Genomic DNA, 108,882 nt, shown 5'->3' with positions numbered 1-108,882 from the left:
AAAAAAAATTGCTCCTGCTCTACTTCATTCAGGAAACTTTACTATCACTTATGGGAAATATTTCGGTCCCTTTTTCTTCTCCTTCTCCCCTCAACAACAACAACAACTCCTGCCAAAATATCTTCTTCCTCTTTTGCCTGGCACAACCTCCCAGTCTCTTCGCAGGAACAGGGAAATGGGCGACTGCGCTGTTCGGGCTCTGGGCCAGGGGTCTCCAACCTTGGTCGCTTGAAGCCTGGCGGACTTCAACTCCCAGAACTGAAGGTTGGAAACCCCTGCTCTGGTCCACACCAGCTTATCCAACCGCTGCTGTTCGGTTCCCTTCCTTCTTCGCCCTTCCCACGCTGGGCCCGGCAGTTGCTGAGCGCCGGGAGGGCGGAGCAAGAGCGCCGCGCAAGCTTTGTCTCTCTCTGTGTGCAAAACCCAATCGGTCAGGCAGCGCTGCTTCTCGCGGAGCGGATCACCCGCCAGAGACCCTTCAGCAATGTTTGGCATGATCAGAAATTCTCTTTTTGGTACCGCGGAGGTTTGGCCCTGCCGGCTTCTGAGCAAGGGGGAGAAGGTAGGAAAGAGGGGCGGGTCTGCCTAGGACCACAACGAAGCGCCTTGGTCGCCTCCTCCTAGAGGGAGGGGCAGTAAAAAGGGGGCACCTGGGGGATTCACTCACCCACCTCGTCATGTGTGGGTGTGTAAGGCAAACCGAGTCAATGTTGCCTTAACCAAAAGCGATTAAGCAAGCTGTAGCTTAAAAGACCTCATAAACCCAGCACAATAACCGAGCAACTGCTAGAATGGGTAATATTTGCGATTGCTGCCCATAAAGGAGAAGTTGCTCTACTCTTTTAAATTCAGTCAAACTCAAGTCGGATGCGATCCAGACGTTTTGAAAAGGGCAATCTTCTCATTCCAGGATAACATGCTAATCTCGGTCGCCAAAGGACCAAATCGAATTTAATAAGACTGGGAAATGGGCCCCTTGTCAATCAACAGGAATGCTTATCAGGTACTTAGGAGCGGAAGACTTGGCAGCAGAAGGAAACAGCAGCCAAGAACTTAATAGCGGGTCATCAACCGCCCAATCGACTAAAAGGCCACACACAGCCAGGCACCATATAAATGCTACATATAGAATAGCTCAAAGCACACATTCTGGTGAGAGAGAAGTTCTCTGAGGATGGGCTACAGCATGGAAGATTAACCCTCTGGTCCCAGTGACCAACCCAGATTGAATCTTTAATGATTTTGGGGGGATGCTAATCTCATTTGAGAGAAACTATTCCGTAAAGAAAGGCCAACAAGTATGTTGGTTCCAATCTGCCATTTGTCATACCGCAAAGCATTGAACATGCATCCTCGGTCCATCAATCTTGAACTATTAGATTCTGTTTGGAAGAGGTACATCTAAAGATCATCAGATTGCAATTTGACTAGGTTATAACCAGCAACCTCAATTGCGTTTGGAACAAACCAGCAACCAGTGCATACTGCTGCACTACTATAACAGCCTTGAATTCTCTATTAGTATGTGAGTATGTTCTGTACACAGTAATTGAATTTTAGGACAGTCTTCAAGGGCAGATCCCTGTTAAGTGAGTTAAGGTGGTCCAAATAGAATGTCACAAGTGATCATTGGCTCAGCTCTAGCTTCAAGAAAGATCATTACAAGTACACCATTCAAAACTGAGAAAAGCTTTCTTGGCTATGGCTTCTACCTGATCTTTTACCAGGAGCTGAATGAAAACTCCAGATAGGTTCTTTCAGAATTCCTGTAAACCTCAAGTTGGTACAATCCTGGAATTCATTGTCTCCTGAATCAACAATTCTTTTGTCTTCCCTAATGTGAGCCTCAATCTGATTCCTGTCTGATCTTATATATATATAGGAAGAAGAAAAGAAAAACAATAGGACAGGAACGGTAGGCACGTTTGTGCGCTTATGCACGCCCCTTATGGTCCTCTTAGGAATGGGGTGAGGTCAATAGTAGAAAGTTTTTGGATAAAACTTTTAGGATTATGGGAAGAGACCACAGAGTCAGGTAAAGTATTCCAAGCACTGATGATTCTGTTACAGAAGTCATATTTTCTGCAATCTAGATTAAAGCGGTTGACATTAAGTTTAGATCTATTAGTTGCTCTAGTATTATTGCAATTAAAGCTGAAGTAGTCTTTAACAGGAAGGACATTACAATAGATGATTCTGTGAGTTAAGCTTAGGTCTTGTCGAATCTTGATGAATACAAATCACTGGGACCTGATGGATTATATCCCAGAGTTCTAAAAGAGCTGACAGATGTTGTCTCAGAACCACTGTACCACATCTTTCAAAAATCCTGGAGAACCAGGAAACTAACAGAGGCCTGGAAAAGAGCTGATGTCGTTCCCATCTTTAAAAAAGGGGGGGAAAACAGACCCAGGAAATTACAGACCAATCAGCCTAACATCAATACCCATGAAGATATGAAAAAGATAGTTAAAAAAAAACAGATCTGCCAACATCTAGAAACGATTAAAGTAATAAATAGCAGTCAGCATGAGTTTGTTAAAAACAGATCATGCCAAACCAATCTTATTTCATTCTTTAACATAGTGACTAAATTAGTACACTAGCGAAATACTTGGACATAATATACTTAGACATCAAACAAGGCATTTGACAAAGTAGGCCACAACCTACTTCTTGGTAAACTAGAAAAAAGTGGGATAGATAGCATCACCACCAGATGGATTTGTAACTGACTGACAAACCGTACTCAGCTAGTAGTCCTTAATGGGTCTACATCTACATGGAAGGAAGCAAGCAGTGGGATACCACAAGGTTCCATCTTAGGCCCAGTAATCTTCAATATCTTCATAAATGAGTTAGATGAGGGAATAGAAGGGGAATTTACCAAATTTGCAGACGATACTAAGCTGGCAGGAATAGCTAACACCCCAGAAGGTAGGCTTAAGATCCAGATGGATCTTGACAGACCTGAACATTGGGCCCTATCTAAGAAAATGTAATTCAATGTATAGAAAAGTAAAATCTTACACTTAGGCAAGAAAAACCAAAAGTACACATATAGACTGGGTAAAACCAGGCTTAATAGCATTAACTGTAAGACGGAACTTAGAGTCTTAGTGGACAACCAGTTAAATATGAGTCAGCAGTGTGCAGCGGCAGCTAAAAAAGCCAATGCAATTCTAAGTGAGGTATTAATAGCACTCTATAAAGCTGTATTAAGACCACACCTAGAATACTGCATCCAGTTTGGTCACTACACTATAAAACAGATGTTAAGACTCTAGAAAAAGTGCAAAGAAGAGTAACCCGGATGATTAGGGGACTGGAGACTAAAACATATGAAGAACGGTTATAGGAACCAGGCATGGCTAGTCTAGTGAAGAGAAGGACCAGGGGAGACATTATAGCAGTGTTCCAATATTTGAGGGGCTGCCACAGAGACGAAGGGGTCATTTTCCAAGGCACCTGAAGGCCAGGCAAGGAATAATGGATGGAAATCAGTGGTGAAACCTAAAATTTTTCACTACTGGTTCTGTGGGCGTGGCTGGTGTGGCTTGGTGGTCATGTGACCGGGTGGACATGGCCAACTTGACATCACTCATGTCACTCACTGTTAGAGCCAGGAGCTGCACATTCTGCCATTCTGAAGCCCCCAATCCTTTGAGTTGGGGTGGGGATGGAGCAGCCAGCCCAGCTTGAGCTTGAGGTGGCTGGTTGGAGCAGTGCTGCAGCCGAGGCCCCTGCACCAACATTCACTGGCGAGCACAACTTTAGTTGTGCCATTCAAGCTGCCACTGCAGGGCCAGCCATCTGGTGCAAAACCTTGAGGTTTTTGTCCTCCACAGCTTAAGGAAGAATGAAAAAAGCAAGTGACAGCAGCGCAACACATGCACATATGCATGTGCAGCAGTTCCGGAACGTCCATAGCCAGCCTGCTCTCTAGGAGCACCACCATAGCGCCGCTGTTTGCTTTCATCATCTGCAGCAGGCAATGGTGTGTGTTTAAGAAGGGGAGCATCTTGCATGTGCTGCAGCGCCGGTGTTCACTTTCTTCCTTCTCCTGCCACGAAATGAAAGTGAACAGTGGGGTTGCTTTGGGAGGCCAGGCAGATGTGTGCACACTGCAGCCAGGAGGGAGAGCAGTGGCAGCAGCCCCTTCCAAGCACAGTGCATGGAGATGAAGGTGGGCAAGGCGGCCACGGTGCACCTTTTGCTTCGGAGGCACTGTGATCACTCAGCCAGGGTGGCCTCGGTGGGGACTGCATTGGCTTCTCCGCCCGTACCATGTGCCGCTCCACCTGGCCCTGCAACTATAAGTGGTCTTTAGCAAAGTGAAGGGCTACCCACACTGGTCTGGCCAGGTAAGCCAGATACGCGCCACTGCCCAGGCCGAAGGGAAAGCACTGCAGGCTCCGCAGTGGTGCAGCCGGCCTGGCCCTCTCCTCATGCAGGGGGCTGCCACCCTGCCAGCCTCCGGAGGCTTCAACGCTTCTTGCTCCGGTTCTTCGCTGGCAGGAAGTGATGGTGCGGCTGAGCCTCCTTCTCCCAGAGCACCAGACTCTCTGGGCCAAGTTCCTGGAGTAGCGCCAGCAGTCAAAGAGAGCAGGGCAGGTAGGTGGCCAGGTGGGAAGCCAGTGGACTGCTTCAGAGCCCCAAGCCCTGCAGAGCTGGCATGGAGGCATGCAGGCCTGGCTGGAAGGCAGTTTTTTCTTCAGCATCCCCCTCCCCTCTTTGGATCGCCCTGCAAGGGGGGGGCTCTGCCTTTGCAGAAACGGGGCGGGCACATGTGCAGCAGCCCAGCAATGTCCGCTTGCCCTCCCAGAGCACTGCAACTGCCCCTCTCAGCCCCAGCTCAGCATCTGCATTTTCACCAAGGGCCTTCCACCCATCCACTAGCCATGCCGGGCTGGACGCTGACTTCAAAGGCAAGCAGGCATGGGCAATCACTGGTAGGGGAGCATAGAAGGCAAGCAAGCATGGCAGGACTGTGGGGAAGGAAGTAGGCTACTAGTTCCCTTCCCCCAGCCCTGCCATGCTTGCCTGCCTTCTAAGTGGCCTTCCGCTTGCCTGTCTTCACAAGCTGGCCACGGGGATGCTGGGAAGGCCGCGTGGAAGGCAGACAAACATGGCAGGATTGTGGGTTGTGGACTGGTTCGGGGCCTGGCCAGTCAGCAGTTGCTACCGGTTGGCAAACCAGCCTCAATCTCCGCTACCAGTTTGCCCAAACCGGTCCGAACTGGTAGCATTTCACTCCTGATGGAAACTGATCAAGGAGATGTTCAACCAAAAATAAAGAGATTTTTTTTGACAGCGAGAACAATCAATTAATGGAACAGCTTGCCTTCAGAAGTTGTGGGAGCTTCATCACTGGAGATGATTGGAAGAAGAAATTGGATTGCCATTTGTCAGAAATGGTGTAGGGTCTCCTGTTTGGGCAGGGGGTTGGACTAGATGACCTACAAGGTCACTTCCAACTCTGTTAATCTAATCCTAATGATTCTCTTCATCCTGACTTTTATGGCTCCAGAGACAATTTCTACCGCATATTCCATTTGGCCCAGGTGCAAAATGGAAGATGCAAAATTATCTTCAGAGAAACCTTGCAATTTTTGGAAGTATTTTACTATGACATAGCAAGCCACATATCTTAAATCCTTTATAGCTCCCAGCTGTAGGCTTATGGCTGTAACTATTCTATCTAATAATGTGAACATTTTCTTTCTTGTATGAAAATTGCACACTGAGGAATAACACATACACAGCCCAATCCTTGTACTGTGATATAGAAAACCAACAGCATAGATGCTAGTCAAATCTTACATTTTATTTCTATGAGAGGCATAGAAGGCAAATTACTAGCTATTTCACAGCTGGTAGTGTTTTTTCCTGCTACTCAGCATGAATGTGTATGTTCCAAATCTATCATGTAGTTGCCACATTTGTAGCCCACCTTTCTCTAAGGAATTTAGGAAAGTTTATTTAGTGCCCAGACCTATAAAATAGATGAGAATGAAATAGGAGTTCTATTGAAAATCTACTCTAATTGCATGGAGTTGTGTGCCAACTTGTAGGAACAAAAGGGATACAGGGATAACCCCGGTCATGATTCTGGGTTTAAAATACCTCTTTCCAGCCCTACTTCTCCCAATGTTGTGCCAAGCCCTCCCAATGACCATGCTTCAGGAGGCAAGCTACATCAGGGCTGAGCAGTCTTTTCACAGCCAATTTAAAGGTGCATGTTTTTTATTTAAGGATTCATGGGTCAAACCTTTCACCCCTACTTAACGCTTAATACCATTTTTTTTTCAGCCATGACACAGTTAAAAGAATGTCCCAAAATTCAGCTGCTGCTGAAAAACATTATTGCTAAAGGTTTGCAGCCAAGCTTATAAACTCCAAGGACTGTGTTCAAGTTGCAGGTCCCTCATTGTGTTTCTTTTAAAATGTATAATTGTATCGAACATTTTAAACGTAATACAACTAATATAAAGTAAAATAGAGCAACAACAAAAAAGGAGGGGTGACCAAAAGAAAAATCTAGAATTATTTTATGTAAACTAATAATGATAAAATATTACAGGAACAAAGAAAACTGACTTCTACTGAATTAGTCTATTGATTTGTGTAACTCATTATTATCCACTGGCTTCATACAAGGCACTAAGTTGTGGTCTCTTTTAGTGACTATGTTGATCAAATTAGAATGACCAGATTTATACGTCATGTAAGCCTTAATCCATGGTTTAGAAGCCCCCAAGCCTGATACATATGTTATAAGCCATAAATAAATTGCATTAAGGTTTATCATTTTGTGTAAAGTCATTTGTGATAAGTAGAGGTGCATCATAGTTTCAGACAGGAATTTTTTTTATAGTGTGAGTCTGAACATGCTAGACTCTAGAACTGCGCTGTACCATGGGCCCTGCTGAGTCTGCTTCGGCTATGCCCCTGGAAAAGGTGCGAGCAATGACACAGCTGGCAATCACCTCTGGGCTTCTCCTCTTCTTTCCAAGGCAAAGGTTTTTCAAACAGAGAAGAAGAGTTGGAGTGGGGGTGGGGCTAATGGAGGCACAATTTCCCTTCCACGTCAAGCATTAGCATTTGAGGTTTTGGTATTGCCTGCCTGGTTGAATTGAATTGGGAGAAGGGAAGCTACGACTTGCACAGAATGAGTGTGAGGTGCCCAGAAACCTGCAGAGTTATTCTGGCAAAGTTTGTGCTCTACCGTATCAGCAACCTTTGCCGAGCTATGTGGAAGAGACCATGGGAATGGTCTCAAGCATTTTATTTCACAGACAATATCAGAGTGAATAAAAAGGGTAATTGAAGTAATAAAACGTTTTATAAAGGAGATCTGTACATACATATGCAAATAAGGAAACTCAATCAAACATGTAGCAAATGAGGCGATTCTTTTTCTGCATGCCAGTCTGCCAGCCACAGCCTTATCTCAGCTACTCAATTCCACATCTGTCCCATTTCTTTGATTCCCCCGCCCCCCAGTTATGTATATTGGGGCAAGTAAGCAAGCCTGTACCTCATTGGCTTGTAATATAGACTGCTGCAGATTTTCTTTTTAAACAGAAGATATATTTTGCAAACTTCTGAGTATCCCTGCATATACATGGTTTCCAACACTTACTTCCCAAATTCAATCTTAGAATGATTGAGGCCAGTTCTCTACTTCTTGTTGGATATTCTGTTGTGAAGAAGTTTTTTCTTCATAAATAAATAAATAAATAAATAAATAAATAAATAAATAAATAAATAAATAAATAAATAAATAAATAAATAAAATAAAGTTTTTCTGCTTGCTTAATATTAGCATTTATTTATTGCACGTACTTATATCACTCTTTAATTTTCTTACATTTAGGTTGTATAAATATTTATACTGCAATTATTATAGCACTTTATATCATCCATTGGACAGTTGGTAGCAACAGTCTTGGACAGGAGATGGGAATCAGGCTAGAACAGAGTTCTCGGCTTGTTAGTGTCTCTCTGACTATTCAATAATTGTAGAGCATCATATATAGAATGGTGTTATGGTTAGAATTGGGTTAAAGGTTAAATGGGATTTATTTTTCAAAACTAGTCTTTGGATAGAAAAACTATGTATAGATAATCCATTATCTCTCTTAAAAGAGTTTTCTAGTTCTTGAGTAAGTAGCCGACCTATATACCAGTGTTACTTCTTGCAGTGAGCTGCCCTTTTTTGTATGAATATTTATAGCAATGCATCAATTAGTCTTTCTTTTTTTTAATCTCTTGGGATGCTAGGATGATGTAGCCTATGAGGAAAGGACATATGAAGGTGGGATGTTTGCCATTGTTGAACTCTCTGAAAAGCCCTTTGACGAGGCTTTACATGAAGCAGTGCTGAAGCTTCTTAAATATGTTGGAGGAAGCAATAATCAAGGTGAGATTCCCTTTTCAGGACTCTCTTTATAATTCAGTTCCTTAGCTGTATATTTGCAACACTGAAAAACCTATTTATAGGTGAACATAATTTTGTTTCTCAATAAAGAACCAATTATTCATTTGTTCTCAGGAGCTGGCATGGGGATGATGGCCCCAGTTTGTAGCACAGTCTTTCCTGCAGAGGATGGATCATTGCAGCACAAGGTGAAAGTTCTGCTACGGATCCCAAGCCAGTTCCAGGACAACCCCCCTTCACCAAGTGATGTGAGCATCCAGATTGAGAAAAGGGAAGAAATGGTTGTTTATTCTACGTAAGTTTCTTTAAACAAGTTTGAATGAAGGACTCCAAGATTTGTCCATGGGTGCCATTCACTTTCCTTAAATTGGTACTTCCCAGCTGTATTCAACCTGAAATCTTATCACCCTCTCTAACAAAGTTATTGACCTTGGCTACAGAGACTTTGAGGACTGAACAACTGGGGAACACACGATTTTCTAGGAATACTTTGGATATTATTATCTTTGTTAATTTTTAATATTCAGCAGATTATAATCATAGTTAACTTTGGATCAGTGAGTGCTTATTTCAACATGCAGTAGTACAAAGCATTTTTCTATTAACACAACCCAAAAATATAGTTTTAATTTCACAACAGCTTCCATATATTTCAAAGACAATATCTGTACATCAAGGCATGATTCTTATGGATGCACGGATCAAATGGGAATTATAACTACCCTATTGAATCATTAGCTTTTAAGCAGTGGTGAAATGTAAAATTTGTTGCTACCGATTGTGTGGGCGTGGCTTGGTGGGTGTGGCTTGATGGGAGAGTCATGTGACTGGGTGGGCATGGCCAACTTTTTTTTTTACTTTTTCAAAGCATTTTTTTACTACCGGTTCAGGTGAATAGGTAGTAAAAAAATGCTTTAAAAAAGTAAAAAAAAAGTTTCCAACGATCACAGCTGTGCCATGCGATCGTCAGAAAGTTTTTTTTAACTTTTTTAAAGCATTTTTTACTACCTAATCACTGGAACCGGTAGTAAATAATGCTTTAAAAAAGTATTTTAAAAAAAGGTTTCAACGATCGCATGGCACAGCTGAATTGATAATCAGCTGTCCCATGCAATCGTCAGAACCTTTTTTTAACCTTTTTAAAGCATTTTTTACTACCAGTTCGCCCAAACCAATAATTTTTATTACTACTGGTTTGCCCGAACTGGAGCGAACCAGTAGCATTTCACCCCTGCTTTTCAGTTAATTTAAGCAAGAGGTTCCATTTTAAAATTTAATTTTGCTAATATAATTCTGTAAGGTATTATTTATTGTTAGTCGCGAATTCATGTCCGACCCATTGTGACCCCATGGACAATGTTCCTCCAGGTCTTTCTGTCCTCTACCATCCCCTATAGTCCATTTAAGTTCACACTGACTGCTTCAGTGATTCTATCCAGCCACCTCATTCTCTGTTGTCCCATTCTTCTTTTGCTCTCAATCTTTCCCAGCATTAGGCTCTTCTCCAGTGAGTCCTTTCTTCACATTAGGTGGCCAAAGTATTTGAGTTTCATCTTCAGGATCTGGCCTTCTAAAGAGCAGGTAAGGTATTATGTACGCTGACAATTCAACAAAATTAAGATCCAGTATTAGGTTTATCAAATTGGATCTTGAACTTGGGCTATTTCAGATTCTGTGGAGCAAAGAAGTGAAATGAAATAACTGTGAAACAACCCAAACAAAGGTCTAGAGAATGGATAAGCTACTAAAGTACTAAAATTTACTAAAGTACACAAATTAATCTGCTTGCTCTGTTTTTTTACTATTTACATATAACTTTCAATCATTCACTCTTTTTTCCTGTCAAATACAAATAATGTCATTCCTGATGCATTCATTTTCAAATTCATCTCCCTGGAATTCATTCACACATGATTTGAGCTATGGGCTTTTTTTTAAGTATTGTTCTTTTTTCCCCCTCATAGGATGTTTGGAGGCTATGCAAAAGAAGTAGACTATGTGAATTATGCAGCCAAGCTAACCTCTGCTTTAGGAAATGAGGCATCCTTCCACAAAGACTTCTATTTTTGCAATGGTTACGATCCCCCCATGAAACCCTATGGGCGGCGCAATGAAGTTTGGCTGTTGAAAAAAGTGACCAATTAAAAAAGCTGGAAGGAACTCTAGGAAAATATCCACCAATGCCATGGAAAGTAATGGAAGTGAAAATGAGAAAACTAAGATGGCTTGCTTTTGAAATTCATTCAGCATTTCTTTTTATTTTTAATGAACATATATTCATAAAATTCTTTTGAATTTGCCATTTATTTCATAAGGCATCAATTATATTTCTTGAGATGATTTTTCTCTTCTGCAGAATAGGAAGAATAAAGTGCCTTCTACAAAGAACAATATTTTTAAATTGCACTAAGTGAGCAATAAGAAATAGTTTTTTATTGCACCAGAACAAATGAACAGATAAATTATTGAATTGTGGGAAGACCAAATATTAATTCAAATAAATCCAGGTTATCTCTTTTCTGTCAGTTCTTATTAACCCAGACCTTTACGCGGGTGTTTGTATGTAGGTCTTTGGTTATTGGGATTTTCTCCCACGTAAAATTGGAAGTGTCTTGGCGACGTTTCGACGAAATCCCATTCGTCATCTTCAGGCTAGGTGTTTACAGCTTCGTGCTTCTAGGAGAAATGTGTGATCGCAGCTGTTTCTTCCTTTTAACTGCTAGTGGGGGTTTGAACTGATTGGTTGGGAGCTTGGCTGTGTTCTGATTGCATCATTAGCCATTTCAAACCCCTCCAATCCATACATGCAGCAGACTGACACCCACCATGAAGATGTAGCACTACCTCGAACGCGAAGCCAAACAACAGCAATGTAGCTCACCAACTCAAATCCCCCTGCATCTCAGACCAACCTGAGCACAACCAAGCCCCCACCCAAACAGAACACACCTCCATCCAATCAGAACACAGCCAAGCTCCCAACCAATCAGCTCAAACCCCCACTAGCAGTTAAAAGGAAGGAACAGCTGCGATCACACATTTCTCCTAGAAGCACGAAGCTGTAAACACCTAGCCTGAAGATGACTAATGGGATTTCGTCGAAACGTCGCCAAGACACTTCTAATTTTACGCAGGAGAAAACCTGAATAACCAAAGACCTACATATATATATATGTGTGTGTGTGTGTGTGTGTGTGTGTGTGTGTGTGTTTTCTGAGGTTTTCGCGGGTGTTTGTATGTAGGTCTTTGGTTATTCGGGTTTTTTCCCGCGTAAAATTGGAAGTGTCTTGGCGACGTTTTGACGAAGTCTCATTCGTCATCTTCAGGCTTCAGCTTCGTGCTTCTGGGAGCAATGTGTGACTGCAGCTGTTTCTTCCTTTTTAACTGCTAGTATATCTAGTATATCTAGTATATATATATACTGGATAAGTGGTGGAGCTTTTGACAACTGTCCAGAAGTCCCACATTAAATTATACCTGTAGGTAGCACAGCCAGTACCTGCATGGCATAATATGCAGACTAAGTGGTCTCAACAAGGCAAATATTCCTGTTTCCCAGCCAACAAATTTACTTATTTGGTGATTTATAGCCTACTTTTTGATCCTCCTCTCTCTCTCTCAAAAAAAAGAGAAAAACTGAATACCAATGCCATCACAATAAAAAGCAATTTTATCAAAATAAAGCTGCATCCCATTGAAAAGGGTCTGCCCCAAAAGAAAATTCTTGACAACTGATCTAAAAAGGCAAATCATCTAAAGTACTGCTAAGTTGGCAGGGTAAAAAAATGCCAAGTCAAAAAATGTTTCTTGGTGAGGCCCTCTGGTGTCTCCCAGATGATAAAGAGCAGGAGAGAAAGCTGAAAAAGGCGGTTCCTGTATTGCTGCTATTTTCATTATTGGGAAATGACAGCGTGTAAATAGGCTATTTTTGAACAAGTGTGAATACTAAACTACCTAACAGCATTCCAGAAATCCAAACAGGTTTTCAATCTCACCTGAATATGTCCAAAAACCTGATGTTTTCTGGATGCGTAGCAAATACTCTGTCATTCTGATTCTTCCATGGGTCTGATCATTGCTTGCCATGCTACGGTAATGTAATTGAGCAGGTTACTGATGTCTCAAAAGCCATTGCTGTAACTCTGTGTACTTTGTCTTCATCACTTTGTGGAGCATATCTAAGTCAGCCTTCCTCAGGCGACCTTCTCTAGGTATGTTGGTACTACAGCTTCTCAGCACAACAGGAGAATGATGCCAGCTTTGGAAGGTTGATCATGGGAATAAAGTTATTACTGTTAATGTTGTATATAAGAAACTTCATCTTCTGCTACTTTTTCATACATATCCCCTTCCTATTTTTGCCACATCATGTACAATCATTTCTGGTTTCTAATGCCTATAATTACGTTGCAAGTTTGATACATGTTTGTGCAATTTTTTTTAATGGAATCTCAATTTTAACAAAAATAAATTTAAAATATACTCTGAAGGTTTGGGGTGGTTATGTGTGTACTTAATATGATAGAAGATATTCATTTTTATCTCTCTCTTAATGAATGTTGGATAGAGAATCTCAATATAAATCCCTCTTTCCTCAATTCCTATCATATCTTAAAGAATATGAAGAAATGCCATGCCTCCCCTGGCAAGAGTTTTCATCAGATAATGAAGTTTTTTGAGGCTATCCAGACTCAGATTCTCTGAGACAGTAGCCAACTTCAAGTACTTCAGGTGTGGAGCCAATAGTCCAAATCTACCAAAAGCTGGTCTTCCAGATTTGATTCAGAGGTTGAGACGGGTGAATTGCTCCTGGTTCTGACTGGATCTCATGATCCGGTAGCGATCGTGGCCGGTGGTTCAGCAGTCCGGTAGTGATCACCGAACCACCAGCAACACCTTCTGCCCGGGTGCCATTACTTCCTGGTTTTAACCAAGAACTAATGCGCAGAAGCTCTTCCGAGCTGGTAAGGAAGGTAAGTAGATTACACTCCTGGGTTGGTACCACAGCAATACTAATGCTCAAGGAACACAGGTGAAGGCTGGTTCAGGGCCAACAGAAAAGGTCTGTTTGGTAGATCAGTTTCTATCCCTGGCCATTGGACTGTTCCTGGAATACCCTTGAAATATGAATGTATCTCTTTGCTTTATTCTTTAGTGGGATTCTGAGGACCAACAACCTCTTGGTTATTTTTGGCCATGCTTTTTGGAATTGGAATCAAGAATGCCATTGCAGCAGAACAACAGAATATTACACAGGTGCATGAATTTCTAGCCATGAAATACCCAGTGTCTTTTGCTAAGGCTTGTCAGCATCTGCATAATCATGCAATTACTTACCTAAATATGGATTTCAGAACTGCTATTACGTATCCCTTTTTTTAAAAAAAAGTTTTTTACATTTCTAAGGGTGTAATTGCCTCTATCATAAGTATAAATTAATTGAAAAGATTAATAATTTAGCTGTCAAAAATTATTAAACAAAATATGAGATTATACAATCACTTGTTCTATTTAATAGTATGCTTGTGGCTGACAGGCTTTCTGTTGCATATTGCAGTGCTTATAATAGAAATAGGAGCATCATCCTAGATAGCAGATACATGGGTTTAGGGAAGCACAAAACATTTCACTCCAGCTCCAGGCTGGAAAAGCTAGATCAAGCAAAAATAAATGGAATTTTTAGTTGAGAAAAAGGATGACTCTTGGGTACAAAGATGGGAAGGCTTGTAATGTTCTGCTTGTAAACATCAAAGCTGCATTACAATTATAAACAGAAAGCGGAATCAAATGGATCTATCCAAGCAGTTCTGATTTATGGCACTGGATACTTGATTTTTGCACACTGATTTGTATTGCACAGACTTGCTGAATTCTGGTGTACTTTCCATGTCTTGGGTGAGTGATACAGCGTAAGAGTGAAATGCCGGATGCTTGTATATTACTATATTTTTCAAAGACAGCATTAAAAGATTTAAGTACCTTAGCAGAAGAAATGGGTGAGTGCACCGAAAAATAGAGTGGTCTCAACATCTGCTTGAGTTTTTTCTTATGGTTGTTAATTTGCCTTAAATTTTCTGATATAAATAATATGACTAACTTGTCTTTCTGAAGTCATGCTCATATTATTTAAATGCAAATTTCACTTATAACCTAAATTACAGAATGCAAATTGGCAGCAGTTCTCCAGTTGAAAGAATTTTTGGCACATGGTTTGGGGCTTAATTTGTCCTCCTTTTTTATTTTTTAAAAAAAATAAAGTTTACCATTTAATTATACTTTAAAAATAATAATGAGGTTTTGTAGCATTGTTTCATCAAGTTAATTAGCATTTATGATGGATTTTCCTTGCAAAATAATATATTTCTGGTGTATCTGCTTTAAATGGATCTTTCCATTTTTTGAATGAATTCTGTAGCCCAGAGAAGGAAAAATTCTTGGTATTAATACGAAAAATGTGAATTTAATGTTATTTCAAAATTATTATTTTACAACTTGAAGTAACATTAAAATATATGTATTAAGATGAGAGGAGACATAACTATTGGGGCGTATTTATGTGATTAAGATAAATATTTGCCACAGTAAGCAGTTACAATTCTGTACATAATTATATAATGAAACACACACACTTATAGTACAACTATCATATTTTTTGAACCAACTCTATTTTGTATAAATGAGTCCCAAATTTCATTACATTTATCCACACAAAGTCTATGTCTATAGGCAATCTGCTCATAAATAGCAAATGAAATCAAATCTTCAAGCCATTGAGTAAATGAGGCCATAAGTCTATCTTTCCAATGTTGCAGTATCAATCTTTTAGCTATAGTAAGTGCATGGAGAATCCATTTCCATTCCCCAGTTGTTCCATGTACTAGGTATGTAATTCAAGAGATTGTTATCCTCTGAAAATGTTAGCTTTTGTCATAGTCAGATTTAAAGGTTTCCCCTGACTAGTTGTGTCCCACTCAAGGGGTTGGTACTTCTGTAGTCATGTGGCCAGCATGACTGTTCACCGAAGCGCACGGAATGCTGTTACCTTCCCACTGCATCCCACTTCTACTTGCATTTGTATATTTTGGTACTGCTAGATTGGCAAGCCTTGAACCTAGGCTGTCAGCTTTGCAGCTGACAAGCTCAGCATTTTTAACCGTTGAGCCATTGCACCCCCTTTATGTACATTTATATATTCCTATGCTTTCTTGTAAAATATAGTAAGTATAGGACATTGTAAAAACATGTTTTAAGAAAGTATTATCCTTCTTACGTCTCTAACAAAATGTTGTATTAATCCTTTTCTATACAAGCATAATGGAGTCCAATAAATTCTATTTTTGTTGTAAAAAAATTAATTTGAGATCTGTTGACATTCTTGCAATAGAAGTTAAGACACACTCCCATTGCCTAGGCAATATATATAATTTTTGAACATCAAATAGGTACATTGATAATAAATATCTCTAAAAAATAATGGTAATGGGGTTTTTTAGCCTTAAAAGATTTAGCTAGATGTTCTAGTATCTCAGGTGTCTCAGAAGCTGAAAATGCTGCTGGTCCAAGCAATGTTTAGGGGATTGGAGACTAAAACGTAAAGAATAGATGCTGGAACTGAGTATGTCTAGTTTAATGAAAAGAAGGACTAGGGGTGACATGATAGCAGGGGTTTGGAATGGAAGACCTCCAAGGTGCCTTCCAGTTCTGTTACTCTGTAATGCTGCCAAGAAATATTGTTGCTGTAAATGTTGCCACTGAGTATAGTCTCTCAGCATAGCAGATGTTAAAAATTCATCCTCAGTATCAATCAATTGGTCCAATGTCAATAATCCTGTCTTCATCCAATTTTTCCATATTACAGTTTTTCCCAATTTTTAATGTTGGATTTCCCCATAAAACCAGTTCAGCATGAGAAAACGGATCAAATCTGTTTTTATTAAACATTCCATTCCATAGCTGGCTTATATAATTGTTTCAAGAGATAGCTTTTTTTTTAAGTAAATAGTTAAATCTTAATACTATCTGTCCAACCAAAGGCGTTATAGATGTACATTCAAAAGTTGCCCAAATCAGAAAACTAGCATGTTATTTTCCAGTATTTAATACGTACAACAGATAAGTATGTACCTATAGCAAACTCCACACTCCCTACAACTGATGATATCATCTAGTTGGGTGATGAAACATCTGTGACATCTGCAAATAACCAAGCTCAGAGAGCACCAAGAACTCTGCAGTTCAGCCCTAAGCTGCAAATAATTTCTTCTGTTGGTAGAAAGATGATGGCAAAAATGACAACAACAACAACAAAAAAGCCCAACCTCACAAAAGTTTACAAAGAGATGAATATGTCTTGGGCTTATAAAATTCTGTGAATGCAATAGAAAATTGCACAATAAAAGTCATATTTGGAACCATCCAGGAAGCAGTAATAATATTTTATACAGTATGAGAAACATTTAAAATCCCTCAGCAATCTGTAGTGTAATCTCTGCTGTTTTAGTTATTCATAAATGACTGCAGTTCAAGGAGGAACAATGAGACAGCCAATTGGTGGACCAATTATTAAGAATATTCAAATAAGGATTGAATACTCCAAAATATCTTGGTGAATAGGTGACATAAGCTCTCGCTCTCTTTGTCTCTGTCTCTGTGTGTGTATGTGTGTGTGTGTGTGAATAATGTTGTGAACAGTTGAAATCACCCAGCTGGAAAACAATCCAGCTGGAAAATAACAGTTGCAATCATCCAGCTGAGAAAAAAAATGCACAAAAGAACTGTTAAAATGACTAGAAAGGAGGTGGAACATTTATATGAGTAGGACAAACTAAGCAAAGACTTTCTGTTACAGAGCAGAAATTTACAAATTATATGCGTAGAAGATTTTAAAAAATGTACTTCTTTTCTCAACATTTTAGACATCAGAGTCATTATCCAAGTACATTTATTTTAGATAGATGGAGCAATAGAATCATCTGCTTTGGGGGATGATCAATTGAAATGGCTAAAAGTAATATAACAGTATCCTGCTAGAAAACAAGTAACAGTTGTCATTATTATTATTATTTTATTATTTTTCATATTTATATATGAATATGCTCATATACTCTGTGGAATTTTATCAGAAAAAGAATATTGAACTAAATTAGCCTTTCCAAGCTTGTGAGCTATGCATGTAGTCCTCGACAGTCATTTAGTGACTCTTCAAAGTTACAATGGTATTGAAAAAAATGATTTATGACCGTTTTTCACACTTATTACCATTGTAGCATCCCCATGGTCACAGGATCAACATTCAGATGCTTGGCAACTGGTTCATATTTATGACACCTTTGCAACCTTCTGACAAGTAAAGTCAATAGGGAAGCCAGGTTTATTTAACAACCCTATTACTAACTTAACAATTGCAATGACTCACTTAACAACATGGCAAGAAAAGTCGTAAAACAGGGCAAAACTCATTTAACAAATATTTCACTTAGCAACATAAATTTTGGGCTCAAATGTGATCGTAAATTGAGGACTATGTGCAATTGTGTTGATATGTCAATTCCTAGAATTGTCTTTATAGAATGGCAATCCCAAGACAACAGGAAAACACCAGTTTAGAAGGCTGAACCAAAAGATCCCTTGGGCTAGTCCAGCAGGATGCTTCCTCCTTGACTAACTTCCCTTCCAGGAAATATGAGATGATTTAGCCTAAATCTGCAAAGTCCTAATTATCAATTAATTAGCCAATGCTTGTGATTGAAAGATGGTGATCTGCTAGAGTTTACTTCTAAAACAAGTTCTTGGATTGGGCTGGAGAATTGATTCATTTGTAGAATTTTTGTAGACTCTTATCATCAATCAACTGGTGACCTTTCATAATATTGGATAAAGGAATTAAACACAACCAGAGAAGGGCTTCTTGCATCTGTCAATCAAATCAAAAGGTAGTTACCTTCAGATTTTTCACAGCTGTGTTGTTTGAAGATGATTCTCATCTGAATAGCTAGCCCAAAAATATACTCTTTTCATGTCACTTCACGGTCAAGGACAACCAAATAAATACATCCTAAGCTAGATCCTGTTGCTTGCTTAGCAACCTGGCTGTAGATGAAATCACAGCAATTTATCTTTTGCAATAGGATTATTAGTACAACTGCTTATCTTTCAAAATAACTATTTCAAATACATCTGTCTAAAGCACACCAGTGTTAACAAGAGTATAAGTAACAAGAGATGTATAGCGCCTAATGTATTGCATTGGGAACACTGGAATAACAATATCCTTATTAGAAATAGATGAAACATGGCATATTTAGACACTCCATGTTTCCCTAATAGGAATGCTAGAAAAGGGGTGCCTGCTAACCATTTTTGTTAAGCCAGTCATAAATATTCTACTTTTTTCAGAATAAAATCTATTACAGGATGCAATCTGGGTCAATCACTGGGACCAGAGATTTCGTCTTCCGAGCTTTTGGACTCATGCTGGAGCCCATTCACAGAGAAGTTCCCTGAGGATGGGCTCCAACATGAGTCTGAAAGTCTGAAAGCTCAGAAGACAAAACTCTGGTTTCACTGACTGACCCAGAATGGATCCCGCAACATTATCCTGGGACATGTATATTTGCCTTCATTTGCGAAAATCTATTACATTTGTCTTGCTGAATTCTTGTTTTTAATGCCTTTGTAGCCACTTCTATTTGGAGAAAGGAGCTTATGTTAAATATCCACTTAATCTATAACTATTATTCCATTTTGTGTATACCAGCATTCAAATATTATAATGTAGTCTATTAAACTGAAATATAGCACAATATTGCATTTTACGCTGTAATACAGAGTAGTGCAGTGCAGTATAGTGTAATTAAATGTATTACACTGGGGAAATGTAATATATTTGCTTCCATTTTAGTTCATTAGAACCATAATCCAGTTAAGAAATAAAAAAAAAACAAGAAAAGTTTTTTAAAAAGTATAATTATTTGAAATTGATATTTCATTCTTACGTGATAATGCAGATACTCAAAAAGCATCAGCATTTCTTTTTAATATTCTACTTAATGATTCAGAATGCTCCTCTCCATATTACCAATCTGAACATCTGCTTTCTTCTTAGCTTGAATAGTGCAGTCCTCAGGAATAACCTCATTTAAAACAAAATATCCTGTTTTGCAAAGCTTACAAGATTCGGGTACCAAAAACACTTTGGCTGGAGGAGGACAAATTCCAGGAAACTGAACTAAAATCCAATGTGAATGCAGAAAAACGTGGCATATTCAAATCTGTGACTTCTTTGTCTGCAAGGTGGGCCCTGCTCGTTCTACAGCTTTAAGTGAAGTTTAAATCCTCTTAGCAGCAATCTTGGGAGATGCTTTCTAACCATTCTATAGTAGACATTTGAAATCTCTCCTCCAGAATGTAATGTTATATAATAAAGGTATAAATAAATGTTCTGTAAAGCCTACAAAACTAGGTCAGTGCAGTTTCACAGAGAAAGAAAAGAAAATGTATCAAGCTTAGCTGTGAAAGGAATCTTGCGTAAGGCCATGAGGTATGCATACAATGTGTACTCTCATTCTCTTTCTTTTGTACTGGTAGATATGGAAAAACTCAGGTGTTGGAGGAGGGGCTTCTATAGGAGCAAGGTAAAACAATCGGAGAAACCCAAAGGTGCTTTTTTTCCAAGAGGCAACTGGATTTCTTGGTTTTTCTTTGAAGATGTTTCACTCCTCATCCAAGAAACTTCTTCAGCTCTGACTGGATGGTGGGGAATGGAAGGATTTATGCATCTTGCTGACACCTGGTCATTTGCATTCTTTTAGCAAGTCGTTAAGGTCACCTGGGGGTTTATCTGTGTCATCAGGGTCACCTGAGTGGTGCAAATTGGTGTGGAGCCTTCTTGAAACTGTTGAAAGGACTGTGTTGTAGATTGAAGATAGATCAGGGGTCTCCAACCATGGCAACTTTAAGACTTGTGGACTTCAACTCCTAGAATTCTGTGGATTCTGGGAGTTGAAGTCCACAAGTCTTAAAGTTGCCAAGGTTGGAGAACCCTGAGATAGATGATGTCAGTTCATCCCCCTCTGTTGAGAGAGGGCTGTTCAATTTTGACATTATTTATTTATTTATTTATTATTCAAATTTTTATACCGCCCTTCTCCGAAGACTCAGGCGGTGTACAGCAAATAAAACGACAATAATCCCAAAAACATTTTAAAATACAGTAAACTAGTTTAAAAATCTAATTTAACCGCTGTATAATTAAAAATATTAGATAAGAAAATTTACAAAAGATAAAAACCCTGGTTAAAAGCCCACTAAAAAACCCCAGTATAAAATCGATCAGGCCAGCCCCGCTTGGTGAAAAAAGAAAGTCTTGAGCTCGCTTTTAAAGGTCCGAAGATCAGGGAGAAGATGGAGTCCCACCGGCAGCTCATTCCACAAGGCCGGGGCCCCCACAGAGAACGCTCTTCCCCTGGGGGCCACCAGCCGACATTGGTTGGCCAACGGTACCCTAAGGAGGCCCTCCCTGTGAGAGCGCACTGGATGCACCGGACGATGGGAGGTAACTGACAGCAGCAGGCGGTCCCGTAAATATCCCGGTCCCATGCCATGGAGTGCTTAAAAGGTGATAACCAACACCTTGAAGTGCACCTGGAAGACCACCGGCAACCAGTGCAGCCTGCACAGGAGAGGTGTTACCTCCTCGTAGCTCCCTCAATCCCCTGCGCGGCCGCATTCTGTACCAGTTGGAGCCTCCAGGTGCTCTTCAAGGGGAGCCCCATGTAGAGAGCATTGCAGTAATCCAGACGGGAAGTGACGAGGGCATGAGTGACTGTGCATAACGAGTCCCGGTCCAGGAAAGGGCGCAATTGGTGAATCAGGCGGACCTGATAAAAAGGTCCCCCGGCGATGGCTGTCAAATGGTCTTCTAAAGACAGCCATGCATCCAGGAGAATGCCTAAATTGCGCACCGATTCCCTGGGGACTAACGATTCACCCCCCACAGTCAGCAATGGGGTAAACTGACTTTGCTGGGATGCCAGCATCCACAGCCACTCCATCTTGGATGGGTTGAGTCGGAGTCTGTTCGTCCCCATCCAGACCCGAACGGCCTCAAGACATCGAGTCATCACATCGACGGCTTCGTTGGGGTGGTTTGGGGTGGAAATGTACAACTGAGTATCGTCAGCGTACAGCTGACAACTCACCCCGAAACCACGAATGATCTCCCCCAGCGGCTTCATATAGATGTTGAACAGGAGGGGCGAGAGAATCGACTCCTGTGGCACCCCACAAGTGAGTTACCTAGCAGTCGATCTCTGCCCCCCTGTCAACACCGTATGCAAACAGTTGGAGAGGTAGGAGGAGAACCGCCGTAGAACGGTGCCTCCCACCCCCAAACCCTCCAACCGCCGCAGCAAGATACCATGGTCGATGGGGTCAAATGCCGCTGACAAATCTAACAGGACAAGAACAGAGGAACAACCTCTGTCCCATGCCCTCCAGAGATCATCGACCAAAGCCATCTCTGTGCTGTACCCAGGCCTGAAGCCGGACTGGCACGGGTCTAGATAAACAGTTTCCTCCAGGTACCGGGGAAGTTGCCAAGCCACCACAGTCTCAACAACCTTCGCCAAAAAGCGGAGGTTGGAGACAGGACGATAATTAGCCAAAATAGCTGGGTCCAGGGAAGGCTTCTTAAGGAGGGGCCTCACCACCGCCTCTTTCAAGGCTGCTGGGAAGACTCCCTCTGTCAGAGAAGTACTGGTAATTCCCTGGATCAGCCAGGAGGGACACGGGTCCAATAAACATGTGGTGGCATTCAACCTCCCCAGTATCCTGTCCATGTCATCGGGAGTCACAGAGTCAAACTCAGCCCAAACAATGTTCTCAAGACGTGCCTGCGTCATGCTCTCTACATGGGGCTCCCCTTGAGGGGCATCCGGAGGCTTCAGTTAGTCCAGAATGCGGCTGCGCGGGTGATAGAGAGAGCCCCTCGTGGCTCCCGTGTGACACCTCTCCTGCGCAGACTGCACTGGCTACCTGTGGCCTTCCGGGTGCGCTTCAAGGTGTTGGTGACAATCTTTAAAGCGCTCCATGGCATAGGGCCAGGTTATTTACGGGACCGCCTACTGCTACCAAATACCTCTCACCGACCCGTGCGCTCTCACAGAGAGGGACTCCTCAGGGTGCCGTCAGCTAGGCAGTGCCGTCTGGCGACACCCAGGGGAAGGGCCTTCTCTGTGGGGGCTCCCACCCTCTGGAACGAACTCCCTCCAGGACTACGTCAACTTCCGGATCTCCGAACCTTTCGTCGCGAGCTTAAAACATACTTATTCATCTGCGCGGGACTGGATTAGGTTTTTAAAGTTTGGTTTTAAGGGGTTTTTTATTATTTATACTGTTTTAATGATTTGGGCTTTAGAATAAGTTTTTTAATTGTCGTTTTAATCTGTATTTATATGTGTTTTAACTGCCTGTAAACCGCCCTGAGTCCTTAGGGAGATAGGGCGGTATATAAATATGATAAATAAATAAATAAATAAATAAATCCCGCCTGGATCCACCCAATCGGTGTCCAGCCCATCCTGGATCTGAGCGATTTTATTGTGCAGATACCTTCCAAATTCCTCAGCACGTCCCTGCATACACAAAATGGAATAATAGTTATAGATTAAGTGGATATTAAACATAAGCTCCTTTCTCCAAATAGAAGTGGCTACAAAGGCATTAAAAACAAGAATTCAGCAAGACAAATGTAATAGATTTTCACAAATGAAGGCAAATATACATGTCCCAGGATAATGTTGCGGGATCCATTCTGGGTCAGTCAGTGAAACCAGAGTTTTGTCTTCTGAGCTTTCAGACTCATGTTGGAGCCCATCCTCAGGGAACTTCTCTGTGAATGGGCTCCAGCATGAGTCCAAAAGCTCGGAAGACGAAATCTCTGGTCCCAGTGACTGACCCAGATTGCATCCTGTAATAGATTTTATTCTGAAAAAAGTAGAATATTTATGACTGGCCTAACAAAAATGGTTAGCAGGCACCCCTTTTCTAGCATTCCTATTAGTGATGCTCAGTGTCTATCTACGCCATGAAAACCACACGTTGTGGTCTTGAAATGTTTCTGTAATGTCCAAGGGATAAATAGAAAATGATATCTAGGGTATCAGTTCCTTCAACACAAAAATTATCCACTTCCTCCTGGAAGATGCATATTATCACAGAAGTGCTATCTGTGGAAGCCAGAGGCAGGTTTCAGCAGGTTTTGATCGGTTCTGGAGAACCAGTAGCAGAAGTTTTGAGTAGTTCGGAGAACCGGTAGTAAAAATTCCGACTGGCCCCGCCCCCATCTATTCTCTGCTTCACAAAACCCAGCTGATCGGGAGGAAATGGGGATTTTGCGGTAACCTTCCCCTGGAGTGAAGTGGGAATGGAGATTTTACAGCAGGGTCTCCAAAGCTGGTTGAGGAATTCTGGGAGTTGAAGTCCACAAGTCTTAAAATTGCCAAGGTTGGAGCCCCCTGTTTTACAGTATCTCCTGTATATTGTATACATGTATAACTTGTATACTGTATACCCTTAATGGGTGTGACTTCCCCTGCCACAGCCACCAAGTCACGCCCACCAAGCCATGCCCACCAAGCCATGCCCACAAAACCGGTAGTAAAAAATTTGAAACCCACCACTGGTGGAAGCCCTTCCTTATATGATATAGTTGTCTTGTTCCCTAACAGAACCCAATAATCATCCAGTGGGCTTTCAGATCATTATAGAAACACGTCATCTTGATGCTCCACCAATTTACCAGTGCTCCCTCTATGACAATACAGCAATTTCTTCTACACCTTCATTCCTGCACCACTCCTGCAAGGGGTGTATGCAGGCAGCAGAAACCCTTCCCCTGTGAGCAGCCTGCAGCTGAAGATAAGTGGCTCTGACAATTTTATTCTTGCAAGGAAGGGTGAGAATACCAGCAAGAGAAGCAGGAGAAGGACCCAATTTCTTATTTCCCCTATTTCTTTTACAATAGATAACCAAGAAAAGCATGGAAAGAGAACTTGAGTTTTCTGCTGGATCAAGGAGTAACTCGTTCCTGTTTAACATGGCTATGAGGAAGAGCCTTACAGTAAATGGCTACTCTGAAAGCTTGAGAAGGGAACAAGGAGAAATAAATGATTTCTGTTAGTGATGCTTTAAGAAACAGAAGTGAAGATGGATAGATGTGATTCTGCCATTGTGACCTGCAATGTTTGAGGCATCTTTGCCTGAAAACATTATGCTATATTATCTGTGACAAATGTAAATGTATAGCATTGATAGAAGAAAAAAGAATGAAAAAGCAAATGGCTACATTTCAGCATGTAAGAGAAGATGATTTATTAGAGCAAATAAAAGCAGCACTATTCCCATATGGAGAATCCTAAAAAGGGTCTTTATAACAACTTCAGCTCTTTCTTTTCTGGTTAAAATTGGTTCTTTTTCTAGAGAAATGGGAGACGTGAAAACAAATGCAGTTCTGCAACTCACATTACTCACTTCTGAACTAAAATCTTTATTCATACATACACACCCATACAGGTCTCCCCACCCAATTCAAAGACAAAGTGAGAAGAACTCAAATCGTGCATGGTATCTTATTCTGTGTGATATATGTGAAGGATTACAATTCTTATCCACCTTTACAAGTTCTGACAAGAATTGGCCAGTCCCAGCTTGGTTCTTAAGTGCTATCACCTGATTCACTTCATATGGAACCATCCCTGGCTTTGTGAACTGCTTCATGTTTTGAGATTTGTCTCAGGTTTTGAGAACCATCCTCCTTGAGTCCTTTTAGAAGTCTCTTCATTCTGTCATTATTCCATTTGCTTTATAAGTAGAAATTAAGTGGAACAAAACCTTGTGCCTGAATTGCCTGTTTCACATACATGACATGTACTACATCTTACATCAGTGGTGAAATCCAATTTTTTTTACTTACCGGTTCTGTGGGCGTGGCTTGGTAGGTGTGGCAGGGGAAGGATACTGCAAAATCCCCATTCACTCCCCACTCCTGGGGGAAGGATATTGCAAAATCTCCATTCCCACCCCACTCTGGGGCCAGACAGAGGTGGTATTTGCCGGTTCTCCGAACTACTCAAAATTTCCACTACCGGTTCTTCAGAACCTATCAGAACCTGCTAGTTTTCACCCCTGTCTTACATCCATGCGTTTTTATATCTTCACACCAACTGATGACACAAAGTTAATCAGATATCCTGGAACTATATAGCCATATAAACCATTCTATAATACAGATGGTAGCTGTTCAAGGGAAGGGGTCAGAGGAGGTAAGACTCCATCAGAAAGAAACTCAGAGAAACATATTCTATGGATGAAAGAAACAACGGTAGATGTAGTTTTTGAATTAAACCCAGTGGGGACTGAAGATTGAAACACAGAAATAAGAACTTTGATCAGGACTTGCATACTTCAAGAATAAATGAGAGAATGAGAGCATAACTTACCTGGGGCCTATTAAATCACTTAGTGAAAAAAAAAATCAGAAAAAAACATTGTCTTATAAAATTCATGGCCACTGTCTATAAAGTGATGTTTAGAGTATGGAAAATAAAAGGAATTTTTATCACAGGAAAGCAATTTAGTTTATCTGTCACTCCCAGGCTTCTCCTTTCCTCCTTTCTTGAAAATAGGAATGCTTGCCCTCCTCTTCTTAGCTGATTCTTCACCCTTCTCCAGGATTTCTCCGACTGAGAAACAGAGTGAGCTTCAGAAAAAAATCATTATCATATTTCCTCTATACACACAGTCTTGTCTTACATTAAGATCTGAATTTATTCTGGATCAGTCAGAATTTGCTGATTATATTTCTACAACTTGAGGTGGCATCTTGCTACGTCAAACAATTTTTGCACATCTGCTGAGAAGAGTATATATGTTCTTCCTAGAGAAAACTGAGCCAAAAACAGTGGGAGGCACCGTTTATCGGTGGTTCTCCTCCTATCTCTCTGACCGGTCACAGACGGTGTTGACAGGGGGGCAGAGATCAACTCCGAGGCGCCTCACTTGTGGGGTGCCGCAGGGGTCGATTCTCTCGCCCCTCCTGTTCAACATCTATATGAAGCCATTGGGTGAGATCATTAGTGGTTTTGGGGTGAGGTACCAACTGTATGCTGACGATACGCAGCTGTACTTTTCCACCCCAGGCCACCCCAACGAAGCTATCGATGTACTGTCCCGGTGTCTGGAAGCCGTACGGGTCTGGATGGGGAGAAACAGGCTCAAGCTCAATCCCTCCAAGAGGGAGTGGCTGTGGATGCCGGCACCCGGTACAGTCAGCTGCAATTGTGGCTGACTGTTGGGGGCGAGTCACTGGCCCCGATGGAAAGGGTGCGCAACTTGGGCGTTCTCCTGGATGGACGGTTGTCTTTCGAAGACCATCTGACAACCATATCCAGGAGAGCTTTTTATGAGGTTTCTCTGATTCGCCAGTTGTGCCCCTTCCTTGACCGGGATGCCTTATGCGCGGTCACTCATGCTCTTGTTACCTCTCGCTTGGATTACTGCAATGCTGTCTACATGGGGCTTCCCTTGAAGAGCACCCGGAGGCTCCAGTTGGTTCAGAATGCAGCTGCGCGGGTGATAGAGGGAACCTCTCGTGGCTCCCATGTGACACCACTCCTGCACAGGCTGCACTGGCTACCTGTGGTCTTCCGGGTGCACTTCAAGGTGTTGATTACTACCTTTAAAGTGCTCCATGGCTTAGGGCCGGGTTACTTACAGGACCGCCGACTGCCTCTCACCGACCCGTGCGCTCTCACAGAGAGGGACTCCTCAGGGTGCCATCTGCCAAACAATGTCGGCTGGCGGCCCCCAGAAGTAGAGCCTTCTCTGTGGGGGCTCCCACCCTTTGGAACGAGCTTCCCCCAGGACTTCGTCAACTTCTGGACCTTCGAACCTTCCGCCGTGAGCTGAAGACATATTTGTTTATCCACGCAGGTCTGGCATAGGGTTTTAGATATCGTTTGGTTTTAATTATAGTGGGTTTTATTCTTTTAGTGATATTTTAACTTAGGCCAAATTAAATCAGTTTTTTAAGTCGTATTTTATTCTATATTTATTCTGTTTGCTATTTTTACCTGGCTGTAAACCGCCCTGAGTCCTTCGGGAGAAGGGCGATATAAAAATTTGATTAATAAATAAATAATAAATAAATAAAATAAGAGTTGTTTTGGCTTTGCTCCCTCTCCCCATTTTGGTATCTTTAATAAGCAGCTTGTATGAAAGAAACTACTTAAGATAGCGAGGTGACAAAAATAAAATTCAGAATGCTCTTGATTGATTAGAGAAGCAATTTGAAAGTAACAGAATCTATGTAATATGGACAAATGCAGTTCTTCGCATAGGGAAAAGTCAAATACTTTTGTAAGTAGGGGATACTTGGCTTAGAAATAGCCAAGTATCCCCTACACATCCCCTACACATGAAAAATACTGGATTTAAACACATAAACTGAGTCAACAGAATGGCATGACTGCTAAAACACAGATATGATTTGAAGCTGAATTGGCAGAATGAAAGCTTACACATTCCACTGAGAGGTAGCTTGGCACAGGGCTAAACTGTTGGACTAGAAATGAAGAAACCCAGCTTTGAAACATTTATCCCAAAATCATTGGATGACTTTGACCAAGTTAACTTTCTCTCAGGTTAATGTCACAAAGATGTTGTTGTGGGGATGAATGAAAAGAGTAAATACAAGAGTGCTGTACATGGGAGTGCATTCTCCCATAAACTATGAAATGATATCTTTGCCATTGGCACTAAAGTGATCTCCTACTTTCAACACCTTCCTGTATCGCCGCTTCAGCTCTGAGAATCAGCTCACATTTAAGAAAGTTGCAGTGTTTTATAGATGTCATATGCCACCAGAAAGATTAGCTAAGATGTTTAAAGATAAATCAGCCAAATATTGGAAATGTCACCAATTGCCGGGATCTTATTATTATATGTGGTGGTCGTGAAAAGAAGCAAAGTATTATTGGTTTAAAATACAGACATGGTTAGAGGGAATGCTGCAGCAACACATAGAGTTAAGACTAGAGATATTTCTATTGGGAATATTACCAGAGAAATATAGTAAAGAAGATACATATTTGATTATTCATATAATAACAGTGGCCAGAATTGTATTTCCACAGAATTGGAAAGCAGATAAAATCCCGTTGGAAGGAGAAATTATAAAGATTTCTTAGAATGTGATTATTTCTGAGAATAATTTAGAATGTGCAGAAATGAACAGACTAACACTGAGAATAAAAGATAAAGAGGAGTCAATGTATTTCAAGACATGGGGGAAATTTTATGATTGGTTAGAAAAGAAATATGAATAAAGGTATGGAGATAAAATAGATAGGGAAAAGATGAAAAAGAGAAAAATAATTAGAAGAATAGAAACCCAGACGATGCCTAGGTAAAGGGAAAAGGCGGAAGTGGGGAGGAAGGGAAAAAGTGAGATTATTATAAAAGTGTACACAAATGATGAAACTGATGTAAATACTAAACAAATAAGAAACTGAAATGAAGATGGTTGCAAATAGATAATCGGGGCTGCTAGAATACCATTCTAGACTGAATTGAAAAGGGAAACAACAAGAGAGAGGAAAGGAGAGGGTGAGAAAGAAGAGAGGAAAAAGGAGAGGAAGAAAAGGTAGGGGAAAGAGGAGTAGGAGAGAGGATTAGAAAGAAGGGAGGAATGGGGGAAGGGAAAGGGGAGTAGGAAGAGATGGAGGAAGGAAGAAGAGAGGAAAGGAGTAGGAGAGAGGATTAGAAAGAAGGGAGGAATGGGGGAAGGGAAAGGGAAGTAGGAAAGAGAAGGAGAGGAAGAATGAAGAAAGTAGGAAGAGATGGAGGAAGGAAGAGAAGGGAAGGAGAAGAAGAAAGGTTGTGGTAAAATAAAGGAGGGTAAATGGTAAAAGAGCAGCCCCAAACAACTAAAAATGAAAGTTAAAAGATAAGGTGAATGGAAAATGATGGATTGTACATTCAAATATGCTTATGAGAAATAAAAATAAAAAATTTTCTGGGGAAAAAGGAAGTTGCATTGTCTCGGGAGACATGTGATCACCATTTGTGACCCTACCAGCCGGCTTCCAAGAAGCAAACTCAATGGAGGAAGCTGGCTGGGAAGGCTGCAAGCCATGATCACATGATGTCTTGCTTAATCACCACAGTGATTCGCTTAACCACCATGGGAAAAATGGTTGAAAAATCAGGTGTGTTCATGTGATGACTCGCTTAAGAAACCACACTGCTTAACAATGAATTATCTGGTCCCGGTTGTGGTTTTACATACAGGACTACCAGTATTAAGCAATTTTTCAATATGAGTAAAATTTGGAAGAAGGTGGTTGAAACATTGCTACTGTTCTTTTACTTGTCAGTTTCTATCTCTTTGATCTATGCATGTGGCGCTCAGCTTTACTGTACCTTAAATTCATGTAGCATTTTTAAAATGAGAATTTATTAGTATCTTCCAAATATTTTCCTCTTTTTTCCTGTGATATTATTCTGGGTTTTCAGCACCTAGTTGTGCAATTCTGATTCCAGATTTACCTGTTTGTTTCTAAAAACCAAGCAACAATGTGCGTGTCCTTAATTCTATCCTTTCATTTATGATAGGCCCAAATATAGTTTTCTGGTTCCTAGAAATATTTTTCTCCCCACCACTACCATAGCCAGCTTTTGTTTTACTCCTTTATTCTCTTTAAGAACCTATATTTTGGAGGTAGTAGAGCAACTGAGGGTGCTTTGTTACTTTATTTGCTTTGCATCAATAACACTTCTCAATTTTGTACACTTCCTAATTCAAAAAAGAGCCATGGAAAGTACCTGTTGGTAATATATTTCCTGATCTTTAACTGGACCAGAGCAATAAGCAAAAATTTCATACCACAAGTAAGGGCATTATGCAATTAAATACAGAACATTCTTACATTTAGAGAAAAGATATTTTTACTAGGAAAGAACTGAATGCAGCAAGAGTCAGGCAAGATCTAAAGCAAAACATGTGCAAAAAATAAATTGAAACAAATCCCAGAGGCCCCCTTCCCGCCCCCGCCCCCAGTAGCCAGATAACCAGAGTTCAATCACATGTTTTGAGAAAGTCTCTGGTTCAGGTGCATCTCTCCCCCTTTGTGAATTCCAATGCCAGGATGATTGGTCTTGGAAATGTTAAATAGCTCAACCTGTCCTCTCTGAGTCCAAACCTCCTCATCGTTTTACAGAAATTCTGTTTCCACCTCATGCACACTTCCCCTCCCAGATTCCCAGTGTTCTCCCCGCCCCCCCCCCCCCGTTTCCATGGCAGCTGGCAGCAAGCTTGCAAGAAAGCGAAGATGCAGGCTGACACCTACACTACCGCTGAAATTAATACTTTCCGTAAAACAGAAATTCTCATGATCAAAATTTTAATTTAAAAACTTAACATATATATTATTTTTGCTTGGGTCTTATCTTGTTTCTTCTCTTTTCTGAGGCCATTGTAGGGGATGAAATTACCACAGAGTCAAGTTCCAGAGTTCTGCCACCTGAAGGTATTGCCCTAGTTCCCATTTTCAGAAGCAGTCCATTTTACTGTTTGCATCATCAAAGCCCTGTTAGTATTTTCTTTTTGCATTTTTGGTTATCATAGTACTATCATGAGCATAGCACAGGATATTGAAATTTCTACCTCCAGTTTTATGAACCATGCTCATCTTCTTCCAGTCCACTTTTCCTTAATACCAGTATATAGCAACCTAGAAATAAGGAGAAATTTCCTGACAGTTAGAACAATCAGTGGAACAACTTGCCTTCAGAAGTTGTGAATGCTCCAACGCTGGAAGTTTTTAAAAAGGTATTGGATATTGGATATATTCAGTATATAAATTGAATTCTAACATCACCAAGTCTTAGTCTACTAATTATTTGTAGTCATATGAGTAAACAGTGTTCTGATATTTGAATCCTTATAGCATTTCACAACTTGAACTTAAATTACAAACATTTTCACAATATTTCCAAAACAACTTCATTATTTCTTGAAAACTTTTGCGTAAACAACACAATATGTGGAAGACCTAATGATACCGCAGAATATATACCAAAAGCAGAATGACTTTTCTACATTTCTAGAACACTTAATTGATCCAAGTAAATATACTAACTAGTACCAAAAAATATCAAGACATTTGCCATAGAAGCTCAGGACTTGAAAATAAGAAAACAAAACTGAAAATGTAAATTTTCTGATTGTTATTTGAGTTGTTCAAATAATAAATGCACTTACAGTATTTATGTACTCATGATTAAGTGCCTATACTTCAATGTAAAACTTAACAACCACATATTTTCCTTTGAACTATCGAACATGTAAATTTTATTTTTTTAACAATTCTTGTTATAAATTTGCAATCAGCACATATTATTTTTCAATGGTTCTACATGTAAAGTAATAATATAGAAATTGAGCTCATATTTATTTATTTTTCAACCAAAAAACTTTAATAATTGTTCTGTACTCACATGGCATTTCAAATATAAGTATTTGCTATAAAGCTTTTCAAGCAAACTAGCATGTATCCAGATGGCAAAAACTGATATCATCCAGTCCTTTATACTTTGCACTGCCAGAATTCAACACTATAAGCATGCTGTTTTGCATTTCCTGGGTAGGAGAGTAAAATGTAATCCCCAAGGCCACCAACCTTTCAAAAGGGTCAAACATTTTCACCCCCTACCACTATGTCACTGAATGCAACTCTTGTGGGCAAAGAAGAGCATGTGTTTTTAAGTCAGAACTCTTACATAATACACGTTAGTGCATTTACACCACAACTTTTATAGCTTGGGGGGGGGAAGGCGGGAGAGGGAAACTGGCCCGTGCAAGCAGTGGGTCAGTGTGTGTGGGTGTGCGTGTGTGGGTGTGTGTGCACATACCCTGCTGCTTCCATGGGCCACTTCTAAACCAGTCACGGCCCGGTAGTGAGCCACGGCCCAAGGGTTGGGGATCCTTGCTGTAAAATACTGGGCTACATAACTGATACCAGTTACTTGCAAATTGGAAAGAGAAAGTTACAGTACTATGGATCATGTATGAATCATCGTCTTTTAATATAAAGGATGTTTGTGGCAACTGGAATGAAAGAGAAATATACAAGTGGGGAGGGAAAGAATGAGAGTGACTTACAGAATTCAGTCAGAACAATCGTTAAAGCAATTCCAAAGAGGGATGTGATGCAAGTGCACCATCAAGTGGCCACTTGCTAACCTGCAAAGGAAATAATGGCATACACAAACCTTTTGCTACAATCTACTGTATTTGCACCCTGCAGGAATCTGTATTTATCCAGATATCACCTGTTCAATTATCAGGAGGTGGCAGGTCTAATAGGAGCCACCTGTTTTCAAATAGAAACACTTATTGAGGTACTAAAAACATGCAGGAGGACAATGATATCTCTTTCTGAGCCAGGTGTCATCCACTAAGAAATCAAATGAGCATTATCACTGCAGCATGTTGTGTCTTTTGGGGACAGATGAAAATTGTTAGATTAATATTTGACATGGATTTGAATTTAACAAATTCAGAACCAAACCAAAATGCAAACTTGCTGTGGCATTAAGAATGAAATGCAATTTAAAGCTCACTGTACAAGGGCTACTTGATACATTGCTTTTTTGAAATGGCAATTATTTTTTAATTTATGAGTGTAATGAATGTAGTTCTTCTGGGTCACTTCCCCACTGATCTTTACATCACTCTAGTCCAGGGGTGTCCAAACTTGGTCCCTTTAAGACTTGTGGACTTCAACTCCCAGAGTTCCTCAGCCAGCTTTGCTGGCTGAGGGACTCTGGGAGTTGAAGTCCACAAGTCTTAAAGGGACCAAGTTTGGACACCCCTGCTCTAGTCCTCACAGATCTCTGAACATCCTTTAGTTTTTAGAGCCAGGTCACTTTATTTTGGCAGTGACTTTGGTTTATCTGAAACCACAACTAACATTGTTTTTTGTATCCTGGCTGCTTTGCATAGAGTAAGGGTCTCCAACCTTGGCAACTTTAAGACTTGTGGACTTCAACTCTGGGAGTTGAAGTCCACAAGTCTTAAAGTTGCCAAGGTTGGAGACCCCTGGCATAGAATGTTGTGGGGGGAAAATGCCTGTTTGCAAAAATTGCCATTTATTTCATTTTTATAAGTCACAGGCTTTAAAAGGCAACACTGGGATGCAGCATTCTTTTGTTCCAACAGAAAACTTTGAAGGATTTCTATTTTCTTTTTCTTTTCTTTTTTATACTTTACTTTTCTTTATACAGCTTCCCATCAAACATTTTTTTTCTTTTTTCCTACCTTCCTTCCTGACAAATGCAACAATTGCATGTACTAAATCCCCAGACAAATGCAACAGTTGCATGTACTGATAAACATGGCACCCATAGAATGAGGACTAACCATTTATAGTATACTTTTGAATGGAGTAGAGCAGTGATGGTGAACCTTTTTGCTGTCGCGTGCCAAAAGCGGAGGGAGTGCAGGAGAGTCACACGCATATGTGCCCACACTCATAATTCAATGTGCCCTGCCCCCTGCGCATGTGTGTGCATTCCTCCCACATTCCCCACGCTTTTGGCACGTGATGGCACGGTGGACCCGTTAGGCCTATTTTTCGTCCTCTCCAGGCTCCAGAGGCTTTCTTGGAATCTCGGGAAGGCAAAAATGGCCTTCCCTACCCCTTCCCCCAGAGGCCGGAAACATCCTGTTTCCCAATTTCCAGTGGGCCTGAAAGGCCCAAAAATCAGCTGGCTGGCATGCACATGTGCACTGGAGCTGAACTAGGGCAACACTCCGTGCCCACCGATATGGCTCCGCATGCCACCTGTGGCACGCATGCCATAGGTTCGCCATCACGGGAGTAGACGGTGAAAAAAATATTGTTACTCCTCAGCTGAAACTAACCTCATGAAAATACAGTGACTGGGTTGTTGCCCCTCTAATAGGCAATTAACTAGCTTGTGTCCTCTGAATCCTTGTATTTTGGGGTCAAAAGAAAATGATGTAGATCAGGGATGTCAAACTCACGTCGTCACAGCAGCATCACGTGATGTATTGTGGCTTTCCCCCCCTTCGCTAAACTGGGTGTGGCCAGCGTGTGACGCACCCGACCCATGGGCCACAAGTTTGACAGCCCTGATGTAGATGCTAACACTGAATAGAATAGATTTTTTTTTTATTGGCCAAGTGTGATTGGACACACAAGGAATTTGTCTTGGTGCATATGCTCTCAGTGTACATAAAAGAAAAGATACATTCATCAAGGTACAACATTTACAACACAATTGATGGTCAATATATCAATATAAATCATAAGGATTGCCAGCAACAAGTTATAGTCATACAGTCATAAGTGGAAAGAGATTGGTGATGGGAACTATGAAACGATTAATAGTAGTGCAGATTCAGTAAATAGTCTGACAGTGTTGAGGGAATTATTTGTTTAGCAGAGTGATGGCCTTCGGGAAAAAACTGTTCTTGTGTCTAGTTGTTCTGGTGTGCAGTGCTCTATAGCGTCATTTTGAGGGTAGGAGTTGAAACAGTTTATGTCCAGGATGCGAGGGATCTGCAAATATTTTCACGGCCCTCTTCTTGATTCGTGCAGTATACAGGTCCTCAACAGAAGGCAGGTTGGTAGCAATTATTTTTTCCAGGATCTCAAATGGAAATCTTACACCTTCCTTCTGTCTGTGAACAGACAGCTGAAACTGCTGGAGGATGGCAGCAGAATAATGTAGTAAGGCCCTGAAAATCTGGGGGCTTGAATGTTTGTTCAGAGTCACCCAGACACTAACCAAGACCAGTAGTTGACAACAGGACCATGAGCAGCAGCAGCAGCAAAAAGGTTCAGACTCAATTTTGGGATGATATAATCTTACTGAGAAATGGGGCTGATGTTGGTCACACAGTGTCTTTTTTACTATTATTTTAAATTATATCAAAGATGCTCATTTTGTGTATGTTCATTCTACAACAAGCTTGTGCTTGTTCTCTAGCAATGATTTCCCAACAAAGTACCAGCCCTCAAGGCTATGAAGTCCAGGCCATAGAATTACTTTTGACTTCTCAGGCCTACCAGAAAGGTGGAGACAATAAATGCCCTGCCTCACTTGTAATACTCCATTGTTATTTCACCTAACAATTTTAAAAAAAAGTTTGATAATGTGTAGCTTTCCATTTTTTATTTAATGCATGGATTTCCAGTGAAGCCTTTGTAATAATATAGAGCATTCTGTTTAATTATCCTGGGGTATATTTTGCCAATGAGAAAGAGATGCAGCATAACACACGGATTGTAAAAGAAATCAGAAGGACTCTGCCAGTATCTTTTCTAACACATTTTATTAAAAAGTCAAAACTTTATTTATTTATTTATTTATTTATTTATTTATTTATTTATTTTGTCATAACAATATATGTAGGTATCATACAAAAAGATTATATAATATCTAAACAGATATATGGGTAAATATAAGGAGGTATAAGCATATATGTATATAGGAAGAAGAAAAGAAAAACAATAGGACAGGAACGGTAGGCACGTTTTGTGTGCTTATGCACGTCCCTTATGGTCCCCTTAGGAATAGGGTGAGGTCAATAGTAGACAGTTTTTGGTTGAAGATTTTAGGATTATGGGAAGAGACCACAGAGTCAGGTAAAGTATTCCAAGCACTGATGATTCTGTTACAGAAGTCATATTTTCTGCAATCTAGATTAAAGCGGTTGACATTAAGTTTAAATCTATTGGTTGCTCTAGTATTATTGCAATTGAAGCTGAAGTAGTCTTTAACAGGAAGGACATTACAATAGATGATTCTGTGAGTTAAACTTAGGTCTTGTCGAAGGCGATGGAGTTCCAAGTTTTCTAAGCCTAGGATTTCAAGTCTGGTGGGATAAGGTATTTTGTTGTTTTCAGAGGAATGGAGAACTCTTCTTGTAAAATATTTCTGGACACGTTCAATTGTACTGATGTCAGAGATGGGGTGAGGGTTCCAAACAGGTGAGCTGTATTCTAGAATTGGTCTAGCAAATGTTTTATATGCTCTGGTTAGTAGTGTGGTGTTTTTGGAAAAGAAGCTACGCAAGATTAGGTTTACAACTCTTAGAGCTTTTTTTGCTATGTAGTTGCAGTGGGCTTTGGCACTTAGATCATTTGACATGAAAACTCCAAGGTCTTTAACGGGAATGGGGTCATCTGTAAGGTAATGTCCATCTAGTATGTACTTAGTGTTTGAGTTCTCTTTTCCTATATGTAAGACTGAGCATTTGCTGGCTGAGATTTGGAGTTGCCAAGTTTTAGACCAAGCGGTTAGATGATCAAGGTCTTTTTGAATGGTAGATGTATTGTCTGTGGTGTTAAATAGTTTGACATCGTCAGCAAAGAGAACACAATTACTTGAGATATGGTCACAAAGATCATTAATGCATAGTATGAAGAGTGTTGGTCCAAGGACGCTGCCTTGAGGGACGCCACTCTTGACAGGAACAGGATTTGATAAAGCATTGCCAATTTTGACCACTTGTTGTCTGTTAGACAGAAAAGCAGATATCCATTTGTGAAGGGGTCCTGAGATGCCATAGGATTTTAGTTTTAGGAGAAGTTTATCGTGTACTACTGAGTCAAAAGCTTTGCAGAAGTCTATGTAGATTGCATCTATTGTTTTGCCTTGATCGAGATTTGTAGTCCATATGTTTTTACAGTGAAGAAGTTGTAAGTTGCATGATAATTTTTTCCTGAAACCAAATTGTTTATTGGAGAGTAGGTTGTTAGTTTCTAAGTGTGAGGTAATGGATTGGTTGATGATTGATTCCATGACTTTGCAGGTGACGTAGCACAAAGAGATAGGTCTGTAATTTCCGACTATGCTGGGGTCTCCTTTTTTGAAGATGGGGATGACTGTGGCTTGTGACCAAAGTTTGGGAAGGGAACTGGTAGTGAAGGCTTTATCAAAGATTATGCTTAGGGGTTCTGCTATATTAATGGAAAGTTTTTTTAAGAAGTATGCACATAGTCCATTGGGTCCAATAGATAGCGATGGTTTTAAGTTATGAAGAGCTTTTCCAATGTTATCTTCTGTGAAATCTATATGGGTTAAGTCATCATAATCATTGCTGGTACGTTTGTGGAATGTCGGATGTGTGTTATCGGAGTTAACAAAAACTGAGCCAAAGAAAATGTTGAAGAGGTTTGTTTTAATTGTTTCGTCATTGCATTCTTTGTTGTTAGAATCTTTTAGTGGTGGGATGGATCTTGAGTCTTTAAGTTTATTGTTAACAAAATTATAAAAGGCACGATTGGAATTTGTGCGCAGAAGGTCCTCTTCTTGTTTGGTGTGGTAATTTGTGCATTCAGTTTTTATTTTGGTGGATATATTTCTGTAGCGGATTTTGAAATTTGCAACATAGCTTTTTTTGTTTCTTCTCCAGAGGGATTTTTTTTTTGATTGAAGCTTTTTTATTGATATGGGTAGTTTGCTTTTCCTGATCATGGTAGTCATTTGTGGTACATATAGTTTAATGACTCTATTGATCTCAAGTAGGAAGACTCTATAGTGGTCTTCAGCGGTTATGCAGGTTGCAAATAGATTTTGCCAGTCCAGAAATGAAAGATCATTGTTTATAAGGTCGTAATTGGCTTTTTTGAAGTTGTAGTTGGGAATACTATTGTTATGACGATTTAAGTATGGACGTATATTGAGACGAAAATCAATCATGCTGTGGTCACTGTTGGAAAAAGGTTCTTTAATTTGTAGTCCGTAAATTGAATTTGCAGAAGATGAGATCAAGGCAGTTGTTGAGTCTTGTATTATTGGTTACAAGTTGTTTGAGATCTAGGTTTGTAACAGCATTGTATAGTGTAGTATGGATTGGGTCAGTTGAACATTCATTAGTTATCCAGTTAATCAGAGGTAGATTTAGGTCACCCAGGAAGATGAGAGGATATGGGCAAGAGGTAGCCCATGTTAGCATTGAGGTTAGAATATTTGCATGGTTAATGTCATAGTCAGGGGCTCTGTAGCATAGTAAGAATCGAAGAGTAGTGTTAAGGGATAGGTCGCATACAATAGTTTCAGGAAGAGAAAGTTTATGTGCTACTTGGATATTTTTTAGATTCAGTGACTTTTTGTAAAAGATAGCCACTCCACCACCTCTTCGGTTTTCACGATCTGATCGATAGACTTGATATTCTTTGTTTGAGATAATGGAGTCAGGAAGGGATGAATTCAGCCATGTTTCACAAACAAAAATGATATCAAATGTGCCACTGTTTAACAAGAGGATAAATTCAGGTAATTTGTTAACAATGCTTCTTGCATTTATCAATTTGCATTTGAGATCTGTAGTGATTGGTGTTGAAGAGGTAAGGGGCGTGCATACCTAGTTTTGGATGTTAGTAGGTTGGGGGTTGTGTACAACAGATGGTTGAATAGATGGTTGGATGGTAGTTTGGCTGGTTGGATGGATGGTTGTTTGGATGGCTGGTTGGGTGGCTGTTTGGATGGCTGGTTGGATGGATGTTTGGATGGCTGGTTGGATGGAAGTTTGGATGGCTGGTTGGATGGCTGGTTGGATGGCTGGTAAGATGGTTGGTTGAATGGATGGTAGGGTGATGGGTACTTGATTGAATGTTGGGATGGCTGGTTGATTGTTATGGATGATGGGGGGTTTGGAGGTGATTTTTTGGTTGTAGGCTTTATTTTTTATGCAATCAGCATGGTAGTTGATGTATAGGTTGGATTCACCATTGTCTTGTCTTCTTTTAAGTTCTGTGCGAAGTTCACGAGAACGTATCCGTTGTAGATAGATCAGGATGTGATCTAAGTTTACTATAGGCAGGGTTGGTTTTAGCAATTGAGTTTATGGTATAAATGAATTTACGTTTGCTGTCCTCATTTATACATGTGACTACAAAATCTTGGTGCGTTGACCCATCGCTGTTTTTATATTCTGGTCCATCTCTGGAGACAGCAATTATTTCATTTGGGAAGATGGTTGATGAACTTGTGTTTTGGCAGTTTAGTTCCTGTTGACTATGCTGCACACATGAAAGAAACATATGAACACATAGAACTGTTGTTGAAGCACCTCCAGTAACACCAAGTGCAACTGGAATATCTGTGGAGATCTAAAGGTAGCAGTTCTACTGCTTGGAATGCAGTTGGATATATCAGGTACTGTTGTTACGATTGCAAATGGAACAGACATTCAAGAGAGTTGCATTACATTAAAAAGAAATGGTCATTTCAAAAGAATTTGGTTCCAGGACAGAAAAATATAGAACATGAACCACTTGTTGATTCAATAAAGATAGTTTACTGAGACGCATGAAAAATTTTGTGTGAGCAATGAAAAAGGAAGATGAAGATTTTTGATACCTGAGGCAGATATTTCCAACAGTAACAGATTAAAGAAGGCATTTTTGTTGATCCACAGATCAGATGCAGCAGGGTTGCCAAAGTCCAGATCGACGGACCGGATGCGTCATGCGCTAGCCATGCCCACACCCGATATATCAAGTGACAACACTGTGACAATGCAAGTATGACACCCCTGAGATACAGCATCAATGACAAGTGGTTCAAAGATCTGTTAGTGGATTCAGACAAAATTGCCTGGAAAGCATTTAAAGATGTGATTGAGAATTTTCTTGGCAATTACAGAGCACCAAATTACATTCAGCTGGTTTACAAACTTCTTATAGCATACATCAACATGTCACTGAAGATTTGTTTTCTGTATTCACACTTGGACTTCTTTTCTGAAAATCTAGGTGCAGTCAGTCCCAAACATGGTGAAAAGCTTTATGAGGACATTGCCACAATGGAAAAACAGTATTAGGTCAACTGGAATCCATCAATGCACACTGCAGTGAGATGCATCAGACAGAGTACAAATGACAATCAGCAACAAAACACTTTTAGCCCTTTTGAACTCACAGCATGTCAGAAACATTATATGATTAAATACATTATAGTCATTAAAAGTTAATTTCATATTCCTCAAGATTCCCACATGACATAGTCATTCTAAAGTTATATTTGTGTTCAGTTTGAAGTATCATAATCAAAAGTTTTTCAAGAAGCAAAACTTTTTTTAAAAAAACCTTGTCCAGTAGTCACACAAAACTATTCATACAAAAAGTGGTGAATATGAGTTGGAGTTTCAGACAGTTTCTTCTGAAAGTTTTATAATGCCAAGGTGAGAACTATGATTGAATCTTATCACAGACAGAACCTGGCACAAGCCTATTATCAGAATTGTTTGAAGATTCCAGTCTAGATTATTTGATTTGCCCATTAATATTATCTGGCCAAACACCAAACACTATCAAATATTTTGGCTTGGCAGGGGGAAAAAGTGTGCTCTTTTTCTGTTCATTTACTTTAAAATAAAAGTGATAAAAATATTTGTTGCATAATGCAACACTGCCTGCAATCACCATGGTAAACCAAAACCAAAACCAGCATACGTTTGCTTTGATTACCATATAGCAATATGTTGATTTTAAACATAGGGGAAAAGAAAGAACACCTGTGGAAGATCCCCATCCCTACCCCCACCAAAATTGCAAAAATACAGAGAATGAATGAAAAGAGGACATAGAGGACAATGTAGGAGGAATCCTGGAGACTGAGAGCAAATGAGAAAAACCAAATGCAAGTTAAGAAGGAAGAGAAAATGAATGTGAATATTTATTTATTTCACCAGTTTTATTAGCTATGTCAATTCTCAAAGCAATTCACAGGAGCATTTATAACATGGTTTGCCAATAGATTATAATTGCAGGCATCTGGCGTAGCTGGTTAAATGTGTTTACTCAGAAATAAGCCTTCTGATGTTTAAAGGGGTATCACTTTGGGTACACACATTTACAAGTTTATTTTTACTGAATCAAAAGCAATCTCAGTGCAGATTAAGCCAGTTTATAGGATGTTTATTTGTACATGGTGGTGACTTGATAAAATAAACCTCTGGACTTAATGCCTGAGAGTGATCTGCCTTTTATTCCTGCAGCCTTTAAAGGAAATGCACCTTTTAAACTAGGACCCGGCAACTTTTCCATAGCCAGAAGCTGCATATCTCATAGGAGGTATGGCTGATAAACCAGCAAGATTACTGGAGTGGGCAGATTGACTTTCTAGTTGTTTCTTTAATAGAACTAAGAATATATTTTCAGAAAATTGCACCATTGTTAGAGTTACAACAGGAAACTGTCACGATGTATGCGCCATCCCTTGATGTCTTCAGATTAGGGTTGGCATCCAATATGTTTAGATCAGTGGTGGGTTGCTACTGGTTCTCCCCGGTTTGGGAGAGGCGGTAGCGGAAATGTTGATGTGAGAGCGAATCGGTTTGCTCTGACCATCTGCTGGGCCCTCTTGCCTGCCCCTGCGCTATACCTACCTTTATTCCTTCGTTTTTAGCCCAGCTGAAAGGTGCGGCAGAGTGGATTGCCATGCCTCAGCTGTTCAGCAATTCAATGCGCTTGCGCGAAGTGCAAGTTTGGTGTGCGTGAACTGAACCAGTGGTAACACTGGTTAGAACTCACCACTGGTTTAGATGGATTCAAGACAGTCACCTCACAGTCACGGTTTAGTTTTGACACCTGCATGATGCAGCAGCTTTGGCCTCAGTGGTGTAGGGATCTTCTATGAGGACACTGATTCTATGGCACTCAAGAAACAAGTATCCTTCCTCTTTCTCTTTCCCTCTTTTTCTTTTTACAAATACTAAACTAGTGGATTAGTGGAATGCTATGGCCATGGATGTAATATTTTAAATTCAGCAACGCTTTCAGCAAGATCACCCAGATATTTTTCTTGGCAAGCTGTAAAATTCAGGTCAGGCAAAGTTGCTCCATGGAAGATAATCTTTAATAATGTATTCTAAAATATGCTAATGGCCTTGTAATGAACTCTCTGTACATCATAAGTGCACAGAGCACATCTGTTTGGGAGACTATACCACATGAAAAGGAATTAACAAAAGGAGGAGGTACAAACACATATAATATATATACTATATATATGCTGTACATATACTGTGTGTGTGTGTATATATATATATATATATATATATATATATATATATATATATATATATCGTAAATTGGAAGTGTCTTGGCGACGTTTCGAAGTCTCATTCGTCATCTTCAGGCTTCAGCCGTGCTTCTGGGAGCAAAAGAAGCACGAAGCTGAAGCCTGAAGATGATGAATGAGACTTCACGAAACGCCGCCAAGACACTTCCAATTACACGGGAGAAAACCCAACAACTAAAGACCTATATATATATATATATATATATATATATATATATATATATATATATATATATATATATATATATATATATATATATATATATATATATATATATATATATATATATATATATATTACATGTGTGTACCTATATTCAAAATAATACAAGAACTATATAAATAAATATTACATAAGCAAGACAAAAGCCTATAAGCAACCCTCCTGGACTGCTTTCCCACAAAATACAGAATACCATATACTTGTGTTTTCCCAATGATTTCAGTGGGGAAATGTAAACACCTGTCTGACTCTCCTATAAAAATCAAGCAACGTAAGAGATGTTGGTGTCACTGACTTGAGCCAAGAATTTTTTCCTTCTGTTTCTCTCTAAAATAAATCACTTTTAAGGTTCTTATTATTTGCTGTTCTTCTTAGAGTATCTGGTACACATTTTAATAGATATTGGCAAAGGTTATATATAATAAGGCTTATTCTCAAGAATCACATACTGCAGGGTCAATTGCTTCCCTTGCAACCATTTCAGAAGTTCTTGCCACCTAGGCTTACCTACTTCACTTTGCAAGCTTCCCCAGTCTAGTACTTCCCAGATGTGTCATCTCCCTTCACCCCACGCAGTATACACTAAGAATGGTGGTGGAAATGAATAGTTTCTATTATTATACACTGTGGGAAACTATAAATCAGACTTAAACTGAAAGCTATCCCCCTCTTATGACTGCCTCACCAGACCCTCTTTGTATAAATAGAAGGTCATGAAATTGTATTTTAAACATCATGATGATCATCCTAATTTCAGTGCTTTAGAGAGCAAAATAAATAAGTAAATATAGTTACTTCAGAGACTAGTAATGGTCAGCAAGCTCTCTGCTTCTATGTTCAACAGCCCCCGTGACTGGGATAAATCTCTCTGCTGAGGGAAAATCAGCTCAGACAAATAGTTAAGAGAAAAAAATCTTGATAGATCTTAGAGACATCATCATTTTCATAAGGTAACCAGCCCATATGTGATCATTATAATGTCTCCTGCTTGAGCAGAGGGTTGGACGAGAACAGGGGTCTCCAACCTTGTCAACTTTATGACTTGTGGACTTCAACTCCCAGAATTCCTCAGCCAGCATGTTAGTACAACTCATGTGCTGGCTGAGGAATTCTGGGAGTTGAAATCCACAAGTCGTAAAGTTGACAAGGTTGGAGACCCCTGGACTAGAAGACCTCCAAGGTCCCTTCCAGCTCTATTCTGATTGATGGGAAGAACGGTCCTTCCATGGCAGCTTTGCTGCCTTCCCATCCATCATGGTGAGAAGTCTAAAACAGCTCCCCATTCATAGAGAACAATTTGGAACTCATGCAAAGAGGGAGACAAAATTACACAGGGAACCAATAAACACAGAGGAAGAATCCCACTTCAAGCCTCCCATCCCCACACATGGATCAAAGGTGAAGGCCCAGTTAATAAAGATTTGATGGAAGGTAGTTATAATTGTGGGGGGGGGAGCAGAAGAGGTTCATTACTGAATTCAGAGGTATAAAGTGCTACGTGTGCTGAGCCAGAAGATATACAGAAGAAAATGAAAACAATCTTCCTTCATCCACGGCAACGTGACCAGTGTCCCTGATTTTGCAAAACTGAGGCACTGCTATATCAACACCTCAGTCAACTCAACATTGCTTCTCCTTCTTCATTGTGAGGCTATTTCTTGATACCTTTCCCTCCAGAATACTCTTGGTATGGACTGGGCCGTGTTTTAGGGCGAGGAATGGAGAACTCCTGTTGAGGCTCAAGGTTCTGAAAAAGGAAGATAATTGTAACTTTGAGATTATAAAGTAACATCTATCCCCAAAAGAAGATTCTTATTAGTTTACTCTTATGCTCCTAGAGGAGAGGAATCTGAGTAAAGAGTGGATCTTTTCCTTCAAAGACAGAGTGGCAGTATTTACTACCTCATTAAGTATCAAGAAGGAAAGCCAGTGCTTAGATATTTAACCATGAATTGGTCAAATGTAGAATGCTTTGTACTAGATGTCCAGCTTATACAGCATATCTCTAAGCTAAAGAGAAACTAAATTCATAGCAGGTCGAAGAACACCCTTAATGACTTGCACAGTCAACCCCACTCCAATAGGGAATAGGAAAGGTCTCAGTGGCTTTTTTCTAAGTTGGTTTTGGTTGCCTTCAGTAGCCTCCGTAGCACCAACACAATGCTTGCTCTGCAATCGCTAGTTAGTTGATACTTTGGAGACCACAACAAAAATGCTGAGCTTGGTAAATTATTACAGAAAGCTCTTCAAAGTAAGTATAAGTAGAATTGGCATATCTAGGCATCTAAACATCTGGATGACAAAAAAATACAGTAACACTAAGCTATATCTGGTAGTTACCTACATTTTTGTAGCTTAGATCTACCTGATAACACTAGATATAAAGAAAGATAACTAGGAAATGTATCATTTCTCTCTGAAATCACACTTTACCTCTGAACGTATTCTGAGGACAATATCTGCTGTTATAAGCCTAATCAAATCACTTGAACTAGGTCCAAGAATCAATTTTTATGAAGCATTTTACAAGCACTTTAAAGCTTTTTACAAACACTTTACTTTTTTTCTGGTCAGGAAACTGTTCATCTACACAAAAATATTACCATAACTAGCTATCACATCAAAAGCAACTTATTAACTAACTAAGTAATAAGGCTATATGAATATCACCCCTTTTCCCAGATTCTAATTTTCTAAATATGTTAAACTTCCCTCTTACAGCACTTGATTATTACCCTAATGAAAGAAAAGTTGTTTCATTTACCTTCAGTTGAAAATGAGTTGAATAAGGGATATATGAATCAGTATTTTCTTCTTGAACGATGAAAGAGATTCAAAGAGAGCAAAAGGAAATGAGACTTGGAATTAGCATACAGTAAATAAATAGATTTAGTTTGATTCAAAATAACAATGTCTAGCATGAATACTTATAATTTATTGGGACTATAGTTTCAGAATTCCCAGGAGGCTTCAAAATGACAGGCACAACTGAGCAATCAAAGCCCCACCCCTTTTTGACATCTATTGCACACGTTGCAGTGATATAAAAAGAGCCACATCAGTCGTTCTGAAGCCAATAACCATTGCTGTGGATGATCAATTCCCAGTACATTTCAAATGTGCCATCTTACCACCTCTGGGTGTTTTTCAACCTCTGTCACTAGTTTGAAATTTTTTATCTTATATTATTTTTGGAATCTCTTCTATTTCTATTTTTGGAATCTATTCTTAAAAGCAGTTATAATGAATGTATGACCATTTGGCAAAATGAATCATATGCCATCCCCTAGATCCTGGGATTCCCCTTCCCTGCCCCACAATGCCATAGCATCAACCATACCAATTCCCAGGGCTTGCCAACTAAGGTGGAAAATGTCCATTTCACCCTCTTTCTTGTTGCAAATCAAATGGGGTGAGATGACGAAGAAGTTGGGAGGCATATCTCAGGTTGGAATAGTAATAGTAATAGCACTTAGGCTTATATACTGCTTCATAGAGCTTTACAGCCCTCTCTAAAAGGTTTACAGAGTCAGCAATCTGGCTCCTCATTTTACTGACCTCGGAAGGATGGAAGGCTGAGTCAACCTTGAGCCGGTCAGGATTGAACCCCTGGCCGTGAGCTGAATTAGCCTGCAATACTGCATTCTAATCACTGCGCCACCACAGCTAACTAAAGGAATGTTGATTGTCAACTATGAAGATTTTATAGCAAAAAAAAGTAAATAGTGATAGATGGATGGAAGTGTTCTAGGAGTAGACAAGCCCATGGGACGTTTGGAGGCAGGACTTGCATATGCAATAAATCTAAAATCTTCCTCATTTACTCAACTTTTGTTGTGCGTATGCAATTCATAAGATATTCCTGTATGTATTGAAATAAGGGGAATGAATAATTCTTGCAAAGGGTTCTTGCAAAAAGTCCTTGTTATTGATGCTTCTGAACAATTTTAGATATCCTAACTCCTCTTTAAAGAAATGAAATATTTAGACACTCACAGTGTGTATCTGTCACAAATTTATCTTTTTATGCCAACAAAAGGTTCAACTAAATCCTTTTAAGCAGTTCAACAAATAATGTTTTAATTAAATTAATTCTGGTTACAGATTACTTTATCAGAGAATTTTTTTTAATAAAGTTGCATATTTCAATTAGTGAATTGTTCCATTAAAACCTTGGCTGATTAATCAGCAGATAGGTTTTAACTGATGAAACCTCACATAAAATTTTAATGTGCTTTTCACTGTATAGTAAAATAGCAAAAATGATATTGTCTTATGTTATAGAATGGTAATTTTCTAATACACGAAAAGTTATTAAGCAATTTGTTTGATGAATCAAGGTACATAAGGTTCTTAATTTATCATTGTTTTCTTCATCTTCTACTTTGTCATCATCAGCCTCACAAATAAATCCACTGTAGAATAAAGGCCTTGTTGTGTATATCTAAAGATTATTAATATATCCAGTAGTTGAACTAATGCTTAACGATAAATCAATTTACTGTATATGTTATTCATCAATAATGTTAGCTTTTGGAATAGTATTATGAATCTTTTGCTTGACCCATTTTCTTTCAGCTGGCATTTTCTTTTCATTGGAATATAGTAGCTGTTGTCTTACCTTGTGTGTTGTCTTCCTGAGCATAACCTTGATTTTCTATTCCATAAGATTTTTTCATGCCCTTTGGCTGGCAAGTATTATTCTCCAGAGGGTAGTCTCCAGGCTTCCGTGGAGAAGTGAGGACACAGAGTTCAGGTATTGCATACAGAATCAGGAAAACCCAGCCATTTACTATCAGAGCAACACCAAGGAGAGGATCATTCCATTCTGATCGCTCACCTAAAGCACTGATACCATGCATCAGGATAGCAATCCATGCCACCCAAATGCCTATGGAGACTAAGGCTGTGAGAAGTAAGTGGACACCATGCCTCTTCCACCTCTTGTATGTGCCACACAACACAAACATGGAAACTATGAAGAGGAGAAACATCAGGAAAAATACATAGATGAGAATTAAAATAAAGTCTCTTCGTCTTTCCTCATCCATCGCATGGCGTAGATCCTTCAAGGCTGTGATATTGACTGCTACATATTGTACGGCTATAATCACTTGTACAACAGTAAAACCAAGGACCATAATCAGCAACATTAGGGCTGAAAATGGACGTCTTCCTCTCACCAACTTGATGAGGTCCAAAGCATGAGCCAGGAGGCAGGAAAAGCAGAGGGCAAAGAGGACCCCAAAAAGGAAGAAACGTGTGGGACCAGTTTGCTCATTGAGCCTGATGATAAAAGCAAACGTGAGCCCAAAAATTCCTATAGTGCCTAAGAGGAAGAGGAACTGGATTGGGATCAGGCTACGTTTTGCATTGTCTTGGGTTTTACAGATAAAGAAAAAAAGCACCAGAATGAGGATGATTGTGACAAACACACCAGCTGCTGCCAGAGCTTCCAGAATAATCCCCCAATAAACATTGGTGTCACAGAGAAAATAGTAGTCCCCAGATATGTTGCCACAGCCTGAAGGGGCTTTAGTAGTAGCCATGGCACTTCAGGTGTCTTATCTTAAAAGAAAACCTGTAGGAAATAAGGCAAATTTAGGGTTATAAATATATGTTAAAAAACAGAATAAGTTAATAATCAGACATTTTACTGTAAAATGAATCAAGTAATTTATATAGATAAAATTCTTATTTACTTCACATGAAAATACAAAATGACCTTATCCCAAGTTAGACCACTGATTTGCTTAGCCCAACATCACCTGTTCTGATTGGGAACAGTGCTGGGGCGTAAAATCTGGATCCAATAATGGGATGGAGATAGGTCAGTTAAACTGAGATTAAAGAATCATTCCATAGGAAAGGCCCTTACTGTAATAAAAAGGTACATATTTTTATGAACTCCATATTTTTCTACATAAGATAAGAAATAGCAGGAAAAACACTACAAGGGTCTCTATAATTTAATAACAACCCCATCCATCAAATGCCAGGGCTTTGCTGTAAATAATAATCTCTATTTTTTCTGAAGGAGCAGCAGCAGCAGCCCCTATAAACAAAGAAGGCATTAGTAGGGAAGAGACATCCAGGGCAGATAAATAACAAAAATGGCAGGCGTGTCTAAGTAATCAAAGCCCCACCCTTTTTTACATGCATGAGATGCATGCAAAACATGTATAAAAAGGAACAGGGTTTTGAACACCTGGTTACACCTGCCACATTAGTCTAATTGACCCCATAAATACAGATGTTCCTGTGGGGGATGGCAAAAATATCAAAATGGCAGATATAACCGTGGGTGACCTTTGGACAAAATGGGTAGGGCTTCAATCACATGGTCGTGGCTGACATCTTGATTTTTTTTAACCCCACCTGAGCAATCTACTGAAAAATGGAATTGTGATATCCACCGATTTCCGTAGCACAAGTCTAACAGATCTAGGTAAGCTATTACTGAATATAACTCAATCCCCTCATACACAAATCCTCTCCAAAATCACAGCCCAACTTTTTTAAATTAATGTACTGTCAATCCACAAATTATGGTTCTTTTTTATCTCCGTTTTATTAAAAAGGAGCGTGGTTTGATCCCTGCCATACATCGATAGAAAGCAAACTGGTTACAGTAATAGAAGGAAATCAGTGTCTATACCAGGGCTCTCCAACCTTGGCAACTTTAAGCCTGGTGGACTTCAATTCCCAGAATCCCTCAGCCAGCAAAGCTGGCTGGGGTATTCTGAAAGTTGAAGTCCACCAGGCTTAAGGTTGCCAAGGTTGGAGACCCCTGGTCTATACTTTAAATTTGCTACCTCCCGCACTCTCAAGATCTGAGCTATAAAATTCTGATGGCACTACATGGCAACAAAGAATATTTATTTACTTATTTATTAAGTGTATGTCACTTCTTTCAATGACTGAAAATGATCTACAGTGATACATTTTAAAAACCCAATAAAAATGTAAAATGCTTGAAATGTTAAATCTTGGACAGAGTTAGGGTGAGTCCTTCTGCAGTCTTTCATAAAATCCATTCTTTATAACTCCTATGTAAGAGGAAGGTCTTCTCCTGCTTTCTAAAAGATGAAAGAAAGGGAGGAGACAGCCCAATCTCCAAGGGGAAGCTGTTGGCAAAGGGTAGGCTGCCATTAAGCATGCCATTTTCTGGGTTCTCACCCCTAAACTTTCTAGGGGCCGAGAACTGCTGCATGTTTTCCTTGCCAGATTGTCTAACGTTCAACTTGGAGAAGATGGTCCTAAAGATATCAAGCACCCAAATCATATGGAGTTTTGCTTGAAAAGCTTTTGGCAAGTATAGCTGTCCCCAAATCAGTGTTACTCTGGACACCTCCTTCCTTGAGACTGGTGCTACATCGTGCCTTGCTGTGCTCCCAGGACTTTTTTTTTCTTCTGGATCATTTTGTGACATAAACAAAACGACTGTGAAAGATCCAGGTTTCAATGAATGCTACAAAATTATATGACTAATAAAAATTTCTCGATTCAAAAAGTTCTTCTACCCTTTCCTGGCTTCTCTTTATCCAAGCCACTCAGTGAAAAGTTTTTGAAAAATAGGATGTTTTACCTTCCCAATAATTGTATAAAAAGAAGATAAAATAGAAAATACTGTAACTGGTTAGATATCATCAATGGAAAACCTCATGCTGAGCTTGAATGAATCCGTCTCTCCCTAGGACAGTATCTCTTCTATCCACCAATCCTTACAATAGTCTAAAATGGTTTTCAGAAGCTGAAATATGGAAAGTTCTTAAAAACTTTGCTGAACCTATATTACATCTCTATTAAACTAAGCATATCAGGTAAAGCAGGCAATATAACAAAATGACTTTGGTAAGCTTGAGAGAGATCCACCCTTATTGTTCCTGTTATTAGAATTAGTGTACTCTAGTACACCCACAATTAAACTTCGGCATGGACTTACCTTGACTGTGATCTGGTTCAGAGGAGAAGAAGGGTTGTAGTCGACAGCAAAGGAATATGCCTCCACTGCCCACTTGAAAAATATTCTGCTCTTGCTGCTTTTCTGCCCTTGCATGGAGAAGCAAAGAATTGCTCTCACGCTCTCCTGGGAAGCTTTAAAAGCAAATAGAGAAAACAGGGGGGATAAAGGAGTTGGGCACGCCTATTCCAGTTCCACTACTCCTGGTGCTGTTATAAATATAACATTCTAGTGCCAGGAGATGAAGTCAAATTTCTGACGTCAACTGGATAGTCAGTCCGATGGCTGGGTGGGGAAGGAATCTTTGGCTGGCTCACCTCTCAACAGACTCCACTGCCATTGATCCAGTCAGCCAATAATTTCTGCCACCTAGAGCTTGAGAAACCTAGAGGGTGCAGGAGAAGGAGATCCCACAGCTTTAGATGATAGTTTTGCATGCTAATTTTTTGTGCGCAAAAATGACTATGTATAGTAGGTTCCTTCTTTCCCCATTGTTCTGTGTGGTCTTGGAGCAGAAATTGGTTGTACCTGAAATTTTTCAGGAATTTCCTGGTCTTGTTTTCATAAACAAGTATAGGAACAAGATTAGGTTCTTTCTTTTCTTCTTTGGATAGACTGCTTGTTTAGCCCTCCAAATCATCTAAAACAGGGATCTCCAACCTTGGTCCCTTTAAGACTTGTGGACTTCAACTCCCAGAGTCCCTCAGCCAGCAAAGTCTTAAAGCCCACAAGTCTTAAAGGGACCAAGGTTGGAGACCCCTGATCTAAAAGGAAATATATTGAGGATGTACAATATATAACAGTTATAATGAAAATCAATAAAACTGTATATGGTGTTGTACATTCTGTGTCAATGTGGAAAGGGGATGTGACCCCCAACACTGGCTGTGAAATTCGTGTTTTCTTATTGTAATGAAAGCAGTCTCCTTATGTGAAATGTGGCCTTAGAATGCAGGTCTTTACATTTGCAATTCTAGGTTTTTGACACAAACTCTGTCTGATTTGCAAAAGGCATCTTGTTATTGCTGGAGCACCTGTCTTTTCCCAGTTCTCATTCAGTGTACAAAATATAGGAGAACCAACTTTTTGGCATGGAATGGTTATTGGGCCTTTGGGTTATTGGAATGGACAATTTAGCTAAATTTTGATCAGATAGTTATAGATTTATAATAATCTTTCCAAACCTGAGCACCAACTCAGGTATTCCAAAGAAAGATGCAGATCTAACTAAGCTGATAAGAGAGTTATTCTGAAAAGGTTGGGAGGATTGACACAGTAATAAAGTGAATCACCTGCCTGTAGGTTGTGATTTTTTTGGTCAGGATTGCTTTCCTTTGTGTGTTTATGGAAAGGAAAGTTTATTGTTGTTATTGGTGCTAGAGTGTCACTATCCTTTTCTTATAATTATTTTATTTTATTTTATTTTTGTATTATTTGTAAGTTTGGAAGGTTTTTAACAGATGTACAATCCTTCTTCTGGATTCTCACCAAAATATATATTTAATCCAAATCAGCAGCAATAGAACAGGATAAATGTAAAATTCCTTTCCTGGCCTCTGTGGTCTCAAACTGATTAAGGATGCTCCCATATGCTATTTTCAATTTTTTTTAAAAAAGGAAATAGCTTGCTACATATTTTAGTGTATGTCAGTACATTGCATATGCTAGTTAGTGGGATTAAGGGATACGGTGGCTCAGTTGCTAAGACACTGAGCTGGTTGATCAAAATGTTGGCAGTTCAGCGGTTCGAATCCCTAGTGCCACGTAACAGGGTGAGCCCCCTTACTTGTCCCAGCTTCTGCCAACCTAGCAGTTCAAAAGCACGTAAAAAATGCAAGTAGAAAAATAGGGACCACCTTTGGTGGGAAAGTAACAGCGTTCCATGCACCTTTGGCGTTTAGTCATGCCGGCCACATGACCACAGAGACGTCTTCAGACAGTGCTGGCTCTTCGGCTTTGAAACAGAGATGAGCAAAAACCCCTAGAGTCAGGAATGACTAGTACATATGCCTGAGGGGAACCTTTAACTTTACCTTAGGTAATAATAGATTGGATTACAAAGCAGTCGCTAGATTAAAGATCCTAGTTTGCATAGGATAGCATAAGCATGTTTGAAGTAACACTGGGTTTGGGTTGTAGTTGCAGTTCTGGCATAGTGGCCAAAAAAATCCAAAACAACCTAACCATTATTGACTTTATTGATAGCAAGGAATGCTGCATGTGGCACAGATATGATCAAGGCTACTAACTTAATTTACTTCCTCTACATTATTAAAAATATTATATGAAAGACTGAATTGAACAAAACCATTATGGGTAGCAAAGTCAATAGCTATGGCCCATATCTATCATAGCATATGGAAGGGCACAACTTGGAATGTAAGAAGACTAAATGGTAAAGAGCAGTAATTAACTAATGAAATTAACAAACCAAGGAGAGAAGCAACCTAAACTAAAGAAAAATTTCATGATAGGGAGAACAATCAATCACTGGAACAGCTTGCCTTCAAGGGTTATGGGTGCTCCAGTACTGGAGGCTTTTAAGAAGAGATCGGACAACCATTTGTCTGAAATGTATAGGGCAGGGGTGTCAAACTCGCTTCGTCATGGGACGTATTGAGACTTTTTTCCCCTTTGCTAAACTGGGTGTGGGCGTGGCCAGCGCATGATATATCCAGCCTGCAGGCCATGAGTTTGACAGCCCTGGTATAGGATCTTATGCTTGAGCAGAGGGGTGGACTAGAAGACCTCTAAGGTCCCTTCCAACTCTGATGATGATGAAATAGATGAGAGAAAAACAGATAGGTTGTGTTTCCATGAAATTAAAGAAAGGAGAAGCTTGTAATAGAACTGAATGAAGGTGATCTGATTTTGCTGAGTTAATTAGTACACTTCCATATGCTTAAATGTAACATAGATTTAGTTACGAAAGAAAGAGATAAAATGAATGTTATAAAATATGAATTGGTGTCATCTAATTTGTTACGCATGAACCTGGAAATAGGGATTGATAGGTTGGTGATGCTTAAGAACCAGAAATGAGTCCGAGGAAAAAAACTACACAGTGTTTCAAATGAACATGATCCATGGCACAAAGTTAGGTGACATGAATGGATGGGTGGAAAAAAAGATAAGGTGGAGCTGACTGATTGAATAAAATAATAAATAAAAAAGGTGACTACTAAGTATCTGTTTAGAAAAAGCTCTGCTTCTTTCAAATATAGTTTAAGTATGTCAATGTACCCATGGTAAAAGAATGGATATAAATCTGGAAGCATGATCGATGAGATATTTTATGATGAAAAATTGAGAGAATTAATGAGGGATAGTAAGGTGATGAGATATTCTGAATGTGGAGCAAGACATTTTTGGTATTGTTAAGAGCGGACCTTGGGGGGAAATTGATGTGGAAGGAAAGAAATAAAAGAAACTAGAATGAAAGTGGAATGCCCTGAGGAAGGGAAACTATGAGGTTGAATGAACAAGTATTAAAAGATAAATTGATTTTCCAGTAGAATGAATGGAAAGTGGATGCCAATGAGAAGGCTGAAAAGGGCTGTATGGGGATAAAAGAAAAAATAATGCATATCAGAGAATTGTTGCTGCAAAAAAATGAACATAAGAGAAACAGGTTGTATAATATAAATATAGAAAGAAAAATATAGCTTCAAGGAATGTAATCAAAAAGAGAAATTAACAGTTAAGATTTAGAAAGCCAGAGAACGTCCAGAATGATTTTGATGAAAATTTAAAAACATTCTGGAAATGGGTGAAGACAGCCAAATAAGGAATTTCCAGCACAACAAATGGAATTAAAAACAAAAATGATTATATTATTTGGGTGAAACAAAAGTAAGAGAATAACAGAAGGAGTATTTTAGATACCTGTATAGAAATGATAATGATATTTGAAACGTAGAACTGAAATGAATGTCATAAATGTTGGTATCCAAGAAAGGAAATGATAAAAAGGACGTTATAAATGCTGTGACGGTTTAGAAAACTGGTAAAGTTGTGGGAGTAGATGCTATTAAAAATGTGTGACTTAATGAGCGTGAAAAAACTGTGTCTGTGTCAAAAATTGGAAGGCTACTGTTATTATTCCTGTATACAAAGGGAAAGTATCAAAAGTGAAAGCAAAATGAAAGAGGTCTTTGCACTGATGATGTTACCTAGTTTGGGTAATGAGATGTCTGCAAGAAAACAAGCTAGTGCAGAGAGCATCAAGGACCCTCAAAGGGGTCTTAGCTTGTTAAATTTTCCTAGGCTAGTATTTGCCAGAGTTTGACTAAATAGAAGTGACCATGAGAAAAGTTTGGGGAGTAAATTGGAGTGTTTTGCTGTCTAAATGGAGTGAATGCAAACCTAATTTTAGTTCTTATGGGTAATGGGAAATGTATAAATATGAAGGCGTTTTACATGTGTTTGTGAGTTTGTTTGTATGTATGTATGTACACAATAAACTGAATAGTTTTGAACTGTAGAATATTTTAGGTGACTACTAAGGCTGATTGGATGTAAAGTCAGCATATTATCAGATGGAATGCTTAGTAAATGATGTAAAGAGAAATGGAATACAGTAGCAGGTCACCACTGTAAAAGAAGTTGAGATGCTCTGCAATACTTTGTTTACCAAAAGTGAATAGCATGATGAATATGTGCATATTTATGAGGTGTCTCAAATTATCGGATTGAATTCATTCACTTACTTACTTACTGAGAATAGCAACTAATACAATCCAGAATAATGACACGTCTTGAATCATTAAGAAATAAATTTGCACATTGATCTCTGCGATGATGTAAATTGAGAAGTGAGAATAAGAGAGAAAAGAGATCTTATCTGATGAATTTCCAAAGAAAACACAGCTCAGCAATCACAGAAGGGGGTCCCAAAGGGCTCTTCCTGAACAGAGGGAAGGGAACAGGCTGTAACTGCCGCTTGCACACAGCTTGGTGGAGTACAGCATAAGTTGTGCAAAGCTAGTTTCAACCTACGTGGGGAGTGACTCTGTTCATCCCTCTGGAATGCATTCAACTAAAGTAAGGGTTTGGGGCCAATTGGCTGGAGATCAAATATGCCTCTTTCATTTCTGCTGCTAAGTTATTTATAAAGTATGCCTTGATGACATTAAGGAAACACCCTTTTTATTTCTTTTAGTAAGAATTTAGGGAGAAGAAGAAAACCACATTCAGATTTCAGAAAATCTTACAAACACTTGTGTTCTCTAAGCAGTAAGACGTATCATTTTTTTCAAAGTGCCCTTCTTTCACCCTTCCCCTGGTTGACAGGAACTTGCAAGTCTTTTGATATTCCCGTCACTGCTTCTTTAACACATGTTTACATTGAGGAACCACTCCTTTCAGCAAACAAACACCAAATGAATCATTAAATCTTAAACTGAAGGATGGAGATATAAACTGAATGCAAGGTCTCCATGTTCCCTTCTGTTTTTAGAACATAGAATCATAGGGCTGAAAGGGACCTCAGAGGTCTTCTAGTCTAACCCCCTGCTCAAGGCAGGAGACCTTATACGACCCCAGTCAAATGGATGTCCAGTCTATTTTTTGAAAACCTCCAGTAATGGAGCACCCACAACTCTGGGACAGTGGTGAAATCCAATTTTTTTTGCTACCGTTCTGTGGGTGTGGTGTGATGGGTGTGGTGTGGCTTGGTGGGCATGGCAAGGGAAGAATACTGCAAAATCTCCATTCCCATCCCACTCTGGGGCCAGCCAAAGGTGGTATTTGATGGTTCTTTGAACTACTCAAAATTTCCGCTATCGGTTCGCCAGTACCTGTCAGAATCTGCTGGATTTCACGCCTGCTCTGGGAGGTTGATTAATTGTCCCCACTGTCAGAAAATTTCTCCTTGGAAGAGATTGGATCTCTTATTAATAAGTTCCCCATTACTTCTTATCCTGCACTCTGATGCCCTGGAGAATAAGTCAATTCCCTCTTTTCTGTGACAAACCTTCAAATTCTAGAAGATAGTTATATCCCAAGTCTTCAATAATCCAGACATCCCTCCCTCCCTCAACCATTCATCGTACAATATAACCTCTAAACTCTTTGTCATGTTTTTTGCTCTTCTCTGCATATTTTGGGCTCTTTTTCTTGCCCTAGAGTTTCCAGTTAGCATAAAAGAAATAAAAAAAAACAAAAACAAAAATTTGAAAAGTTAAGAGAAACTTCTTTTTCTACTGCTTATGGATTATTCTAGGATTCTTATTTCATACTTTTCCTCAGTTCTTGAAACCTATTATTCCCAATCCCACCATAATATAACTCCAGAATTTCCTGCAACCCATTTATCTGTTTTTCTGTTCCTTCTTATTCTATCCTCCTCTTCCCTCTCAGTTTCTTCGGTCTCCTTTGCTCATATATTTTCATGATGTATAACTAAGGTAGTGGTGGGTTTCTACCAGTTCGCCCAGATTTGGTTGAACTGGTAGTGGCGGTGGCATAAGGCTCCGCCCACCCATCTGGACATCATCACAGACACTCTGAATGTGCAGAAGTGCCGTGTGCTCGCTTCACTCGTGTGTGCACTCACAGTTACAAACCGGTAGCAAAGGTAAGTGGAACCCACTACTGAACTAAGGTCCAAAGTAGAATAGAATAAAATAGAATTTTTATTGGCCAAGTGTGATTGGACACACAAGGAATTTGTCTTGGTGCATACGCTCTCAGTGTACATAAAATAAAAGATACGTTCATCAAGGTACAACATTTACAACACAATTGATGGTCAATATATCAATATAAATCATAAGGATTGCCAGCAACAAGTTATAGTCATACAGTCATAAGTGGAAAGAGATTGGTGATGGGAACTATGAGAAGATTAATAGTAGTGCAGATTCAGTAAATAGTTTGAAAGTGTTGAGGGAATTATTTGTTTAGCAGAGTGATGGCCTTCGGGAAAAAACTGTTCTTGTGTCTAGTTGTTCTGGTGTGCAGTGCTCTATAGCGTCATTTTGAGGGTAGGAGTTGAAACAGTTTATGTCCAGGATGTGAGGGATCTGTAAATATTTTCATGGCCCTCTTCTTGATTCGTGCAGTATACAGGTCCTCAATGGAAGGCGGGTTAGTAGCAATTATTTTTTCTGCAGTTCTAATTATCCTCTGAAGTCTGTGTTTTTCTTGTTGGGTTGCAGAACCGAACCAGACAGTACAGACAGTACATTGGACTAGTTCGTTTTACTTATGGGATCCCTTTGAAAGGTGAACAGGAACACAATATAGCCACCAACATTTTAAAAGCCATCAGCAAATCAGTCCAGAGAGGATTTCACTCATCTTCCTTATCACTATCGTCAAGAAGTCTTAACTTATGCACATCATAATCCTATGTGTATCTCTTTTGCAGTGTCACAACGTCCATGTAGGATAGTCCTCAAACAATATATAGGAAGTTAAAAATGACTTTGGGCATAGAGAAAGTAATAAGTAATCCATTAAGGGAAGTACACTGAGAAAAGATTACTCAGTCCTAAGAAAAAGGAAAGTATAAATAACCTTTCCTTGATTTTGATTGGTAAAGAAAGAAACTTTTAAGATCCTGTTATCTATCTTTGTTACAATAAGGAACATACCTAGAATCCCAACCATGCCTGTTTCTTGACCTGGTCTTTCTTGAAGAGCTGACAAACCTTGATCTTGAAATCTTTGACTATTTTACCTGCAGTTTCTTGAGGTCGTTAAGCAAATCTTAAGCAAATTTTCTTATCATGTCCTGAGGAAGTGAAAATTTTCTTTAAGTACACATTCTGAGTGAGCAATGGATTATTCACATCAATTAACGTTTATTGTACACTACATGGGTTGCCTGCAGACAGCCCCTGATTCAATCCTTACCTTCTTCAGGCAGGGCTAGGTTTCCTTTGTACTTAACTTTTTTTAATGAAGGAGGAATGAGCCAGAAAAATAATCTGGTTCTGCTATTGTAGGGCTTGGCCAAGCAATCTGCTGACCAATGGGATAATACACGGGTGGCTACCGATCAACCACCCAGAAATAGCAAAGTTATATCTAGTCTCTATATCTACACAAACAATTCTAAGAGAGTACAGGACAAGATATTTCGGTGGTAGAAACATGTATGGTTCTTTAATGATTTTGTTGGGGGTTTGTTCCAACAGAATGTCCAAGTTTCTGAAGTATTACATAGATGTTTCTTCTGCTCTGAGAAACATAAAAAAATAAACTTAACTGCTGTCTGTCTCCAACTGAAAATATAACCGATTGTCTCATAATATCAAGTTAGGGTTAGAGATAGGTATTAAACGTTTTAAGAATAGGGGGAGAATAGTTGACATAAAATGTATTTATGTAAATATACTTAATCCATATGCCACTTAATTATGACAAGAAACAACCCATAATTAATAGGAAAACAGTCCTATTGTTTCTTTTTCTTTAGAAACTTCAGATATACTTCAGATTTTTTTTCTTTGAGTTTGGTTGAATTTTTTTTAAAAAAAATTAAATGTTTGGAAAAGAAGTATTCTACTAAAATAAAGATTTAATCAAAAGTAGTGGATTCAATTATGTTTTTCTTTACATGTGTCTGCTCCATATACGCAAAGCCCATATCATCTCCACTTGCTATTTTGCCCTTTCAAGACATTTCTCCTCTTTATTTACTACTTATAAATCACATCCAATGCTGGAGTCTGAAAGAGGAAGAGCAACCAAATATAACAGGCAAGCTACAGGAACAGGACCTTTTCTATTATTTGACATCACTAGAGATAGTCACAGTTATAGATACATGCCTTAAATCAAGTCAATTATTGGTCCTTTAAGTGAAAATGGTTGTGAAGAAGTGACATAATGCCAGGAAGAATGTTTTCTGTTTCTAGTTGGAGATGCCAGGAATGAATGGTTTGCATGCTAGATATGTATTTAAAAATATGTTTTTTTTTCTATTGAGCTCTAGCTCTCTCCTGTGCCTAGTTTGGTCCTGCAGTTAGCCAAGTACAGTTTTATTGGTATCTCCTTTACAGAAAGGTGGACGGTATAGTATTCACCTTCTTCTATTATAAGATAATCTAAGCAGAGAACCTCTGGAATAGAATACAGTAACATGAACACCCTGACAAATCCGCATCAAGGTCGGTGGCTCTTTTTAATAGCTCTTGGAAAGCTAGCAAGAGATAATTTTGTTTGCTCTGCACTTATCTGATGTAACCTATCAGCTCTTTGGGGAAGACCAGTAGTTCCAACAGTTCCAGAAGAAAAATTTAATCAAAAGTAAAAATATGGGATATATTCTCTCAGTGTTTCAATATAACTTAATCCACAGGTTCCTATTTAAAAAATCAGGATCTTCCTGGGCAGTTAGATAATTTTGTCCTTTCTAACTTCGTAAATATAGGAACATAATTTGTTGGCAGAAACTACAAGAATATTATGATACACTAGGGACTGACCCTTCAGGAAATCTTTCTCCATCCCAGTGCTTTCGTGCCCCTAGTACTTATAAGCCTACATGGATATTTAAATGATTTATATTTACTTATAAAAATTAAAGCACTAACAGAATTGGCCAATAGATTGCTGCTGCTCTTGACTTCAGAGTAGCATTGCTGTTTGGTTAAGGGAAGTGGATCACGAAAGAAGACCATGCAGGTTATGACATAACTTTAGAAGATAGCAGAATTAAGAAAATTTTTCTTATGGTGGGAAAAGAAATGCAGATAAGAAACTCAGATAAGTGATGGGCTCTCTTTCACTGGGTATGTTTAAGAAGAGGCTGAACAGATATTTGTTGGGAATGCTCTGATCTGGAGTTTTGCACTGAGAAGTGACTCTTCCACTTCTGTTATTTTATGATTCTATGATGCAATAAGGTGCATTATTGTTCAACATGCCTTCTGTGGAGACTAAATCAGTTATACATTATTGGAAGTCCAGCCAGGGCCCTAGCAGATTCTGACAACTAAGCTACCATGTAAACCCTGAGATGATTTATTTCATCAGGCATAGGGTATTCTATGTTGCTTCCTTCTTGCTTTTATGTTATCATGCTTTAAAACAAAGTTAAAGGAAAAAGAAAGCCATTTTCACAATGCTTGTGAAAAAGACAAAAGTTAAGGATCTTCCTTTCTTCTTTCCTTGTATAAAAAGGCCTTCAAGCACAGAAACTGAACCATATAAAAAGATGGCCTTTGTATCAGGGTTTGTATCATATCCCTCCCTGGCTCCTTCACTCACTGCCCACAGAGAAACAGAAATCTGCAGGTGCATTCCTCCCCTTGATAAAACAAAAACAAAACAGAAACAAAAGTGTAAAGGAACAAGCAATGGCTGCAGGGGAGAAATTAATAAATGTGTAACTGGCATGTGTCAAAGAACAGCGTACTGTATTCACTGTCTCTGGCCAACTCAACACAAGTAACATGTTAGAAGGAGGTCAGAAATGAAGATAGGGCTGACTTCCTATATAGCAGCACCTCATGCCTTCTGGGTTATCAAAACTGCATGTGACTGTGTCTATGTGTGGTATATGGAAGCAGAGCAAAGTGTGTATCTACTCAGCATCGCTATAGTGCTGGCTGAGTTGTATATCAAAGCAAAACATTTAATCGGCTTTCTGTGGAACTGCCCCCAATACTGTACAAATTTATTTTTTATTTATTTATTTTGTCAAGCATATATTAGATAACAGATATAAGTATAAACATGATTATGAATACATAAGATGGATACGAATAAATGGGGACATTAGGACAGGGATGGTAGGCACATTGATACGCTTATACATGCCCCTTACAGACCTCTTAGGAATGGGGTGAGGTCAATAGTAGACAGTCTAAGGTTAAAGTTTTGGGGGTTTGGGGAAGAAACCACAGAGTCAGGTAGTGCATTCCAGGCACTGATCAATCTGTTTCTGAAGTTGTATTTTCTGCAATCGAGTTTGGAGAGGTTTACCTTAAGTTTGTATCTGTTGTTTGCTCGTGTTGTGGTTGAAGCTGAAGTAGTCATTGGCAGGAGGGCATTGTAACAGATAATTTTATGTACTACGCTTAGGTCAGACTAAAGGCGGCATAGTTCTAAGTTGTCTAAGCCCAAAATTTCAAGTATGGTGGCATAAGGTATTCTGTTGCGAGCAGAGGAGTGGAGGACTCTTCTCATGAAATATCTTTGGACTCTCTCAATTGTATTAATGTCCGATATGTAGTACGGGTTCCAGACAGATGACCTGTATTCGAGAATTGGTCTAGCAAATGTTTTGTATTATATCTTAAATTATATTATATCTTAAAATGAAACAAAGTCTCCATTTCCACCAGAGCTTTCGATTGGAGGATTTTAAATTTCTTGTTTTCGACAGAAAGTCCCATTTTCTATCAGGATAATATTTTTCTATCTAGAAATCTTCTCCTATGTTAAAGTCCCTACTAGGATCCAAACTTCCCTACTCAAATCCTAATTCAGGATAGGCAATACATTGACCAGAAAATCATGCAGGCGCTCCCCCACTCCCCCAAACCACTTTCTTTGTCTGTGAGAGCCCTTGGAAATCACCTCATAGACATTGGATGGCAAACCACCAAAGTTTAATGTCATGTCAATTTTCTAATAAAAGGAGATTAAAAGACATATAAAACCATTAAGTAGACTTAACAAATCTAAAAATTAAAATTAAAAACACTTGTGGAAATACCAATTGTGTTCATAATGGCCCTTGGCAATTAGAAGAAAAAAATTAAGTTCATCTATTGCAATTCAACAAATTTGATTCTAAATTTCAACATGATTTAACAAATCAATCAGATTTTCCATGGTTATTTGTTCAGCATATCAAGGATTGTAATCAAATTTGTGTGTGTGCATGTGCGTGTGAGAGAGAGACAGAGACAGAGACAAAGAGATTGTGTGTACTCAGAACCAAGTTCAAAAGTGTCATGATTTCAGTTGTAACCTGAAGAAATCATTCTGTTTTCTGTATTGATTCTTTCCAATGTTCTGTCCATGAAGTTATTCTCCAGTTGTGAAACCTAACATAACCAATCTGTTCTAACACTTACAGGAAATATCAGCAGACTCAAGGAAAAACCAATGCAGGATAGAGGGTGGCCAGTAGCTAAGCACAAGTTGCTGCTTGGGAGGAAGAAAGAAAAACAAATGGAGAAGGGACAACAAATGGGTATTTTAATACAGGAAACAGGAACAGCTCAAGTTGTAATATTTGGATTGAAGGTTCTATTCCCTTCCTGGTATACCTATTTTTACCAATATTCAATTTACTGATATTGATATATTTGCCTTTCTGTGACTGCAGCATTGAAATTCTTCAGCGATTCCAACTCTCTTTTTTTCTTCAAGGGATAAGAGTTAATTCAGCACCTAAAGGTTAAGGAAAGGAAATAATTTCTCATCCGTGTGCCAACAATGGGATTTCTTAGTTTCCTGACAATTAGATCAGCCTCGAGTTACAGCTATTAACATCAGCTGGAGGGCTGTTGCACATTCATTAAAACTGATGAGAAATGACTGACAGACAGTGATTTATGATCACTGTCAGAGATCTCTAACCTCTAATTGCTATGCTTCTTTTGACAAGTGGCTGAGCTAGAAACGATGAGTTCCTGAAGATGCATGAGAGTGAACAGTTCAAGATGTCAGGCATTTCAAGAGTTTAGGGAGGTAAAAAGGTGTCCTTTTTAGAGTTGCTAATCTAGTTTAAATCATTCATCAACCAAATCACCTCCCAGAATATATTGTAAAACCGGTATTTTTCTTGATGTGTCAAATAATCCTAGTCAACTTCTAATAGGAGAATGGGAACCCAATTCAGAACATAAGTAATATTAGACAAGAACCAAACTGGAATAGCAAAGACGGAACTTCATCTACAATTTTCGGAAGACACACCTGAGCCTATTTTTGACATCATTCTTCCATAGTTGACTGTCAAATTGCATGCCTGATCAGGATTTTCCTAAGGCATTTTGTTGCCTCCAGGCAAAGAACAATTTGGGCCAACCAAGCAACACTGTCACTTATAGGTTGCTTCTTAGTATCTGGAGGCCGTGAGAATATGGATAGAGAGGAACAGGCTCAGGTTCAACCTAAGCAAGATCAAGTGGCTGTGAATCCTGGGAGCTTTCTGAGAACGTACCACCTTTGATTCTGAATGAAGTAGGACAAAGCTCCAGACAAAGCTATCAGAGGCCTTCAAGACTCTGGTGGCGCAGTGGTTAGAATGCAGTATTGCAGGCAAATTCTGCCCACTCTCGAATTCCATCCTGATGAGGCTCAAAATTGACTCAGATTTCCACCTCTCCGAGGTTAATAAAATGAGGAGCCAGATTGTTGGGGGCAATATGCTGACACCGTAAACTGCCAGGAGAGTGTTGTAAAGCACTATGGAGAGGTATGTAGGTCTAAGTGCTATTGTTAGTGCTATCGCTCTTGCTTGCCCAGAGCCTTTACTCATGGTCATTCATTATTTGGTCATGTCCCATCTGGATTATTGAAATGTGATTGATATAGGTCTGCCCTTGAAGACCACTCAGAAACTACCATTTGTCCAGAATGCAACAGCACACTTATCTTGGAAAGCTTTGGGATACCCGTTTAACTTTAAGTTGACCTGCAATCAACTTTGTAAACTGCAGTGGTTCCTAGTGGGTTTCTGGCTCACTTCAAAGTACTGGTTGTCATTCTTAAAACCCTTCATGAAAGTATTATTTAGAGAACCACCTGCTTCTGATTATTTCCGTTCATCCCAAAATGAGAGTTGGCACTACACTAGCACACAGTGTTATCTAATAGGTACAGTTAGCATTTTTTCTCTGTAACAGCACCTGCCCTCCAAAACACCATACCTACTCAGATTCAGATGGCCCGAACCCCACTCACCTTTCACAAGACACTGAATGTCTGCTTTTTCTCTAAAATGTTGGGCCTAGCTGTTGAGTGAGCCTGCCTTGATGCCATGATTGTTTCTGAGTCACTCTGTGCATATTGTCTGTTTTAAAACTTTTGCTTATTTATGGCTACTTGTTTTTAATTGATTGTTAGCAGCCCAGAGTCGTGTGTTGAGTAGAAGGCATATAATTTCAAGGAGTCAATCAATCAAAGATTTGACATATAAAAGCTAAGTGAATTGACAGTTAAATCTTTCTCAAAAGCTGTTTTCAAACAATGTCTTCTATTAAACATTGAGTCCAGACCATTAGTAGAGGGGCAGAGGGCAAGTTTCTTGGCAAATGGAGATTTCTTTCCAGCTTCTAACTAGTATTTCTCAAATTCCAGCATCTGTTGCCAAAGGGAGTCATTTTGTTCAGCTTTGTGATGTGGTGCCCTTGCTGGTCAGTTCAGTGGATTGCATTTGGTGTTATAAATTGTAGGAAAAATATTCAGAAAAAAAATGAAGCATTTATCACGGATGGATGCTTAAATATGCATATCCCACTTTTCCAGAACAAACAGTGGTCTGGAGAAAGGTAGCAAGGTTCTTCCTTCAACCTGAACTAGATTGCATAATGAACACAAAAAATGTACCATATTTTTCGGAGTATAAGATGCTCCAAAGTATAAGATGCACATTAGTTTTTTGGGAGGAAAACAAGAAAAAAATGCTGCCTCTGCCTACCAGCATCCATCAGTATTCATCGGGCTAGCATCCTTGCAGCAGATAGCAAACAGCCTGGTCAGCTTTAGCACATTACCACAGCCTGATTCAGCACGAGCAGCTAATCAGCAGGTGGATCAACCTCCCAGAATAGTCCCAATCAGCTGTTTCAGGCTGCAGGGATTGCCACAGACCATCGCCACCTCTGTGCCTTGCGTTTTTGGCCTCCAAAAGCTCCATTTTAGACCCATTCCAGGCTGTGGAGATCACCACAGCACATCACCGCTGATCGGTGCCTCCACACGCCCTGTTTTTGGCCTCTGTGCATCCTGTTTTCAGGCAATTCCAGGAGCTGGGGATCGCCGCCACCACTGATCCCCGCCGCCTGGAGCACAGAGGCCAAAAGCAGGGCATGCGGACGCCAAAAACACTATGCGTGAAGGTTGAAAATGCAATGAGCGGAGGCAGCAATCGGCGGCGATGTGCTGCGGGGATGCCCGCAGCCTGGAACAGGTCTAAAACAGAGTGTTTGGAGGCCAAAAATGCGATGTGCGGAGGCCAAAAATGTGACATGTGACAGGATGGGGGCTGGTGGGTGGGTGGGGCTACATTCAGTGTATAAGACGCACCCAAATTTTCACCCTCTTTTGTGGGGGGGAAGTGTGTCTTATACTCCGAAAAGTACAGTAAGTCAAAGCCTTTTTACATAGAAACTGCTCACATAACAATAGTATCACATACACCACAATGTATCTAATAGTTAAGTACCTCAGTGTGTATTTATGCCACCATAATGTCAACAGAAAATTTATCCAAGCTGCAGAATTATCCCATTGATCAACTGTTTGCTACCACTCCCTGGAGAAGATGCTGCATAGAGACTTTTTAAACTTTCCAATTGCAGAACATTTTTTCAAAGATCAGAATCAACCTTGCAATTTGTTTCCCATCTCACTCCTCCAGTGTTTCATCTGAACAAAAAACTAAATTGTTTTTAACTGGGCTCAAATAATATGCAAAATAAAGAAGATCTTGTTTGTGGCCTAGCAAGTTGAAGAAATGTAGTTGTTTGTAAACCATAGTTTGTGACTTTTTTTTACATGAATTCAGTCAGTTATGGATTCCGTAATAAATTATGCAGAAACAAATAATTTTTTAACCAATTATTTAGATCAGGGGTGAGCAAATTATAGTCTGAGGGCTGCCTGTTTTTGTATAGCCCACAAGTTAAGAATGAATGGACAGGCAGTCATAAAATCATCATGTTCAATCAGGACCCCTGGTGGCTGGGGTTTAATCATTTCAGAAAATGATTAAAATTGGTTTTAGGAGTAGCTGGAAGCAGCAGGATAGAGAAACAGTCTTGGTTGCCATGCAGATTTATCTTAATAAGAGACACTTTCTGCTTTTATGAAATGGAGCCTGTAGGAAAAAAACACCCACAGCAATCAGGGTCTTGTCAGATGTGTCTCTCAGGAGCATCTTAACAAGTATATTGATATAGTTGTATAAAGATGACATGAACATCAAATATAATGGAGGATAACAAATCATGCCCTTATAAGCTTTCACATGGCACAATTTTTGGAATGGTTGTAATTGCATATTATAGCTATAATACGGAGTTTCATGGTCCCCACTGTTTTGCTGTTGCTTTGAATAAAACTAAAATAACCGAGGCTGTGTGCTAAGATCAACATAGGCAGGGTTATCTTAAGGTTTGTTTTATTAACAAATATTTAGAAACAATATAGCCCATGGGGGAAAAACACAGAAACAAACCAAGTTCAGGCTCCTTTAAATACATTTGGACATGCCGTGTGGTTTACATAGCCCTGTGCTATACAAAGAACAGTTTGCAGAAGGAGTGTCATAACAGTTGATTTCAGCAAAGGCCCTGAAGAGTTCTGCAGCAACTTCCAATCAAGTGCGTCAATCATACACAGATCGATCATCTCTCCTATACATACACACAGACACATATAGATATATTATCTCTCTTTCTCTCTCTCTCTCTCTGTCTCTCTGTGTCTCACTCTCTGTGTCTGTCTCTCTCTCTCTGTCTCTCTGTCTGTGTCTGTGTGTCTATCTCTCTGTCTCTCTCTCTCAGCCTGTCTGTCTCTCTCTGTCTCTCTCTCTCTCTCTCTCTCTCTGTGCTGTCACTTGTTAGAAATGCTTCAGACATTCTACTCAAAAGAGTTTATGACCCCTTATGACAGAAAATTTGTTTTCTTGGTAATTTTCTATGTATTCTTCACCTTCCAGTTTTGGTGCTTTCTTACCTTTGAGGAACAGAGATGGGGACTTGTTTTAACTTTAAAACCAACTCTAACAAAAACACCTGGTTGTTCGGATAAATAATAATGACACTAACACAACAGCGAATGCAGCAGCTCACACGCTAATAAATATGGCACAGGCTTGAATCAGTCTCTGTGGCCTTCTCAAGGCACCACCTCCTGGCAGGGCTTCAGGAATATTCTGCCAACACTCGAAACAGCATCAAGTGGAATGCAAGAAGAGTTTCAGAGAAACCAAGGGATCTTTATCAGAGCTCACATAGCTCTGCAGATAAGGAATGCCCTAGAAATCTTGGCAAAATGATGCAGTTTCTTCCCGCTAAAGTTCTGCTACCAGGTCAAATGGCTAACAGCCAGTTTGCAATGAAATGGAACCTTAAGAGGGCCATATCTGGCATCTTCTGAAAATGATCTTTAGAAAAAACAGCCCTTTTGTTCCTTTGTTCATACTCTCCTCCCATTCCCATTAATTCCTCTTTTCTAAGACAAGGGACTATCCAATCAGATAATCTTAGAAAGTAGGATCATAAAGTTTTTTCAGAACTCGTGAACCAAAATTAAGTATGCCTACCAAGCAGAATATTGGTGGAAACTGCCTTCTATTCATACACCAAATCATAGTCAGACAAGTCGGTCTGGTTATTTTTAAAATTTATCAAGCCTTGTTGAAATCACCAAAGCAAAGCCATCTGGTTTGATCAGGTGGATTATGGCTAGTATAATCAAATTGACCCTTTGAAGTTAGGAACAAAGGCAGAAAAGACCTGAAAATTAACTTCATCCCTTTTTTAAAGAAAAATCATATCAGCAGGCCATGTACATATGACATTTAGCAAAAGTAATTAGGGAATGTTTGAAAAGCCAGGGATAATTGCCGCAGAGGAATTGATCGAACTGATGGGGACTATGTCTTACAAAGTGACCAAGGAAGAGTTTGAGCCAACTGAACCTGAGGAAGTGGATCAGAGGTGGTATTCAGTTGGTTCTGATCGGTTCTGGAGAACCGGTAGCGGAAATTATGAGTAGTTCAGAGAACTAGCAAATACCACCTCTGACTAGCCCCGCCTCATCTATTCTCCGCCTCCTGAGTCCCAGATGATGAGTCCCAGCTGATTGGCCGGGTCTTCTTTTGTTGCCCTGCACACAGAGCTGGAAATCAGGTTAGTGGGAAGGGAGATTTTACAGTATCCTTCCCCCTGGAGTGGGGTGGAACTGGAGATTTTACAGTATCCTTTTCCTGCCACGCCCACCAAGCCACGCCCACCAAGCCACGCCCACAGAACTGGTAGTAAAAAATTTGAATCCCACCAGTGAAGTGGACAGGGTCTTCGCACCTGCTAGTTTAGCCAAGTATGTGTTAGACTTGTCCCCCTCCTGGTTTATTGTGGCTCTGTGGAAGGGAAGTATGATTTGGTCTGGATGTTAGTTAACTCTTTTTTGAAAGAGGGAGAGCTCCTATTGGCTCTTAAAGAGGCAGTGGCATACCCCCTCTTCAAAGGACTACCACTCAACCCAACTAGGCTAGATAGCTTTTGTTCAGTTTCCCATATTCCATTTTTAGGGAAGGTTGTGGAAAGATTGGTTGCACGGCAGTTTAAGAGGACCTTGAATGAGGCAGTTTATCAGGTCATATGATATGATTATCATACCATAACATATCAGACCCCTTTTAGTTGGGGTTCAGGCCAAGGTTTGGGATTTAGACAGCATTGAGTACACTCGTGGAGGACTCCTGGCAGGAGCAGGATGGCAGGAACAGGACAGTACATCCATCCTGGCTCCTCTTGACCTCTACCATCAATCATGTTGTTCCATTAATCTGGCTCTGAAAGTACATAAGGGCAGAAATTTTATGTGGTTCTCCTCTTTCCTCTGGATTCAGGTCCAGTTGGTGTTGATGGAGGGAGGTGGGGAGGGATACAGCCTGCGGTGCCTATTTTGTGGGATGCCTCAGGGTTTGGTCCTCTTTCCTCTTCTGTTTAACATGTACATGAGGCCAATGGATGAAGTGATCCATTGACTTGAAGTGAGATATCACCAATATATGGATGACACCTAATTTTGTATCTCTAGTTCAAGCCCTTTGAGAGATGCCATACATGTCCTATCACAGTGTCTGGAGGTGGTTTAAGTCTGGATGGGGAAAAATGGGCTCCAACTCAACCCAAGCAAGACTGAGTGCTGCGGGTATTGGGATCCTACAGAGATAAAGTTCTACCTTCTCTAGTTCTGGAAGGGGTGGCACTATCTCAGGCAGTCTTGTTATACACTGGCAGTCGCTGCTCCTGCTCAAAGTGCAGTTGGCTGCTGTGGCTAGGAGAGTCTTTGCACACTTTTGAGTGGTGCACCAGCTGTATTTTAGGACCAGGAAGCCCTGCTCACCACCACCCACACCTTGTAACCTTTCACTTAGATTACGGCAACATGCTATACATGGTGCTGACTTTGAAGAGCACTTGAAAATTTCAGCTGATGCAGAACAGGGCGGTGCAGATAGTAAATACACATCACATGCAGCACACTATTACATGAGTGCATCTGCTACTGGTATGCTCACTTTACAACTCAAGGTCCTGGTTATCTCTTTTAAAGCTCTACATGGCTTGGGATCAGGCTATCTAAAAAAACATCTTTTTCCAAGAGTCACTACCTAGTCCAAATCAATCCAGCTGACTGAGCATCCAACAAATCCAATCAACTAAAGCCTGTTAACTGGCGAGAACTAGAAGATGGGCTTTTTCTCCTGTAGACCCTGTTTTGTAGAATATTCTCCCCTTGGAGATTGGAAGCCTTTGAAGCCTTTCTTTGAAAACTTTGCTGTGTATTCAGACCTGGGGCTCTGAATATGTTAAGGGTGTCTTGGCTTTACTATTAGTTGGTAATTATCTTAGCTGCTCTATGAATTTGTCTTTTGGATATTTTTTATTGTTTTTAGTAGTTTTGACTGTTTTATAGTTTTAGAATTGTAAGCCCCCCAGAGTCTCTTGGGCAGCTATAGAAGTTGAATAAATAAATATAGCAAGTAATTCTGAGAAAGAAAAAGAGTTGATTGCAAGCACAGTTGTTCAGCTAAATAGGTGGAATGCTAAGAATGTTTCCATGATACTGGCATAAACAGAAGTAGCAATATTCTAAATCACCTTTACTCCTTAAAAATAATCAAAGTAGCTGCTTTTCACAACCTGCTAAATATATTGGTGCTTGATACTTTTGCTCTTCTCTAAAAGCTCTCCTGGCCTTTCTTTTTGCCATTCACCACTGGCATGAAAAATGACCTTTGCATCTTCAGCTATGACAGAAGGATATCTGAGTTGCCAAGGCCACCGAGGACCACAAGAAGTGTTGGCTATAGCCTGCAGAGACTTCAAAAACTCCAAAGTATAATTGTTTAATGGCAGGACAATAATCACACTCAATACATTGAATTTTGAATCCCATCAAATCAGTTTTAAATTTTGTCCTGCCTCTCCTCATTATTTTTTTAAGTGCAGTCCTGGCACACCACTCGCATGCCAAACACAGCTCTCAGTCCAGATAAACATTCACACCCTTCATTTATTACATGATTGAGCCATGATGTATCATCCAAATCTGAGTCAGTTCAGGCATGAATTAAATCCTACACTGAGGAGAAAAAGGTCAAATCAAATAAGTTTTATTTATTCATTTATTTATATATCAATTTTTTAACCACCTGTCTCCCTCCCTCTAAGAGTTAATAAATTATTCCAGATTCTGTTGAGTTTTGAATTGTTCTTTACCATCGAAAAAGCCGGGCTTGAAAGCAAATCTGGTCATTGGTGGGAGATCAACTCCATTATCTAGCTATCCTTCATTAGTTTTACAAATAACTCAAGATGGCAAACTTATCCAACACATCTTCCTTCTCTTATTTTCCCCACAACAACCACCCTGTTATGTATTAGTGTTGTACCTTTAAATATTTGAGCGGGAAATCAGCACGTTGCTGATTGGTCGAGACCTCCAGCAGAACTGTATAAAAGGAGAGGTTTTTCCCCCAGCCTGTTGCTGGGTTCACCCTATATTAAAGAGCTGTTGTCACTACCCTGGTCTCCAGCCTCATTACTTCCCGAACTTAACATTGGCGACGAAGGTGGGATCTCGAGGCTAAGGAGAACCAGAACCGAGCTGAAGTGCGATAGTTCCGAACCCAGCAAACTCAGGGCAGAAACGCGGAAATGGCAAACACGCCACCCGCACCGTACAACCCGGTCAAGGAGAAATGGGGAACGTATATGACCCGTTTCGAAAGCTTTCTAGAAGCCAACGAACTACAGGGAATCCCTGATAACCGCAAACGGGCTTACTTCTTAAGCCATTGTGGGCCGGAGGTCATCGAGATTGCGGAAGCCCTGGCAGAGCCAACGCCGATACAATCGGTATCGTGGCCGACTCTGCAGACTTTGCTGAAGAACCATTTCGCGCCGACGCCGTCCAAATACGTGCAGCGGTTTGAATTGAGAACGTAGACAGATGGAGGCGAGTCCATCGGTGACTACATGGCGCGTTAAGAAGAGCGTCCAAGGACTGCGGATACGAGACCTGGGCGAGGTGCTACTCGAGCAACTCGTCCGAGGTCAAGGACATCCGCCACGGCGACGGCTGCTAGCCAAGAGCAACCTGACACTAGCCACGCTCTGGGCGAAGCCAGAGCACGAAATGTCTACTAAAGCAGCAGAGACCCTGCAAAGCCTCTTCAATCCAAGGCGGCGCCAAAGCCAGCGCCAGTACACCAGGAGGAGATTCAGTCCGAATCCGGCGGTGAGGCGAGATGAGGAAGGGTCTGCCGGACCGAGAAAGCGACATTGAGGACCGTGGCGAGTGCGGAAGCTGCGGAGGCAGCACCAGCGCCAACGCTGCAGGTTTAAAGACGCAACATGCGGCGGTGTGGGAAGAAAGGGCACTTAGCTCAGGTCTGCAGAGCGGCCCAACCTTCCCGCCGAAAATTCAAATCGGCCAATCAGAACGCGGAACCGGAAAGGCGGCCCGCGATTGGTTCAAACAAGAAAGGCGCGAAGTCTAACCAAACGACTGTCATTATAGGCCGCGCCTCAACCAAAGTGGGAAAGAAGATCTTCACAAAGCCCAAGATAGAGGGAGTACGGTGCAGGCTTGAAGTAGACACGGGATCAGCGATCACCATCATGTCCTGGGACACTCTGGCGAGGTCGCTGCCGTCCGTCGCGAAACGCCACCTGCAAGCACAACGGCTACGAGTGCACGACTACCAGGGAAATCGCATCCCTGTTCGAGGACCACCTCCGTCCGAGTCGAGTATGGTCCACATAAAAGACCCTGCCCATCACGATCGTCGAAGGAACTCTGCCCAGTCTGTTGGGACTAGACTGGTTTCGTGCCCTGGGCATGGGAGTGACTGGCATCTACCGAAGTGACTGTAACCTGAAAGACATTCTCTTTAACGAGTTCGAAGATGTCTTCAAGGACTGCCTGGGCAAGTACAAAGGGACCCCTATTTCCTTCAACTTAGACCCCAGGTAGCCCCATTAGGCTTAAGGCGAGGAGAGTCCTTTGCCCTAAAACCAAAATTGATAAGGAGCTGGATAAGCTCATTAATCAAGGGATCTTGGTGCCAGTCGATCACGCAAGGTGGGAGACGCCAATCGTCACCCCATAAAACCGGACGGGTCAATTAGAATTTGCGCTGACTACAAGGCGACGCTTAACAAAGCCTTACAGAAAAGCGCTTACCCGGTTCCGTGGTGCAACACTTATTGCACTCTTTGGGGCAAGGGCAAGTCTTTGCAAAGTTAGACTTGGCCCAAGCCTACCAACAACTGCCAGTAGACGCCCGCACAGCCGAAGCCCAAGCGATTGTGGCGCACAGGGGTGCCTTCAAGTGCACCGATTACAATTTGGGGTCAGTGTGGCACCAGGGCTGTTCCAAAACCTGATGGAACGACTACTGCAGGGGCTCCCAGGGTAATTCCTTACTTGATGATGTCCTAATTTCAGGGAAAACATGGAGGAACTGGGGAGCGGTTAAGAAAGGTCTTGAGCATTTTCCGGACAGCGGGTTAAAAGTCAAGACAAACAAATGCCAGATCGGGGTCGAATCCGTCGATTTCTTGGGCTACGGATAGACAAGAAAATTCACCCTACTGAGAGCAAGGTTAAGGCAATTAGAAGGCTCCAGCGCCCAAAAACAAAGCAGAGCTGCAGGCATTCCTAGGATTGGTTAATTTTACGCGGTCTTTTAAAGAACAAAGCAACTGCTATGGAACCGCTGCATAGGCTCTTAGGGAAAAAGACTGTTTGGTCTTGGGGAAAGTCAGAAAATAGGGCTTTTGAAGCAGTAAAGAACCTGCTCTCAAGTGATAGCCTGCTCATCCAATATCACGACTCATTACCCCTAGTGTTGGTTTGCGACGCCTCCCCTTATGGGGTGGGGGCTGTACTCAGCCATAGACTTCCAAACGGCACAGAAGCCCCCATAGCGTTCTATTCGAGAACGATGTCCTCCCCAGAGAGGAACTACAGCCAGTTAGACAAAGAAGCACTAGCCATTGTGTCAGGGGTCAAGAAATTCCACGAGTATGTATTTGGGCGGAATTTCGAAATCGTGACTGACCACAGACCGCTACTAGGAATACTGGCTGGCGACCGCCCAACGCCTGTGGCACTTTCGCCGCGATTGACCCGATGGACTATATTCTTAGCCGCTTATTCGTACAAGCTGCAACATCGACCAGGAAAAGAAGTGGGGCACGCAGACGCGTTAAGCCGATGCCCACTACCTGGGGCGACCGAAGACCCCACTCCAGGGACACCCATCCTACTTATTGACTCATTGGACTCTGGCCCAGTCACATCTAAGGAAGTGGCTCGGGCATCATACCGGGACATTGTGTTAAGGACTGTACTCGGTTGGGTACAGAGAGGGTGGCCCGCTGCGCCGGGCGAAAGGTTCAAAGAATTTGTCAAAAAACGAGATGAGCTCTCAGCTCAAGGGGGGTGTCTGTTATGGGGTGATCGTGTAATAATTCCTGAAAAGTTAAGGGGAAAGGTATTGGACCTCCTCCACGAGGGTCACCCAGGGATCGTAAGGATGAAGGGTTAGCCAGAAGCTATGTATGGTGGCCACTCATGGACGCAGAGATTGCTGAGAGGGTAGGGAAATGTCAGGCTTGCCAAGAGTCCAGACCTCTACCCCCAACGGCCCCAGTCAGAGAATGGGAAAAGCCCCAAGGGCCCTGGTCAAGAATCCACATTGATTTTGCTGGCCCTTTTCACGGCCAAACATTCCTAATAGTTGTGGATGCATTTTCTAAATGGTTGGAGGTCATACTCATGAAATCCACTACGGCCGAAGCAGTAATCGCAACCCTCGCCACCTATTCGCAACTCACGGGTTGCGGACACTCTGGTGTCCGACAATGGGCCTCAATTCACGGCAGCCCAGTTTGAAGAATACCTGGCAGAGGAAGGCATCCGACATGCCCTCTCTGCGCCTTTCCACCCTGCGTCGAATGGCCTTGCAGAGCGTTCCGTCCGGAGCGCTAAGGAGGCATTGTCCAGGCTAAAGCCAGGTGACTGGCAAACAAAATAGACTTTTCCTAGCCATCCAGCACAGAACCCCAAGCACGGCCACGGGAAAAGCCCAGCCGAATTGCTAATGGGACGGAAACTCCGGTGCCCACTGGACGTTTGAATCCCATTACACACCAGAGGGTTACAAGGAAAACTAGAAAAGACCAGGAAATGAGCATAGGCGACCGGTGTGGGCCGAAACTATGGGGCGGCCCTAGTTGGCTCACAGGACAAATAATTAAAGTAACTGGCCCAAAATCATACGTGGTAGAGCTACCCGACAACAGGGTGTGGGCGCCACATAGACCAGTTAAGGAAACGAATAACCGACCAAACTGAACCAAACGAAACATATCATGAGCAATACCAATTTGATTCCACAGCCAACAATGACCCGGGGGAGGCGCAAGACTTAGCTGAGATCCCAGAGTTCCAGCGACGCCATCAGGTTCGAAGAAAGCGGCAGGAAATTGAAAAAGTAATCCAAGGCCCGATGGCCAAGAAAAGAGTCGGCCAATAATCCGGAGCCCGTTGGCCCAGAGAAAGTGCTGGGAGGAGAAAACAGCCCCTCCGACCAGCTCAAAACACCACCCAGAACTGAACCGCGCAGGTCAGAAAGGACTAGGAGACGCCCAGGTTATTTGCGTGACTACGTCGAAAAATAACATGTAAATATTTATGTAAATAGAGGCAAGTGTTTTCTGGGAGGGGAGGAGTGTTATGTATTAGTGTTGTACCTTTAAATATTTGAGCGGGAAATCAGCACGTTGCTGATTGGTCGAGACCTCCAGCAGAACTGTATAAAAGGAGAGGTTTTTCCCCCAGCCTGTTGCTGGGTTCACCCTATATTAAAGAGCTGTTGTCACTACCCTGGTCTCCAGCCTCATTACTTCCCGAACTTAACACACCCTGTGAAGTGTGTTGGCCCAAGGTCACCCAGCTGGCTTTCATGGCTAAGACAGGACTTGAACTCACAGTCTTCCAGTTTCTAACCTGCTGCCTTAACTACTAGACCAAACTCGGATAGCTATCCTCCACATTACATTATAACTGTACAGGTGTATTTGGACAGCATGTATTTATTTAACACATTTTTGTCCCATTCTTCCCATATCAGAAAGAAGAATACAAATATCAGAAGGAAAAAAAGACATAACCTCGAGAATTACATGCTAAAATTCAAGACAAGGGGCATTGGAGGAACTTTTTAAAAAGAAAAAGGGTCTTAACCAGATAGCTGTGCCATCCTCTTGATTTATTTATTTTTTTGGCACATACACAAATCCCACAGATGCACTGGTTAAAACATATAAAGAAGCGAGATAAAGAGGAAGGATGACCAAAGCAAAATGACTTTAGTAAAAGTACTGTACAAAAATGTTATTGGGAGAAAAATCCCGTAAGAGTAAGCAGAGCTTGTCTGCAGAACCAATTACCTGGAAAGATGATGTGCTTCATTCAAAGGACATACTCATGCAAAGGCTAGGCATCCATGTCTCTGGATACCTCAGTTTGGACTCATTGGTCACAACACCCTTTCCACCTCTATTATTCCATATTTTGATGTAAAGGGGAATGCAATGTGCGGTCTTCTGAAGGAGCCAATTGCCCAGTTTTGCCACTGGAGAGCAAGCAAGTCAAAGGATGTTTAGATGTCAAAGAAAATTGTTTAGACTGTGTCCCTAACTCATAAGAAACTGTCCTGTCCTGATATATTTCATTACATTGTTTATTCAAGCTACAAAGCAGAGCCACCAGGTCATCCAGAGAGCTGTTGCAGTGATACCCCAAGGAAATTAAAAACCACAATAAATACTGGAAAAATGCTAAATCCTATTGCAATCAATGGGATTTTATTACAAAATTATATATTTGCTAGTTCAGGAGGAACTACTTTCAGATAATTGTAGCTAGGATGTCAATCATAAATAGGGCAATTCAGTCCCACTTCGATATTCAGTGATAGTCTAACTTGTCACTACTTTCATTTTCCCTTTGTCCTTCTCAATGAAGTAAGTACGTAAAGGACTCTTCAAGTTTTCTTTTGTCTGTTCTAAACACATGTTCAAATGCCTTCAACACAAAGTATTGTTTAAAAATGCTTCAAATGAAAAAAAAAGCTTAAAGTTAAATCTCAATATGTTCTGTAAAACTTTCCAAGTCATTTAGAAAGCAGCTAGTAGTGTTTTCTTTTCTTCTTCACCAAAGGCCATAGTTCCTGAGCAGAAATAAATTCTTCCCCAGAATGCAATATCTTTGTATCAATTTATAATCATGCCATCTATAGTGTGAGGGGCAGGATGGCTCAGTGATTTAGATGCTAAGCTTGCCAGCTGGAAAGTTGACAGCCCAGGTACCTGCCCCAGCTCCTACCTACCTACCAGTTGAAAAACATACAAATATGAATAGATAAATATGTACCACTTCTGTAACTTCTGGCCCTTAGAGTTGGACATGATTGGACAGGGGAAGCCTTTATCTATTGTGTATTGACATAGAGCTATTTCAGCATCAACTCCTAAATTATTTTCTCTATAGAATCCTTTTTTCTTTCAACATTTGCTTGTGGGGATTCTCAAAACAAAAATCTACATGCAGATACTAAGGTGAACCTTTTTGTAGCCATATTAATTAGTCTGTTAGAAGTCTTTTTAAGACTCTAATTAAACTTTTTGGCTGTCCTGTGACTTGTTACACAGAGAGAAGCAATTTCTTAGCACAGAAACTGGAAGTGGGAGAAAATATTTTTAGCCAAAAAAACACACATACTTTTAACAGGTGGGGCCGCTATTAAGAATGTGGGTGTAACGTGGTTTTCAAGTGTTTAATCTGTAGTTAATTGCATATCAAAATAGCCTAGGACACATTTAAACTTAAGAAGGAAGGGAAGCAATAAATCCATTCAGCTGGTCAAAGTACACCGGTCATACAAAAAGAAATGGTTTTCTTCCTTCTGTATTGTTCTTATCAAAATGCAGTTAAAATGGCAATATCTTCAAAGCTCAAGTGACTCTTCAAATGCTTAGTCCTTGGGTTGTTTTGCTATGGGAAACTTCATAGAAGCTCTGTGACAGCATCTTGACTCTGGAATGCCTTTTAGGCCAGATTAAAGCATTTTATTTGCCCAAGTATTTTTAAGGTAGTTTGCATAATTTGTTTGGTAGTATCAGACATCTGGGATTTATTAATTTTCAAGTATCATTCCAGTCTATAACATTTAATCAAGAGATATTTCAGCAAATGTTTGTAAAAGAAAGAGAAAATATATACATATTTTGACTATCTTTTACCTGGTCATAATATGCTAGAAGTTCTGCTAAATATATTAGACTAAGACAATGTTCTCTTGCACATGTGCTGGACTGAAGGAGGTCAATAACTTCTGCCTTAAATGAAATTTAAAGGACATACATGAAAACTAGATGTACTTTTTTTCTTTTGATAAGAATCAATATAAAATAAAATGTTGGGGGGAAATGTATACTCAAACTTTTTAAATATATAGAAGCCATTTTGGTGCTGTTGAGTTGGTTTATTTTTAATTATTATGAACTGCCTGAGATTATCTTGTGTAAACTACCAGTAGGTGGCCATCTAATTTTCTAAACAAATAAATATTTTTTTTAAAAGATGGGTAAACATCTAATTATCAGATTATGGGAAGCATAAACTACAGGTAGATCCTTGGCTGACGTTCAATGGATTGACAAAGAATTCTTATTTGACAGCTGCCCCAAATTATATGCTGAAATAAAAATTGCTTGAGGTTCTAAGATCCAATTTTTCTACAGGAGGAAGGATTGTTATCTGTGGCAACTGCGTGCATGCCAGCAGAGGGCTCTGTGTGCCACCTCTGGCACACATGCCATAGGTTCGCCATCACGGGTATATACCATACCATTGATGTTTATATGAAAACTCTTATCCTGCCTTTATTTTTCCTTAGCTTTCATTACAAGCATCACCAAATACTCTTAAAGGGATATTGCTGAAGATGCTTTAAAAGATATTCAACTTTTCCAGCTGTGTAATACACTTTTGGAAATGCAAGAATCAGAACCATACAAATTATGATTAAATTCTAATAATCCGTTTGTTTTTCAAAACATTCAGAGACCATGTAACTCTCTACCCCAAATCCAGGGTTTCCTGCTTAGCCTCTACCAAACCGCTTTATATGCTTTAGCAGCATATAAAATAAGAAGCCACCTCTACTGCAAATGGACAAATTTTGCTTTGTTGTGACCATTTTCTCCTATAGTTATGAATGGCTGTTTACTCCCAGCCATTGAAAATGTAGTGCCCATTAGGATATGGCATATGTACTTACAATTCCTTGCTATATACAGGCCTCTCTCCCTCTCATATGCTTTGTGATAGCAACAAAAATGTAAGTTTCAAAATCTTACTATAAAATGTCCTGGCTCAAAAATGCATTGTAAATGAAAATATCAGAATGTTGTGAAAACTATTCTGCAAGGCTGACCAGAGCAGGAATTTGTTTTATTAGTACTAGTCTCTTCCTCCTGTTTTTCCAAGGAAGTCCAACTGCCTTCTGGCTGTCAGACTCAGAAGCCTGTGCCCCTCCCCTCCCTTTTCAACTTAAATAGTCTTTCCATTCCTGCTATCAATGTAATTAACCCTTAGCTCCCCTTGATCACATAACTAGCTTCCCTTTCCCATCAACTGATTTTATCACATGCAGCTTGGGAGCAGGAAGTACAGTACCTCCCATTCCCACCCAGTTTTTCCAATATGAATATACAAATGCCAACCTTATAATTATTTTCATCATTTCCTGAACCAGATGGAAAGGGGAGCCCAGAACTGTAAATCTTGTAGCAAGGCAGGTGGCAAATTTAATAAATAAATAAATAGCCTGTATGTTAACGAAGCCAGCTGATAAAACATGTCCAGACAAAGTGCCTCCTGCCACGGTCTGTCACAACTAATTGGGATGAGAGCTCCCCTATGGACATCAGTTGCTCCTTCTATTTTATAAACTTCTAAATTTTACTGTAGTCCTGGCTTTGGTTGTTCATTGTATCTCTGGGATTGTCCCATTGGGTGGCTCCACAACACAGGTAAAACACAGTTCCAAGAGCTGAAGCCATGTGATCAACAGGGGAATTAAAAGGAATGCCTTCAAATTCCAACTCATCAATCAGGTATCTGATCTGCTTGGGCGAAGTTTCTTTCTTAATAGTCACCCACAAAAAATAAGCCAATAGTGGAAGCTGTAAGACAGAAAATGATGACAAACTTGCAACAGTGCTCTCTCGTTTGAATCCCTGGGCATGGCTTTGGATTTTTGCTTTATGAGCAATCAATCTGTAACAGACAATTCACTCTGGCATAGACCTTATGTGAAAAAAGAGCGCCTCTTAGTGTTGGCTGTCAAGCAGAATTGCCTCAGGAATGATTTGCAGAAGAAAAACTACCAGTTTATAAAACTTCTTTACTATAAAGACAGTGGTCTTTCTTTATAGTAAAGAAGTTTTACTAAACTGCAGAATCCACAGATGCATTCATAACAGACTAAGACAAATAAATATGACTAAATGTCAGATAAACTGAGAAGTTGCAGTTGTAGCACAATTATATAAATAAGCAAACACAAATTTTAGCAGTTTTTTTTTAATTCTTCTCCTCTGTATCAAGTTCTTCACTTTAATATTCAAGCATCTTATTAGTCTGCTATTTGCTGACACATCTTGAACATTAGAATACATTATTTTTTTTCTCCCACTCCACCCCATGTTTTTGCAAATTATCTTATTAAATAAATATGGGCTGTAAAAATAATTGACTGCAACTTGGGTGGCAGCAGACTGAAAAGCTTCTGCCATATTACCAATTCCACTGTCCATAAAGAATACAAGAAATCTGTTCTCTTCTGCTTTCTTCAGAGGAATACCAACTGCTGTTAGAGACTAATAAGACTCCTCCAATGTTAAGAGATTTCCCCAGTTTGTAAGGAAAATATCCATGAAGGTGGACTATTAAACTTGCTGGGATGTTCTTCATGGGTCCTTGAAAGTCATTCTGATAATGATGTTGGATTAATGATTCCAAACTGCATAAAAATATAGAGAAATAAAGTCTGATGGTATTTATTTCTGAACTTTCCATTTCTTTTTTTTCCCACCAGTAACTTTTTTCCTGACTCCCAACGCTCCTTCTGCATCATCACCATCATCATCATCATTTGCCTCGTCTCGAGAGCGTTTCTTCTTTTCTCCTTGTTGCCGCAATTCCTGCAAAGGAAACAGGAGACCTCTAAGGAAATCAATGAAGACACTGAGACAATGAAGAAGATAAACAGCTGCTGAAAATATTAAACAACCATTTTTGTTGGCGTGTGATTTTGCATTCAGGTACTCCCATAGGTAGCATTTTGGGCATGTCATTTAATAGAAGTTAATTAGGAAGAGTTTGATAGTGGTAGCAAAAGCAAAAGACCCCTTAGAATTGCTCCTGAATTGATGGGATGTTTTTAATTTATTTATTTGGGGGGGGGGAGGAAAAAAAAGAACTAGAACAGTGAGGGCATGCAAGGGCCTCTGGTGGCTCAACGGACTCAGTCTATCTGTTATTAACACAGCTGCTTGCAATTACTGCAAGTTCAAGTCCCACCAGGCCCAAGGTTGACTCAGCCTTCTATCCTTTATAAGGTAGGTAAAATGAGGACCCAGATTGTTGGGGGCAATTAAGTTGACTTTGTATATAATATACAAATGGATGAAGACTATTGCTTAACACAATGTAAGCCGCCCTGAGTTTTCAGAGAAGGGCGGGATATAAATTCAAATAAAAATAAAAATAAAAATAAATAAAAAAATACAGCTCTTCATGCAAAAATAAAAGAATCTCTTAGCTCTTGAAGCCTTGTTTGGAATCTGACTGCCCAGGCAGTCAGGTTGTATAAATGCTAATATTAGTCTCACAATCATGGATGCAACAGCTACATTTCTACATAAAACCAACCCAGATCAAACATTAAAGCAGCCTACCATGCGAGCAAATCTCTGGGCTTCAGCCACACGCTCAGTCAACATCATGACCTCTTCCTCTTGAGTGGGAAAGGCTGGCAGCTTTTTGCCAATCAGGTGCTCAATGCGCTGGAAGAGTTCCACATCATACCTGCAAGAGGAGAAAGAATCTCACCCTAATTAATTCCCTGTCAGTTACTTGAGTGTTAAAAGCAACAAACTCACCAATATTTTTATGCCATTGATTCATTTTATTAATTTTCCTTTCAATCTTTAACAAAACAGAACTTTCTCCACTATATAGCAAAAATACAACACATCTCTGAAGAGGCCCTCTGAGCCAAAACCATTCTAGACATGTGTTATATAAGAACAGAGCAAATAATACCATAAACTATGGTCTGTCTGGAGGATTCTGCTGCAAATACTAGGCAGGATATCTGCTCATCCAGGTTTACCCCTCAGTAAAAGCATGCAGGGGCTTCACTCATCGATTTATGGACAGTCGACACAGATTAAGGCCAGGTGTAATGCAGAAGCTTAATAATGTTAGGAAAAGCTATGCTTACATTATACATCCTGGGAGATAGGGAAATCTAGCATTGGAAGGAAGGAGGAATTAGTCCAACTCAAGTGTTGTTCTCTCAAATCTCCTTCCAACTGTGCGTGGGGAGGGTGTGTGTGTAATTTTTTTCTCCCATGTTTATTGGAAATCATGGGTCCCTTGAAATAACTCTGTTCCCCAAGGACCATTAGCTGGAAATCACTGCACTGGAATACATAAATTCTGGTGGTTGCACAACTGGAGTAGCACAGAATAGCATCTTACTGTGTCACAAAGGTGATTGATTTTCCAGATCTTCCAGCTCGAGCTGTTCTCCCTACTCGATGAATGTAATCCTGAAAGGAATCCAAACTAAGTAACAGAACAAGATGGTGGTCATAGGACAACCACTAAAATAAATGTCCCCCCAAAAAAACTTCTGCATCATAAATGTCAATTATTAAAACAGGCAGTTTTCCAAATAAAGGAAGCCAGCTCAGCTTTCTAAAACTGTTAAGGAGAAAACCAAGTTAATTTCTTAAAAAACAATACAGTATGCACAATTCGTACTGTAAAATATAAAGGCATATGTGACCCTGCTGTCATTTGAGATTCCAACAGGAAAGGTCCATTCTGGAGCTGCTCACCACCACTAAAGGTGATGGCCCCATCAACTCATCATCACTGCCTGATACCTACAATGCTAATTCATTTTATCTATAATACTCATTCTTTCATTCAAGCTCTTGCTGACATACCTCTAGCCTTCTGAGCTTTAATATCACTCAGTGCTTCACAACTCTATATGAAATCATGGAAGAACAGGGCCAAGAGTTGCCCATTTCTTCTGGTTTATTTTATAGATCTTTTGTAATTTCCCCCCATTCACAAACTCCGAGCAGTGTATAAAGAAAACAGACATAAAAAACAATATTAAATCCACCTCCAAGACAAATGTTGCTAATCAGTCAATTAGGATTAGCACAGCAGAACAGACTTGTTTCAATGAACCTACAAAATGTTAAGACAGAAAGAGCTACAGAAACTTGGTGAGAGCAATATTCTGGGGGCCACAACAGAAAAGCCTTGCTGTGTGGTCCAGGTCTCCTAAACTTCAGACAGCAATTTTTCACAAAAAGCTCTTAATAGATTGGCAAATTCAGTTTCAAAATCTGTAGTGATGTTTTTTCTAATTCTAGGCGGCAGAGTCAGTCGTATGTCAGCTAACAGCTTTTTCAACTCACCTTGGAATGGGTAGGAATGTCAAAGTTTATCACTACATCAACATGAGGGATGTCAAGGCCTCTACTTGCAACATCAGTAGCCAACAAGATGGACCGTGCTTTAGCCTTGAACTTGTTCAGTGATCCTAATCGTTTATTCTAGAAGGACAAAAGAGCACTTTAGCATTCACTTATGGTTTTTTCACTTCATTTAGCATGGCAAAAGGGAAGGTATGAAAGCATTATTTATTAATCACAATGTTTGAATGTGTCACACACAATCACATTGGGCAAAAAAATAGTGAAAGGGAAACAGGTTTGAGGATGCATACATATTTATTGGCTGTTATTACACATCTGTTACTTCATATAGTAATCTAGAAATTTTCTTGCAAGCACATTAGCCTGTACCTGGCTCATCTGTCCATGGAGGGGAATAGCAGTAAAGCCCAAATTTCGAAGCAAGAGTGCTGTCCTTTGAGTATTGTTGCATGTGCTGCAGAATATCATGAATGAGTTGCCAGCAAGTTCATTCAGAATATACACAAGATAACTATCCTAAGGGCATCAGAAAAAGAACTTAAATCAGGAAATATGAAAGGTAAAGGAGAACAAATTTAAAAAGATGCCAAGCAGTAAAGAAAGCAGTAAACAAAAAGGGAAAATAAATTTACCTTGAACTTGGAAGGAATAAAAACATAGTATTGCTGAAGTTTTTCAACCGTCTGATATTTTGAAGACACAGCACATTTCACAGGGTCTTTGAGGGCTGCACGCTGGAGTTTTTGCACCTGAGAATGAAAATTAAATTATCAGACAATAATTCCACTGTACCTCTATCTCCCAATTCTGACTCACTCTCCTAAGCAAATGCAAAATGTCAAGCTGCCTCATACCTTTTTAGTCATCGTAGCAGAAAAGAGAAATGTCTTCCTGTCTCTGGGTATTACTTTCAGGATCTTATCTACCTGTAAAGAGAAATGCAAAAGTATAGAACCCTGGTCAATGTGCATGCATGAAGACCTATAACCAGGTATGCCTGATGGAATCTATAGACAAAGAAATTTTAATTTAAGCCAAGACATTGAACTACTCTTCAGCAAGGAAGGATGAGTTTAGCAACTAAAAGGTTCCAGTGGGAACAGTTCAAATGTAAGTGGGTTCACTTTACCAAGGATGCACTGGGAAGGGTCATATCCATAATAAAGGAACTTAATAAATCTACTTCCCAAGCAGCTATTTCTAAATGACCAAGAGAAAACAGGGTATACATTCAATAGCAGGAAGGAAAGCCTGACCGGTTCCATGAATGAGTGTGTTATTTTGGAACCAAATTTCTGAAAAATACCAGCTTAACAATACAATGAACCATTCTAAAATGGCAGGGATGGGCACATCTCACCTCTGTTTCAAAATCCATATTGAGAATCCGGTCAGCTTCATCCATAACTAGGTATTTCAGAGCTCTAAGATTGAAACCCTTTGTATTCTCAAGATGATCAATAAGACGACCAGGCGTAGCTACCAAGAGAAAGAGTGTTATAAGGGTTCTTTATTTATTCATTTATTCATAGCTTACCTTTATTATTTTTTACAAATAACTCAAAGGTGGTGAACATATAGAGCACAGCTTCCTCCTCCTATTTCTTCACAACAACTTTGTAAGGTTGGTTAGGCTGAGAGTGAGTGACTGGTGCGAGTTTACCCAGTTGGCTTTCATAGCTAATTATGGAAGACTAGAACTCACAGTCTCCCGGTTTCTAGTCTGCTGTGGCTCTTTTAGTTAACAGACAAAATAGGACCATTGCTTCCCTCTGCCAAAAAGTTTGCAAAGCATATGCTGAGGAGTATAGGTCAAGCTAGGGTCCAAACTAGACCTGAAATTACATGGGCTTGTTGAATCTCAGTAACCCAGGGACTTGCTCTAAATAAGTTTAAATGAATGCTTCTCTAGGAAAGAGTAGATGCAAGATGGTTAATCTATTCATTCTAAAGCTAAATTTGATGAGAAAATGCTATCCAAACAGCATATATAAGTTACTATTGTCCACAGGAAATTTGTCAAAGCGGAAGATAATGAACTAGAGAAATTAAAACTTAGAGATTCAAAGCAAACACAGCACCCAAAAGGACATTATAAGTCATTGTGTCACATACGTTTTCTCAATTGTTTTTATTTTAAAATACAAGACCAGTAATTAGTTAATCGGACTCAAGGATCATTAAGGTGGCAAGGCAAGAAATGGAGAGTGATGGCAAACCTTTTCGGCACCAGGTGCTGAAAAGGGAGTGTGCATGCATCTGGGCCACAACCTGGAAGAGGAGCTGCCCAGGGCGCATAAGCACGCCTGAAAATGAACTTCTGGTTCTGGCACACATGCGTACACAATGATCATCTGGTCGGCGCGCATACTCACGCAGGAAAACAGAAGACCGCCTCTTCCAGTTTCCGGCACTGCCGCACGCAAAAGTGCCAGCTGATTGTCACGTGTGCATGCACACCAGAAACTCAGAAGAAGAACAGGCAATGGCACGCGTGCCAGGTGACATGGCTCTGTGTGCCACTTTGGGCACATGTGCCATAAGTTCATCATCACAGAGATAGTCAATTATATCTCCTAACCCTTATTTAGTATCTCACCATTTTCATAAGATCTAATTGTATGTTAGATCCTTACCAATAATTACATGGGGCTTCTTGGCTAGGGCCAAAGATTGGGACATCATGTCAATTCCTCCAACAATGACAGCTTAGGAAAGAAAAGAAAACATTAAATAATGGCCACCTCAGCAAGTCAATCACAGCACCATACAACCCCTACCCCAACAGTTTGTCACTGTAAGTAATGTATTTGCTATGTTGTCAGCTAAGAAACCAAATAACTTGCAGTGAACGTTAGACAGACATTTGTGTGAGATTTGTGTGTAAACAGGAATAATAGTTGCAAATTTTATGTATATGATAAAGAATATTTAGAACTAGATGAATCTGTGTACCTTGGTAGAATATTTAGTAAACGTGCTTTTGCACCTACTTATTCTCTTCAATTTCATAACGTTTTATATTCACTTGAAATTTTGTAACCGTACTACTTACTACTCTGGACACCAATGGAAGATCCAAGAGCCTCAAACTGTTCAGAGATCTGAAAGGCTAACTCCCGGGTGGGTGTAAGTACTAGAGCAAAGAAGCGCTGGGGAGTTTCTAATAATGCCTGAAGGATGGGCAAAGCAAAAGCCCCTGTTTTTCCAGATCCTGTCTCTGCTAAGCCAATGATGTCCCGACCTATGAGGGGGAAAAACAGTCACATTCAAAGCCGAAGGGAGAAAAAAGTAACAGATTGACAGAACCAAAATTTTAGCTGAGCAAATGTACAAAGAGAGCACCAGAAGTAAGACGGTTCTTTTTTCACTTAGTGAAGCATTTGGTTCTTCTCCCAAACAGCAAACAATCTTTAAAAACTATATTTATCATTAATGTAGGGTTAGACTAAACAATGGAGGTGTGTGGAAAGCGTCTGTAAATAAATAAAAGATGCCCTGCTGTTTAGCCTTAACAGAGTTGGAAATGCAGATCCGTTAATTACATTGTTCTGAATAACACATTAAGTCTATCAGTACTGCAAACTTTCTTCTTTTTCCTTAAATTGCAGGTCCCAGAATCATATTCACCTTGGAGTGCAAGTGGAATAGCCTCTATTTGGATCTTTGTTGGTGTCTTCCATCCTAACTGGCTGCATGCTTCACACAGTACATCTGTCACTCCCTGTTATTTCAAAGAAAAAAGAGGTAAGAAGCACATCTATAATAAGCAAGAGGCCCCAGATCTGAATACACACGCTAGCATTTTTTCCCCTCAATTTCCAGAAAATTGAAATTTTTAAAGCAAGGACAATTGTTGTGTCTCGTCCGATCTCACCACAGCCGGGGCCTTCTTATCTGCTTTCGGACACGGAGGAATGTTCTAGTATGCCTCCCGGCCCCAGCCCTGGCTCCATGCCCAGACAGGCTGAAGAGGAGGAAGTATCTCCAGCCCCCAGCTCTGGCTCCATGCCCAGGCAAACGGAGCAACTAGACCCCTCCCCCTCCTCCACAGCATGTGAGCCTGAGGGAGGTCAATTGCCAACAGCTGCAGACTGGAGTGACCCTCAAGTCAGAAGACTTGATAGACGGAGGCAACAGAAGGAAGGGAGGGGCAGGCCTGGATAAGTGCTGAGTCATAGAGCCACACCCCATGGCCTATATAAAGGACCTGCTTTCTGGCATTCTCTGAGTCAGGCAAAGACTAAACTTTTTCTTGCTGAAAATATCTTGCTGAAGTCACTTTCTGGTCTCCTGCCTGCCCTGAGGACTTTGCTAGGACTTTGGCAGAGCTGCAGAGGCACGCCTGATTCGGATTTCCCTGACCCGGCCGTCAGCGGAGGAGTGGGACACGATAACAATTATATTTTTATTAATGTATGTTTATAGCTTCCTGTACAAAAGTATCTGAAAGCAAATTTATACAATGCAAAAGATAATAAAATAAAGCAAAACATATAGTAATAAAGGAAAGGAAAAAATGGTTTATCGAACTTTCACACAGAGAAGGCTTGGGTAAAGATATAGATCTTCAACAGCTTTCTAATGTAAGTAATAACATTGTCTCATAGCAATAGCACTTAGACTTATATACCGCTTTACAGTGCTTTACAACCCTCTCTAAGTGATTTACAGAGTCAGCATATTGCCCCCAACAATCTGGGCCCTCATTTTACTGGTCTCGGAAGGATGGAAGATTGAGTCAACCTTGACTCGGTGAGAATCAAACTGCCAAATTGCAGGCAGCCGGCAGGCAGCAGAAGTAGCCTGCTGTACTGCATTCTAACCACTGCGCCACTGCAGCTCATGAATTTCAGGAGAGAAAACATTCCAGAGTAAAGTCCTTATCACAGAGAAAGCTCATCAACAGGCAACATAATTGCATTTTGCAGTTCTAGGAAGGTGCAGGAGGACCTCCTCCAACAAAGGAAGAAACTGATCAAGGGTGAAATTACAAAGACAATCCCATCCAATTCAGGGCCTTGTAGATCATAAGTAAAACCACTCACTACAAGTTTTCCTCCCACCTTGAGGGAGCTTAGTAGCTCTATTGAAGAAATGTCAGAGAGATAGAGGAACAAATGGCCACACTTCCGAAATGAGAAATCACAAGGATTTATCAGTTCAAAAAAAAAAAAGCATAACAAAAATGATCGGGGGAGGGGGGTGGGGGGAAGAGAGAAGCAAGCCCACAAGATAAGAATAACAACCAGAATGTAAAACTGCTTTGCCCCAATGGAACTCAGAAATACTTTCAGGCCCTTGTAGATAAAACAGACTCTGAAGAAAACCACACACATCAAAATGGGATTGCTCCAAAGCCAGATTATAGTCACATATTCCAGACTCCAGTCTTCATGTCAGACAGAGCTAAATCTACAAGTGACGGAGTCATGTTTTCAATCTCATACAGAATCAGAATTCTCCCAGCCCCTCAGGGGTGGTATTCACTTACCTTCGCTACCGGTATGCAAATATGAGCATACACGGCACCTCCACGCATGTGCAGCACCTTCTGAGCATGCACAGAGCATCAAAACCGGGACGTGATGACATCCGGGTGGGTGGGCGGAGCCTCCCACAGCCACCACTACCGATTCACCCGAACTGGATAGAACTAGCTGAATACCACCACTGCAGCCCCTCCTTCTCAGCAGATAAAAGAATAGTTTCAATTCTTTGAGTACAAGGGAGAAGCTGAGTACTGGTGCTAGAAAAAGGAGAAACTTGAAAGTGTTCCTCTGATAAAGGTGGGAATCTGACAGAAGCTCAAAAAATCCATGAAGGCAAAAAGGGACTTGTGCATCAGGAATCTATTTGTCTCCTGGGAATTGGTGAACAAGCCCAGAGAAAAAAGAGTGTTATTTTTTTACCTCTCTCTCTCTCTCTCTGGGGTGCTAGTTAAGCCTTTTTATCCTGTGGTTATATTTTCTGGAGGGAAAAGATAATTCTGTCCATCTATCATCAGCCTTTTTTTTTCCTGTCAGGCTGGATCGAGAAGGGGTTTTTTTTCTGTATTAATGTCTTGTGAACTAAAATATAAGGTCTAGTAGCAGACTCTCTTCTAAGATCTTGCTCAGCACATTAAATGTAGCAAATTAGTGCCATCTTGTGATCAAACATTGCATCACTTTTTAAAAAAGTACCGTATATACTCGAATATAAGCCGATCCGAGTATAAGCCGAGGTCCCCAATTTTACCCCAAAAAACTGGGGTAAACTGGGGACTCGAGTATAAGCCGAGGGTGGGAAATGAGGCAGCTACCGGTCAGGGAAAGCCTCCCTCCCTCAGCCGAGAAGGCTGGCGGCTCCCCCGCCCCGCCCTCTCACTGCACCGGCAGGGCTTCCCCGTGCTAATGCAAAAGCCCGCCAAGTTTGCACCATCCGGTATAATGTGAAAAAAAGAAGAAAGAAAAAAAACTCGAGTATAAGCCGTATATACTCGAGTATAAGCCGAGGGGACGTTTTTCAGCACAAAAAACGTGCTGAAAAACTCGGCTTATACTCGAGTATATACGGTAAGCACTTTTCCATATCTTTTATTTTACTTAAAATAACATGATTCTGTTTCTCTTTTGCACCGGTCTATCTTCAGAAAGGAAGGGGGAGAAGTGCTGAAACCCTTAGTCACCTAATCCTATTCAACAAGGCCCAACGGTTGAAATGCAGGTTGATTAGGAGGGTTTAAACTGAATTCTTGGATGGAAAGAAGCAGCAACTCCAAAGAGCTTTAAAACTGTGTAATGTAAAATGAGAAAATATTAATGAAATGCGATATTAAACCCTTCATTGAAAAATCAAAAAGATTATAGCATAGTTTGTAACTTTTAGTGTCTATAAATTAATGCAATTTGGCAGTTCAAATCTCACCAGGCTCATGACGCAAAGTCAGGGAATCAATCATCAACCAAGCCATCACCTCACACTTAGAAACAAACAACCTACTCTCTAATAAACAATTTGGTTTCAGGAAAAAATTATCATGCAACTTACAACTTCTCCATTGTAAAAACATATGGACTACAAATCTTGATCAAGGCAAAACAATAGATGCAATCTACATAGACTTTTGCAAAGCTTTTGACTCAGTAGTACACGATAAACTTCTCCTAAAACTAAAATCCTATGGCATTTCAGGACCCCTTCACAAATGGATATCTGCTTTCCTGTCTAACAGACAACAAGTGGTCAAAATTGGCAATGCTCTATCAAATCCTGTTCCTGTCAAGAGTGGCGTTCCTCAAGGCAGCGTCCTTGGACCAACACTCTTCAAACTATACATAAATGATCTTTGTGACCATATCTCAAGTAATTGTGTTCTCTTTGCTGACGATGTCAAACTATTTAACACCACAGACAATACATCTACCATTCAAAAAGACCCTGATCATCTAACCGCTTGGTCTAAAACTTGGCAACTCCAAATCTCAACCAGCAAATGCTCAGTCTTACATATTGGAAAAAAGAACCCAAACACTAAGTACATACTTGATGGACATTACCTTGCAGATGACCCCCACCCTGTTAAAGACCTTGGAGTTTTCATATCCAATGATCTAAGTGCCAAAGCCCACTGCAACTACATAGCAAAAAAGGCTCTAAGAGTTGTAAACCTAATCTTGCGTAGCTTCTTTTCCAAAAACACTACACTACTAACCAGAGCATATAAAACATTTGCTAGACCAATTCTAGAATACAGCTCGCCTATCTGGAACCCTCACCACATTTCTGACATCAATACAATAGAACGTGTCCAGAAATATTTTACAAGAAGAGTTCTTCATTCCTCTGAAAACAACAAAATACCTTATCCCACCAGACTTGAAATCCTAGGCTTAGAAAACTTGGAACTCCATCGCCTTCGACAAGACTTAAGTTTAACTCATAGAATCATCTATTGTAATGTCCTTCCTGTTAGACTACTTCAGCTTTAATTGCAATAATACAAGAGCAACCAATAGATTTAAACTTAATGTTAACCGCTTTAATCTAGATTGCAGAAAATATGACTTCTGTAACAGAATCATCAGTGCTTGGAATACTTTACCTGACTCTGTGGTCTCTTGCCATAATCCCAAAAGCTTTAACCAAAAACTTTCTAATATTGACCTCACCCCATTCCTAAGAGGACCATAAGGGGCATGCATAAGAGCACAAACGTGCCTACCATTCCTGTCCTATTGTTTTTTTTCTTTTTCTCCTTCATATATATATATATATTTTCTGAGGTTTTCGCGGGTGTTTGTATGTAGGTCTTTGGTTATTCGGGTTTTCTCCCGCGTAAAATTGGAAGTGTCTTGGCGACGTTTCGACGAAATCTCATTCATCATCTTCAGGCTTCAGCTTCGTGCTTCTGGGAGCAATGTGTGATTGCAGCTGTTTCTTCCTTTTTAACTGCTAGTGGGGGTTTGAACTGATTGGGTGGGAGCTTGGCTGTGCTCTGATTGGATGGGGGTTTTTTGTGCTCTGATTGGCTGGGGTGTGTCTGTTTGTGGTGGGGGGTTGGTTGTGCTCAGATTAGTCTGAGTAGCAGGGGGATTTGAGCTGGTGAGCTGCACTGCTGCTGTTTGGCTTCGTGGTCGTGGTTGTGCTACATCTTCGTAGTGGGTGTCAGTCTGCTGCAAACCCCTCCAATCCATACATGCAGCAGACTGACACCCACTACAAAGATGTAGCACGACCACGAACACGAAGCCAAACAGCAGCCGTGCAGCTCACCCGCTCAAATCCTGCAACCCAGCCTAATCTGAGCACAACCAAGCCCCCACCCAAACAGGACACACCCCCAGCCAATCAGAGCACAAAAAAACCCCCATCCAATCAGAGCACAGCCAAGCTCCCACCCAATCAGTTCAAACCCCCACTAGCAGTTAAAAAGGAAGAAACAGCTGCAATCACACATTGCTCCCAGAAGCACGAAGCTGAAGCCTGAAGATGACAAATGAGACTTCGTCGAAACGTCGCCAAGACACTTCCAATTTTACGCGGGAGAAAACCCAAATAACCAAAGACCTACATATATCTATCTATCTATCTATCTATCTATCTATCTATCTATCTATCTATCTATATATATATATATATATATATATATATATGCTTATTCCTCCTAATATTTACTCTTATATATGTTTATACACTATATAATCTTTTTTGTATGATACTTGTATATATTGTTGTGACAAAATAAATAAATAAATAAATAAAGGTTGACTCAGCCTTCCAAGGTTGATAAAATGAGGACCCAGATTGTTGGGGGCAATATGCTAACCCTGCAAACTGCTTAGAGAGGGCTGTAAAGCACTGTTTTAAGTCTAAGTGCTATTGCTATATAAAATAAATAACAAAAATAAATAAGTTTTAAATTCTTAGTACAGAAAGGCAAGTAGGACCTGGAGTGTGGCCTTCCAAAACTGGAAATAGCAACTGAATTTGTTCAAAAGATACATATACAGTAGAAACATCAGTTGCACTATTTGTAAAAAAAAAATCTACTCCTGTCAAAATCCAAATGAATTGCTCCTCTGCCTTCAGTCTATTTACAGAACTGATAAAAGTACTTTTATTAATACTTTTACCAGTAAGATGAGTGTGAATTCCTAAAGAAGGAAACAATTGCAAACAGTTGTGAGGTGGAAAAATGAAGAAATCAGAAACCAATGTCATTACACAAATTTAGAAAATATCTGAAGACAAAAAGCACATCTAAAAAATTGGAAAAGGATCAAGTCCAGGTCACAAAAGAAGAATATAGACAAGTAATTTGGAATTATGTAGCTCGTGTCAGGAAAACTAACTCTCAGAAGGAGCTGTGTTTAGTAAGAATGACAGAAAGGACTTATATAGATACATTTAAAATAAAAGGAAAAGGAAAGAATCAGTATAATAGCTGCTCAATTAAGACATAAAATTATTAACAAATCACAAAGTGAGAGCTATTCAAAAACTTTTGATTTGGTTTAGTCGTCTCCAAAATATTGTGTTTCACCAGAAAATTATGACATAATAGCACTGAAGGTTGAGACAAAAACATGATCAAGAAATATTTGACTAAATTTAAAATAAAAAATGCAACATTAGTTGACTGGAAAATGCTACTTGATGGAAGTGAAGACTGGAAGTATATTCAAAAATGGGCATAAACTAGAATCAATGTAACATTATTTTCCAAGAATTTAGGGCAGATCATAAAGGGTCAATTTGTAAATCACCTTTAAGACAAGGAGTAATTTATTAGCATTGATTTGGAAAGAAGAAATCTTGCCAGCCTGTCTTTATATCAACCTTAATAAATCGTAAGAATATTGCAGACATAATGAATCTTGACTACAACAAAGCATTTGACGAAGTATGCCATGACATGCTGATTAACAAGCTTACAAGCTAGCTAAGTGTTAGATGGCATGTCAATTAAATCAGTATGTATCTGTCTTCGAAAATTATACACTGAAAATTCCCATTAATGATTCCTCATCAAACTGGACACAAGGTTGCCAAGAGTACCCATAAGATTCAGTCCCAAAATCTCTACCTGTCAATATTTGTATAAATGACTTGGATGAAGAAGAGAGAATGCTTAATAGATCCAGTTACACAAAATTGAACGGGATAACTAATATCCTGGAAGACAAAAATAGAATGCATACAATTTTGATAAAATACAGAAATTGGGAGAGAATAAGAGAATGAAATTTTACAAAGAAATGCAATGTTCTTGAAGGAAACAAGGATCACAGGCACAAGGATAAGATGGGAAATACCTAGCTTGGTGATAGTTGTGATACGTGATACTGTGATTCTTGGTGATACTTGGTCTTTGAACATCAGTTTGCGAATTGAACATCAGCCAGCAGAATTATGTGGTTACAAAAAAGGCATATACAACAAAGTCATTGTTTCTAATTTGTGGGAAATAACCATTCCATCGTATTCTGCTATTAGCCACATCAGACCTCACTGTGAGTAGTAATATTGTAAATACAATTCTGGGCACCAATTTTGAAGTATTCATAAAAACAGAATAGGATTAGAGAAAGTCAAATAAGGATGATCTGGAGAATTAAAACTTGGGATTATGAGGAGAAATGCTTAGTCTTGAAGAGGGAACACTGAAGGGAATTATAGCAGTAATTTTCAAATACTTGAAAAGGATGTGACATAAAGACTCTTTTGTTCCAGAACAGACCACATGAAACAATGGACTCAGGTTAGAGCCCAACTGAGTTAACAGCAAGTACATTTTGACATTGGAGCCAATTACTTTTAGAGCAGTGGTGAAATCTGAACCGGTTTACTACTGGTTCGCTGGCTGCGCATGAGCACTGTGCGCACGCATGCGCATCACGCACCAAATGTGAGGTGCACCCGCACAGTGCACACCAAAAGGAAGCATGGGTTAAGTAGAACAGCGCACAGGGGGAAGTGATCAGCTGTGGCGCGCAATCTTTTTTTTTAACACTTTTAAAAGTATTTTTTTACAACCTATTCGGCCCAATAGGTTGTAAAAACTGCTTTTAAAAGTTAAAAAAAAGGCTATGATGATCGCATGGCTCAGCTGTGATTGTCAGATCCTCTTTTTTTACCTTTTAAAAGCATTTTTTAAAAGAAGCGGCAAGCAGGCGACCGGGTAGACATTGGGAGGGGGGGCAGGGATTTTTGCTACCGGTTCTCCAAACCACCCGCCACCATCGCTACCAGATCAATTGATCCGGTCTGATCCGGAAGCATTTCACCCCTGCTTTAGAGGCAGTAGCTTATCTTCACAATATGTATTAAAACAGAAATTAAAAAACCATCTTAGATACTTTAATTTGGGTTCCTGCAGTATTCAGGAGATTGAACTCAGTCACTAAATGATTCTAAAGAGTTCTAAAACTCAAAATAATGGCAGTAGTAGAAAACAGATTTAGGATCATAACAGAAAAAAGTTTACTTTGGATTTTCACATTTTCTTTTGACCCACCTCATCCTGGTGAATTCCACAACATCTCTTATGTGGTTCACAAAGAGACACCAGTTAAGAACATGCATAGCCACATCTAACTGAAATGTAATTAGGAAGCTGACTTCAGTACCACCAGAATATTGGTGACTGCCTATATCTAGATATTTGAAAGTACTAGTAAAGCACTCTCTGCCACTCTGCAGGATAGTTGTCAGGGTCTAGGGGAGTGATGGCGAACCTTTTAGACACCGAGTGCCCAAACTGTGTGTGCGCGCATGCCCAAAATGAAAGGTGTGCATGTGCATGGACATGCACACATGCGTGGACATTCACGGATATACACGAGCACATGCGTGCATTCACAGCAGAGATCTGAAGACCAGCTGGCCGGAGGGAGGCAGGGCATCCCAACATCAGCAGCGCAGCAAGAGGTAAGATCTTTTTCTTTCACGAGCTTGTTTCATCATTTGCAGGGAAACAGAAATTCACAAAAGAAACATCATGAAGATCTGACCTGGGCAACAGCATGCGTGCCATCAGAGAGAGTTCTGCATGCCACCTCTGGCACGCATGCCATAGGTTCGCCATCATGGGTCTAGGGATACAGTGACCTACTTATTTGTTTAAGCCTATCCCTACAACTAACAATATTTAGTTGTAGGGATAACTAGTATAATAACAGTGTCCCCAGTCTTTAACTCAAGAAGGAATTCCAGTATTCAATTAATCATTGAATTCCATGATTAATGGTATCAAAAGCAATCAAAAGAACAAGCAAGATCAAAACTCTTATTTCCTCTGTCCCTGGAGGTCTACTATGACTGAATTTATTTCCAAACCATGTCAGAAACCAGACTAAAAACAGACATCTGCAACTGCATAACCATTATTCTTTTAACTATTTTGTCTTCATAAGGGTATTTCTGGAGCAAATGATAATAAGGCTTGATCACAATAAAGAGATCACACCTGGGAAGCTACCTGTATGCATGTATATAATAAAGCTTAGCAAGTCAGCTCTGAAATGAATCACATCCCTGCATAGTAGTGTCTTCTAGTTTAGTATACAACTAGAACACTTAAGATAAAGAGGAAGACACCTGAGTTCTGTAGCATCAGAAGACAATTAAGGATTATATGGATGACTATTTTTGTTTCTCTATTCTATAAGTCAATACGGGCATCCATGTCTAGCTTTTGTAAAATTTTAAAGAACATTTTAAAAAATCAAAATCTTTAAGTCTCCAAGATCATCTTTGCATGATCTTGGAAACTTGAGACAAAAATTAAATGAGGCTGTGCCCTACCCTATGACTTGTCTGTGCCCTACCCTATGACTACTTCTTGTTTGTGGCCCAGATTGGAAGATTAGGGTGGCATGTGTATAGGGGTTTGTATATACAAAAATAAAAATCCCTTCTCACTCCTAAGAATGGTATATCTTCCTCAATATCAGAGGCCTGAAAGTCTTCCACACAGTATCTTAGCTGTTCCTAACACTGCACTGTTTTGAATAGAAAGCTCTGATGTTGTTCTTGGGATCAGTTGTAGACACTCCCCCAGTTTAGGAGTCACAAACTCAAGTGCTCCTACCACTTTGGCCTTTACTTTCCACATCCTCTCTAGTTCCACCTTCAGGCCTTGGAACTTCTCCAGTTTCTCATATTCTTGCTTCCTGATGTTGCTGTCACTTGTGCCACTACATTTATCATTACAACTATCTTCTGGTCTTTGTCTACTACCACAATGTCTTGTTCATTGGCTAGTAGCTGCCTGACCATCAGAATATGGATGTCTCACAGGATCTTTGCCCTCTTTTTCTCCATGACCTTCTTGTGTGATCTCACATCTGAACTTGGGAGTTTCTAGCCCATATATTATGCAGATGTTGCTGTACACTGCAGCAGTATACTGCACGAGTCAAAAAGAGGGCTGTAAAAATATTTACAGACCCCTCGCATCCTGGACATGTATCAATTCCTACCCTCAAAACAATGCTATAGAGCACTACACACCAGAACAAGAAGACACAAGAACAGTTTTTCCCCAAATGCCATCACTCTGCTGAACAAATAATTCCCCCAACACTGTCAAACTAGTTACTAAGTCTGCATTACTATTAATCTTCTCATCCTTCCTATCACCCATCTCTTCCCACTTATGACTGTATGACTATAAACTTGTTGCTCGTATCCTTAAGATTTATATTGACAGTTTCCCTATGACTATCATTAACTGTTGTACCTTATGATTCTTGACGAATGTATTTTTTCTTTTATGTACACCGAGAGCATATGCACCAAAACAAGTTCCTTGGTCCAATCACACTAAGAAAAGAAGAGGAGAGGAGAGGAGAGGAGAGGAGAGGAGAGGGGAGGGGAGGGGAGGGGAGGGGAGGGGAGGGGAGGGGAGAGGAGAGGGAGAAGAGAAGAACTGAATTTCTATTCCTATTCGATTCCAGCTACTTTGTGGTGCCATTCAGTATATGCTACTCCTGCTTCCATCTCACACCCTACCACTGTGTATTGGTGGACTATCTCTGAGGCTTCACTAGGATCCCGCCTAGTGTGTTAGGTAAAGGTAAAGGTTCCCCTCACACATACGTGCTAGTCGTTCCTGACTCTAGGGGGTGGTGCTCATCTTTGTTTCAAAGCTGAAGAGCCAGCGCTGTCCAAAGACGTCTCCGTGGTCATGTGGCCGGCATGACTCAATGCCAAAGGCGCACGAAACGCTGTTACCTTCCCACCAAAGGTGGTCCCTATTTTTTCTACTTGTATTTTTTTTTTACGTGCTTTTGAACTGCTAGGTTGGCAGAAGCTGGGACAAATAAGGGGAGCTCACCCCGTTACACGGCAGCACTAGGGATTCGAACTGCTGAACTGCCGACCTTTCAATCGTCAAGCTCAACATCCTAGCCCCTGAGCTACCACATCCCTTGTGTGGTAGAACCCCCCCCCCGCTTTTATGAATCTGGTGCTGTGCTGTGAGAGAGAGAGTGTGAGAGTGTGTGTGTGTGTGTGTGTGTGTGTGTGTGTGTGTGTTGCCATAATAGAGTTTGTTTCTTTGGAAGCTAAGGAGAAAAAATAGAAAAAAGAAACAGACCACTAGAAAACTAGATATGATAGCAAGTCATTCACAGAGAGTTAAAATGAAGGAGAAGCAAGTAGAAGAACCATCAGGCACTAGAACGTATCTTTTCTTTTATGTACACTGGGAGCATATGCACCAAGACAAATTCCTTGTGTGTCCAATCACACTTGGCCAATAAAAAATTCTATTCTATTCTATTCTAGAAGAGGGAGAGAGATGAAGAGACAATAAATAGTAAAATTAATAAGAGAAACCCCACTCACCAGCTGTTTGAACGTTTCCTCGATCCCTCCCACCGCTTCCCCGTGCTCCACGCTCGCCGCCATGTTCTTCTTCACCTTTAACCTCAGAGGTAGCGCGAAGCATCTTGGGACTAGAAGTCCAAATGCTCACATTTGCCCCTCCCACTCCGGTATAGAGATCGAGGGAGAACACATTCATCTCAAAGCCTCCAGTTCCGGTTGTATTCTCTTTCCAGTTAAAAACGTTGAACCGTTTTCAACGTAACCGCTGAAAGGCTCATTGGATTACTCTCTAATGTTAATGCGTCTCTTCCCGGCTCGCCTCCAGCGCAGCAGTAAAACTTTCGATGGACAGGAGACTTAAACAACGATCTTCCCAAAGATGGGTGGGTGTCCTACTTTATGGCAAGCCGAGAATTCCTCCGTTCAGCAAATCTTGAATTTCCCCATAGATTTAAATGGGATGTCACAATCGGGATCTCTGCAGATTATGTCTTATCATCTATGGAGATGCAAAAAACTGGAAAAAGGCAGCAAGCAGCAAAGAGATACAGAAAACTCCACTGGCGTTTTCTGCCGCTGTTGATAGTCCGGGTTTTTGGAACTCAGAAATGAGTCTCTAGATTAATCTTTTAAATGGAAATCGGATTCTCGATATAGAAAAAGAGGCGCCTAATTCTTATAATATCTTTTGTGGGAGGCTCTTGAGTGTTACACTACTGATCCCAAAGACCGCTGCCAAGAGATCGTGGAGGAAGGCGTGGAGTGTAGAGCTAAGTACAGTAAAAAAGAAAAAGTCAATGCTTCCTAAAGCTAAACACAGAGAAGCAAACTTTTAAATAAAGCCCTTTATTAGATCTGGTCAAGTGAAGTGAAATAAAACTGTTAGCTAACTTCTGACTCGAAAACTTTGATGACTGAAAAAAACTATATACATGTAAAGGAAGCTGTTGCAATGTATTGTCCTGCATTTTCCAGAACAGATGTAGAAAATTATGAAATGGTATTGTATAAACATTTATTTCCCCAAAATGAACAACTGTTTGAGATTTCATGAATGCTTAAGCATTATGCTAATTTAAGATAACTGCTAAGGGAGTAAATTCTAAATATATTTATTCCGATATGTCAAATCTATGTGGATTTACTGAGACTTGTCCCAATACTTAAGAGCAGTAAAGTTTTTATCCCAAGTCAAAGGAGAAGGATAGTTCTGACTGCTGTGCATAAGGCAGAAATGTAGGATCCTTGGTGATCTCAGCTTGATTGTTTTTAACTAGATAACATCTGTGCTAGAAGGGAGTGAGGTTTGTTGTTTATATAAATGGCTCACCTTGTCAGTACTGGTGGGAGCATTCTTAGTGGTTTCTTGATTAATCTATTGTTTATTGTCTGTCTGAATTGGTAGTTCCTTGACTGGAGTATAAAGTAGAAATTTTACATATAAATGATCCAGTCAGCTTTTATGCTTATCAGAATTAAAATTCATAGTCTCCTGGTTTCTACTCCACTATCTTTGCCACTTCACTAAAATAGCTCCCATTTTATTAATTTGTTTCTTGCCTTTTATAATTTTTATAAATAACTCAAGGTAGTGAACATACCTAATACTTCTATGCCCTCCTTTTTTGCCCACAACAACAATCCTATGAGGTGAGTTGGTGAGAGAAAGAGAGAGAGAGAGGTGAGAGAGACTGACTGACTCAGGGACACCTAGCCAGCTTTCATGCAAGCTTTAGTAAAAGTCTATAAAAACAGCTCTCAGATCAAAGCACTTTTATTCTAATATGTGTTTTTTTTTAATTATTATTATTATTTATTATATTTGTATACCGCCCTTCTCCCGAAGGACTCAGGGCGGTTCACAGCCAGTTCACAGCCAGTTTAATTGTATATACTTACAATGCACGTGTAATTTGCCAAGGATTTATAAAACTGATAGACCTAGTGATCACTAGTTGTCATAGATCTGAATGTGACTTTTACAAATGTTTCTCGCTTTAACTGCCTTATTTACATGCCTCCTTTACTCTTAACTCTCTGAAAAAAACACATCTGAGATTTTACTCTTATTTTTGTTCTTTATTATCTAAGTAGAGATTTATTATTTAAGTAGAGATAGGAGAAGAGCTGAGAAAGATTGAGGGCAAAAGAAGAAGGGGACAACAGAGAACGAAGGTGGCTGGATGGAGTCACTGAAGCAGTAGGCATGAGTTTAAATGGACTCCAGAGGATGGTAGAGGACAGGAAGGCCTGAAGGAATGTTGTCCATGGGGTTGCAATGGGTCGGACACGACTTCGCAACTAACAACAACAAAGAGATTGTGTAGCACTTTTTAAATGCCTATCCTACAAACAGAGATTAACAACATTACTTATACACTGTGTTTTATTCATTTAGAAGTCATACTTTCATATATTATATATACAACAGTTCTCTCTACTCCCAAATTCAGATCTCTCATGTGACCAGGAAATATGCTGTGCAGGGAGTTCACGTAGGCTAAAAACGTATCAGGAAGTATATCCATAGCATGAATAGTTTCCCAGTTAATGGTGGGGGAAGGGGAAAACCCATCCTAGCTACGTGCGTGACCACTGAAGAACTATGACGTACCTGCATCATCAGTGCTGGTATCTCACAGTGCCATATCCTCTTCTTGTATAAGAGCAGGAAATGTGTTAAGAAATGCAAACAAATGTATGGACTTAAAGTCCAAGCTTCACAGTCACTGTATAGTTACAAATAATATTGCCACCAATTTAACACTTATAAATATGAAAGATTTATTTTGCCACACTTGCCAGATAACAATATTTGCAACAACAAAAATTGAACACTGTAACATATACAGTGACTAAACATCCACAAACCATTCATAGATTATCATTATTCAAAAAGGAGACCAGGCAGCTTTATCTGTAGGTTTTTTCCCTTTATTTTCCATTTTTCTTAATGAATCTTTCTACTTACATAATCTTTCTGATTTCTCTGTTCATTCTTTTTTCATATACAATACTTCAAAAATCCACAACATCCACCTTTCCTTTGAGTTTTTCTTCCTTATGCTGGATTAGGTCTCCAAAAAATTTGCATTAGACCTGTTTTAGGCATTTTTACATGGCAGTGTAAACTGTTTGTCATATTATCTGTCCTTTGTATAGCTTTGTAATCTCTTTATGTATGTCAACAATCCATAGGAGCATGCAATACTAGTCTTTAAAGGTCCTATACAATGCAGTGTGGGATCAGAAATATACTGTATCTTTGTTAGATTTCTAGATCCGTAATATGTGTTTCCTTTCTCAGGCTTTTGGTTCATGTTTGCTTGTTCAGTAGCACTCTTTCTTCTTTAGGTGTTTGAAAATACAAAACACTGAAGGGAGATAAAATACATTCATTCTATTCTGCTCATTCTCATTTTTCATTAATGGTGAAAGTTTATCGTGAAACTAGTGCCACCATTGGCTGCATTCCATCACAACCATCTCCCTCCTTCAAAGCGTATGCCACTAACATAACATGTGTGGCTGTTGCAAATTAAATGAGCTGACCAATGCAGCATTTTGTTTAACAAATGCAAAACAGGCTGCTTGGTTAGTAGTCATCTGGAAATCCTAGGGCTACAAAATCTGGACTTCAAGAATCTAGACAGCAGCAAAGAAGTGCAGAAAGCATTAGCTCTCCTTTTATCTAGTAACCATGCTGATTTTTGCATCGCAGATCCATTAGCCCCAGGAGCTCACAGATCACAGTATTCTTGATCTGAATTTCAGCTACAGTACTGTATCAGTATCAGAAGTGTCTGTTTAGTATGTGGCAAAGTATTACTTGCATAAATTGCAGGTAGACCATTGTTTAGGATCTCAGTTGGTTAATTGTTTGAATAAATCATAATATGAAGCATTTGGACAAAGGTCGTGCTTGGTTTTAAGTTTATAATAAGTGTTCTCAGAAGATGTGTAGAAGAGCAGAAGGGAACTTAGATTAAAGAACTAGGATCATATTATTATGATCATGGAACTTTACCCCACTGATAATTTCTGCTGAATTTATATATTTGAAGATGAAGAAAATAACACCGGTTACCATAATTATTTTTCCAAATATCCTGAATCCATTGAGATGTTTAGGGAGTTGCTATTTCTGAAGTAGATTTTTTAAGAATTGGAGAGAAATAATTTAAATAACAGAGAACAAAATAATTTCATATTTGTTCTGATTTTTATACTGCATTAGGATTCTGTAGAATATGTTTCTTGATTTTATAAATGAGTAAAATGACCCAGATATCATAATGGGCACATTTTCCTTTCCCACAAAGACAGACATGCAAAGAATATGTCAGGTTTGCTATAATGTCTCCACAAAATATACCTTACACTCATATCCTTTAGCTCTCATGCATTTAAATTCCTTCATTGCCATCACTTAAGGAACTTGAGATCTCCCAAGATACTCCTTACTAATACAGAAATAAATGAGACACATCACATCATCTTTGGATTTGACAGCCTGATGGCTTAGTTCTCACTACCGATAAGCCCAAACTGTGTCTTTGGACAAATAGACTGAATGTTTCCCAATATGAAAAAAAACCAATCACTGCCTAAAGAAGGCAGGCATTTCAGGACAAGTTTGTCGTTTTGTGAGCTCTTGTTCTTATTTGTAGAGACAGGAGAAATCATTCAATTGCATAAAACCTAAACCTGCTCTGTAAAATGGTATTGCTCAAAACACAACATTTGGATGAGAATTAAGCTTACATATATATACGTCGAAACATTTTCTCGTTCTTCTAACAGACACGTATGGTCATTTTTTTCCCTCATCCTTTCTCTTTTAGGAAGTCCAGTTCCAAATTTGTCAATAATTTGGAGGCAATAATTTCCAGCAGCACATGAAAAAGTTTACAGAACTGACATCCACTTGCAGGGATATGGAGGAGGGAGGGGGCTGTACTACTACCAGATTTGGGCTGCAACTCTTCAGATGACCCTGTCTGGTGTCCAGATTTGGGAGCTATATTACTACAAAATTATTTGCATGAATATGTGTAGATGTGTGAAGAAGAAACCCTCTAACATGCACAAATCAATTCCAAGTAATTCTTAGTTTTTCCATCAGGACAGTTGAATTGTAGTTTCTTGTATATTAAATGAATTTCAAACATAGTAAGATCCTGGAAAGTTACAGTATTCAATTACAAAACAACTCAACTCTTCTGTTATCTTTTGATCCCGGCATGCCTTATCTTTTGTAAAAGAAATGGAAAAAAGAAAAAGAAAGAAAAATGCTTGGCTAACAGGCTTTTCCATTGTGAAAAAGTCTTTGAGGAAAGCTTCTCACCATCTTTGCTTTAGGGTTGTTGTTTTTTTCTTAGCCTTCTATTCAACAATATTTTGAGATAGAAAACTGATGATTAATCAACTAAGTGAAGAGTAGCATCTTTACAGTGAAGTTAGTGAACACAAAAACAGTTTTTATTAAAAGATTCAATCTGCAAAGGCTTTTCTTTAAAAAATTATAATTTTTGTACATTCTAGTAAAATGTTTCTGAATATAAATGCATAGGGAGATGATCTCTTAAAATAATTCTTCAAATGAAATTTTAACAGAATTTTTTTGGGGAAAATTCTTGGTTTGCAACCTAGTTTTTATCTGACTTCTTTATCATGTCTTTTGAATGAAAATATTGACAAAGAAAATGACTTCAAGCAATTTAAAAATGTTGCCTCAGATATTTTGAAGAATATCTTATTTTATCTTGTGTTGACAATGTTCTTATTCTTTTAAACAAAGAGTTCAATAATATTAACCCATATAAATAAATATAAAACTACATGATATTCTGGCACATGTGTAAAAAGTGTATATGAAAGATAGCTATGACAAATGAGACAAAGATTGTAAATTCTAGAAATGAAATAAAGAAATGATTCAGTTCTAACCCTACTTGTAGGACAAATTTCTATCTGCAAGGAGAACATCATAAAGAAAAGTTCAGAAATATTTAGGCTTTGCTTATCTATCTGATTCTCATAGTTCAACGGGTTTTGGACTTGCCAATTATTTTTGTCTATGTTGGCATATTCCATCATGACCCCTTGAGCATTCAAATACAATTACTGTCAGAGCTCTGAAAATTATTCCCGTCCATTTTTTCCTCCTATTGTGAAACATTGATTGAAATTTCATGTGTTAAGGAAAGTTCAGCTTACTGTGCTATCATTCATTCAAACATTTGGAAAACTTTTCCTGCCCAGAAAACCCAAGTATGGTGCTTCGTGACAAACAACTTCCCTTGAAATGTGCTGAAAGTATAGGCTACAACTGATACAACCACGATTTCTGCATGTTACGTTGATCAGCAAAAAAATAAAAACAAAATAGTAGGGTGCAGATAATTGCAAATCCTAGGAAAGGCATAGACAAAATTCTGAGGTACATAAAATCCTAATTTTAAATTACAGTACCAGCATTCATCATTTTTATGCCCAGGTTTAATTTTTCAAGAAGACTTGGTGTTATTGCAGAGTCATTCTGACCATTGATCCCATGTCAACATACTAATCCTTTTGTCCTCCAGGAACATGCTTTCCGTCTTTCTAAAAGCTTGCAGATTTCCTCCATGTGTCTTGCACAGGCTTCTAGGTTTTCAGCCAGTTTTTGGATTTTTGCCTTAAGTAGGATATGGCTCACTTTTGTCTCCTCTTCTGTGTGTTCAGGCACCAGAAAGCCCTGAGGACCGCAGAACACCAGGAAGCAGGCAGAATTATAAAGGGCAATAGAAGCATTTTTTTCAGTCTGCAATAAGAAAGGGTCGGTGGGATTCCAACTACGGTGCAGGAACTCCAAGCAATTCATTGTTTCCTTCATCAGATTGTGACAAGTCAGAGCAATCTTTTTTACTCTTCTCACCTCCTTGGAGTTACAGAGCACTAAAGAAAGGTCTGAAGTAATGGAAACAGCCCCTCCTGCAGCTGCCACTCCTAAACCCACCCCAGAAGCCAAGAGGGAGGCTCCTAGAGTTGCAGGGCTCAAAGACAGCCCCACTATGGCTATAATTGCTCCTGCTGCACTTAAAGAATTTCCCGTTAGATGTGCAATGAGAGAACATCTGTTCAGTTTACCGAGTCTCTGTAACATCTTTTGGAGATTCTTTATGTGATTGCATAGCCGGCTTTGCTGGTCAAGCAGTGTGTTGTAGAAGCGACACGTAGGATCGAAACTAAAGGGGAAAATACCATACTCCATAATCTTGGAAGAGAAGGGAAAATAAAAGAAGGTCACTAAAAAAAGGCAATCTCATACTTTGACCAAGAGACATACAGGTGTATCTGAAATCCTAAACAAAGTGTGCCCTCCCCAGGAATTTTGAGAGTTGCCATTCTAATATATCTAGAGGGCAGCAATGTGACAATTTGCTTTTAATCCATTCTATAAAACCGTATCCCTTTCTTCTATTTTAATGTGAGATTTAAGCCCTTGCCCCTTAACTCCTGATTGCTCCAAGGCTTTTTGTTCCTTTTGGTATCACCTTCTAAAAATAATTCCTAAAATCTTGGCAAGCTTTCCCATTAAATTTTCATAGACTATTTTTTGTAGCATCCTTTGAGAGCTATGAAACTACTGCACTCCCTTGTAAATCACCAGAAAGAGAAGCATGTATCCCTAAATGAAAATAAACATGATCTATTTTAGACTTCAGCTTTCTCATGTACATACTATATGACTTTTCCCCACCATTGAAAATACTTCAGCCATCTTTGACTCAGTAAAAAACTATACAGGAATCAAATTTGCTAGCCCCAGTATCAATCTCTATGCTATCTTTATTTACTTGTCTTTCAGTCTCTGCCACTCACCTCACATCTCAAAGATAATGGATTAAGAAGATTAACCTTTTATGATAACTTTGAGATTGCCCTTGGATAATATTAGAATAAAGGAGTGGGGAATATGTTTTAACACTAGTATACTAAGACTTAAAACTGTCTCATTCCTAGGCTAAGAACTAAACAAAAGTGATATTATGGGGATCCAGCACAAGTGCAAAGAAAGTTATGTGATATATAAGGGTTTTAATGTGATGTTGAATTAGATTCCAAAAATATAGAATTGATCATTTCATAAAAAGTTTTGGTTTTTTCAAGCTTGGGACACAGCAAAATGATAAATTTAGGTGATTAAAAAAAGTCTACTCTCCTGATTTTAAGAAATGGATTCAGGATACAAGTTTGATTTTGAAAAGTTTCTGTTTAAAACTGAGAAGGTGATGTAGTATGTCTCCATGTTAGTTAGATTTAATGATAAGCCTAAGGACCAAATTAATTTTTACCATACTCCGTTATATAGATTTTTTGTTTGTTTGTCACATTCACTGTATAATCACTATCTTTTTTTAAATTAGGGTTGTAGTTTTCTATATTTCACCATAACAATGTTTTATATCAAAAAAACATCTTCCTCTTCCCTTCCAAGCCCAGGAGAATAAACTGCAGCCCAAGATATCAGTACATTGCAGAAGATTTGCTGGATACCTTTGAATGACAATTTAAAATAAAGTAGAATAATAATGAGAGCCAATTTGGTAGTGCTTAAGGCACAGGGCTATAAACTGGAAAATTGAGAATTCTAGTCCTGTTTTAGGCATAAAGCTAGCAGGGTGATCTTGGGTCATTCACTTTTCTCAACCCTAGGAAGAAAGAAATGGCAAACCACTTCCAAAAATCTGGCCAAGAAAACTGCAAGATTTAGTTCAGGCAGTCACCAGGAGTCCACACTGATCAGAAAGTGCAAAAGAAGGAGGAGAAGAATCACTGACTTAAGTGGGTTAGTTAATTTACTTTACCTGAAAAGAATGCTATTTCATAGAAAAGTAAGGATAAAAGTATCTTCAATAAAATGTTCAAAAAGTTTTCAAAGATTGAAAAAGTAATCATTCCACCTACCATCGTTTTCTCTCAGACTGGTATTCTCATGAATAATTCTCAAGCTGTTTTGGGACCAGCTTTATTTATACTTTCCACAACTCCCCCCCCCCCCCCGCTTTGCTCCAGTGGGATTGCTTTGCATCAGACCAGAAATCTGTCATTTCCTGGCACCCCTACACACCATCCTTCCCCTGGAGATTTCAGAAGGATATGACACTGAACACTGGCTATGGAGACAAGTACCACTCCTACTAGATGCAGGAAACCATCTTTAAACTCTGTTCACTTTTTCTAAAATACATCTACACACACTCACAAACATACACACCACTGTTCCTGACTCTAATCAAATGTGGTCATTTCCCAAGGGGAGGACTCTACCCTTCCTCTTCTTGAAATAACTAGTGACATCATTCTTTCATTTTATAGGACTCTGTGCCTTCCAGGCAGGTGACTGAGTTAGCAGAATCTTTTCAGAAAATACAGAATGATCTCATCCAATCTTCCAGATTACTTGAATTCTGTTTCTTTGATGAAGGAAAAATGTGTCATGGGAATGCTA

General features: G+C 39.8%; 4 protein-coding genes across 8 annotated transcripts; 1 reads left to right on the top strand and 3 right to left on the bottom strand.

The window, feature by feature from the left end:
* The first annotated feature begins 270 nt into the window (after window positions 1–270).
* Window positions 271–19,567, top strand: HEBP1 (heme binding protein 1). 3 transcript variants are annotated; one of them, XM_058190276.1, is made up of 5 exons: window positions 271–562; window positions 8,287–8,425; window positions 8,558–8,738; window positions 13,599–13,699; window positions 19,548–19,567. In XM_058190276.1, exons 1-5 carry the CDS (start codon window positions 485–487, stop codon window positions 19,550–19,552), a joined length of 504 nt encoding a protein of 167 aa, XP_058046259.1. In that variant the 5' UTR covers window positions 271–484; the 3' UTR covers window positions 19,553–19,567. The 3 variants fall into 3 exon arrangements, with proteins under 3 accessions (XP_058046259.1, XP_058046258.1, XP_058046257.1); XM_058190275.1 differs by lacking the exon at window positions 19,548–19,567 and having other exon boundaries at window positions 13,599–13,886; XM_058190274.1 differs by lacking the exons at window positions 13,599–13,699; window positions 19,548–19,567 and adding an exon at window positions 10,408–10,960.
* Window positions 19,568–43,477: 23,910 nt separating this feature from the next.
* Window positions 43,478–50,990, bottom strand: LOC131202290 (retinoic acid-induced protein 3-like). Of its 3 annotated transcripts, XR_009156119.1 has the most exons (5): window positions 50,791–50,980; window positions 47,467–48,426; window positions 45,610–45,659; window positions 44,019–44,592; window positions 43,478–43,863 (listed from the first exon to the last, which is right to left on the bottom strand). XR_009156119.1 is itself a non-coding variant. In XM_058191125.1 (4 exons), the coding sequence occupies exons 2-4, from the start codon at window positions 48,392–48,394 to the stop codon at window positions 44,497–44,499; spliced, it is 1,071 nt and encodes a 356-aa protein (XP_058047108.1). In that variant the 5' UTR covers window positions 48,395–48,426; window positions 50,791–50,990; the 3' UTR covers window positions 43,478–44,496. The 3 variants fall into 3 exon arrangements, 2 of the variants coding, with proteins under 2 accessions (XP_058047108.1, XP_058047107.1); XM_058191125.1 differs by having other exon boundaries at window positions 43,478–44,592; window positions 45,610–45,656; window positions 50,791–50,990; XM_058191124.1 differs by having other exon boundaries at window positions 43,478–44,592.
* Window positions 50,991–80,879: 29,889 nt separating this feature from the next.
* Window positions 80,880–99,482, bottom strand: DDX47 (DEAD-box helicase 47). The gene is made up of 12 exons (XM_058191043.1): window positions 99,405–99,482; window positions 87,699–87,792; window positions 87,124–87,312; window positions 86,705–86,776; window positions 85,429–85,547; window positions 84,923–84,994; window positions 84,701–84,817; window positions 84,438–84,584; window positions 84,048–84,185; window positions 83,089–83,159; window positions 82,281–82,410; window positions 80,880–81,524 (listed from the first exon to the last, which is right to left on the bottom strand). The coding sequence occupies exons 1-12, from the start codon at window positions 99,465–99,467 to the stop codon at window positions 81,381–81,383; spliced, it is 1,356 nt and encodes a 451-aa protein (XP_058047026.1). The 5' UTR covers window positions 99,468–99,482; the 3' UTR covers window positions 80,880–81,380.
* Window positions 99,483–104,325: 4,843 nt separating this feature from the next.
* On the bottom strand, window positions 104,326–108,379 carry APOLD1 (apolipoprotein L domain containing 1). The gene is made up of 2 exons (XM_058191044.1): window positions 108,339–108,379; window positions 104,326–106,644 (listed from the first exon to the last, which is right to left on the bottom strand). The coding sequence occupies exons 1-2, from the start codon at window positions 108,339–108,341 to the stop codon at window positions 105,946–105,948; spliced, it is 702 nt and encodes a 233-aa protein (XP_058047027.1). The 5' UTR covers window positions 108,342–108,379; the 3' UTR covers window positions 104,326–105,945.
* Window positions 108,380–108,882: the final 503 nt, after the last annotated feature.

The sequence above is a fragment of the Ahaetulla prasina genome, chromosome 7 (genome assembly GCF_028640845.1).
Source record: "Ahaetulla prasina isolate Xishuangbanna chromosome 7, ASM2864084v1, whole genome shotgun sequence".
NCBI classification, from domain to species: Eukaryota; Metazoa; Chordata; class Lepidosauria; order Squamata; family Colubridae; genus Ahaetulla; species Ahaetulla prasina.
This window is presented reverse-complemented; position numbering and strand designations above follow the sequence as displayed.

Excerpts from the sequence above, each read along its gene's own strand:
- HEBP1 (XM_058190274.1), top strand. The coding sequence starts at position 485 with ATGTTTGGCATGATCAGAAATTCTCTTTTTGGTACCGCGGAGGTTTGG. Across the intron at positions 8,426-8,557 it reads TGGAGGAAGCAATAATCAAG|GAGCTGGCATGGGGATGATG; the intron begins GTGAGATTCCCT and ends ATTTGTTCTCAG. Across the intron at positions 8,739-10,407 it reads GAAATGGTTGTTTATTCTAC|GATGTTTGGAGGCTATGCAA; the intron begins GTAAGTTTCTTT and ends TCCCCCTCATAG.
- LOC131202290 (XM_058191124.1), bottom strand. The coding sequence starts at position 48,394 with ATGGCTACTACTAAAGCCCCTTCAGGCTGTGGCAACATATCTGGGGAC. Across the intron at positions 45,660-47,466 it reads TCAGGAAGACAACACACAAG|AAGAAAATACTGATTCATAT; the intron begins GTAAGACAACAG and ends TCATCGTTCAAG. Across the intron at positions 44,593-45,609 it reads CAACTCATTTTCAACTGAAG|AACCTTGAGCCTCAACAGGA; the intron begins GTAAATGAAACA and ends TTCCTTTTTCAG.
- DDX47 (XM_058191043.1), bottom strand. The coding sequence starts at position 99,467 with ATGGCGGCGAGCGTGGAGCACGGGGAAGCGGTGGGAGGGATCGAGGAA. Across the intron at positions 84,585-84,700 it reads TTATTCCTTCCAAGTTCAAG|GATAGTTATCTTGTGTATAT; the intron begins GTAAATTTATTT and ends TGATGCCCTTAG. Across the intron at positions 81,525-82,280 it reads CCCAGAGATTTGCTCGCATG|GAATTGCGGCAACAAGGAGA; the intron begins GTAGGCTGCTTT and ends TTTCCTTTGCAG.